Below are 126,221 nucleotides of genomic sequence, written 5' to 3' on the forward strand. Positions count from 1 at the left end.
ACATACCCAGTCTCTGCCTTTCAATTGTGCTTTGTAGCCAGAAAGTTAACTTGAAGGGAAAAATTAATTCATTTAAAGTAATCCACCTAGTCTTACCTCTGGAGTTCTGAAGGCGTACAGGAGTGGCACAAGAATGGCAGATTTTCTCCACAATGGTCCTGTAAGTACAATTAAGTATCTTCTCTGTTTTGTACAGTAGTAATTAGGAAAAGTTTCAAAGCAGTTATAACCAGTTAAAATTTGTTAAATGAAAGACAAAACCTCAAGTGAATATATTAGAGAACTATGACATTTCAGGACAAATCTGAACCTAGTAGTACCCAGGGCCAGTTCTGTGATACCCACCTAAGTATATAGGATAATATGACTCAGTACAACCTAAGGGTCCTTGTGAAGTGAAAGGAACTCATTCCTCTCAGGAAGAAGTTGTAGCTATAACTAACCTTATACCTTGCATCATTCAATATTTCAAAGCCTCAAATAAAAAATGAAAAGTAGAAAACTTTGTGGAAGCAAGGAGGAAAAGTAATAATTATTATGCTATTTGCATGATTTATGACTCGACTAGAATTTTAACTGGTTATAACTGCTTTGGTATAATTTTATACAGTTTGATAATCTCATTTAACCATAACATATCATTTCAGTAGTTTGTGTATGAGTATTTTTGCTTTTGCTTAGTGTTCTGATTTTCTGCCCTGCTTTGTGACTATAGTACATACTCAAATAACTGGACATGGCTTATGTCTGTGTATCTGGTATTGAATTGCTTAAACATCTATGATCCTTTTACTTTTCTTCTTGAATAACTTTTTTCTGCCATGTCTTCTTCCTTTATCTCCTACAATTATCCCCTTTTTTCAGAGAGGCTTGAAATTATAGCATATTTTCTAGGTCCTTTCCATTCTGCACTGGAGATGTATATGCATTGCTAAAAGTGAGTTTTTCAATTAACCCACTGCTATTACTGTTCTGTGAATGTTTAATATGTCAAATGATATAGGGCTTTGTTTATAAATTAGTTGTGTGTAGCTAGAGTTTTCTCTCCTGGTCCCACCAAACCTCACCAAGCCCCAGCAGCCCGACAGCCACTTATAATAAACACACAGATGCTTATATTATTTAAATTGTTGGGCCTAATGTCTCAGGCTTCTAGCTATCTAGTTTTTACATCTAAAATTAACCAATTTCTATAAATCTATACCTTGCCACGTGGCTCGTGGCTTACCAGTGTCTTCACATGCTGCTTGTCATGGCGGTGGCTGGCAGTGTCTCCCTCCTCCTTCCTGTTCTCTCAGTTCTCTTCTTTGTTAGTCTGCCTATACTTCCTGTCTGGCCATTGGCCAATCAGTGTTTTATTTATTGACCAATCAGAGCACATACAGACCATCCCACAGCAGTTGTGTTACTTCTGGAATGAATTGTCAATTTCATATGGAAAGAAAGAAAAGCCCAGGATAGCTCAAACAATCATAAATAATATGATTATTCCTAGGGACATCAGCAACCCTGATCTTACATTGTAATACATAGCTGTTGTAATAAAAAGCATGATATTGGCACAAAAAACACATTTTGATCAATAGAATGTAATTGAAGACCCATACATAAGCCCATAGACCTATGGGTAACTGATTTGTTGATAAAGGAGCCAGAAATACACTCTTGGAAAAATAGAAAGCATCTTAATAAAATGGTGCGAGCCAAACTAGATAGCTGAACGAAGAACACAAATTTATCTATACCTATCACCCTTCACAAAATGTAATTCTCAGTAGATCAAAGAGCTCAGCTTAAGACAAGATACCTAAATATGATGAAATAGAAAATAGGGGAACAGTCTTGAATTCATTGGCACAGCAAAAGTGTTTTTGAACACAACACTGGCAGAAACCCAAAACAACAATAAATTAGTTGAATCTCATGAAACTGAAAAGCTTTGTATGGAAAGAGTGCTATCTTTCAGACAGAGTGAAAGCAAGAACATGGGTGAAGGTTTTTTTGGGGGGGTGGGCAACTAAGCTTCCAAGAGCACTAACATCTAAAATATATAAAGAAGACAAACAAGCAAACAAACAAACAAAAGATGACTGGACATCACAAGACAAATAACCTAATTTAAAAATGTGGTAATGTGTGGAGACACCATTCTGGACTAGAGGCCATTCTTCCTGCCAGAACTCTAGGTAGGCCACCCATGCATGGACTGCCCCCAACCTCTCAGTGCCTGCCCAATCTACTCTCAATTGTTCCTCCCCTCCATGTCACCATATCCTGGCCTGCAACTCCAACAGAGGCACCTTCCTGACTAGAAGCCATGCCTTCTTGACTAGAACTCCAGGTACCCCATCTTTCCATGGATCACTCACACTCTCTGAGTGTCCAAATACCCTAACCCCTATCCCTCTTCCCTCCTCCTCACCATATCCCAGTTCCCAGTTCAGGCTCAGGTCCCCTGTTTGACCATAGGCCATGCCAGGCACCAAAGCTCCAGGTAGGGTGCCTGTCTGGGTATACTCCTCACTCTCTTGATTACACCCATCATTCCCCAACCCACACCCTTCCTTATTGCCTTGTTTCAACTCTCAGTGCAGGCAGAGATACCCTGCTGGCCAGTCACACTGGCAAGAAGACTGGGAAGAAAACAGAACCAAGGAAATAAAATACCCACCCAACCAAGACAAAGTCAGAAATTGGCACCTAGGCCTATAATCACCCCAAAGCCAGATGCCTATTTACCAGCGTAAGAATACAAGCAACAACATCCAAAGTAATATATCACTGACAGAGCCCATCTATCCTACTACAGCAAGCTCTGAATACACTTAACACAGCTGAAGCACAAGAAAATGACCTTAAAACCAACTTTATGAAGATGAGAGGAGTACTTAAACAGGAAATAAATGAGTCCTCTAAAGCAAGACAAGAAAAAACAAACAGTTCAAGGAAATGAATCAAATGGTTCAAGATCTGAAAATGGAAACAGAAGCAAGAAAGAAAACACAAACTGTGGGAATCCTGGAAATGGAAAAGCTAGGTAAGCAAACAGAAACTTCACATAGATGCATCACCATTTCATTTCACAAGAGATGAAAAAGAGAATAACAAGAGTTAAAGATATGATGGAAGAAATGGATAAACCAGTCAAAAAAATGTTAGATTGAAAAAATTCATGAAACAAACAATTCAGGAAATATGTAGAACACTAAGAAGACTAAACCTGAGTTCTGCTTAGGTGGGGGCTAGCCAACCGGGGCCCTCAAGGGCTTCCTCAAGTGTGAGCTAACCAGTTGGGGCACTCAAAGCCCTGGATGAAGGAAGAAATCCATGACCCCCATGCAGTTCTGTTTATGTGGGGGCTAGCCAGCCCCAGCAGGTAGGGAGATATCCATTGGTCTTCTCTTTACCTAGTGGCACTAGGCAGGTATGTATCATTATGATCAGCAAATATGTGGTGGAGAAATGGGAGAGAAAGGGGGCTGAATGGTTCATGTGCTGTGGAAAGAGACAGAAAGGAAGAAATGAAGGCACTGAGGAGTATGGTGATGGGGGCTCTGCTTGCCACCAGGGAACATGGTGCTGTCTGGGCAAAGCTACTGACAAGGGCCATGTCTGTGCCCCTGGTCCTATAGCAGCCAAGGTTTGAGTTGATGTCCATGGGTCCTGCTGTAAACAAGGGCCATGTGGTTGTCCAGGGTTTGATCAGCCACCTGGGATCATATTGGTTCCCAAGGGCCATGCTGAAGCTGGGGCCATACAAATCTGATGACATATTATACTACCCAGTGTTATGGTGATGTCTGGTACAGGGGTTCATCTGGTGGTCACGTTTGGGTCCATGACCCTACTACAGCCAGGATCTGTGTTGCTCTCCATGGCTCTAGTTGCCATCAGGGGCCATGATGATTTCAGTGGGCAGTGCCACCACCTGTGATCATGTTGTTCTTTAGGGGTGGAGGCCATCATGATTTCAGTAGCCTTTGCTGCCATCTGGGGCCATAGTCACTACACATGGGCTACTGCTGAGGATTATGTCTGTGTCTGTGGCCCTAATACAGCCAAGGTTTGTGTTGAAGTCTGTTGTTGTGGAATAGTCTTTTTGAACACTGTGAAAATATTGTTGCCAAGGCACCTTCTGATTGGTCTAATAAAGAGTTGAATGGCTAATAGCTAGGCTATTGGTTAGGTTAGTTTGGGACTTCCAAGCAGAGAGAAAAGAAGAGGAGGTGAATACAGGCATGGGAGGGATGCTAGAGGATTCAGAGAGGAAACAGGAGGAACAATATGGAAAAGAGGTAAAAAGCCACAAGGAAAAACATAGATTAATGTAAACTGGTTAATTTAAATTATAAGAGCTAGTTGGACAAACCTAAGCTATAGACCAAGCTTTCCTAATTAATTATAAGTCTCTGTGTAATATTTTGAGCTGATGGCCCAAAGAAAAATCTGTTCACATATGGCATCCAGCTTGGGGCCTCAAATATCCAAACATAGGGCCTGAGAAATCTAAGAAAAGTTCTGGGCAAAAAGCCAGATGTGGCTTTCTATCCTGTAATCTCTCAGGTGGGCAGATGCTTGGCATACAGAGGCTGCACTACCAGCTGCTGCCTACAGGCTGGCGCCAGCTACCAGGGTCATGCACCAGCACCATGAACTAATCTGAACCATGTGTTGGCTCTGCTGGCAGGTAAAGATTTGTCTCAAATGGTCACAGAATGCTGCAGGTGCCCAGTAAAGACAGACCCAGACAGAAAAAAAAAATTCTGAACAAGCTACAGTGTGTTTAAAAATGTGTAGGCTTTGGACTGAGTCTACCAGGTCAACCCCGGTCCTCGGGGGAGACCTTGATCTGGAGGAGGTGGGAATGGGGGGTGGGCTGGGGGGAGGGGTGGGCGAGAGGGGGAGAACAGGGGAATCTGTGGCTATTATGTTGAACTGAATGGTGCTGTAAAATAATAATAATAATAAAAAAAATTTCAAAAAAAATGTGTAGGCTTAATTAAAAAAGAAAATGAGTACAGACAATAATAGAAAAAATAGTTTATCAATAATAAGATAATGCCTTTAAAGAGAGAATAACAGTATAAAAAGGATATTTCGTAAAGATGAAAAATACACTGAGCATCTGGATCCTCTATGGTGTCTTGTTGACTTTGAGTTTTTTGATACCATAGCTGCGGAGAGAAATGGAATTGTAAGAGGGACTGCTGAATTATACCAGCCTAGATACTTTAGGGATGCCTTAACTTTAAAATGAAGTCAGAAAACATACTGCTTTGGGAAAGAGGTTATGCTTTTTTCCATTGAAAATATAAGGCTATGGATCCTTAAAGGTTGATAGAGATCAGGTTTGATCAGGAAAGACCCTCTGAACCCTGCTACAGATATAAAGAATTAATCTAGAAAAACAACAAGAAAGGTAACATGTATTTTACCTGCTCAAACATAAAACAGAAAATCATTTTAACTCACTTGTACATACTGCACCTTTGATAGTTTGTGTGTTTTCAGAGCGAGGGGACCAGACACCAATGAAAATAGATGGCCCAGATGATTCAGTTTCTCAGAGTGACTCTTGCAATTTCCTAAGAGTTCTGCATCTATTCAAGGCTGTTGGCTGAAACAGTGAAGCCTCACAGACTATTTTAGCCAGGTCTGCATAAAAGCCTTGTGCACAGAGACTAGACAAGAAATGTTATGGCTAGCTCCCCCAGGACTTGATTATCCTAATTTTCTCAGAGTCCACAAAAGATCCCATCACCCCCAGACAACAAGAAACAGTCTAGAGAACATGATGCTCACATTCCCAAGAGGTAGGGTGTGTGGGTTTTGATCATCCCGTGGGATATGGATGTTTGTCATCATTTAGGGAGGTTGGTTACAAGTTGTTGCTGGTAGTGGTCAGGAAAAAAGCTGAACAAAGGAGGCTATATTCAAGGATCTCTTTCTGAAAAGCAAAAAGGAGGCTATGGAAAGGATAGAATAAAAGGGTAGATTATTGAATTTCCTTGAAACTAAAAAGCAACTATTAATCTCAAATATTTTACATTGGTATGGATTTTTGTATATTGACACAAATTTAAGGTTTTCTTTGTTAGAACATACTCTATATATTTCTACTCCTATTTATGATATTTTGTGTATTGATATAAATTTAAGATTATTTTTACCATATTGTATATATGTTTTTACTATTATTTAAGGCGTTGTACTTATCCAGTTGATTTACCAATACAATGTAAATTTCTTGTGGTGATATTTTATTTGTACTGAAATGTTATTTTAATTTTATGTTAATAAATAAAGTTGCCCTGGGGTCAGAGCTATTAGAGCCATAGTGAGAGCGTGGTGGTTAGAAGAGCTAGGTAGATTTCTGTGTGTTCAGGGATACAGCCAGTATTGGAGACATACGCCTTTAAGACCTGGAGGGCGGTACTTACAGGCAGTGATGAGGCAGTCATGTGGTTGGGTTTACAACCAATGAGAAGGCAGAACAGAAAGATTATTTAAACAGGGACACAGGAAGTACCTCCCTCTCTCGGGGAAGCTAGGAGCACGGCAGGAGGTAAGATTTTATCTCTGAGCTCTGACCTCTCGGCTTTTCTCTTTTACCTTGGCTCTGTGTTTCTTATTTTAATAATACGATTGGTTACATCTACATCTGGCGCCCAACGTGACAAGAATCCATTAAAAACTGCTTGGGGCCGGCTCCCTAGCCGGAGTAGCCGGCTCCCTAGCCCCAGCCCAGGTCTGCTTGGGCTCAGGCTGGACTGTGAGCTGCTTGCTTAAAGCCAGTGCTACAAACAGCTCAGGCCTGCCCTGCTAAACAGGGCCCCTGGCTGTAAAGCCAAGCCTTGACTCGGCTCAGAGGGAACAAGTGGCTGGCTTTAAGCTTTAGCCGGCTACCCCTTCGCTTTCACTTTCACTTTCACTTTCACTTTCACTTTCACTTTCGCTTTTGCTTTCTCTCTTGCTTTCTCTCTGTCTCTCTGTTTCTCTCTCTCTCTCTCTCTCTCTCTCTCTCTCTCTCTCTCTCTCTCTCTGGATTTACACCTAGGACTCTAGGTGGCTGTTTTGAAATTCGCTCAGATTTCTACTGTTCTACGCAGATTTGGTAAGTCATAAAGGAAACTATTTAAAAGACAAATTTTTTCCACATTTAAAAAAAATGGGTTTCCTGTGTACATTGGAAGAAAATTGGGTTTTGTTTGAAATTTTAGGCAGTCTGACAATGGAACAACTATATGAAAAGATTAGTATTATGGGAATTATGCAGTTAATCACCATGCTTATTCTCATTTTACTATTTAAAAAGATAGTCGATTTAAGTGCCAGGATAACAGCTTTAGAAAAACCTGTTAATTTTAACAGTGAAGTTGGTTCAAGTTTGGATCATAAGGTTACAGAAAGAAAGCCTGTTTTCACACAATCATCCTTAATTTATCCTGTAACCGTACAGCAGATGCCTGATCAAATGGCTACACAAAATATCTGGGCTCCAATTGAACTGATGGATTTTAAAAGGTTTAAGGAGGCAATAGTATCTTATGGCATGCATTCCCCATATGTAAAGCAAATGTTAAACTCTTGGTCAACATATAATAGGATTATACCACAGGACTGGCGGGACCTTGCACAAGCTGTTCTGGAACCCAGCCAGAGAATTCAATTTCTGACTTGGTTTAAGGAGGAAGCTAGAAACGTAGAAACACAATGGAGGGATAAAGGAATACAAATTTGTCAGGATCAGCTTATTGGAGAAGGCCAATATGCTTCAATACAAACACAATGTTTATATGATGTTCAAACCGTAATTTTATGTCGAATGGCAGCCTTGAATGCATGGGACAGAGTTGATGAACCAGGAAAAAAACATGAGTCATTCACAAAGGTTATGCAAGGCCCTAAAGAATCTTTCACAGATTTTTTAGAAAGACTGGCTTCAGCAGTAAACAGAATGGTCTCAGGATCAGAAGCTAGTAAGGCAATAATTGAAGCTTTGGCATTTGAGAATGCGAATGCAGCATGCAAAAGAATAATCAGGCCGTTAAGGGCAAGATCTGCACCTTTGGAAGATTGGATTAGAGAAACAATTAATGTTGAGGTTGATGAGCATGATACGTGGGTAGGAGAAGTAATTTCAAAAGGTTTGAGGAGTGTTAGATGTTTTGGGTGTGGAAAGCAAGGACATTTTAAAAGGGACTGTAAACAGGTCAATCCTAGAAGCAATGTTTCTTCAAGGAACAATGGCAACAGAATGCCCCTTCCTTCTGGAGTATGCAGAAGGTGTGGTAAGGGAAAACACTGGACCAACGAATGTAGATCAACAAAGGACAGACAGGGTAATCCTTTGCCTCAGTTTTCGGGAAACTCCCGGAGGGGCCTCATGCAGGCCCCCATAGCAAAACCAGTTCAAACCTTTCCTGCAGCTGTAGAGGAAATCCCTGCTCTGAGCGATTAAATAACCAAATGACTATTGGAATAAATCAGGCTGGTCAGGATGATGAAAAAGAGAGAATAGAAAATTCAGGAGAAAACATAAAGAAAATTTTTTGGCAAACTTCTATTAATGAACAGAGACCAAAATTAACGATAAAAATAAATGGTGTTTTGTTGTCTGGTCTGGTAGACACAGGTGCGGACATTACCATAATTGCACCAGAATTTTGGCATCCAGCTTGGCCTCTTCAGGAGGTAAACGTTCAACTGTTAGGAATTGGGACATTATCTGGAGTGAAACAGAGTGCAAGATGGCTGGAATGTATAGGTCCAGAAGGACAGAGAGGAAAATTAAAACCATATGTCGCTAACATAGCTATGAACCTGTGGGGTCGAGACTTGTTGCAACAATGGAATACTCAGATTAAAATCCCTCCAATCTCAGAAACAAATCATAAACTAGCACATGTTTCTGAGAGAAATATTAGAAGGCATTATTTTGAGTGGTCACCAGCCATCCATATTATACAGGAACAGGGCACAACAACTGATAATCTTCCAAAAATACCAACAGCTCTACCTTTAAAATGGTTAACAGACAAGCCTGTATGGGTTCAGCAATGGCCTTTAACAACAGAGAAACTCCAGGCTTTAGAAGAGCTGGTAGAAGAACAGTTAAATGCTCAGCATATTGAACAGTCAACCAGCCCTTGGAATTCTCCTGTATTTGTTATTAAAAAGAAATCTGGTAAATGGAGAATGGTAACAGACCTTAGAGCAATTAACAAAGTAATTCAGCCGATGGGCTCTCTACAATCTGGAATTCCTTTGCCTACTCTGTTACCAAAAGGATGGCCTCTCATAGTTATTGATTTAAAAGACTGTTTCTTTTCAATACCCTTACAAGAAAAGGACAAAGAAAGATTTGCTTTCACAGTGCCTACTTATAATAATTCTCAACCGGTTAAAAGATTTCAATGGAGGGTCCTCCCACAGGGAATGTTAAATAGCCCAACTCTGTGCCAATATTTTGTACAACAGCCATTGGAAGTGATACGTAAAAAATTTCCTAAATCTATAATTTATCATTATATGGATGATATTTTACTAGCTGACTCAAATGCAGATACTTTAGAAAGAATGTTTGAAGAAGTAAAGAAAATTTTGCCTTGCTGGGGATTACAAATTGCTCCTGAAAAAATACAAAGAGGAGATTCTATTAATTATTTAGGATATAAAATAGAGCTACAAAAAATTAGACCCCAAAAGGTGCAAATTCGGAGAGATAGACTACAGACTCTTAATGACTTTCAAAGATTATTTGGAGATATTTCTCATCTACGAACTATTGTTGGGGTAAAAAATGATGAACTGACTAATTTGTTCAAAACCTTAGAAGGTGACAAGGACTTAAATAGTCCAAGAGAATTATCACCTGAAGCTGAGAAAGAATTGGCCTTGGTAGAAAAGAAAGTACATGAAGGGCACGTGGATCGTATTGATCCAAAGCTGGATTGCATTTTGGTTATTTTACCCTCTAGGCATTCCCCTACTGGAATATTAATGCAGAGGGAAGATATTATATTGGAATGGATATTTTTACCAAATAAACCAAATAAAAAATTAAAAACTTATGGGGAAAAAATCTCTGACTTGATTTGGAAAGGAAAATTGAGACTTCGTCAATTAGCAGGAATAGACCCAGCAGAAATTGTCGTACCTTTAACTAAGGAGGACATTGAAAAATTATGGACAGAAAGTGAACCTTGGCAAAGAGCTTGCAGTAATTTTTTGGGAGAAATTAACAGCAAATATCCCAAAAGCAACAGAATTGATTTTATAAAGAGAGCTGATTGGATCTTGCCTCAAATTGTACGGCAAAAACCCATATCTGGAGTTCGTACATTTTATACAGATGCCAACAAACAAGGAAAGGCAGGTTACAAATCAGAAAATTTAAGTAAAGTGGTACAAAGTCCTTATAATTCAGTGCAAAAATCAGAATTGTATGCTATTCTGTTGGTATTAATGGATTTTTCAGAACCTCGCAACATAGTAACTGACTCTCAGTATGCTGAAAGAGTGGTATTACATATTGAGACTGCAGAATTTATCCCTGATGCTTCAGAATTAACTTCACTATTTATTCAATTACAAGATACAATCAGGAAAAGGAGTCATCCTTTATATATAACTCACATCCGATCTCATACTGGTCTGCCAGGCCCTCTAGCACAAGGCAATGATGAGATTGATAAATTATTGATAGGAAATGTGCTGGAGGCCTCAGAATTTCATAAAAAACATCATGTCAATAGTAAAGGTTTAAAAAAGGATTTTCCCATAACCTGGCAACAAGCCAAAGAAATAGTAAAGAAATGTCCTACTTGTTCCTTCTATAATCAAACACCATTACCAGCAGGATGTAACCCAAAGGGTACTCAGAGGAATGAAATCTGGCAGATGGACGTGTTTCACTTTGCAGAATTTGGAAAACTGAAATATGTACACCACACTATCGATACTTATTCAGGATTTCAATGGGCAACTGCTTTGAGTTCTGAAAAAGCTGATTCTGTAATCACTCATTTGCTAGAAGTTATGGCCATTATGGGTATACCTGCACAAATCAAAACTGACAATGCTCCATCATATGTCTCTGTTAAAATGAAACAGTTTTTTGCTTATTACAATATAAAGCATATTACAGGTATACCACATAATCCTACAGGTCAAGCAGTTATAGAAAGGTCAAACAGAACTCTAAAGGATATGCTAAATAAACAGAAAGGAGTAACAAAAACCACCAGAAATAGACTGCATAATGCTCTATTAACTTTGAATTTTCTGAATGCCAATGAGAAAGGAACAACAGCTGCAGAGAGACATTGGGTAATAGAAAAAACTACAGAATTAAATCAGCCTATATACTTTAAGGATGTGCTGACCTCAGAATGGAAGCCAGGGTATGTATTACGTTGGGGACGAGGTTTTGCTTTTGTTTCTATAGGAGAAGATAAGCTGTGGGTACCATCAAAATTGATAAAGGTTCGATTTGAACAAGAGAAACCTCTTAATTAGAGGAGGTGATAGTTCATCAACCAGCATGAACATCCAATTTAAACTAACTTGTACCTGTAACACATGTCTTTTCATTTAATCAGATAATAACTTGCCAAAAGGGAACATCCCCAAAATTAGTCTTGGGGGAAGGTTTTTGTTTTTGTCTTTTAGGAGAATGAAGGTTAAGGAATCTGAAGGACACAAGACAAATGAGACAACTGAAGAAAAGGGACAAATCATCTATCCCAGGAAACAGAGTATATTGGAGTATGTGGCATATGGGTATATATTATCTAAAAAATTTTATGTCTTCTTAAATGTTTGTTTCTGCTTTTCTCTAAAGATTTAACACTATTGGTTTTCTAATAGTCCCAGTTCAATTAAAATTTAAAGCTGACTTTGGAGTTGGAGAATGGCTCTCTCCTTCTTTAAACTCAAGCATGTTGTTAAAAGGAAAATGCAAACTCCCTGTATCATGCCAGAATAAAAGAGCCATTTTCTGCTATGGGACAGGACAAAAGCCAAATTAATTAAGGGACTATTCTATTACTAATCTCAACTCTTTGATTCTATTCTGATTCTTTAAACTTTTCTTAAAGTATAAATTTTATATCAAAATTTACAAGATTAATATATATATATACATTTTAAACTTTGTTAAGATATGAATGGTCATATAGAGTACTAACTAATTCTAGAAAAAAGGCTTCAGTTAGCTGCATATATATGTCTTTGTGTTCGAGTCTCTTATCAGTTTTCTGCAGGAAATCACGGCCAGGCCTAACATCAACTGAAGTCTCCGGAAAGAAGATGGGGCCCCACAACAACAACAACAACAACAATTCCACGTGGACAATAATAATATCACTAAGCTGACAAACATCATCTACAGATCAGCTTTGAACTACAAGGTGCTCAGAACAATTTTGAGATGACTAGCTGAGATGATCCAGTCTCAAAGACTACTTGAATAAGGACTTGAGATAAACCCTGAACTTTGGCATTATACACAGACTGGATAATAATGAAGGATATAGTTACCTTTCCTAGAATTTGACAATTAACCTAAAATTTTTCTTTCAGGATAAAGATAACTTCGCCCATACCCAGCAGGAAGCAATTTTAAGAATATGACACCCACATTGCCAAAGAAGTGGTGTGGGGCAGGTGGTTTTTTGGTTCTTTTAATGGGTTTTGGGTCTGGGATAATTTTCAATTGTTTAGGGGGGTTGGTTACAAGTTGTTGTCAAGGGTTAGGAAAAAGGCTAAGCAAAGGAGATTAGATTTAAGGTTCTTGTTTAAAAAAAAAAAAAAAAAAAAAAAAAGAAAGAAAAGAAAAAGACAATTACTAGTTTTAAATACTTTACATTATTACCAACTATTAGGATATAAAGAAATGAAAGTTAGTAGTTAGACATTACAATAGAAATTGTAGTCATATTAGATATGTTTTAAAAATTGAGCAGATATATTTTAGACAGGTCATCTTCAAACCCTTCAGAGATCTAACGAATATGGCATTTAAAATATTTTAATAACTTAGAAATTTTTCTTTTTTGAGACATGTCAGCTCCTGGCAGTACCAATCTACTTCAGAGAAAATATGGGCATTGAAGAAACTGCATATGGAGTTAATTTTCATTGTGGCAAAAGTTAGCCACTGGACAACAAAGTATCCTCAAATCAACAGAAAAAATGGACAGACAGAACACGAAACAAAGGACTACCAATTCCTGCCAAAACAAGTGTGGTTATGGCTTTATCAAAAGGCATCTTCTGAGGCCAGGACAATATGGCACCATCCCTGAAGTCGCCTTCACAATCTGGAAAAGGTACAGTACCCTTTTCTTAGAAGGCAGCTGAACAGGCAGTGGGCCGATGGCTTCTGTTGTGCAATGGAACAGCAACTGAAAGCTCACGCCTCTCAATAGTAGACTGGCATTTAATAGAGGGATGTGGAGAAGGGCATGCTTAGATGAAGCCATATATACACAGCCAAGAAGAATGGACAGCTGAATTCAAAAACCATCAACAATTTCCAGAATTTAAAATCCTGAATCATGACATGACACTAGTGGAATTCAGGTGTTTCTGGTATATGGACTGCTCTCACCCAATGTGAGGTTGAACTGTTGACCTTTTGTACAACCTACTTCACAAATGAGTCTGTCAGATACCATAAGCCTATAGGCTGAAGATGATGCCCCAACACTGTGGAGAAACCTCAGGTGACTGTCCAGGCAGCTGGCTGTTTCTGTCAATTCAAAAAATTTTTGGAAGTTGCTTTTGTGCACTTCCTGTTTTTATTTTTGTTAGCTAATATTATTTCCTTCTTGGGTCTCTGAGGGAGTTGAAGATTAGTTAGTTATAGTTGAAGATTAATTAGGATAGAAAGTGAATTAGATACATTTTGGACTTACTAAAATAGGATAGATAAGGGAATTATTTTCTCTGATTTGTCAAATACAAATGGACTAGACATCGTTTAGGTATTTGTTACTTGTATATATTGTATATAGTTATTGTACTTTTGTATATAGTTTTTCTTTTGTTAGTTATAACCTTTTGCCTTTTTTCTTTTTATTAAAATAGAAAAGGGGAAATGTGGTGATATTTTATTTGTACTGAAATGTTATTTTAATTTTATGTTAATAAATAAAGTTGCCCTGGGGTCAGAGCTATTAGAGCCATAGTGAGAGCGTGGTGGTTAGAAGAGCTAGGTAGATTTCTGTGTGTTCAGGGATACAGCCAGTATTGGAGACATACGCCTTTAAGACCTGGAGGGCGGTACTTACAGGCAGTGATGAGGCAGTCATGTGGTTGGGTTTACAACCAATGAGAAGGCAGAACAGAAAGATTATTTAAACAGGGACACAGGAAGTACCTCCCTCTCTCGGGGAAGCTAGGAGCACGGCAGGAGGTAAGATTTTATCTCTGAGCTCTGACCTCTCGGCTTTTCTCTTTTACCTTGGCTCTGTGTTTCTTATTTTAATAATACGATTGGTTACATCTACAATTTCTGGTTACTGAAAGTTATTATTACAAATTTTTAGGATAATTAAGAAATGTAGGTGAGTGGTTAGTCATATACAACAATCAGTGTATATGTACTCATGTAAGGAATGCTTCAAGGTCATACAGATATTTATTTTAGATAGGTGGTCTTCAAACACTTCAGAGAATTACAGAATATGGCATTTAAGATGTTTAAATGCCTAAGGCTTTTCATGACAGTGAGACATGTCTACTCTTGGCAGAATGAATCTACTTCAAAAAAGGATGATGGGCAGGGAAGAATCTCTATATGGAATTTGCTCTCATTGCGGCAGAGTTAGCCATTTGCCCTGTCCTCAACTGCTAAAAGTATAAAAGTCAATTGTGCAAACTGGAAAAGTGGGACACAAAGGGATAAAACTGCCAGACTTTGCTAAGACAAGGTGGGACAGTTCTTCAAATTTCCTGCTTCACAGAAAAGTCTTTCGGATATTCTAGGCTTTTAGGCTGAAGATGGATGCCCCAATATTGCAGAGGTAGCTGGCATGACTGTCCAGGCAACTGGCTATTTCAGTCATTTCTTACAGTTTTAGAAGTTGCCTGCTCTGCACTTCCTGTTAACTCAGTTAATATTATATCTGAATCAGGTCTGTGATGGGGTTGGAGATGAGATAGTTACAGTTTTATAGTTTACCTCGTTATCAAATACAGAAAAGAAACTCACAAAGGAGGTATAAAATGTATAAGGTTGAGAGACATAAACACTTAAATTTTTGTAAAAAACGATTTAAGGCCTAAAAAATTAGTTTTGGCTTGGGCGTATAAGTTAGGATAAAAGTGAATTAGGTACAAAACTTTGGACTCACTAAATAGGATAGATATTAGAAGTATTTTCTCTAAAATTGCCACATACAAGTGAAGTGGGCATTGTGAAGTAAGTCTTTCATGTGGCCCATGTTGGCACCAAAGGCCACATGGAGCCTGGGGGCTGGGCCACTTCTTGGTGACTAGGGTCTATGCTGCTGCCAGAATCATTCTGCTCTGAGTGGCAGGGGCTTCTCCCTGGAGCCAGGATATCTAATGGGCTAAGTGGCTGCCTGGGGCCATGTCTGGGTCAGTGGTCAAACTGCCGCTGGGGTCTGTGTCAAAGTCTATTGCCCAAATTGCTACCAGTGTCCACATGGAGGCCTGGGTCACAGCCTGTGGCCTTGTTGGAGTCTGGGGGCCATGCTGCCGTAGAAGCCATACAGATCTGCCACCTGGAGCCATGGTATCATCTGGGTCCAGTCTCCTGCTGAAGGCCATTTCTGGGTCTGTGGTCCTATAGTTGCCAGGGTCTGGATTGATGTATGTGGTTTCTGTTGCTACTGAGAACCATGAGGATGCCCAGGGGCATGTCACCTGCCTGAGTCCAGGTTGCTGTCTGAGGGGCATGATGTAACCAAGAACATGCAGATCTGCATGGCCTGTGCTGCTACCCAGAGCCATGGTGATGTCTGGTCCATAGCTGCAGCTGAGGTCCATGTCTGGGTCTAGGGCACTACTGCAGCCAGGGTATGTGTTTATGTCCTAGGCCCCAGTTACCAACAAAGGTTGTGCAGAAACCCAAGGTCTGGAGGCATGTTGGTGCCTGAGAGCCACACTGCCAATGGGGCCAGTGATGATCTGAGTGACATGTACTACCACCTGAGGCAATGGTGACATCCAGACCAGGCTGATGCTTAAGACCATGTCTGGGTATGTGATCCTACCATGGCTGGGGTCTGTGCTGAAGTCTGAGCCCCATTTTGCTACCAATGGTAACATAGAAGCCCAGGGTTAGTGCTACAACCTGAGGCTTTGATGGTATCCTGGACAAGAACCATCCTGACCTGAGTGGCCAGTGGTTCAACCCAGAGGCAGAATGTCATCTGCATCTAAGCTACTGCTGAGGGCCATGTCTGGGTCCATATTCTAATTATAGCTGGGGTCTGTTTTGATGTCTGTGCCCCATATCATTTTGGGCCCATAGGAAACATGCAAGATGAAATCAGAGGGCCATGCTGAACTAGCTCTGCCCTACACTGGCAAAGGGAAAGCTGGCTTTACCTCTCACTGGACACTGCAGCAAGAGAGCTGGTTCTGGAGTGCTGGCCCCTGCACTTGGGAGGGCTGGCTCCACCCTTCACCACAGGAAAGGTGACCTCAGGGCATGGGCATAGGGGAGCTGGCTCTGCCCCCTCACTTGAGGTGGCTAGAACCAGTGGCCAAACTGACCAGCTGGCTACCACCCAGGCCCATAGCTGGGTCTTGGGACGGCCCACCCAAATATCTACTCCATCTAGGATCTGCTGGAACTCATGAAGGGACTGGTCCTGTGGGACAATACCTGCAGGATCTCCATGATTTGGAGGTGGCCATGGGTTATCACAGAGGCATTTCCATGAGGCTCTAGTGTAGATAGTGTACCAGAAACCAGAGGCCTTGAACCAGACCAGTGACTCATTGCAATGAACATTTGTTAGTAAAGTTGATTGGGCAAAAGGGTGTGCTGTATGACATACTGGGGTTCCCAATGCCACCAGGATGAATGAAGAGGTGTTGGATAGGCAGGACAGTAGGAGAAGTAGAAGTGAAGAGGGTTTTCTTTTTGGTTTAGTTTGTACTTGTTGTTTTTGTTTGTTTGTTTTCATGCTTGTTTTGTTTGGATTTTTAAAAAATTTTCTTTTGTGGGGGGCATTGCAGGGGTGAGGGGAGGATATGGGGGACCAAGAGTTGAGCAGAATTCTGGTATATAACATGAAACCCTCAAAGTAGCAATGAAGAAGTTAAATTGAAAAAAAGACCTAAACTAAGAATAATAAGAAAAGAACAGGAAGAATCCAAGCTCAAAGATCCAGAAAATATATTTAACAAAACCTTAAAAGAAAAATTTCCTAACCTAAAGAAGGACACACTTATAAAGTTGCACGAAGGTTGTAGAACAACAGATACATTGGACAGGTGTGGTGATAATCTAATTGTACTGAATTATTATTTTGATTGTATGTTAATAAATAAAGTTGTCTGGGAGTCAGAGCTATTAGAGCCATAGCAAGAGTGTGGCAGTGGTGGCACACGCCTTTAATCCCATAGATATCTGTGTGTTCAGGGTCAGAGCTATTAGAGCCATAGCAAGAGTGTGGCGGTGGTGGCACACGCCTTTAATCCCATAAGATCTCTGTGTGTTCAGGGATACAGCCAGCATTGGAGACATATGCCTTTAAGACCTAGGGGGCTGTACATTCAGACAGTGACGAGGCAGTCATGTGTTTGGGTTTACAACCAATGAGAAGGCAGAACAACATACTTTAAAAATACGAACCGACAGGAAGTAGGTCTCTTTTCGCGAAGCTGGGACAGCAGGAGGAAGGGTGAGATTTTAGCTCTGAGCTCTGACTTCTCGGCTTTCTCTTTTACATTGTTTCTGTGTATCTTATTTAATAAGACGGTTGGTTACATCTACAGACAGGGAAAGAAAGTCCACCACCAAATAATAATCAATGCACTACACACACAGAACAAAGAATCAATCAAAAGCTGCAAGGAAAAAAAAGTAAGTAACATACAAAGGCAAATCTATTAGAATTATACCCCACTTCTCAAGAGAGACTTTAAAAGCTAGAAGGGCTTTGAAAGATGTCCTGCAGATTCTATGATACTACAGATGCCAACCCAGACTACTACTATACCCAGCAAAACTTTCAGTCACCATAGCTGGTCATCTGCAAGTACATTATTGTTGTTAGCTTGCTTCTTTTTGTTTTTGTGGGACTTCTAACCGTGGACCGGGGATATCTGACTCTTTCGCCTGCCCTTAGGACTCCTTTCCTTCTATTGGATTGCCTTGCTCAGCCCTGATATAAGGGTTTGTTCCTAGTCTTATTATAACTTGTTATGTTGTCTTTGGTAGATATCCATGGGAGTTCTTTTCTTTCTGAATGGAAATTGAAGAGGAATGAATTGTGGGAGAGAGGACATGAGGAAGAGGAAATGGGAGGAGTTGATGGACGGGAAACTGTGCTCAGGATACAATGGATGAAAGAATAATAAATATAGAGAAGAAAGAAAAAAAGAAATTATGCCAAAAATGTAGTACAGGTCTAAAAAGGATTCTTGATAATGATAATACAAAAGTCTGAGAAATACATAAAGAAATATTAAAAATCCTTAGTCATCACAGAAATGCAAATCAAAAGTACTTTGAAATTTGATCTATTAGTCAGAATTGCCAACACCAACCAAACAAATGACAACTTATGGTACGAGAATGCAGAGTAATAGTAATGCTCATCTATTGCTGATGGGAGTTCAAACTTTTACAGCACTATTTGATTGGCTTGATCTGTTTGGGAGGCAACTAGGCAGTGGGACCGAGTCCTGTGCTCATTGCATGAGCTGGTTGTTTGAAACCTGGGGCTTATGCAGGGATGCTTGGCGCAGTCTGGGAGGAGGGGACTGGACCTGCCTGGACTGAGTCTACCAGGTTGATCACAGTCCTCGGGGGAGGCTTTGCTCTGGAGGAGGTGGGAATGGGGGGTGGGCTGGGGGTAAAGGGAGAGGGTGGGAGCGGAGAGAACAGGGGAACCCGTGGCTGATATATAGAACTGAATGGTATTGTAAAATAAAATAAAAGGAAAAAAATGTTAAAAAATAAAATAAAATTATATATATAATATATATTTATATATATATACTTTCATATATATATATATATATATATATATATATATATATATATATATATGAAAGTAAAAAAAATCAGTGTGGAAGCTCCCCAGGAAACTTGGTATAGATCTACATCAACACCAAGCTGTACTACATGTCTTGATCAGGGTTTTTATGGCTGTGGTGAAAAACCATGACAAAAAAGCAAGTTGGGAGAAAAGGGGTTGTTTGCCTTATACTTTTATGTTCCTATAGAAGAGAATCAGAGCAGGAACTAAAACAGGCAGAAACTGACAGGCAGGCCTGGATTGGTGGTGCTTACTGGCTTGCTTCTTATGACACACTTAGCCTGTTTTCTAATATTCCCTGTGACTACCAGTCCAGGGATGGTTCCATTCACAATGCCTTGGGCTTTCCCCATCAATCACTAATTAAGTAAATGCCCTACAGGTATGCCTTTAGACCAGTCCTATAGCAACATCATCTTTCTTGTGGTTCCTTACTCTCAGATTGAGTTAGATTGTGTCGAGTTGACATAAAAGTATCCAGCACACCACTCTTGGACATATACCCTGATAACTTAACATCCTACTATGGAGACACTTTCTCAACCATGTTCATTGTATGGAAATATAAAACAGCATAACCATCCTAAAATACATACATGTATGAAGGCAATCTAAATGAAATTGCCAAATAAAGAAGAGACCAACACTGCCAGACATCTTTTATCACCCAATGATGCTTCATTGGTGCCAGGAATGGGTTAAATCCTATGAAACAGCTAACCAGAGGGACACCATGGGAACCCCTAAACAAGCCAGGCTATTGCCTAGCCTTCTCTTTATAAACTGATAGTAAAGCCTTATGGCTGAAGATGACATCTACCCAGCTCATTGAAGATGAAATCAAGCTATTGCTTACCTAAAGAATTCATATCGACTGACTACTGTTCATGGTACTTGAAGATACTCTATATGCTACCAAAAGAGAAAGGTAAACAATAAGCCAACTACAAACCCTTAGATCTATAATGGTGACCTGCCTGAGATATGCTAGTGTAACAGCGGCACAAAGATCATGGGAGTAACCAGATAATATATGATTTGGTTTAAGGCTCATTTCAAAAGATTTGATGTTGCCACATAGCAATAAAAATACTAAAACTACAGAACAAAAAATATTAAAAGCTGCAAAGGAAAAAGAACAAGTAACATATAAATGCAGACAAATTAAAATTACACACGACTTTAGGGTCAATGGAGACCCCAAAATCTAGGAGGGGTGTACATATATGGTGCAGACTCTAAGAGACCACTGATTGATAGAGTCTGCAAAGATATGCAGTAGGTGAGAACTAATATTCATAAAGCTGACACACTAGAAAACAACTATCTTTTGGAGGAAACTCATGAGCAAAGGATATGAGAATTATTACCTATGAACAGCTGATGGCTTCTGTCTGTAATTCTCTTGTGTGATACCATGGTACCCCTCTAAAACAGGCATGGTACTTGTCCTATAACCTTGGCAGTGTGTTCTTCAGTGTCTTGGCACAATTATGCCTGTGTATTGATAGAAGGATGAATTCTCCCTACACTGCATATTTCTGTTGAATAAAATAAGTCCTCATAGTTCAGCTTTTGTTCCACAATACAGTGGGAAACTTAGAAGCCTGTTCTCTATCATTAGCTCACTGATAGGAAAAATTGGTCAAATGAAGTGTCTCTGTGGAGAGATTGCAAGTTGGACTTCCACAGATTATACTCAAGGATGGATTTACAGAATGTTTGATTTTTCTGAATCAAAGTCTTTTGGGGCACATAAGTGACCTAAATTGCTTTGGGCTTCCCCTGCCTGGACCAGTTGATAATGCACAGACTGACATGTGGCTATATTCCCTGAGCAATTAACATTTTAAATATGCTTTTTACCTCAGTTTATGGTACAAGATTTTAGGCTCAGTTTACAAATTGTTTATGTTTAAGTCCTGGACTTTATGTAGATAGCAGACAATTAATGAGTTAATTTAAACTAGTCTAAAGGGAATCAGCTTAAGTCTAGTTACTGTGGGAGAAGTTCCACAGACTGCCAGAATTTCAGGGAGATGGCCTGGCCTCTAAGCCTTGAACATAAAACTACAAGGTTCCCTCCTTGTGTTCTGAGGCTACATATAGGACAGAAAATGTGTTTTTGGATCTGAGATGGTTTTCTATGCCAGCCAGCCTTTGGGGAAAGTGCTGATGTGAATCAGTACAGTTGGCTTTCCCCTTTCTTTACACAGGTTTCCATGGTTACTCAGAGAAAGTTTGCCCTTGCATATTGGCTAATTAGAAACTGCTTCAAGTGTTGGCTGTGCCCTGGGCCAGGAGAAATCGGCACTTTTTGCATTTTGCTGATCATAAAATGTTATCCTATTGTATTAGTTACACTTAAGAAATGTAGAATAGTACACAATTTCTTTACTTCTTTAGAATTCTCAATATTTTATTACAGGTTTTTTTCCCTGTAACCCCTTTTTCCTTTGTAACCCCCGTAAACTCTCCCTTTAAGAGATGATGTTACAAGCCAAACTTTTACTACTGCAGCTGTAGCTGGTCACTAATCAAAGCTGACAAGTGTATGCTATTTGTGTCTCAAACTATTTACAAAGAAATGCTTTGTGACCCTGAGAAATAGCCTTGTAACCTTTTTGATTGCCAAAGTTTGCTGTAGTATATGTATATAAGCTATGGAAAGTTGAAGTTGGGGAAAAGTAGAATAAAAGAGCATGGCCCAAATAGTTAGTATGTGAATTTATTCAGTTAAAAAATTTTCCTAGGTCCCGCTCCTGCAAAGCATTCTCCATGTAACCCTGGGTACAGAACTGAGAGCTGGTATCACAGGTTGTAAAAACTGATCCCAGCCCAGATTATAATACTCAGAAAAATATTCAACCACCATCGCTGGAGAAAAGAAAATGTTCCATGATCTAATCAAATTTAAACAATATCTGCCTTCAAATCCAGAAATACAGAAGGTCATAGAAGAAAAAGTCCATACCAAGATGCTTAACTCCACACAAAATCACAGGAAGTAAATAATCCCACACCAGAAAAACCAAAAGAAGGGAAATATACACCCACCACGACCACCACCACCACGACCACCACTACCACCACCACGACCACCACCATCACCAATAAAATAACAAGAATTAACACTCATTGGTCATTAATATCTCTCAATGACAATGGTCTTAATTCCCCATAAAAAACTACACACACACACACACACACTCTCTCTCTCTCTCTCTCTCTCACACACACACAGAGAGAGAGAGAGAGAGAGAGAGAGAGAGAGAGAGAGAGAGAGAGAGAGAGAGAGAGAGAGAGAGAGAGAGAGAGAGAGAAAGAGAGAGACAGGGAGATTAACAGAATGGATGTGAAAACAGGATTTATCCTTTAGCTGCATACAAAAATCACACCCCAACATCAAGGATACATATTTACTCAGGGTAAAATGTTGGAAAAAGATATTCTCAATGAATGAACCCGAGAAGCAATCAGACATGTAGCCATTTTTATCTCTACCAAAATAGACTTCAAAGGAAAAATTAATCAAAAGTGATGGAGAAGACTCTACATATTCATCAAAGGAAAAAGCTGCCAGGATGACACTTTCATTGTTAATGTCTATGTTCTAAACACAAGGCTTCCCCATTTGTAAAAGAAACACCACTACATCGTAAAGTAAGTCACATGTTGATCCTTACAAAACAATAGTGAGAGACTTTAATATCCCACTCTCATCAATGGACAAGTCATCAAGACAAAATCTACACAGAAAAATGCTGAAACTAACTGTTGTTATAAACCAAATAGACCTAACAGATACTTAACAGTTCATTTTACTCAAACACAAAAGAACGTACCTTCTTCTCCACACTTCAGGGAACTTTCTCCAAAACTGATCACATACTCAAACATAATAAAAGTCTTAAGAGATACAAGAAAACTGAAATAAGTCCCTGTATCCCTTCAGACCACCATAGATTGGAGCTGATATCAACAACAACAGAAACAACAGAAAGCTTAAAATCTCATGGAACCTGAACAATTGTATACCAAAGGGAAAAATGGTAGAGACAAAAATAAAGAATGAAATTAAAGACTTTTGAAAATTTAATAAAAATGAATATACAACATACCTAACTTATGGTATACAATGAAAGTGGAAGTAGGAGGCTTAATAAGCACTTAAGAACTCATAGCTTAAGTGCCTAAATAAGAAAATTAGAGAGGTCTCATATTAGCAACTTAACAACACACCTGAACTTTAGGAAAGCAGAAGAAATCACACCCAAGAGGACCAGATGGCAAGATAAACTGAGGGCTGAAACTAATAAAATAGAAACAAAAAGAACAATACAAAGACTCAATTTAACAGAGTTGATTCTTTGAGAAAATCAACAAGAGAGACAAACTCTTATCAAAACTAACTAAAAGGCAGAGAGAATATTCAAATTAACAAAATCAGAAACATAAAGTGGGACATAAGAAGAGACAGTGAAGAAGACCAGAAAATCATAATGATATACTATAAAAACTTGTACTCCACAATATTATAAATTTAAAAGATATGGATAATTTCCTAACCACAGTTTAATCACTATCAGCTAAAAAATTAAATGGACCTATAACCCTGCAGGAAATACAAGCTGTCATTAAATTCTTCTAAAGCAAAACAAAATAAATAAAAAATCCTACTAAATTAGAAAACAAAACAATACAAAAAATCAACATACAGGGTTATATGGTTTAAAGCAGAATTCTACTAGGTATTTAAAGAAAAGTTAATGACTAAACTCCTAAACTTATTCCACAAAATAGAAACAGAGAGATCATTGCCCAAATCCTTTTATAAGGCCACAGTTACCCTTATAACCCACACCACCTAAGGACTCAACAAAGAAAGAGAATTACAGACCAATTCCCATTATAAACATGACACAAAGATATTCAATAAAAGCTTGCAAACTGAATCCGAGAACATATCAAGAAGTCCAACCACCATGATCAAGTAGGTTTCATCCCAGAGATGCAGAGATGGTTCAAAATATGAAAATCAGTAAATATAATCCACCATATAACTAAACTGAAAAGAAAGTAATAACACATGACATTCCAAAATAGCCTTTATCAAAATACAGCACCCCTTCATGATAAAAATCCTGGAGTTATTAGGGATACATGGGACATACTAACATAATAATTATAAACATAATAAAGGGAATTTAGAGTAAGACTGTAGTCAACATCAAATAAAATAGAGATAATCTTAAAGCATTTCCACTGAAACATGACAAGTTTGTCCATTCTCTCCATATCCATTCAACAAAATTCTTTAAGTTTTAGCTATAGCAATGAGACAACTGACATAGATCAATGGGATGCAAATTGGAAAGTAAGAAGTTAAAATATCCTTATTATCAGATAATATGATAATATACATAAAAGGCACTCAAAATTCCACCAGGGAACTCCTACAACTGATAAACATTTTCAGCAAAGCAGGTTGATACAAGATTAAATTAAAAAAAAACTCAATAGCAAACCTACATGCAAATAACTAATGGAGTAAGAAAGAAAACAAGGAAACAACATCTTTCACAGAGGCCTCAATAATATAAAATATCTTAGAGTATCTCTAATGAAGCAAGTAAAAGGCCTGTATGATACAACTTCAAGTATTTCAAGAAAGATTTTTTTTTTTGGTTTTTCAAGACAGGGTTTCTCTGTGTAGCTTTGCGCCTTTCCTGGAACTCACTTTGGAGACCGGGCTGGCCTCGAACTCACAGAGATCCGCCTGGCTCTGCCTCCCGAGTGCTGGGATTAAAGGCGTGCGCCACCACCGCCCAGCTCAAGAAAGATTTTTGAGGAAGATATCAGAAGATGGGAAGATCTCCCATGCTCATGGATTGATAGGATTAACAGAGCAAAAATTGTATACAACAATTGATTTGACTCATTGTATCTTGTTTTGTTTTGTTTGGCTCATCTTTTTTGGAGGTCTTATCTTTTCTGAAGAGGAAACACAGGAGGATCTAGGAAGATGTTTGGAGGAGAGGTTCCCTCAGGAGCTGAGAGAGGGAAAACTGTGGTTGGGATGTATTATATGAGAGAATAATCTATTTTCAATAAAATAAAAGAGATAAAGATGTGGAATAAATTTAACACATCAAATATATGCAGCAGAAAGAGATATGACCATTTATATTCAGGAAATGACCTTCCATCAGGGGAAACTTGACATAAATTGTAACTTTAGTACTCCTCTCTCAAATGTTTGCAGGTACCACAGGAACACCTTTTATTCTAGTATGTGAAAAGGGAAATAGGAAATGATTGCAATGATTGCTTGCAGGGGCATTTCCTCTTATAACAAATGCACACATTATGGACTAGGATAAGTAGATGCTTCATAAGTTTCTGACTTAGAATTTTGAAAAATGTCCTGACATTGTTAATACAACAAAAATGTATCTATACCTATGAAATAGAATGTAAAGGAAAGGAAAGCATAAATTTTTTAGTGAACAGAAATAGCATTCTCATCTCTGATCTCAACTGCAGGAGTCACAGAACACAACAATTATGAAATTATGACAGAGTTTTTAAACAAAATCTGTGTATCTTTTCAACAGATGTAACTTAAAGTCAGGGCAGATACACCACATTCCAACTGCAGGAACTGGGTATCCATGCTGATGGATGAAGCACTAGCAGGCCGATAAACACCATCTTACTGTAGTCTCTGTGAAATAAACTCAAAGCTGTGTTTGGTACTATGTTTCTGAGAGACATCACATGATTTGATGAGTTGGGCATTGTCATATTAAGGGAATCTTCCTAGGAGCATGGTAGAAAGTGTGGGCCATTTATTCAACTTCTGCCTGGAAATGTTGACTCAAGAGTGATTAAAAAAAACCAAGATACAAACTATCTCATTAATCATTAGCTATAGGCAGATAACCAGCAGTAAAAGATGAAATTTGGATAATACCCTAGAGTTGGGAGGGCAAAACAGATTGAGAACACACAGAATCATGTTCTATTTCTCAGTACCCCTAGAATACATCATCTCCCATGATCAACTAAAATTAATGAATGAAAGATGTACTTACTTCTTGTCTAGATTCCCAGTGAAATGATCATTCTTCACATATCCATGCTTTGTGTAAATAGAAAATAAACAATCAAGCTCTTCATCTCCTTCCTGATTTCTCTTGTCTTTTATTCTCCAGAAGCACTTGGGGTCAGTCAAACTGCAGAAAATGAGGGAAAGCTTCAGGGTCAAAAAGACAAAGATCAAAGAGAGCATCTTTGTCATGTCTCCAAGATAGGAGTCTGAGTGAAGTGCAGCATGAAGAGTCAGACAGAAACCCATGTATCACTTATGCATGAACACATCTAGGTGTCTCTTTTTATTACTGTAGTTACTGGTAAAGAATGCATGTACTTCTCTCAGTCATGTTTTTCAGCCCACTGTTCAGCTCTGGAGGATTCTTGAGCACTCTGTGTCCTGAGGCCCTGCATCTGAGTTCCTATATCCAGGTGACAAATAAGGGGTAATAATTTTGTTTATGATTATCTTTCCCTCCATATTCCTTATGGTTCCAACTGTTTCAATGGACATTAAGGCCCCAAACATGATTCCTGCTGTGCAAATATGCTTAAAAGCCTAGTTCATCAAACTGATTCTCTAATTACCATTTGAATTGTTGACTTGGATTATATCAGATATTTCAAATGAGTTTTGAAATGGAAGCATAAGAAATAGTTATTCCTAGATAAAACATATTACAGACATATAGGCACTATGAACTATAATGTTCATGACTGGAAATAGTATGAATACATATTTGCTGTTGTGTATCAATAGAACATGCACTGTATAATTAGCACGTTTGAGTACCTGCTAGTGCACACAATCCCATGGAGCAGTGTGTGTTAGAAGTTCATTCATCATTTTGAATCCAGAACTTTTCATCACTACCTGAATATCAAGGTAGAAAGAAAACTGCATATTAGAGTTCTATCACATGACCAAGACCTCAGTTCCCATAGATGTGTATTTTGTGATCAGCTATTTCTACATCTACAGCTTTGATTTCTTCCATTTTAATGTTTCCATTTGAATAGTATACCAGCTGATAGTTAACTATAATTTATGGATAACCTCTGCTAATTCCAATTTCCCAGTATGAAATTGTATGCTATTGTAGCATTACAGAATATATATAGCCACGAAGGTAGTACATTGATAGGTCTTAAATGAACTTATTTCTTACATTAATATGGGTCATTTGAGAAAGTTCCACTAATGCAAATCAATTGCGATTGCTTCTAGATGATGTACCCCAAACACTGAGTCTTGTGCTGCATAGGTTTTAATACATTAATGATAAATTCAGTCACCAATAATGTTAATATGTACCACTAAAGAAAGGAAATTAAATGCACTTTCCTTTGTTATATGTTACCCCCCCAATCAACCTGTATTACTCTACTTCTTTGCCTGAGTCTTCTGTCATTTCTGTCCGTCTGTTGTGTGAACCTGAATCTGTGCTTGATTGAATGCTGTTTTGTAAATCAGTCTGTCTGTCTGTCTCTCAGTGCCTGTGTTTCTATACCTCCAACAATAGGCTTTGCTTTGTCTTTTCAGAACAGTTCAGAAAGTGTAACATCAGGGAAGAAATGGAAGATTCTTTACAGAATTTGTAGTGTTTTTACAAGAAATTAAATCATTGACTTTAACTGATCCAAATGATCCCAGCAACAAACAAACCAATATGGTTCAATGCCTGTCTGTGTCTTTAACACTTGTGGATATTAATTTTATAAAGTTACTGTTGACCTATTTTCTGATTCCTGAATTTTTAACCATAAAATGAATACTTTTAGGTCAGGGGCCTGGAAGAGTACATAGCTTAAAATTAAAGTTATTTATAAGCTTAGAATGTAAAAGCTGGTTACATGGGAATTCCAAGGCATGTAAGGTGTGATGTCCCATTGTCTTTAAAAGGCAGGTTAAAGAAGCAAGCTGAATACACAGGATATCAGTCTTTTTTCTCTCCCTTTTTTCTTATTTATTTAATTATTTATTCTATGTGTCTTTAACATCATGTATCTTGATCCCATTCATTTCCCATTCCTTTGCTTCTGTCCTGCCCCCTTGCACAACCCCCAAATAAAACAAAGTTTAAGAGAAAAAAAGGAAAAACAATAAAATCTTAAAATTTCTCGTCATGAAAGCTGCAGTATGACACAGTGGGTCATACTGTGAACCCCTTTGTCCAAATATCTCTACTAGCAAGTGTCCATTGCAAAGAGTCATTGGTCTGGTCCAAGGCTCTTGGTTTCTACTACTCTATCAATGCTGAGCCCTCATTAGGGTTCCTTCTAGATAGCCTGTTGTGATGGGTGATGTCTTTATGTATGTTGTGAATATGTGTTGCTCTGATTTTTGATACATAAAGCCGATTTTCCTATGGCAAGTCAGCTAAGGGGTAGGCAGGAAATCCAAAGACAGAGACAGGAAGAATGTGGGGAGAGACACCAGCCACCACACAAGGAACAATATACGGGCAGACTAGTAAGCCACGGCCATGTGGCAACTTATGCATTAATAAAAATGGGTTAATTTAAGATAAGAGCTACCTAGCAAGGAGCTTTAGCCATAGGTCATCTAGTTCATAACTGATATAAGCTTCTGAGTGATTATTTTATTAGCATGCTATGAGACTGTGGGTAAGAGATTTGTCCCGACTGTGGATGGCTGGTGGGACCTGAGAATCTTCTGGCTACATTTCGCGCTCACTGTTGGGCATTGATCCACATAGACCTGAGGAAGCTTAAAAAAAACAGATTCTAAAACAAAGCTAAAAACAGTTTCCTAAATGTGTAGCTCAGGCAAGCTGTGAGCTACACTATGGTGGGTTCACAGCATGCGGGCTTGAGCTAAGCACCAAGGTCGAATTTCACCACGGTACACAGAAGTGTCTCCAAGCTGCACAGTATGCTGCACGGTGGATTTAGATTTTGCAAGTACAAAAAAAAAAAAGATGTTTCTGGGCTAAAAACTGCTTAATGGAGGCATAGACCTACTGCTTTTGAGAGCTGATGGTACACATGGCCCAGAGCTGGAGGTGAATTACCACCATGTGGAAAAGCTGAAATGGGCAGAGTCAGCAGCTAAAGCTGCTGCTTTTCATCCTGGCCACGCAGTTTCGAAATTTAAAGTCTTTCCTGTCCAGCAAAGGGTTATAAATTCAGAATAAGACAGATTCAGATGACATAAACCCTAAACTATTTACAATGTGTGTAAACGTGTACATAGGCTTGAAAGAAAGAGGAAAATGAATACAGACAGTTATATAAAGAAACAGTTTTAAAAAATAAAGTCTTTAAAGAGAAAATAAAAATAATATAAAAAATAATCCACATAAAGATGGAAATCACACACAGAATCTGGATTATACAGTCTTTGGAATTTTTAACTGCAGAAAGACATTTGATTGTTAAGGCTGCTTGGTTACACCAATATGTATGTTTTAAAGGTATCTTGACTTCAAAATATGGATCTAAGGATATGTTGCTTTGGCAAGAAGGCTGTGTTTTTTTTTTCCACAGGAACAAGAAGCTATGGATTTGTTCCAGGTAAAGATGGATCAGATTTGATCAAGCCAGACCTCGTGAACCTTAACAGATGGTACCTATCAACAAAGGTTATAGCCAGTCTGCCTAGGACTTGACTATTATCTCGTATTTTCTCAGATCCCCATAAGATTACCAGTGCCTCCTCTCAGCAGGAAGTACTATGAGAAGCTTTGCCAAAATTCCCAAAATATAGTTTATTAATGTTTATTTATTTTTTCTGTTTTTGTAACATTTCCTTTATTTTTTTCCACAGTGACTGAGAGCATTAAGAAACTAAAGTTATCTTCAGAATGTACCTGAAGAAACACGAGATTACAGGCTGAAAAACCAATGTATTTCCATCAAGTTCTTAAATAATTACTCTTTTTTCCAGCTTGCCCTTAGTGCATGAGCTGCCTGTTTGGAACCTGGGGCTTATACAGGGACACTTGGCTCAGTTTGGGAGGAGGGGACTGGACCTGCCTGGACTGAATCTGCCAGGTTGAACTCAATCCCCAGTGGAGCCTTTGCCCTGGAGGAGATGGGAATGGGGGATGGGCTTGGGGGAAGGCGGGGGGGGGGGGGCGGCGGAATGGGGGAGGACAAGGGAATCCGTGGCTGATATGTAAAATTAAATTGAATTATAAAATTTAAAAAAAAGAAAAAATTAATGTTTATTTTTATTTAAATGGGTTAGTTATAAATAAAATCTCTTTCTAAAAGAAGAAAGGGGGGCTATGATATAGAAATATAGGATAAATGGTTTTTTTTTTTTTTTTTTTTTTTGGTTTTTCGAGACAGGGTTTCTCTATGTAGCTTTGCGCCTTTCCTGGAACTCACTTGGTAGCCCAGGCTGGCCTCGAACTCACAGAGATCCGCCTGCCTCTGCCTCCCAAGTGCTGGGATTAAAGGCGTGCGCCACCACCGCCCGGCAGGATAAATGTTTTACATTGCTATAGATTTTAATTTATTACAAATTTAAAGTTAATTTTATTATATAGTATATATTTCTACATTAATTAAAAAATTTTACAAATCAAAACAACTCTGAGATACCGTCTTACACCTGTCAGAATGGCTATGATCAAAAACTGAAGACACCTTATTTTGGAGAGGATGTGGAGCAAGAGAACATTCCTCTTTAAACTTGTACAACCACTTTGGAAATCAGTATGGCATTTTCTGAGAAAATTGGGAATCAATCTACCCAAATACACAGCTCTGCCACTCTTGGGTATATACCCACAGAATCCTCAATCTTACCACAAGGACACATGCTCAACTATGTTAATAGTAGCATTAATCATAATAGCTAGAGCATGGAAAAAACCTAGATGCCCCTAAACTGAAGAATGGATAAAGAAGATGTGGCACATATACACAATGGAGTACAGCACAGCAGTAAAGAACAATGATATCATGAAATTCGCAGGCAAATGGATGGAACTAGAAAATATCATCCTGAGTGAGGTAACCCAGACAAAGAGGGACAAACATGGTATGCACTCACTCATAAATGGATACCAGATGTAAAGCCAAGTGTAATCAGACTACAATCCACAGCTTCAGAGAAGCTCGTTAACAAGGAGGATTCTAAGAGGGACACAGAGAGCCCAGTGAAGGAGAAATAGATGAGATGTGCAAGATCAAACTGGGGGAAAGGAGGGGTAATGGAGGGCAAGGAATGGGGGATGAGAACATAAGGAAATGGGATTTCGAGCTGGACCAGGGCCAGATTGGGAGAGAAAAAAAAGTGATACCATGATAAATGAAGAAGAAACAGGGTGCTAGGGAAGTTCTCAGGAATCCACAAGGATGACCCCACCTTAGACTATTAGTAATATTGGAGATGGTGGCTGAACTGGTCTATTCCAGTACCCGGATTAATGAATACCTTAACTGTCATCATAGAGCCTTCATTCAGTTACTGATGGAAGCAGATATATAGATCCATGGCTGGGCACCAGGCTGAGCTCCAGCAGTCCAATGGATGAGAGAGAGGATGGATTCTATAAGCAAGAGACATTGAGATCATGATGGGAAAACATACAGAGATGACCAGCCACACTAGTGGAAACCCATGCATTGTGGACTACTAGCTGTGGAGCCCCCATGAGACTGGATGAGGCCCTCTAGATAGGCATGACAATTGTTTAGCTTGAACTGTTTGGAGGGCCCCAAAGCAGGGGGATAAGGATCCATCCCTGGTGCATGAGCAGGCTTTTTGGAGTCCAGTGCCTAAGATGTGCAGGCTTGGTGCAGGAGGGAGGGGCTTAGACCTACTTCAACTGTTTGCACCAGGCTCTGCTAACTCCTTTTGGGAGACCTTGTATTGGAGGCGGGAATGGGGTGCAGATTGGGGGGAAAGATAGGGACAGAAAGAGGGAGGAGGGAGGATATACAGTTCGTGTAAAATGAATAGAAAAAATTTTAATAATAATAATAATAGCTTAAATCATATTAAAACCACACACTCTAATAGTGGGAGACTTCAACAGCCCACATACACCAATAGACAGGTCTCCCAGACAGAAACTTAACAGAGAAATAAGGGAACTAATAGATGTTATGACTCAAATGGACTTAACAGACATATATAGAACATTCACTCAAACACAAAGAATATACCTTCTTGGCACCTCAGGGAACCTTATCTGAAACTGAACACATACTTAGCCATCATGCAGATCTCAAAAGATGCAAGAAATTGGAATAATGCCCATTATCTTATCAAATCACCATGGCTTAAAGTTTTCATTCAACAACACCACAAATAGCAGAAAGCCTAAAAACTCATGGAAACTGAACAACACTCAACTTAATCACCACTGGGTCAAGGAGGAAATAAAGAAAGACATTAAAGACTTTCTAGAATTCAATGAAAAGCAGTGCACAACATACCCAAACTTATGGGACACTATGAAAGCAGTGGTGAGAGGAAAGTTCATAGCACTGTGTCTACATGAAGAAATTGGGGAAATCTCATACTAGCAACTTAACAGCACACCTGAAGGCTCTAGAACAAAAAGAATCATCCTCACCCTGGAGGTGTAGATGACAGGAAATAATCAAAGTGAGGGCTGAAATCAACAAAATAGAAACAAAGAGCTCAATACAATGAATCAATGAAACAAAGAATTGCTTCTTTGAGAAAGTCAACAAGGTAGACAAACCCATATTCAAACTAACCAAAAAGCAGAGAGAGAATATCCAAATTAACAAAATCAGAAATGAAAAGGGGGTCTTAATAACAGACACTGGAGAAATCCAGAGATTCATTAAGTCATATAATCGATGATAAAGTTCTGTATGCTGTGAATATGTGTTGCTCTGATTGGTTGAGTAATAAATCTGTTTGGCCAATGGTGAGGCAGAGTAAGGTTAGACAGGACATTCTAACTAAAGAGAGATAAAGGCATAGAGCAGAGGAGACACTGCTAGCCACTGCCAGGAGAAGCAAGATGTAAAGAGCTGCAAGTCACAAGCCACGTGGCAGAGTATAGATGTATAGAAATGGGTTAATTTAAGAGATAAGAGATAGCTAGCAAGAAGCCTGCCATGACCATAGTTTAAAAATAATGTAAGTTCTATGGATTTACTTGGGTCTGAGCAGCTGCAGGTCCACAGGGCCATGGGAGCTGGTTGGGACCAGAAAATCTTCAGCTATATTCATACTTCAAAAACTTATACTACAAAAAATTGGAAAATCTAAAAGAAATGGGCAATTTTCTGGATAGGTAACACATATTAAATGAAATCAAGATCAGAGAAATAATTTAAATAGAACTCTAATCCCTAAGAAAATAGAAATAGTCATCAATAGTCTCCCAAACAAAAAAGCTCAGGGTCAGAATGTTTCAGCACAGAATTCTACCAGAATTTCAAAGAAGAGCTAATACCAATACTCCTCAAATTGTTTCACACAATAGAAACATAGGGAATATTGACAAACACTTTTTGAGGCTACAGTTACCCTTATACCTATACCACACATATACACAACAAAGAAAGAGAATTACAGACCAATCTTCCTCATGAACACTGATGCAAAAATACCCAATAAAATGCTGGAAAACTGAATCCAAAACCACATAAAATTCATTTACCAAATAGGCTTTGTTTCAGAAATGCATGTGTGGTTTAATGTACAAAAATCTGTCAATGTAATACACCAAATAAAGAAACGAAAAGAAAAACCATATAATCATCTCATTAGATGCTAATAAAGCCGTTGACAAAATCCAACACCACTTCATGATAAAAGTCTTAGAGAAATCAGGGATACAAGAAACATACCAAACATAATAAAAAACAATATACAGCAAGCTGACAGCCAACGTCAAGTTAAATGGATAGAAATTCAAAGCGATTCCACAAAAATGAAGGACAAGACAAGGCTGTCCACTCTCAACATCTATTAAATATAGTACTCAAAGTTCTAGCTGGAGCAATAAGACAGCAAAAGGAGATCAAGGGCTACAAATTGGAAAGGAAGAAGTCAAACTTTTGGTATTTGCAGATGATATAATAGTCTACATAAATGACCCCCAAAATTCTCCAGGAGAAATCCTACAGCTTATAAACACCTTAGATAATAATGTGGCAGGATACAAGATTAACTAAAAAAAATAAGTAGCTCTCATATATACAAATGATAAATGGTCTGAGAAAGAAATCAGAGGAATGATTTTTTTTGTTCTTTGTTTTTCGAGACAGGGTTTCTCTGTGTAGCTTTGCGCCTTTCCTGGAACTCACTCTGTAGACCAGGCTGGCCTTGAACTCACAGAGATCCACCTGGCTCTGTCTCCTCAGTGCTGGGATTAAAGGTGTGCACCACTACTGTTCTGCCAACATCCTTTATAATAGCCACAAATAACATAAAATATTGTGAAGTAATTCTAAGCAAGCAAATAAAAGACTTGTATGACCAGAACTTTAAATCTTTGAAGAAAAATTGAAGATATCAGAAAATGGAAAGATCTCCCATGTTCTTGAATAGGTAGGATTACCATAGTAAAAAATGGAAATCTTATAAAAATCAATTTACAGATTGAATGCAATCCCCATCAAAATCCCAATGCAATTCTTCACAGACCTGGAAAGAACAATACTCAACGTCATATGGAAAAACAAAAAAACCCAGGATAGCTAGAACAGTCCTATATAATAAAGCCAACTCTGCAGGAATCACAATCCCTGACTTCAAGCTCTACTATAGAGTTATAGTAATAAAAATATCTTGTTATTGATTTTAAAGCAGACATATGCATCAATGGAATAAAATCAAAGACCCCAAGTTTTGACAAAGAAGTCAAAATTTTACAATTGAAAAAAGAAAGCCACTTCAACAAATTGCAATGGCATGACTGGATGTCAACCTGTAGAAGAATGTAAATAGATCTGTATCTATCATTATGAACAAAACTCAAATCCAATTGGGTCAAATACCTCAACATAAATCCAATTACACTGAACCTGATGGAAGTGTAAGTGGGAAGTCATCTTGAACACATCGGCACAGAACACTACTTCCTGAATATTAGACCAGTAGTACAGTCACTGAGATCAACAATTAATAAATAGGACCTTCTGAAATGGAAAATCTTCTGTAAGGCAAAGGACATGTTCAATAAGACAAAATAGTGTCCTATAGAATGGAAAAAATGTCTTCATCAATCCCACATCTGACAGAGGGCTAATCTTTAAAATATATAAAGAATTCAAGAAACTAGACACCAAAACACCAAATTATCCAATTAAAAAATAGGCTACACTTTGCTTCTTCCTATTCTCATGTGGTCTTTGTTTATCATGGTCTCTTATTTCTTTTCTCCTTGAGAGGTCCACAGAAATCCACAAAGATACCTCCATAATAGACTACTGGCAATGGTTGAGAGAAAGCCCGAACTGACCTACTCTGGTGATAGGATGGCCAAACACCCTAATTGTCGTGCTATAAATTTCATCCAATGACTGAAGGAACCGGATGCAGAGATCTATGGCCACACCACAGGTGGAGCTCCAGGTGTCCAATTGGCAAGAAAGAGTAGGGTTTGTATGAGCGAGGATTGTTGAGAGCAAGATTGGAAAAAGGATAGGGACAAAGAGCCAAAAGAATGGAAACACATAAACTATGAACCAATATCTGAGAAGCTCCCAACTGGATCAGACCCTCTGGATAAGTGAGACAGTTGATTAGCTTGAACTGTTTGGGAGGCATCCACGCAGTGGGACTGGGATCTGTCCTCAGTGCATGAGCTGGCTGTGTGGAACCTGGAGCTTATGCAGGGACACTTTGCTCAGCCTAGGAGGGGGGAACTGGACCTGCCTGGACTGAATCTACCAGGTTGAACTCAATCCCCAGGGGAGTCTTTGCCCTGGAGAAGATGGGAATGGGTAGTGAGCAGGGGAAAGGTGGGGGTGGGACAGGAGGGGGAGGACAAGGGAATCTGTGGCTGATATGTAAAATTAAATTAAATTATAAAATAAAAATTATAGAAAAATGGGCTACATATCTAAACAGAATTCTCTACAGAAGAATTTCAAATGGCCAAAAGACATTTAAGGAATTGCTTAATACCCTTAGCCTTCTGGGAAATTCAAATCAAAACAACTCTGAGAGATGCCATCTTACACCTGTTAGAATGGCTCAAATCAAAATCACTGATGACAGCTTATGTTGGAGAGTATGTGAAGCATGGGGAACACTCCTCCACTTTTGGTGGCAGTGCAAACTTATACAGCTACTTTGGAAATCAGTATGGCAGTGTCTCAGAAAACTGAGAATCAATGACCCAATGATACCACTCTTGGGCATATACCCAAGGGTTGCTCAATCATACCACAAGGACACTTGCTCAACTATGTTTACATCAGCATCATTCCTAATAGCCATAACCTGGATCAACCTAAATGCCCCTCAACCAAAGAATGAATAAAGTAATTGCAATACATTTACATAATGAAATATTACTGTGGTTAAAAAAAATATCAGGAAATTTGAAGGCAAATGAATAAAACTAGAAAAAAAATCATTCTGAGTTAGGTAACTGATACCCCCAAAGATAATTATACTCACTCATATGTGGATAATAGATGTAAAGCAAAGGATAACCACGTTACAACCCACAGCCTTAGGGAATCTAGGTTACAAGGAGGACCCTAAGAGGGATGCCTGGATCACACTGGGTAGGCTTCCTGGGTAAACTGGGAGTGGGGTGGTAAAAAGTGTGGGGTATGGGAACATGAGGGATCAGGATGGTCAAGTTGGGGAGGGCAACAAAAGAGATATCTTAATAGAGGCAGCCATTATGGGGTTAGGGAGAAACCTGGTGCCTGGGAAACTCCCACAGTTCCACAAGAATGACCCTATCTCTGAATCCTAGCAAGTGTGGAGAGGGTGCCTGAACTAGCCTTATCCTATAATCAGATAGGTGACTATACCAATTGTCGTCATAGAACCTTCATCCTGTAACTGGTGGAAGCAGTTTCAGAAATCCACAGCCAAGCACTGGGCTGAGTTTAGGAGTCCAGTTGGAGAGGGAGGAGGGAATTTTTAAGCTAGTGGGAGTCAAGATCATGATGGGAAAACCCATAGAGACATATTACCTGAGTTGTGGGAGCTCACAGATATCCTAGACAGATAACTAGGAATCCTTCATGGGACCCACCTAGGCCCTCTGTATGTGGGTGACATTTGTGTAGCCTTATATGTTTTTGGGGCCCCTAGCAGTGGGACTAGGTTCTGTCCCTGGCACATGAGCTGGCTTCTTGGAACCCATTACGTATGGTGGGATGCCTTGCTCAGCCTTGATGCAGAGGGAAGCAGCTCTGTCCTGCCACAACTTGTTATGCCATGCTTTGTTGACTATTAGGGGAAGCCTTATCATTTTGCAGGAGTAGATGGGAGTATAGAAAACATGTGTTGAGGGAACTGGAGAAAAGCAGAGAGTAGAAACTGGTTGGTATGTAAAATAAACCAAAAACTTAATAAGAAAAAATGAAAAAAAAAACAGAAAAATGAACAGTAGCACCTAGTTTTATGACTTAATCAGTACTATTTTTGCCTCTTCTTTGTCTCTAATCCAGGCTTCTATTAATATTCAAGTAGACTATTCCCTATGATACCTATGGAACACCTCAAGACAAACCTCTTTCTTGTGCATGAAAATGTTAAAAATAAGCTAACAGAATGAATGAGGACTAGAGGGTTCTAAAAGATTATGTGGTAGCAGTCTACACTGTAGTTATTAACCTTGCATGATGTTTAGAAAAATGAATAGAAACACTTAATTTTGTAACTTAATCAGTACTACTTTTGCTTCTTCTCTATGTCTAATCTATGCTCCTATTAATATTGAAGTAGAAGGATCTCCCTATTCTGATCACTAAATAGCCCATCTAGGCTCTCTGACCTTAAGATTTCATATGATGCCCCAACATTTTAGCACAGAACTTAATGAAAGGCCCATGGTGCTTCAAATATGACAACAGAATGTGGCTGATTACAAGGTTTGATCCATAGAATTGAGGTCCAGGTCATTTGTTAAAACTTTATTATGCATCTTATTTTCTTCATTTTACATGGAGAAACTTTATATTTTGACACAATATTTAATGAAGAGAAAGCAGCTTTTAACCCTTTAGATTTGCTTACAGTTGTAAATAAGCTAGATAAACTTAATGAATATATTCAGCTTTAGCATTTGTGACTCTGAACTTGTGAAAAGAATTTATCTTTGGTCTTAACAAAATAATGTAGCATTTTGGGGCAAAAATGCAAAGAAATAGCCCTGCACTTGAGGCTAAGATAGAGAAGACCTCCACAGCCACCAGAGCCTTGCCTTTGGTGCTTTGGTAGACAGCTAGAAAGGTGACCCAAACACTGCAGAACACCAGCATGCTGAATGTCAGGAACTTAGTTTCATTGAATGTGTCAGGCAGATTCCTGGCCAGGAAAGCTATAGTGAAACTTGCCAGGGCAAGAGAGCCCATGTATCCCAGGACACAGTAGAAGGAAATCACTGAACCTTTGTTGCAAACAATGATGATGTGTCCATGTTCCATGTGTACATTAGCATCAACAAATGGAGGAGAAGTTCCTATCCAGATTCCACAGAGAAGCATTTGAATCATAGTACACACGGGGATGATGAAGTTAGGTGCCCCTGAAACCAGCAGTGACCTCATTCTTTTATCTGGAACAGTGACTTTGAATGCCAGTACTACAGTAATAGTCTTTGCCAAGACAGTAGAGGTGGCTACAGTGAAGACAATTGCAAATGTGGTCTGCTGCATTATGCAGGTGATTGTATGTGGATGGCCGATGTAGAGCAAGGGACAGAGGAAGCAAAAGATGAGGGAGATGAGTAGGACATAGCTGAGAGTTCTGTTATTGGCCTTGACAATGGGAGTGTCTTGGTGCTTCAAGAAGACACAGAATACAAGAGTTGTGAGAGCAGAGAAGCACAGAGCCAAGCAGACTAGAGATATTCCCAAAGGATCTTCATAAGCCAGAAAGGTTACAACTTTCTTGAGGCAGTGGGTTTGATATGTGTTGGCATACTGATCAGGTGGACACTTCACACATTCATCCATGTCTGGTATAGGAAAGGCATTGTTATTAGTTTTAATTTTTTTGTACAAGATATGCAAAATAATAATGCATTGGAAAGTCATAGATAAATTAGCCTTACATCTTGTGGTCAATGGAAATCTAAATATGGTTGATTCATAGGGTTTAATCACAATTTTCAAAACTTATCATTTTTATGAAAACACTTTTTAATATTTAATCTTACATACTCATGAATTTCCTAGTATTTTTCAAAAACAATAAAGTACTGTCACATAATATTTATATATATGCTACAACATACCTTGGATGGGATCATTACTGGAAGCACACTTTTTTATCATTATTTTGTGCAATATGTAAAACAAGAACTTAGGATGAGCTGCTTCCATGCATATTATGGTCCATCAACCACAAATTTGATTCCACATTAATGGCCTCATAGGGCTCCTTGAACATACAAACTCAACATACTTTATGTTTTTTAAAGAACGTACAACATATACTTTAAGCAATATAATCTTTGTCATCCTAATATTTGTTCTTATACACATAAATAAGTATATTCCTTACTCCTCATCATGGAAAATTATCTTGGCACAGACAGAGACCATTAGGGAAAAACACAACCAATGAAAATGTAAAGTTTTCAAAGAAGGAGTTTGGTAATGTTCCTTCTGATTCTATTATGTGGAACAATTTAGAGAGTATTGGTATTAATGCTTCTTTGAAGATCCGGTAGAATTCTGCGCTGAAACCATCTGGTCCTGGGCTTTTTTTGGTTGGGAGACTTTTAATGACTGTTTCTATTTCCTTAGGGATTATTGGACAGTTTAAATAGTTTATCTGGTCTTGATTTAACTTAGGTTTGTGGTACCTACCCAGAAAATTGTCCATTTCTTTTAGGTTTTCCTATAATTACCCTCATTCTTAAACCAAACAAGGATACAACAAAGAAAAAGAACTACAGACCGATATCCCTCATGAACATTGATGCAAAAATACTCAATAAAATACTGGCAAACAGACTCCAAGAACACATCAGAATAATTATCCACCATGATCAAGTAGGCTTCATCCCAGGGATGCAAGGGTGGTTCAACATACGAAAATCCATCAATGTAATACACCATATAAACAAACTCAAAGAAAAAACCACATGATCATTTCACTAGATTCAGAAAAGGCATTTGATAAAATCTTATACCCCTTCATGATAAAAGTCTTGGAGCAATCAGGAATACAGGGAGCATGCCTAAACATAATAAAGGTATTTTACAGCAAGCCAACAGCCAACATCAAATTAAATGGAGAGAAACTCAAATCAAGAATGAGGTAAGTTGGTCCACACTCCCCATACTTATTCAATATAGTACTTGAAGTTCTAGCCAGAGCAATAAGACAACACAAGGATAATAAGGGGATACAAATTGGAAAGGAAGAAGTCAAGCTTTCCCTATTTTCAGATGACATGATAGTATACTTGAGTGACCCCAAATATTCCACCCAGGAACTGATAAAGCTTATAAACACCTTCAGCAACATTGCAGGATACAAGATCAACTCAAAAAAATCAGTAGCCCTCCGATATACAATGGACAAAGAAGCTGAGAAGGAAATCAGAGATACATCACCCTTTACAATAGCCACAAATGACATAAAATACCTTGGGGTAACACCAGCCAAGCAAGTGAAGGACCCAAATGACAAGAATTTTAAGTCCCTTAAAAAAAGAAATTGAAGAAGATGTCAGAAAATGGAAAGATCTCTCATTCTCATGGATAGGCAGGACCAACATAGTGAAAATGGCATTTTTACCAAAAGCAATCTAAAGATTCAATGCAATCCACATCAAAACACCAACACAATTCTTCACAGACCTGCAAAGAATAATACTCAACTTCATGTGGAAAAACAAAAAACCCAGGATAGACAAAAGAATCCTGTACAATAAAACAACCTCTGGAGGCATCATGATCCCTGACTTCAAGCTCTACTTTAGAGTTACAGTAATAAAAACAGCTTGGTATTGTCATAAAAGCCAACAAATGGACCAATGGAATTGAATTGAAGACCCTGACATTAACTCACACACCTATGAACATATAATTTTTGACAAAGAAGCCAACACTGTGCAATGGAAAAAAGAACGCATCTTCAACAAATGGTGCTCGCATAACTGGATATCAAACTGAAGAAGGCTGCAAATAGATCCATATCTGTCACTGTGCACAAAACTTAAGTCCAAGTTGATTAAGGACTTCAACATAAATCCAGCTACTCTGAGTCTGCTAGAAGAGAAAGTAGGAAGTAGTCTTGAACGCATTGGCACAGGAGATCACTTCCTAAATATAACACCAGTAGCATAGACACTGAGACAAACAATCAATCAATGGGACCTCTTGAAACTGAGAAGCTTTTGTAGAGCAAAGGATACAGTCAACAAGGCAAAGCGACAGCCTACAGAATGGGAAAAGATCTTCACCAACCCCACATCTGACAGAGGACTGATATCTAGAATATATAAGGAACCCAAGAAATTAGACATCAAAATGACCAACAGTCCAATTAAGAAATGGGCTATAGAACTAAACAGAGAATTCTCAACAGAGGAAACTCAAATGGCTGAAAGACATTTAAGGAATTGTTCAACATCCCTAATCATCAAGGAAATGCAAATCAAAACAACTCTGAGATACCACCTTATGCCTGTCAGAGTGGCTAAGATCAAAAACACTGAAGACACTTTATGCTGGAGAGGATGTGGAACTCGGGGAACTCTCCTCCACTGCTGGTGGGAATGCAAGCTTGTACAACCACTTTGGAAATCAATATGGCGCTTTCTTAAAAACTTGGGAATCAATCTCCCCCAAGATCCAGCTATACCACTCTTGGGCATATACCCAAGAAATGCTCAATAATACCACAAGAGCACTTGCTCAGCTATGTTCATATCAGCATTTTTTGTAATAGCCAAAACCTGGAAATAACCTAGATGCCCTTCAACTGAAGAATGGATAAATAAATTGTGGCACATATACACAATGGAATACTACTCAGCAGAGAAAAACAATGACATCATGAGGTTTGCGGGCAAATGGATGCATCTAGAAAAAATCATGCTGAGTGAGGTAACCCAGACTCAGAAAGACAAGCATGATATGTACTCACTCATATGAGGATACTAGATGTGGATCAAGGATTACTGGACTGCTACTCACATCACCAGTGAGGCTACCTGGAAAACAGGACCCCAAGAAGGACACGAGGATCGCCCAATGATGGAGAAATGGCTGAGATCTACATGAACAACCTGGACATGAGTGTGAGCAATGAAGGGCGAGGGTGGAGGGAAAGAGAGCGGGAGATCCCATGTGGATCAAGAACAGAGAGGAAGAACAAGGAATAGGAGACCATGGTAAATGAAGACCACATGACAAAAGGTAAAACAAAATGCTAAAGAGGCCCACAGAAATCCACAAAGATACCCCCACAAAAGACTGCTGGCAATGGCCGAGAGACAGCCGGGACTGACCTACTCTGGTGATGGGATCGCCAAACACCCTAATAGTTGTGCCATAAACCCCATCCAAGGGCTGAGGAATCTGGATGCAGAGATCCACGGCTAGGCCCTTGGTGGAGCGCCGTGAGTCTAATTAGTGAAAAAGAGGAGAGTTTATATGAGCAAGAATTGTTGAATCCAAGCTTGGATAAAGCACAGGGACAAATAGCGATGCTAATGGAAACACATGAGCTATGAACCAAAAGCTGAGGGGCCCCCAACTGGATCAGGCCCTCTGAATAGGTGAGACAGTTGATTGGCTTGATCTGTTAGGGAGGCATCTAGGCAGTGGCACCAGGTCCTGGGCTCATTGCATGAGTTAGCTGTTTGAAACCTGGGACTTATGCAGGGACTCATGGCTCTATCTGGGAGGAGGGGACTGAACCTTCCTGGACTGAGTCTATCAGGTCGATCTCCATCCTCGGGGGAGGCCTTTCCCTGGAGGAGGTGGAAATGGAGGGTGTGTGTGGGGAAGGTGAGGGGGGCAGGAAGGGGGAGAACAAGGGAATCTGTCGCTGTTATGTAGAACTGAATAGTATTGTAAAATAAAATAAAATAAAATAAAATAAAATAAAATAAAATAAAATGTAAAGTTTTGGAGTCTATTCCAATAGATTCATCTGCAACACTATTTTGTCACTAAGGCTAATGGAAAATTGCATGACAGCTGGTTGGAAAGCTTACAAGAGCCATTTCACAGAGTTTGATGTGAGACTGTGTTTCCTGGGCACATCACAAGCAACATCCACAATGTCTCACCAATATGCCTGCTTAAACATGAGCTGAACATGAACAAAAACTATAGACATGACAAAGATAGTTGGAGAAAGACCATCAGACAACAGCTGTATGCAGAGAACTACAGACAGTTAAGGAATATTGAAAGTGGAATAGATTATCTTCTTCAGAAAAATGCACACCAACAGAATATCTTTGATAACACAAAATAGTCATCCCTGAAAACATAAGAGCTATATCACACATACTGAAGGGGTTGTACAAAGGAATATATGCATATACATAAAATATTTTTATGTGATGTCAATTAATAAGAAAATGGGCCATGAATTTTAAAGTGGGGTGGGAGGCATGTGTGGGAGGAAGGGTAGGGAATGGAATATTATGTAATTGCATTATAATCTCAAAAATAAAAGAAGCAAACAAAAGCATTGATAATATCAATGAAGGCAGAGACAGCATGAACAAATTACCATCTAAATTATCTGCATGTCAAAAGCATCATCTTAGGTTATGTTTCAATGTATTAATTTTGGAAGGGTATATTTTTTTTGCCAGTTTTACTAATTTCTGTAAGATTTGACTCCCCAAGTCTCATGACTGATTAGTATTTATTGAGAAACATCATGGTGAAGATAATGTTCTATATATAAAGGACATAATTTTGAAAGACAGCAATGGATGGGGCTGAGGACCCATAAGTTTGTAATTTACACTGCAGTGCATTCAGTTTTCTTTCAGTTGCCCTGAGCCAACAGGTCATACTGAGCAGTGATGTTTTCACCCAGTACTGAGTCTCTTCATTGAAAGGTGGACATTCTTTTTCAGTTTTTATATTCTCTCTGATTGTTCTGAACAATGTTATCTAAACTAGTAAAACGAAGTATTCAAAAACTTCAACTTTTTATATCCATTTCAAAATTATTATGTTATAAAATATTGTATTTTAAAGCTTTAAGAAATACACATAGGATCAAGGGGAATTTAATCTAACTCTGTTTAGTATCCTTGTATTGGACCAACACAAAAGTCAATTAACAAAGTGGTTTATCTTCTTGAATTTTTCACTGGGTTCTGATATCAAATATGTTTAATATTCAGTATAATTTTTAAAATTGTCCCTCATCTTCACAATCCTTGTGTTAAAATCATATGGAACCATATACATTTTGGTCTCATTCTTCAATAAAACTTTAATTATTTAGCTGTAGCTCATCACTCCAACCACAATTAATTCCATCCCTCAGTTACCTTATATATAAGAATAACATCATTTCAAGTATTTCTATGAAATTCAATATAGATACCACTGTATAGTGAATTAAAAACTCTCTACTCATATTTGTTATGATCATGAGAATTAAATATTTATTTCAGAGTTTAATGTGATGGCCTCCTAACTCAGCTGTTACCTAGAATACTATTGTAAATGAAAACTACCGATGACTGTATTAATCTACCATAGCACACAATACAAAAACACATGTTTCTAAAACATGATACAACATTATTTAGTGTCCACTTCTTATTAGAGCCATTGGGGAACACTTGGAAAAAATGGATGCTGTGGTAGTTTGAATGTGATTATTCTCTGTAATCATATAGAGTGTGGTACTTCTGGGAAGTGTGGCTTTGTTGTTGGAGCAGCATGGTCTTTTTGGAGGAAGTTTGTCACTAGGGGCTGGGCTTTGAGGTCTCCTTTGATCAGGCTCAGTGGGACATCCAGTTCACTTCCTGTTGCCTTTAGATCAAGGTGTATAATTCTTAGCTCCTTCTCCAGTACCATTTCCTTATTCAGCACCATTTCTACCTGCATGCTACCATGTCCCACCATGATGATAATGGACTAAACCTCTTTATTGTAAGTCATTCCAATTAAATGTTTTCCTTCATAGGATTTTCCTTGGTCATAGTGTCTCTTCAAAGCAACAGAAACCCTAAGTAAGACAGAAGTTGGTCTCAGGGACTGAGGTAATGATGTGATAGGCCTGATTGTACTTTTGTTTGAAAGAATATAGATCTTGGGTCTGTAGATTAGAAAAGCAGTAGAATATTTTAAGTGCTGCTTAATAGACAGCATTGGAGACAGTGGTGATGAGTGTCATTTGATGAACTGTGGCAGCCTGGCTCAAAGGGTTTCAGATAAGAAGAATATTAATACAGGGCCTGGACATCATTCTTGTAATATTTTGGTGAAGAATGCAGCTGCTTTCTTCCCTTGTCTGAAGATTCTGCCTGAGGCTAAAGTGAGGAGTTTTGGATTAATTCTATTGGCAGAGCAAATCTCAAAACATTCCAATATTGAGAAAACAGCACAAAAAGTCCCACAAAACTGCCATGTGTGGTTATTAGTGTTACCTCTATTCAAGATTTATAATGAAAAGGAACAAGTGAGCAAGATAAAATACAAATGTATAATTTGATGAGAAAAGGAACAGTAGAAAATGAAATGGAGCTAAGTCCTGTGTTAAGGAGTTAAACTGATTAAGAAATGGAATGAAGGGATTGGTCACCTCATGACAAGATCCTACCCAGATAAGTTTCCAATTTTTGAAAAGGAATTAAAGAAAAGCATAGAGCCTGGTGTGGTGGTGTACACCTTTAATCCCAGCAATCAATAGGAAAATGTTGGCCCGTATCTGAAATTGAAGTCAGCCTGGTCTACAGATTCAGTTTCAGGATAGCTAAGCTCAGGCAGTGAAGGATACCAGTGAAAACAGAAAGTTGGTGACGATGTAATTGAACAAGGGGATCATGCTCCAGCCCCCGCAAGTTGCAGAACTGGGAAGCTTTGGCCATGTGATTCTGGCTTTAAGGATTGAAGAAAAGGATTATGGACACTTCCTCAATGATTAAGGACTGTTGCTGAGGCCAGGCATGTGTCAAGGGTATCCCTGAATGGAGTCCCAGAGAGCCCATTGTGTGAACCTGTGAAGGTGAAGCCTGGATTGCTTTGGAAACCTCAAGGTGTCAGAGATGCCAGACCTTTTGGGGAGAGCTACTAAGAGGTCCTGGAACCAGCACAAGACAGAGAAGTGTGTTACTGTCAGCAAAGCTGAAAGGAGTTTGGGTTATGAAGACTGTTTTGATATCAGGCATGGAGATACAGTTTGTACCTTCCACAGCTGTTTTAAGTTTTGTGTTGGTCAAGTATTTCACTATGCTACCTTCCCTATGTTTTAGAATCGTAATGTATACCCTGTGCTATTGTATGTTGGAAGTATGTGATTTATTTTTGATTTTGATTTTATAGGGGATTATAGTTAAGAGATAGCATGAATCTCAGAAGAGACTTTGTAGTTTGTACTTTTAAACATAGTTGAGACTGTGATAGATTGTGGGGATTTTTGAAGTTGAACTAAATGCATTTTGCATTATGATGTTGTTGGAAGCTTATGAAGGCATGAAAGTGGAGTGTGGTAGTTTGAATGTAATTGGGCCCCATCATCTTATAGGGAGTAGCATTATTAGGAGTTGTGGCATTGTTGGACTAGGTGTGTTCTTGTTGGAGGGAGTGTGCCACTGTTGGGGTGAGCTCTGACATCTCTATTATCAGGCCCAGTATGATACATGTTAATTTTCTTTTGCCTTTGGATCAAGATGTAAAATTTCCAGCTCTTTCTCCAGCACCATGTTTACCTGCATGTCACTATTTCCCACCATGTTGATATTGGACTAAAATTCTGAACTGTAAGCCACCCCTATTAAATTTTTCCTTTATCAGAGTTGCCATGGTCATGATATCTCTTTACAGCATTAGAAACTAACTACAGCAGGTGCATAGTATTCATACCTTTAGTATATTGCAAAGTAGATTAACTTATTACAGTATGCTGAATTCTGAAATATAGGTTAGATGTAGAGGGAAAATTTGCACCCTAAAGAACAGTCTAAGAGAAAATGCTAATTTATTTGTTCTGGATGATGGGATTATAGTGTCGTTCATGAACAAAGCAGTATATTATTTTAAATAGCAGTGTTCTTAAATTTTTTAAGTTTATAATGACATTTATCTTTTTCTTTCCCCAAAAGAGACCTTTGAGAACTATATAAATATGCCATAAAATAAACAATATGTTGATTGTTTTGGTAAATTATATTCTTACTTGTTATGTTTGAAATTTCATTTTCTGGACAGGGGTTACAATCAAAACAGCAGACAGCATTTCCCCACTGAGGGGATTTTCTGAATCCTGGACTGCAAGGCCTGCTGCATATGGAGGGTGAAGTCTGTGGAAAATCAGATACATTTTTGAAATAAAAAGCTCAACATATATGACAAAAACAGCAGTGATTCACAGTATGGATCCACCAAAAAGTCTCCCTTTACACACATGCATCATATTATAAAGCATAATTTCAGTACCTTCTCATGCTTCTCTTTTCCTCCAGACCCAGTTCCACAGTTTTCTCCCTGGTGCTGCACCAGAACACCAGTTACAGCCTTCCCTCCTCTTACCACATGTCCCATGGATGTCGTAGACCATTGCTTCTTAACCTCCCTGTCCTCACTCATCCCCACATCACAGTACCCAACTCTTGCAGGCATGCCCTGCTTAAACAGATGCCCTACCTGCCAGAAAGCTAGGTAGGCTATGGCAGGCCTTCTTCTGTCTCTCTGTTCCCCTTGATACAATCCTGCATTCTCCTCATTAGTGCTGCAGCAGAATGCCATCTGCAGCCTTTTCTCACCCCTGCTTATATCTCATGTCGGTCCAACAAGTTATCCCTTCCTAAACTCCCTCTCCCAATTCATTACTGAATTCCAGCCTTCAACTGTAGTCGGAATCTCCTGCTAATTCAAGTGCCACCCTTCCTAAGTCAACAAGTAGGTTGAAAACAGACTCACAACCTCTTCCTAGTACTCTTGAGGTACAATTATTTTAGTCTCATTCCCAGCTCTGTAGCTGTAAACCTGTTGTGTTCTCCCTTTGCTGTCTTATACTTAATGTGATCCTTAATGGATCACAGAGACCTTCTCCTCTAACGTTCCTTTCCCCAACCAATCCCAACTATCTAGCCTCAAACACGACCAGGCATTCCCTGTAAACAAAGTGACCGAACAGGCCAGGTAACACACAGATAACACACAGACATCACACTCTGAACATCCAGAGAGGAAACAGAAACCAAGGAAAAAACACCAGCCGACAAAGACAAATCCAAACACCAGCACCAAGAATTTTAAGTAGCCAAAACCCAGATGCCAGGATGCCAGCATAAAAATCAATCAAAAACAGCCAGGACAGTATTTCTTCATTAGAGCTCAGCTATCTTACCTCAGCAGGCCCTGAATATCTAAACATACCTGAATGTACAAGAAAAATACCTTCAAATAGCCATTTTGGATTTGATGGGGGTCCCTAAGTAGGAAATTAATGAATTAAAGAAACATGGAAAAGCACAAGCCGACAGTGTAAGGTAATAGATGAAACTGTTTAAGACCTGAAAATGGAAATAGAATCAATAAAAATAACCCCAACCTAGGGAATTCTCAAAATGAAAAATTTAGGAACTAGACATGAACTACAAGGGAAATCTTCACTAACAGAATACAAAAGGTGGGTGGGAGAACATAAGGCATTGAAGACATGATAAAAGAAAATGGTACATATATGAAAGAAATTGTCAAATCTGAAAAAAATCCTGACATGATATCAGGAACATTATGGAGATCAAGCCTAAGAATAGTAGAGAAAGAGGAAGGAGAAGAAACCCAGCTCAAGGGCCCAGACAATATTTTCTATACAATCATAGAAGAAAAATGTCCTAATGTAAAGAAACAGATGACTATAAAGGTACGAGAAGCATAGAGAACACCAAATAGATTGAACCAGAAAAGAAAGTGCTTTTGCCACATAACAGTAAAAACACAAAGCATACAGAAAAATAAAGAATAATAAAATTGGTAAAGAAAATACCAATTAACATGTAAAGACAGGCCTTTTAGAGTTATCCCAACTTATCAATGGAGTCTCTGAAAGACAGAAAATGCCAGACAGAGACCACGTATGCTGCCCAGACTGCTATACTATCCAAAAAACTTTCACCAATCATCAACGGAGAAAATAATGTATTCCATAAATCAGTCAAAATTAAACAATATCTATCTACAAATAAAATTGTACAGAAGATGCTTGAAGTAGAAAAACCTCACATGAGATGACCTTCTGAACAGAGCACCAATATTGGAGGCACTTAGTCTGCCAATTAATAAATGGGACCTCATGAAACTGATAAGCTTATGTAAGGCAAGGGCATCATCAATTAGACAGAGAGGTAGTCTACAGAATAAAAAAAGATCTTTACCAACTCCTCATTTCATAGAAGACTAATATCTAAAACATAGAAGTAATTGAGGAGACTCAAATAATCAATTAATAAGAAAACAAATAATACAATTAAAAAATGGGAACAGACTTACACATGGAATTTTCAGGGAAGAATCTTAAATAGCTGATTAACACAATAGCTGATGTTCCACATCATTAGCCATCAGGGAAACACCAAACAAAACTACTCTGAGTTTCCATCCTACACCTGTCAGATTGGCTAAGTTTAATAACACAAATGATATCTCTTGTCTGGTGAGGATGTGGAATAAGGGGATATCAGTTCCATTGCTGGGGGAGTGCTAATTGTATCCAGAATGGAAATCAAAATGTCAGTTTCTCAGAAATATGACAACAAATATCTCTAGATCGAGCTATACTGGTTTTCTGTATATATCTGAAGGACACTCCATACAACCACAAAGATACTGGATCAACTTCATTCATTGAAGATTTGTTCATGATAATCAGACACTGGAAACAACCTCATCAGAATACTGAATAAAGAAATATAGTATACTTATGCAATTGAATATTACTTAGGTTTTAAAAGAAATGATGTCATGAAATTTGCAGGCAAATGGATGGAACTACAAAGAAAAACCCCATTCTGAGTTAGGTAACCAAGACACAGAAAGATAAATATGGCATGTGTTCACTTATGAGGGAATATTAACTTTTAAATAAAAGATAACCTAGCTCTAATCTATAGATCCAGAGAAGTCTGGTAATGAGGTGGCATGAGAGGGCACAGGGATCTCCCTGTAAGTGGGAAGTAGAAAAGATTTTATTTATAGACTGGGACTGGGTGGTGACAAGAGTGGGGGAATCAGTAAGAAATAGGTTGAAGTGAGAGAGTTAGTGAATAGATACCTCGAATTAGGGGGTCTTTTGAGGAGTGTTGTGGAGACCCAGAGCAATGGAAATCTCATGGAATCTATAAAGGTGATCCTAATGAGGACTTCTAGTAATATAGGATAAAGAGTTCCAAATAACCATCTCATGTAGTGAAGTTAGACTTTCAACCATAGAACTAGGTTACATTCAATTGAATTGTTGGCTAAGGGGATCCCATGGAAATCTCCAATGAGGGCTGCTGCTAAGACAAATCATTGTTCTCTGCAAACTGACAGTGGGGGCTTCCTTGTGGAGGAGAACATGCATTGCAATGCCTACATTGAGCCCTCATCCCTACATTCTACTCTGTTTGTTGCAGAAGACAATTTTCAGGCTACCAAAGATAAATGTGGGTACCAACCCAGCCACAAAATCTTTGACCTAAAATACGTCATGCCAACAAAGTATACTAGGGTCATGGTGGGACAGAACTCATGGGAGTATACAACCAATGTCTCAGTTGAACTATAGTCAACTCCATGAGAAGATATCCATATCCAAAACAGCTTGGGTAACCATGCACCAGAGACTCGATAGCTCAGAGATCAATACCAGTTGGTATAAAAACCAAAACCAATAACATGAATTTTAATGGTGTTCTGCTATATTCATAGATCAGTGCCTTAACCAGTCATCATCAGAGAAGCTTTCTCCAGCAGGAGATGGGAACAGATTCAGAAACCCACAGCCACATAATATGTGGAGAATCTAAGTTTGAGGTCTCCATCAAATACCTCCCATTTGAGTTCAAGGAATCCTGTAGAAGAGGATGTAGAATTGTAAGAGCCAGAAGAGACAGAGGACACCAGGAGAACAAGGTCTTCTGAATCAACTAAGAATGGCAGATATGAGCTCACAGAGACTGAAACAGCAAGTACAGAGCCTACATGGGTCTGCAACAGGTCTAGATTAAAGTAATAGGTTTGAATTTTGTGAGACCCCTGACTGTGAAAATAAGTGGGTCTCTGACTCTTGTGCCAACTCATGGGATTCATTTCTTTCTGTTGGCTTGTCATGACCAACTTCAATATGAAAGTTTTCCCTCCATTTTATTATATTCTTTTGCTATGATTGGTTGTTATCTCTAAGACACCTATTACTTTCTACTGAGAAACAGAAAGGGAGTACATCTGCAGGGGAGAAAGAGGAGGGAGAAACTGGAAAGAGCAGAGGAAAGGTAAACTATAATCAGCATATATTATATGAGAGAAGAACCCTTTTTCAATAGAAGAAAGATAGAACAAAATTTCATTGTTTTTTAAGTTAAATATTATAGATGAAGTTTTCCTGTGTCTCGGACTGCTGGCAGTCAGGACAAATCTCTCTCACTAGCGTCCCCTAAGTAAACACACAGAGGCTTATATTAAATATAAACTGTATGGCCGTGGCAGGCTCCTTGCTATCTAGTTCTTTTATCTGAAATTAACCCATTTCTATAAATCTATACTTTGCCATGTGGATCATAGTTTACCAGTATCTTTACATCTTACTTCTCATGGTGGCAGCCGCTGTCAGCATCTCCTGACTCAGCATTCCCCTTACCAGATGTCTCCTCTCTGCTTATCCCATCTAGACTATGCTTCCTGCCTGGCTACTGGCCAGTCAGTGTTTTATTTATCAATCAATCAGAGTAACAAATTTACAGCATACAGAAAGATATCCCCAGCAAAATTTTATGAATGTATGGGACTTATATATTGTTGAGAGAGAGAGAGAGAGAGAGAGAGAGAGAGAGAGAGAGAGAGAGAGAGAGAGAGAGAGAGAGAATGAATCTAGGAGGGTGGAAAGCAAGTGAGCAATAAGTGTCAAAGTGCTTTATCCCATGTGGAAGCATAAGCAGACCATTTAATTTTAGGCATTTATGCTACACGGAAAGCATTAGAATTAAGACCAAATTACCTGTCTAAGACATGTAGCCCATTCTGTTATTTCATCAGACATATACAATTGTTGGTAATTTGGAACTCCAGAAAACTTTCCTATTTTCACCTTAAGTCCAAAATTTGGTGGAAAATCCATGATGTAGAAAATGTCATACTCTGCATCCAGTTTTAGTTTCTGGTTCATGATTACAAGGTCTCCAGCAGGATTTACAAATTGTATGTTCTTCAGGAAGGAGAACATCTAAAACACAATGGTCATTTTAGTTTCAACTGGGCCTACACATTAGGCCAGATAACATTACATACAATGTTGGTAATGATCCTAATTTTCAATAGCCTTTCATAAAATGTAACTATTATAAGTAATGGAAAAGAAGAAATTCAATATAGGTATAAAGATCATATTGCTTTAAAAATACAATTTTCTTGCTGGAGTTCATGTCTTAACATGTTCACACCGGAAATGTATGCTTGAAGAGTAGTGACACATTCCCTACTTCTTCCTACTAACAGTGTTATTTGATCATAACCTAGGGAATTGAGATCCTAATGGGTTAAAAAGTAGCAAAACTACTTCATATTATTTTGCGTCTCTTCATTACATTGACCAGCAACTTTTTGATCACAAAAGGACAAATCATTTTCTTATTACCATTTAATAATTTCATGAGAAAATATATTTATTCAAATGTTAAAACATGAGATATGTGTGTGGTTGAAACATCTGAGCAAAATTTCTTGACTAGGATTGTAAAATGCTGACTTGGGTGCCAGTGTTGACTGTATCATCATTGATGACACTAACATAATCTACCTCACATGCAGTGCTTGGGTACAGGCACATATGCATTTAGGAAAAAGATTCCTTATTTACATGCATTTAGATCTTATGCTTTCCTTTAAGAACATCATCTCTATGAGATAAATGCTACTCAGTGTAAGACACACTACCTTCCAGGGGTCAAATTCCAGTTCCTTCCCAGCATTATTGGACCATGTGTCTACTTGTTGCAGAAGCACCTCATGGAGTGAATGCGCCACAGAAAACACAGCATTATATATGTTATAGTTTGTATCACTCATGGCCATTCCAGATGGTGTCCTAAATAGCCATTTCAGTAGGGTTTCTGTTGAACAATACTTCAGTTTGTTACAATTATATGATGGTAAAGAACACTTAAAATAAGTCCACCACAGGCTTGCAAGAGAAATTTCAGTACTGTAGTTTGAAGGATGCACTCTCTGCAGAAATTGTTTAAAACCAGATACCTCAGAATGCTGATGTGAGAAAATGAGAGTCCCATGAGGGGATTTAAGCAAGAAATCTCCTCCTACTGTGATCATATCAAATTGTGACACACTGACCCAGATTCTCCAAATGTCTAGAGATTGCCATAGGATAAAGTTCCACTTTAGATGAGATTCTTTGTTTCCATTAACAACCACAGCTTTTGCTGATGATGTCATGATTTGGTTATAATACTTATTTAACATTTTAAAGTATATTATTGTATCTGTTGAGATTATAGTCACAAATGCTAAACAGACAATGTTTCTTTGCACCTCTTTTCTCCATTCAGAAAGAAATTGAATTCCATCATCATCATCTGAAATGATCATTCCCACCCAGTTCCATTTCAGGTGAACCATTAGGGATACCATAGCTAGTGCTAGAGATGTGTCCTTGGGAGACATCTGATACAGGTGAGGAAATTGTTCATGGGCATTGAGGAGAGATTGAAAATGACCATAGTAAAGCTGAAAGACATAGAACATAAGCAACAATATGAAGATGATGGAATGCATAACAGTCGAATATCTAAGTGTCCTAAACAAATGTGGGGAGAATTAGAAAGTATGAATTCTTCATCTAATTATTAAAATCATATCTAATTTCTTGTGATTATCTAAACAAGTACAGATTAAGTTGTCAGGTAAAATATTTCACAGTTCTCTCATGCCCATTTGTGATAAAGTTATGTTTCCCTACAGAAAATGTTTGAGTATTTATGCATTATGGATCAGCATAGACACACTCCCAGTCTCGGCCTTTTCAATTGCTCTTGGAACCCAGGAAGTTAACATAAAGGGAAAAAGTAATTCATTTAAAGTAATCCACCCAGTCTTACCTCTGGAGTTCTGAAGGCGTACAGGAGTGGCACAAAAATGGCAGATTTTCTCCACAATGGTCCAGTAAGTACAACTAAGTATCTTCTCTGTTTTGTGCAGTAGTAGTTAGGAAAATGTTCAGTTCCTCTTGAGGACAAAACAGTTTTTATATGACTAGCAAACAGATCACAGTTAATGTCAACTAGCAGTGAAATATTTGGTAAAATATGAGAGTTCCTGTTGATTTCTTCCATGGCAAAATAAAGAGAGAATATCAAGTGGATGTTCTTTGGTGTCAACCTGAAAACAGGATAATATTAATGAGAGTTTAGGTTCCAAAAACCATAATGTTAATCACACTCATAGTGGGTTCAGCATTGGATTCTTTTTCTTGACCTAGGTTTACGATGACTCACACAGTTCCTATTATTGTGTCGCATTAGAATGTGAGTCATGGGGAATAATATGAGATTCTCAAAGGAATTTTTTAAGCTGTGGGATGGTCTGTATGTCAAATTGTTCTGATTGGTCAATAAATAAAACACTGATTGGCCAGTGGCCAGGCAGGAAGTAGGTGGGACAAGGAGAGAGGAGAATTCTGGGAAGCAGAAGCCTGAGGCAGAGAGACACTGCCAGCTGCCGCCATGACCAGCAACATGTGAAGACACCGGTAAGCCACCAGCCACATGGCAAGGTATACATTTATGGAAATGGATTAATTTAAGCTATAAGAACAGTTAGCAAGAAGCCTGCCACGGCCATACAGTTTGTAAGCAATATAAGTCTCTGTGTTTACTTGGTTGGGTCTGAGCGGCTGTGGGACTGGTGGGTGACAAAGATATTTCCTGACTGTGGGCAAGGCAGGAAAACTCTAGCTACATTTTTATTTTTATTTTTATTTTTATTTTTTGAAGGTGTGGGGGTATATTTTCTATCAATGGAATTCTGTAATTTTGAAGTTTCCTACAATTCTACCCTGTTTTCTGTGAACACTGTGAAAGTCTTTATGCATTCCATGGAACAGAAAAGAAGCCCTGGCCAACACTGGATCTCTTCATACATTTATACTGTAATTCTAATATTTACAATCTGTAGAAAATAATTTGGTATTATCTGCTATCTAGATAGCTATACTTTTTTTTCATAGAGGCAGTACTGGCCAATATCATGACATTTTTATGGGTATGAAGAGTATGTGTCCTTGTTTGTGTGTCAACAGCTCTGAAAATTCTAGTCGAGTCATAAATCATGCAAATAGCATAATAATTATTACTTTTCCTCCTTGCTTCCACAGAGTTTTCTACTTTTCATTTTCCATTTGAGGCTTTGAAATATTGAATGACATAATGTTGGTGATAACTACAATTTTTTCCTGGGAGAAATGAGTTCCTTTTACTTCACATGGACTCTTAGGTTGTGCTGATGCATATCATCCTATACACTTAGGTGGGTATCGCAGAACTGCCACTGGGTCCTAGTAGGTTCAGATTTGATTTGATATGTCATAATTCTCTAATATATTCACTTGAGGGTTGTCTTTCATTTAACATATTTTAACTGGTTATAACTGCTTTGATATAATTTTTACAGTTTGATAATCTTATTTAACCATAACATATCATTTCAGTATTTTGTGTATGAATGTTTTTGCTTTCACTTCATTTTCTATATATTCTGCCCTGCTTTGTGACTATAGTACATATTCAGATAACTAGACATGACTTGTGTCTGTGAATCTGGTATTGAATTGCTGAACCATGTGTTCCCTCTAATTTTCATGCCTGAATAATTATTTTTCTGCCATGTCTTCTTCCTTCATCTCCTACAACTTCCCTTTTTTTTCCAGAAATGCCTGAAATTTTTACATATATTGTAAGTCCTTGCCATTCTGTACTGGAGATATATATGCACTGATAAAAGTGAGTTTTTCAATTTACCCAGGGCTATTACTGTTATGTGAATGTTTAATATGTCAAATGATATAGGGCATTGTTTTTAAATTAGTTGTTTCACTTCTTGAATGAATTTTCGGTTTTATATGGAAAGAAAGAAAAGCCCAGGATAGCTTAATCAAATTATGTGATAACTCCGAGGATGGCACCAGCCCTGATCTTACATTGTACTACATAGCTGTTGTAATAAAAACAGCATGGTATTGGCACAAAACAGATTTTTAATCAATAGAATGTAATTGAAGACCCATACGTAAGTCCATAGACCTATGGGTAACTGATTTTTGATAAAGAAGCCAGAAGTATACACTGGGATATATAGACAGCATCTTTGTAAAATGGTGCTGGCCAAACTAGATAGCTGAATGACAAAGAACATACATTTATCTAAATCTATGGCAATTCACAAAACTTAACTCCAAGTAGATCAAAGACCTCAACTTAAGACAAGATACACTAAATATGATGAAATAGAAAATAGGGGGATAGTCTTGAACTCATTGGTACAGCAAAAGTGTTTTTGAACACAACACTGGCAACCCAGAAACCCCAAACAACAATAAACTACTTGAATCTCATGAAACCAAAAAGCTTTTTTATGGAAAGAATGGCATCATTCAGACAGAGTGAAAGCAAGAACATGGGTAAAGGTGGTTTTTTTTTTTGGGGAGGGGGCAACTAATCATCCAAGAGCACTAACATCTAAACTATATAAAGAAAAAAAGCCAAACAAACAAAAGACCACTGCACATCAGAAGACAAATAATCTAATTAAAAATGTGGTACAGAATGGACACACCCTGCAGCCTCACAGAGTACTCCAGTTAGGGCTTGACCATATTCTTAATTTTCTCAGGATTCCCATTAGATTGTCAGCACCTTCAACCAGCAGGAAGTAGTATGAGAAGTTATGCTGAAATTCCTCCAATATTATTTATAAATGTTTATTTTCATTTAAAGGGGGTTGATTATAAAGCAGTCTCTTTCTAAAGAAAAAATGGGGATATTATAGATATGATAGGATGAAAGGATAGGTTATTGAACCTGTATTTAAAGAGTAACAATGAGTATAAAATGTTTTACATTGCTATAGATTTTAGTTTATTTATAGAAATTTAAAGTTAATATTGTTATACTGTATATATATATATATGTATATATTTTTACTCTTGTTTAAGGTATTTTGCTTATGTAACTTATTTGATATTGTAATGTATAGTTGAGAAATACAGATTTATAATTAGTCATCTATGATAATCAAACTCATAGTCATATCAGTTGTTTTATAGGTATACTTAGATATATTTCAATTAGGTAGGTAATCTCCAAATACTTCAATGACCTACAGAATATGACATTGAAAATGTTTTAAAAACTTAGACTTTCCTGGACAATGAGACATATCTGCTCTTGGCAGCACCTATTTGCTTCAGAGAGGAGGATGGGCATCAAAGACACTCCATATGGAGTTTATCTTCTTGGCAAAAATAGCTATGTGAGCAAGAAATTGTTCTTGTCTGGCTGCTTGACCATATGTTGTATCGACTGAACTTGCAGGGCCCATAGGAAAGTGACCACTGAAATTTTCAAGACAAGATGGTCCTTCAGGTTCCTGCTTTGCAGAGGAGACTGCCAGACATTCTACAGGTCACTTAGAGAAGCAACTGAGAGACTCTAGGCCTATAAGCTGAAGATGGATGCCCCAATGTTGCAGTGGAACTTTGGATAAAGTTCCAGGGAGGAAGCTGTCATTTCCAGAATTTTGGAAGTTGCTTACAATGCATTTCCTATTTACTTAGGTAATATTGTATCCTTCTGTCATCTTTGTTGTAGCTAAATACTTGACAGTAATAATTGTCCTTTGTTATGATAAACAATAAGCTACACATAAATCTTTAGACTCACAAATACATAGAATTTTTCTTTAATTTCCCAAATACAAATACGCTAGATATTATAACTGTAATTCTTGCTTGATAACTGTTTTAAAATATGTAAATTTACTACATTAAAGTTAAAACCTTCCTTTTTGATTATACAGAAAATGGGAAAACCTGTGGATTGTTGTTCTGTGTGCTATGAATATGTGTTATTCTCATTGATTGTTAAATAGAATCTGATTGTCCAGTAGCCAGACAGGAAGTATAGGTGGGGCAAGCAGATGAGAAGAATTCTGGGAAGAGGAAGTATTAAGTCAGGCATCACCAGCCAGATATAGAAGAAGCAAGATGACAAGGCAGAACTGAGAAAAGGTACCAAGCAATGTGGCTAAACATAGATAATAATTATGGGTTAATTTAAGTGTAATAGTTAGTAATTAGTCTGAGTTATTGGCCAATCAGTTGTAATTAATGTAAGCTTATGTGTGATTATCCTATAAGTGTGCCTCACGGGACTGCAGAGGACTGGTGGGACCAGAGAAACCTTCTTTCTTACAGGGAGGGCCATGCTGCTGCTGAGTCCATTGTGATTTTGGTAGCCTTAGCTGTCATCTTCAGCCATGGTGACTAGACATGGGCTGCTGCTGAGGACTGTGTTTGGGTCTGTGTGCCTAACAGAGCCAAGGTCTGTGTTGAAGTCTGTTGTTATGAAATAGTCTTTTTGTGCACTGTGACAATGTCTTTGCCAAGGCACTTTCTGATTGGTTTAATAAAGAGCTGAATTGTCAGTAGCTAGGCTTTTGGCTAGGTTAGTTGGGACTTCCAAGTAGAGAGAAAAGAAGAGGAGGTGAATCTAAGCATGGGAGAGATGCCAGGGATTTGTTGAGGAAACAAGAGGTTTAATATGGAAAAGAGGTAAAAAGCCACAAGTAAAAATGTAGATTAATATAAATGGGTTAATTTAAGTTATAAGAGCTAGTTGGACAAACCTAAGCCTTAGACAGAGTTTCCTAATTAATAATGTCTCTGTGTTATTTTTGGTGAGTTGGTGGTCCAAAGAAAAATCTGTCCACATATGGCATCCAACTTGGGGGCTCAGATATCCAAACATAGAGCCTGAGAAAGCTAAGAATAGTTCTGGGCAAAAATCCAGATGTGGCGTTCTATCCTGTAATCTCTCAGGTGGGCAGAAACTTGCCATGCAGTGGCTGCACTACCAGCTGCTCCCTGCAGGCTGGCGCCAGCTACCAGTGCCATGCGCTAGCAGCACACTGAGCTAAGCTGAACCATCTTGTGGTTCTGCTGGCAGGTAAAGATTTGTCTCAAATGGTCAGAGAATGCTGCAGGTGCCGGGTAAAGACAGATCCAGATAGAAAAAAAAACTCTGCACAGGTTACAGTGTGTTTAAAAATGTGTAGGCTTAATAAAAAAGAAAATAAGTGCAGACACTAATAGAAAAAATAGCTTATAAATAATAAGATAATACCTTTAAAGAGAGAATAACATAATACAAAAAGGATAAACTACATAAAGATGAAAAATACACTGAGCATCTGGATCCTCTATGGTGTCTTGTTGACTTTGAGTTTTTTGATAACCATAGCTGCTGAGAGAAATGGAATTTTAAGAGGGACTGCTGAATTAAACCTGCTTATATACTTTAGGAATGCCTTAACTTTAAAATGAAGTCAGAAAACATACTGCTTTGAGTTAGAGGTTATGCTTTTTTCCACAGAAAATGTAAGGCCATGGATCCCCCCAGGTTGATAGAGATCAGGTTTGAACAGGAAAGACCCTCTGAAAATCCTTGTTACAGATATAAAGGAATAAATCTCAAAAAACCACAAGAAAGGTGACATGTATTTTATCTGCTCAAACATAAAACAGAAAATCATTTGTACACACTTGTACACACTGCACATTCCATAGTTGTGTTAATGCAGATATATAGGTCATCTTTGAGAATTTGTGTGTTTTCAGAGAAAGGGGACCAGACACCAATGAAAATAGTTGGCCCAGGTGATTCAGCCTCTCAGAGTGACTCTGTTACAGTTTCCTCAGAGTTCTGCATCCATTCAAGGCTGCTGGCTGAAATGGTTCAGTTCACAGACTATTCTAACCAGGTCTGCAGATAAGCCTTGCTCTTTCTCATTACACAGAGACTGGACAACAAATGTTATGGCTAGCTCTCCCAGGACTTGATTATCCTAATTTTTTCAGAGTCCACAAACGATTCCATCACCCTCAGACAACAAGAAATAATCTAGAGAACATCATGCTCACATTCCCAAGAGGTAGGGTGGGTGTTTTTTGATCATTCAGTGGAATATGGATATTTGTTATCATTTAGGGCGGGTTGGTTACAAGTTGTTGGTAATGGTCAGGAAAAAAGCTGAACAAAGGACGTTATATTCAAGGATCTCCTTCTGAAAAGAAAAAGGGGGAATATGGAAAGGATAGAATACAAGGTTGGATTATTGAATCTCCTTTAAACCAAAAATCATCTATTAATCTCAAATATTTTACATTGGTATGGATTTTTGTATATTGATACAAATTTAAGGTTATTTTTGTTAGAATATACTCTATATATGTTTCTACTATGACGTTATTGTATATTGATATAAATTTAAGGTTATTTTTATTATACTGTATATATATTTCTACTATTATTTAAGGCACTATACCAATACAGTTGTTTTACCAATATAATGTAAATTTCTAGTCATTGAAATTTATTTTTACAAACTTCTTAAGGTAATTAAGAAATGTAGGTTAGTAGTTAGTCATATATAACAATTAAACTTGTAGTCATGTAATGTATGCTCTCAAGGTCATACAGATATGTATTTTAGATAGACAGGTTGTCTTCAAACACTTCAAAGACTTACAGAATATGACATTTAAGATGTTTAATAACCTAAGGATTTTCCTGACAGTGAGACATATTGTTGGAGACCAACCTTGGGCAACTGGGCAAACTTTGTCTTGAACTTTGTATAAGTTTTCTCTTGCTCCAGCAGGCCTTGAAAAAGACAAGATGCTCTAGCCAAAACCATGAGACGTGCTTTATTTAGATAAACATCCTGGATGGGTGCTTATCGGCCACCTGCAAGGCTGGGGACCAAAGCAACCTCAAGAATTTTCCATTCTCCTCCCCTCTCTTCCCCTGTTCCCCCTCCCTGCCTGAAGCCCCTGCTCCCCATCCCTGCCTGAAGCCCTGCTTTTAAGCCTCAAGCCCCAGTCAATAAATGAGACCTTGATGCAACTCCGACTGACTCTGTCTTTCTTCACGTGCTTGGTCTACTTTCCCTCTTGCCCCCATTGATTCCCAGGTGGTCCCTCCTCGAGACCCGTGAATAACCTGTCCTGCTGGACGGGTCAAGTGGCGCCCAACATGGGGCTCGAGGCACGGCAGCTCACCAGACGGCAGCAAGAAAACGAGGTCTGGCCAGACTCACTTTTGGTAGAGGTGCCCCAACAGCATCACTCCTGCGCCGCGGGCAACCTTGAGGTAAGTGCTGTCCCATAATCATGGGCAAAGTACTCTCTAAAAAGGCTCTCTTCATAAAGGAAATGAAGATTTCAGGGAGAGGGGAATAAGAGTCACACACACAAAAAAGATTTAATTAAGTTTTTCTGTTTCGTGGAAGAAAAATGTCCCTAGCTGTTCATTAATGGCCCGGGCATCCACCCCTTGATGTGGAATAAAGTTGGAAAGGATATCAATAACATACTTAAGGACGGAGAGAACACCACCGATGCATTCTTTAGTTTCTATGGAGTAATCAGAGATGTTTTAAAGGATTCAAAAAAGGATCTAAAACCTCCCTAATCCCCCTGAAGGGCTTGTGGTTTTTGCCTTTTAATAACCAGCCACACAAAGAAAGAGGAACTCCTCCCTGCCTCACTGTGTTGGGTGTAGGAGTGAGTCCCCTGTCTAGCTAGACTTGTATCTGCAAAATAAACCTTGCTGTTGCATTCTGGACATCCAATGTCTTCGGTGGTCTCTTTGGGGGGTCACAATCTGGGCATAACATTTGGTTCCCTGACCAGTCCAGAGGTTTATTGACATCTACCGGTAAGAGCGCTCTGTCTTGTCTCTGTCTCTGTTTTGTCTCGTTACGTTTTGTGCCTGTCGACTGATTTGTACTTTGCAGGCTCTCACTGGGACAGACATGTCTGGACAGTGATCCTGGGAGGGAAAGAGAGACGTCTCATTCTCTGATTTGGGCAAGGGACCCCCTAGTCCCGAGCCATTTGGGGCCACCTCAGAGGTTACCATTTGGTTTTAGGAGTCTCCTCCAGGGAGTGCTCAGGAGAGGAGCATCTTTGGGTACCTTCCCCCATGGTGGGAGGAAGTGCCACTTTATATTTTGTCTCAGGAAATTGTTAGAGCCATTTTGTAGGGTTTTTTTTTGTATGTTTTATTGTGGTCATTGTTCTTGGAGCTTTGTTGGTTGTCTCGTTGGGGCAAAGTTTTTTTGTGTGCCCTTGGTCTTATGTGTAATGTGTTAACTGTTCTCATTGTTGACTTGACTGTGATGGATGCTATGGGACAGTCCCCTTCTTCTCCACTAGACCTTTGACTAGCCCACTGGAAGGATGTGCAAGCCACAATCGAGGGGCTTGCTAGCTGTGAATGAGGCCATCATCATCTCAGTGCTGATGTACCGGTACTTGGATTGTCTGTGTAAATGTTATCTGTTTCTGCTACTCATCTCCCTTATTTTCCTGGGGAGAAGGAGAGAGAGGCACAGTGAGGGCCACCTCCTTCCCTCCCTAGCTCTCTTGCTCTCAGGACTGCAACCAGCTGGCTGCTCTCATGAGGGTGGGGGTGCATGCTCTCGGTACAGGCGGGCTAAGATGAGAGCTCTGGACAGGGCGATGGGGACTGCCTACAATTGACAAAAACTGTGTGAACACTGAACAGAGAATCTGACTTTAGTCAGAGGAGTTAACGAAAACTTTTTTTTCAGGAACACTGGCAGCCAAGGACACACTCTATATCCACTGCTCCCCCCTTCCTTTACTGTGATAACTTCAAGGTCTCTTCTGCCAGCCAGCAACTTCTCTTGTTAACCCTTCTCTGTCCTGATATTGCTTAAAAAAGAAATGTTAAATTACCAGTTCAAGATACTAGGAAAATTATGCTTTTGTTTCCACAGGAAAAATAAAAATTTACATGGGTTTTGGTCATTTGAGTTCAATGTGCTACAAATACTTGCTATCATTTAAGAAAATTGGTTTCAAATTATTGTTTGTTAAGGTAAAAGTTTAAATAAATGATTTTTGGTGTGAGAAAGCAGTTTAAGATGTAAAAATTTGAAGGCTTAAGCATGTCATGAGGGTTTTAGTATGTGATATTTTAGATCTAAATAAATAGTTTGAGGAAAAAAAATAATAAAACTTTAAAGTCTAACTTTAAAGTTTAAGTAAGTTATAAGGTTTAGGGTATAGGTTTTAGATATATAAATATAAAAAATGTTTTAAAAAGAAGAAAAATATGTAAAATGCAAGTTATTAAAATATGTAAAAGCAAGTTATAAAGGTCTGGGGAGACGCGAGCAAGGGCCCATGCAACCTATTATGGCCAAGCCAAAATTGGATAAGAGATCCAATTTGGGCACGGGTTCTACAGACCTTTTTTCCTAAAGACCACTGCTCTCCCTGCATGCCACACTGACAAAATAACATGGAAGTCAGATGACCCGGTGTGGATAGACCAGTGGTCCTTGCCTCAAGAAAAGGTCCAGGCTGCCCTTCAGTTAGTGCAGGAACAGTTAGACCAAGGGCACCTCGAACCCTCTACCTCCCCATGGAATTCTCCTATCTTTGTCATTAAAAAAAGGACTGATAAATGGAGACTATTACAGGACCTTAGAGAAGTTAACAAAACCATGATGCCTATGGGAGCGCTGCAACCAGGGCTACCCTTGCCTGTAGCCATCCCCAGAGGATATGCCAAAATAGTTATTGATATTAGAGATTGCTTTTTTTTCTATTCCCCTTCATACTGCTGATTGTAAAAGATTTGCCTTTTCTATTCCCATTACTAATCAGATTGGACCAAATCCACGCTTTCAGTGGAAGGTTCTGCCCCAAGGAATGGCCAATTCACCCACTCTTTGTCAGAAATATGTGGCCTAGTCCATTGACCCAATTAGAATACAGTTTCCTGAGGCCTATATTATCCACTACACGGATGATTTGCTGATCGTTGCTAAGACAGTGGAAAGGACACACCTAGTAGCGCCAAACTTGGTATGGGCCTTACAAGATAGAGGGCTTCATATCGCCCCGGAAAAAATTCAAACACAATTTCCTTTTCTGTTCCTGGGGTTTGAACTTCACCCTGAGCTTCTCTATACTCAAAAGATTCAGGTCAGAAGAGATACCCTGCTCTGCCTCAATGATTTTCAAAAGCTTTTGGGGGACATACAATGGCTACGGCCTTACCTAAAAATGACAAAAGGGGACATATGTCCTCTCGAGGATATCCTTAAAGGAGATCCCGACCTCCTCTCTCCCCGACACCTCACCGCGGAGGCAGAAAGGGTACTTGATAAAGTAGAATTAGCCATCACCCGGCAACACATCGGGTTTTTCTCTCCTGCCTTACCCCTGCATTTAGTGGTCTTCTCCACCGAGTTTGCCCCTATGGGCCTGTTGTGGCAAGAGTCTGTACCCTTGCTTTGGGTACATCCCCCGGTTGCTAAAAGAAAAGTCCTTCCTTTATATCCCCTGTTAGTGTGCCAATTGATGATGTTGGGGATAAGAACCTCCACTAGATATTTTGGGAGGGAGCCTGATGTTACCATTATCCCATATGATAAAGAAAACCTGGAATGGCTGTCCACCCATCACCCAGAATGGGCTACACTTGCTTGCTCCTATGCAGGAAAATTCGATACCCAGATGCCTAGTGATAAGCTGTTACAGTATTTTTCCTTTACCCCTTTTCTTTTTCTTAAAAATACGAAGCTAAAGCCAATCTCCAATGCCTGCACGGTGTTTATAGATGGGTCAAAAAACGGCCAGGCTGCCTATGTGTATAATCAGCAAAAAAGAGTCATAAAAACACCCTTTAACTCGGCCCAGCTGGTGGAACTTTATGCCACCCTGGCAGTGTTTGAAGCATTTGAGGCATGTCCCCTTAACTTGTATTCGGACAGCCCATATGTGGTGGGAGCTTTGCAAGTTCTAGAAATGGTGCCGGTGATCCAGCCCCACACTTCAACCTTTAAAATGTTCTCAAAAATACAAAAGCTGATCTGCCAGAGATTGCTTCCCTTTTTTATTGGCCACATTCGTGCCCACACTAGCCTGCCCAGACCCCTAGCACTGGGGAATGAACTCGCAGACGCTGCTACATGAACCCCCCTGATTTTGCTTCTAGAACGTGACCAAGTCACGGCTGCCCGTGAAGCCCACCGATTACACCACCTCAATGCCCAAACCTTGAGGCTAAGATTTTCACTTACTAGAGAACAGGCTAGGGAAATTGTCAAAAGCTGTAAGAACTGCCTGGTATATTTACCAGAGCTCCATCATGGGGTAAATCCTAGAGGGCTTGTCTCAGGACAAATTTGGCAGATGGATGTCACCCATGTCCCTTCCTTTGGCAAGTTGAAATATGTACATGTCACCATAGATACTTTCAGCGGGTTTATCAGCACCTCCGCTCACAGTGGGGAGGCCACTAAGGATGTCATCAATCATATGCTACATGTCTTCACTGTGCTGGGACAGCCAAAATACATAAAGACTGACAATGGCCCGGGTACACCAGCAATAGGTTTAAACAATTCTGCTTTCAATTGGGGATAAAGCATGTCACTGGAATACCCTATAATCCACAGGGACAAGGCATTGTGGAACGGGCTCACCAAACCCTAAAAAATACCATTAATAAACTCAGCTCACAGGAAACCTTGTTCCCTATCAAGGGGAATCAAAAGATGTTGCTTGCACATGCCCTCTTTGTGCTAAATTTCTTAACTTTGGATGGCTTGGGAAAATCTGCAGCCGAACGACGCTGGCACCCAGAGACCAGCCCGGGATATGCCTAGGCCCTTTGGAAAGATCCCATCACTGGGAAATGGGGCGGCCTGGACCCAGTATTAATCTGGGGAAATGGGTCCGCATGTATTTATGACTCCAAGAAAAATGGAGCCCACTGGTTAGCAGCAAGATTAATTAAACCCTACTCTGCAAGAAATGCCCCATAACAGTTAATAATAATCTTGGGTCCAGGAAATAGCCCTGAGACATGAATCTTTTCTTTTACAGGTACCCCATGACCCAAGCAGAGGAGAAGGGATCATGAGTGCCCTCCCCATCCGGAGGATTCATCTTTGCCCCGTGCCCATTTTTGTGATCTTGCTCACTATTCCTATGACCTGAGCCATTCCCCATTCTGTTAAGAAACTCACTTTGCAGGTCATCTCACAAACTGGGGAAACGGTCTGGCAGACTGCCAATCATGCCCCCTTTTCATGGTGGCCATCCCTTACCCCTGATTTTTGCCAGCTTGCAGCTGGACTTGACACCTGGGATATACCTGAGGCTGAACATACTCTTGTTGGCCCAGCCCCTAAACCCGCTTTTGGAACCCCCCCTACTCGAGGACCCGGGTGTGCCACCATTGCCACTCGCTGTTTATTGTCCTTGTATGACTTTTATGGTTGCCCTAAAGACGGCAGAAGTCGTGCCCTCGTGGCAAGATGTGGGGAATATGAAGAATTTTTTTGCAAAGCCTGGTCATGCGAGACTACTGGGGCAGCTTACTGGAAGCCTTCCTCCTCATGGGACCTCATAACGGTTTCCCGGGGCTATGTAAAAAGGGGCCAATGCCATGCTACCCAAAAGGAACTACAACCACAGTACGGCAAGTCCTTGCCATTAAATATTTCATTCACTCCAAAAGGCAAGGACTTCATAGGCTGGCCCGCGGGAGAGACATGGGGCCTTCGCTGGTATTTAGATGGCTGGGATGCGGGGATTACATTCAAAATACACTTAAAAATAGAAAATACCCACACCACACCCATTGGACCCAGTCGGGTCCTCCCCGAATTCTCGGGCAGAATCCCAGTCCCAGCCAAAGGAGCAATCACACCGGGACCCACACCTAGTAGCACTTCCACTCCCCCCGTGCGTAGCATGTCCCCTGTTATCACGCAAAATACAGGCAACAGGTTGTTCAGTTTAGTACAGGGAGCGTATACGGCTCTAAATGCCACAAGCCCAGATAAGACCTTGAATTGCTGGCTTTGCCTTACATCCAGCCCTCCTTACTACGAGGGAATTGCCTTTCAGTCTGCTGCCAGCAACCTCACTTCCCCAAGCAGTAGGTGTCAGACTAAGCCTCATAAACTAACACTCTCTGAGGTTTCTGGACAAGGCTCCTGTTTAGGCAAAGTCGCACCGACCCATAGGCATCTCTGTAACGATACCTCTATACCCTATAAAGGAGGATATTATCTTGAGGCACCTAATGGGTCCTACTGGGCCTGCAATACCGGGTTAACCCCCTGCGTGTCTGCTTAGATATTTAATGGTTCCCATGAATTCTGAGTATTGGTTCAGTTGTGGCCTCGTGTCACCTATCATGAAGAAAGCTTGATTATGGAATTCTTCGAGCAAAGGAGTAGATACACTCGAGAACCTGTGTCATTGACTATAGCCCCCTTGTTGGGTGTTGGAGGCATTGCAGCAGGAATTGGTACAGGAACCACTGCCCTTGTACAAAATAATCACTTGATGCAGTTACAGATGGCCATGACCACCGATCTGGAGGCAATAGAAAGATCTATTTCTGCCCTTGAGAAATCACTTACCTCACTGTCAGAAGTAGTGCTGCAAAATAGAAGGGGCCTGGATCTGTTGTTCCTGAAGGAAGGGGGCCTATGTGCTGCCTTGAAGGAAGAATGCTGCTTTTATGCAGACCATACTGGTACTGTCAGAGAATCAATGGAAAAATTAAGGGAAAGGCTGGCTCAAAGAAAAAGGGAGTTTGAAGATCAGCACAGGTGGTTTGAAAGTTGGCTGCAAGGGTCCCCCTGGCTCTCCACCTTGCTACCTACCATTCTAGCCCCCTTGATTGTTTTTCTCCTTCTCATTACCTTTGGTCCCTGTGCCTTTCAGCGGTTGACTCAGTTTATCAAAAGTCAGATTGATTCGGCTTTACCACAACATGTCTCAATTCATTATCACAGGATAGATTACGAGGAGGCCAGCCAGGAGCCCCATCAAGGACTCAGATTCAGTGTCCTAAGGCCCTAACGTCCCCACGGTCTTGCTAGAGGGTACTCAATGACGGGAATAGTACAGGGCCCACGTGGGAGTCCCCCTGTATAGCCTAAGACAGGGTCCCTCTCGGTCCACCCCCAAACACCGACTATATGGATTTCGTTCATTTTATTTTAAGAAAGAGGGGTATTTGTTGGAGACCAACCTTGGGCAACTGGGCAAACTTTGTCTTGAACTTTGTATAAGTTTTCTCTTGCTCCAGCAGGCCTTGAAAAAGACAAGATGCTCTAGCCAAAACCATGAGATGTGCTTTAGATAAACTTCCTGGACGGGTGCTTATCGGCCACCTGCAAGGCTGGGGACCAAAGCGACCTCAAGAATTTTCCATTCTTCTCCCCTCTCTTCCCCTGTTCCCCCTCCCTGCCTGAAGCCCCTGCTCTCCCTCCCTGCCTGAAGCCCCTGCTCCCCCTCCCTGCCTGAAGCCCTGCTTTTAAGCCTCAAGCCCCAGTCAATAAACGAGACCTTGATGCAACTCAGACTGACTCTGTCTTTCTTCACGTGCTTGGTCTCCTTTCCCTCTTGCCCCCATTGATTCCCAGGTGGTCCCTCCTCGAGACCCGCGAATAACCTGGCCTGCTGGACGGGTCAACATATCTTCTGCCAGCAAAACAAATCTACTTCAAAAAAGGATGATGGGCATTGAAGAATCTCCATATCGAATTTGCTTTCATTGTGGCAAAGCTAGCCATTTGGAAAAGAAATTGACCTTGCCTTGGTTGCTAAAAGTATAAAAGTATCCTGCACAAACTGGACAAGTGGGACACAAAAGGATAAAACTGCCATACTTTGCCAAGTCAAGGTGGGAAGTTCTTCAAAATTCCTGCTACACAGAAAAGTCTGTCAGATATTCTAGGTCTTTTGGCTGAAGATGGATGCCCCAATGTTGCAGAGGTAGCTTGGGTGACTGTCCAGGCAACCAACTATTTCTGTCATTCCTAAGAGTTGGAAGTTGCCTGCTCTGCGCTTCCTGTTTACTCAGTTAATATTATATCTGAATCAGGTCTGTGATGGTTTTGAAGATGAGATAGTTACAATTGTATGGTTTGCCTTGCTATCGAGTACAGAAAAGAAACTCACAAAGGAGGTCTAAAATTTATGAGGTTGTGAGACATAAAGACTCTGCGTAATTCACCTGAATAAACAAGCCCTCATACTTTAGATTTTGTTCCACAACATGGTGAGAAACTTAGAAGCCTGTTTTCTATCATTAGCTCACTGACAGGGAAAATTGGTCAGATGAAGTATTTCTGTGGAGAGATCACCCAGTTGGACTTTCACAGATTACACTCAAGGATGTAATTACAGAATGTTTGATTTTGCTGAATCAAAGTCTTTTGAGGCACATAAGTGACTTAAATTGCCCTGACCTTCCCCCACCTGGACCAGTTGATAATGCACAGACTGGCATCTGGCAGAATTCCCTGAGCAATTAACATTTTAAATATACTTTAACCTCAATTTATGGTTTAAGATTTTAGGCTCAGTTTACTAATTGTTTATGTTTAAGTCCTAGATTTTATGTAGATAGCTGACAATTAATGAGTTCATTTAAACTAGTCTAGAGGGAATCAGTTTTAAGACTAGTTACTGTGGGAGAAGCTCCAAAGACTGCCACAATTTCAGGGAGAAAAATGCCTGGCCTCGCAGCCTTGAACAAAAAAGCTATAGGGTTCCCTTCTTGTGTTCTGAGACTACATGTAGGACAGAAAAAGTATTTTTGGATCTGGGATGATTTTCTATGCCAGTCGGCTTTTGGAGAAGTGATGATGTGAATTAGTACAGTTAGCTTCCCCCTTTCTTTACACAGGTTGCCACAGTTACTCAGAGGCATTTCTCTTTTGCACATTGGCCAATTAGAAACTGCTTCCAGTGTTGGATGTGCCCTGGGCCAGGAGAAATTGGCACTTTTTGCATTTTGCTGATCATAAAATATTATCCTATAGTATTAGCTACACTTAAGAAATGTAGAATAGGCCGGGCGGTGGTGGCGCATGCCTTTAATCCCAGCACTCGGGAGGCAGAGCCAGGCGGATCTCTGTGAGTTCGAGGCCAACCTGGGCTACCAAGTGAGTTTCAGGAAAAGGCGCAAAGCTACACAGAGAAACCCTGTCTCGAAAAACCAAAAAAAAAAAAAAAAAAAAAAAAAAAAAAAAAAAAAAAAAAGAAGAATAGTACATGATTTCTTTACTTCTTTCTTAGAATTTTCAATAGTTCAGGTTTTTCCATTTTTAACCCCTGTAAACTTTCCCTTTAAGAGATGATGTTACAAGCCAAACTTTCACTACTGCAGCTACAGCTGGTCATTAACCATAGCTGACAAGTTTACACTGCTTGTGTCTCTTATCCTATTTCAAAGAAATGCTTTGTGACCCTGAGAAATAGTCTTGTAACCTTTTTTATTGCCAAAGTTTGCTGTAGTATATGTATCTAAGCTATGGAAAGTTGAACCTGGCAGAAAGTAGAATAAAGAAGCATGATGAAAATAGTTCGTGTGTGAATTTATATATATATATATATATATATATATATATATATATATATATATATAGAGAGAGAGAGAGAGAGAGAGAGATTAACAGAATGGATTTGAAACACAAGATTTATCCTTTAGCTGCATAAAAGAAACACACCTCAACATCAAGGATACATATTACTTCAGGGTAAAATGTTGACAAAAGATATTCTCAATGAATTAACCTCAGAAGCAATCTATACCTACCAAAATTAACTTCAAAGAAAAATTAATCAAAAGTGACAGAGAAGACACTGCATATTCATCAAAGGAAAAAGCCACCAAAATGACATTTTCATTATTAACGTCTATGCCCTAAACACAAGGATACACACATTTGTAAAAGAAACACTACTACAGCATAAATCACACATTGATCCTTACAAAAACAAGAGTGAGAGATTTCAGTACCCCACTCTCATCAATAGACAGGTCATCCAGACATAATTTAAACAGAAAAATGCTGAAACTAACTGTCGTTATAAACCAAATACATCTAACAGATACTTAGCAGTTCATTTTACTCAAACACAAAAGAATGTAACTGCTCAGCACTTTGGGGAACTTTCTTCAAAACTGATCACATACTCAAACATAATAAAAGTCTTAATATATACAAGAAAATTGAAATAACTCCCTCTATCCTATTAGACCACCATGGATTAGAGCTGATATCAACAACAACAGAAACAACAGAAAGCTTAAAATCTCATGGAACCTGAACAATTGTATACCAAAGGGAAAAACAGTAGAGACAAAAATAAAGAACAAAATCAAAGACTTTTGAAAATTTAATAAAAATGAATATACAACATACCCAACTTATGGTATATAATGAAAGTGGAAGTAGGAGGCTTAATAAGCACTTAAGAACTCATAGCTTAGGTGCCTAAAAAAATTAGAGAGATCTCATACTGGCAACTTAACAACACACCTGAACTCTAGGAAAGCATAAGAAATCACACCGGAGAGGAGTGGATGGCAAGATAAACTGAGTGCTGAAGTTAATAAAATAGAAACAAAGAGAACACTACAAGATTCAGTGTAACAGAGTTGATTCTTGAGAAAACCAACAAGAGAGACAAACTCTTATCAAAACTAACTAAAAGGCAGAGAGAATATTTGAATTAACAAAATCAGAAACATAAAGTGGGACATAAGAAGAGACAGTGGGAGCTGGAGAGATGGCTCAGTGGTTAAGAGCACTGACTGCTCTCCCAGAGTTCCTGAGTTCAATTCCCAGCAACCACATGGTGGCTCACAACCATCTGTGATGAGATCTGGTGCCCTCTTCTGGCCTGCAGGGATACATGCATACATGTATCTCTGTATACATAATAAATAAACAAATCTTTTTTTAAAAAAAGAAGATACAGTGAAGAAGTCCAATTAATCATAATGACATACTATAAAAACTTGTACTCCACAATATTATAAAATCTAAAAGAAGTGGATAATTTCCTAAATACAGTTAAATCAAGAACAGATAAAATATTTAAATGACCTGTCACCCAGCAGGAAATACAAGCTGCCATTAAATTCTTCTAAAACAAAACAAAACACACAGAATAACCAACCAAAAACCAAACCAAAAAATACAAAAAAAAAAAACCAAAAAAAAAAAAACCAAAAAACAAAACAAAACAAAATACAGGGCTGTATGGTTTAAAGGAGAATTCTAATAGGCATTCAAAGAAAAGTTAATGACTAAACTCCTAGACTTATCCCACAAAATAGAAACAGAGGGATCATTGCCCAAATACTTTCATAAAGTCACAGTTCCCCTGATACCCAAACCACCTAAGGACTCAACAAAGAAAGTCCAATTCTTCTCATAAACACGACACAAAGATATTCAATAAAAGCTTGCAAACTGAATCTGAGAACATATCAAAAAGCCCATCCACCATGATTAAGGAGGTTTTATCTCAGAGATGCAGAGCTGGTTCAAAGTAGAAAAATCAGTAAATATAATCCACCATATAACTAAATGGAAAGGAAATAATAACACATGACAATCTTATTAGATGCCAAAATAGCCTTTTTCAATTTACAGCACCTCTTCAGGATAAAAATTCTAGAGCGATTAGGGATAGAGGGGACATACTGACATAATAAGTATAAACATAATAAATGAAATTTAGAGTAAGACTGTAGTCAACATAAAATTAAAAAGAGAGACTCTTAAAGCAATTCTTCTAACACATGACAAGTTTGTCCATTCTCTCCATATCCATTCAACATAATTCTTCAAGTTTTAGCTACAGCAATGAGACAACTGACATAGATCAATGGGATACAAATTGGAAAGTAAGAAGTTAAAATATCCTTATTTCCAGATAATATGATAATATACATAAAAGACTCTCAAAATTCCACCAGGGAACTCCTACAAGTGATAAACATTTTTGGCAAAGCAGTCTGATACAAGATTAATTAAAAAAAAGTCAATAGCCTTCCTATATGCAAATAACAAATGGACTTAGAAAGAAATATAGGAAACAATATTACAGAAGATTTAAATAATATAAAATACCCTAGAGCAATTCTAATGAAGCAAGTGAAAGACCTGTATGATAAAAACTTTAAGCATTTCAAGAAAGATATTGCAGAAGATATCAGAAGATGGAAAGATCTCCCATGCTCATGGATTGATAGGTTTAACATAGCAAAAGTGCCCATCATCCCAAAAGCAATATACAGAGAGTCAATACAGTATCCATCAAAATTTCAACACAATTCTTTTCAGACTTTGAAAGAAAATTCTGAACTTCATATGGAGAAACAAAAATAACAGGAAAGCTAAAACAATCCTGAACAATAAAAGAACTGGTAGAAGTATGGTCATCCCAGATTTCTAGTTGTACTACAGAGCTATAGTAATTAAAACCTCATGGTATTGGCATAAAAACAGACATGCTGATTGATGGAATCTAACTGAAGATCAGACATATGTTCAGACACACATGGATACCTGATTTTTGATAGAAAAGCCAGAAACACATACTAGAAAAAGGACAGCATCTTTAGCAAATGGTGCTGGTCTAATTGGAAGTCAGTATGTAGCAGCATGTGAATACATACATATTTATCACCCTGCACAAAACTCAAGTCCAGGGAGAGACTGCAGCCACCGCCAGGACAAGCAGCATGTAAAGACTCTGGTAAGCCACCAGCCATGTGGCAAGATATAGATTTATAAAAATGGGTTAATTTAAGATAAAAGAACAGTTAGCAAGAAGCCTGTCACGGCCATACAGTTTATAAGTGATATAAGTGCCTGAGTGATTATTTTATACGTGGATTGTGGGACTGCGGGGCTTGGGGAATCTGGAGAGAAGCCCTCCAGCAACAAATGGCGCCCAACGGCTCGAGTTTCCACCTTAAACCTGAGAATATTTAATAACCAATTCTAAACAGAGCCAAAACCAGGTTCCTGCTTCTTGTCTCATACGGGCAGCTAGACGCCGCAAAACTCAGGTTTGAACACTGGCGGGTTCCTGGTGTGTGCGTTTGACCGGCAGTATGGCGGAAATGAGGCATCTGCCAGCGGCACATTAAGCTGTGTGGTAGATTTAGTCCTTACTAGTATTTAAAAAAAAAAAGGTTTCTTGGCTACATGCTGCTTTGATAAAAGCTTAGACCCACTATTTCTGAGACTTGATGACTCCCAGAGCTGGCGGAAAACATACCACCGCCATGTTGGGAAGCTGAAGTGGGCGGAGCCAGCAGCCAAGGCACCTTTTCAGTCTTAGAATGGTGCAGTTTAAAGCAATAGGCTCAAGGTAATATAAAAAATATGCCACGTAAAGATGGCTACCACACAGAGAATCTGGATATATTCTCTTTGATATTCATAACTGAAGAAAAACATTTGATTGCAAAAGCTATTGAGTTATGCCAAAATGTATATTTTAAAGGTACCTTGACTTCAAAATTTGGATTTAAGGATATGTTGCTTTGGAAAAGAGGTTCTGCTTTTGTTTCCACAGAAAGCCAGAGGCTGTGGATTTGTTCCAGTTTAAGATACATCAGGTTTCACCTGCCAAGACCCCCTGAAAGGTCTCTGATGACACCATGGCCCAGATGATCCAACATCCAGAGCGGTTTCAAGGCAACTGGTTCACACAATACAGCCTCACGGACTACCCCATAGGCCTAAAATTTTCTTTGCATCCCCATGAGATACAGCGCCCCCCTCCAGCAGGAAGTAGTAAGAGATGCTACGCCCAAATTCCCAAACATACCAAGCTGGCTTTAGAGGTGGAATTGGCTCACTCCCCCTCTAAACCCAGACATATTGCTTTAAAAAAATGGTTAAGAGATTCTTGTGTCCCAAATCAGAAGAGCCCTCTGGTGTGGGACAGAGAAAAACCAATATTTTTATTTAAAACAGGTTGATTATAAATGTTATCTCTTTCTAAAAAAGAAAAGGGGATATGATACAGATATATAGGAGGATATGGAGATGATAAGATAAAAGGGTAGATTAATGAACCTACTTTTAAAGAACAACTTGTTTAAAATGTTTTACATTGGTATAGATTTTAGTTTATGTTTAAAATGTTTTACATTGGTATAAATTTTAGTTTATTGATACAAACTTGAAGTTAATTTTGTTATTATATATATATATAGTATAAATAAATATATATATATATATATATTTCTATTCTTGTTTGAGGTATTATGTTTATGTAACTCATTTAAAATTGTAATGGATAATTAAAAAATAGATTAATAATTAGTCATCTATGATAATCATATTTGTAGCCATGTTAGTTAAGTCTTCTAGGTATACATAGATATATTTCAGATAGATAGGTAATCTTCAAACACTTCATAGTCCTAGAGAATATGGCATTTAAATAACTTAAAATTCTGTTGACGTGGGACACAATTGTTCCTGGCTGCACCAATTGATCCCGAGAGAATGTTGGGCTTCTAAGACATTTCCATTTGGAAGTTTGTCTTTTTGGCACAAAATGGCCTACTGGGCAAAGAACTGCCCTTGCCTTGATGGCTGACAGTACAAATATAATGCTGTCCTTTCTGGACAAGCAGGACACAAGGAAAGCGACCACTGTACTCTGCCAAGACAGGGTAAGATGGTCTCTCAGAATTCCTGCTTCTAAAAATGGTCTGTCAGATACTCTAGGCCTGTAGCCAATTTAAATGCACCAACAATGCTGAGAAACATTAGGTGATTGTCCAAGCTGCCAGCTATCTTGGTCTACTTTTGCAAGATTCCCGAAAGTTGCTTGCATCCATCTACCATTTCTCAGGTACCATTATGTTCCTTCTCAGGTCCTTGATGTGGTTGAAAACTAGATAGTTGTAATTTCCTCAGTTATGATAAATGATAAGTTAGATATAAAACCTTAAACTCACAAATATAAGATAGATAGGACATCTTTTTTAATATTGTAACTATAATTCTTGCTCGGTAATTGTTTTGTTATATGTAATTTTACCATGTTAAAGTTAAAACCTTCCTTTTTAAAAAAAGAAGAAAAAGGGGAAGTGCTGTGGATATTGCTCTATATAAATAAAACACTGATGGCCAGTGACCAGGCAGGAAGTAGGTTGCCAGGCAGGAAGTAGGTGGGACAAGGAGAGAGGAGAATTCTGGGAAGCGGAAGGCTGAGGAGGGAGACACTGCAGCCACCGCCAGGACAAGCAGCATGTAAAGACTCTGGTAAGCCACCAGCCACGTGGCAAGATATACATTTATGGGGCTGGAGAGATGGCTCAGAGGTTAAGAGCACCGACTGCTTTTCCAGAGGTCCTGAGTTCAATTCCCAGCACCCACATGGTGGCTCACAATCACCTGTAATGAGATCTGGTGCCCTCTTCTGGCCTGCAGGAACACATGCAGACAGACTACTGTGTACACAATAAGTAAATAAATCTTAAAAAAAAAGATATAGATTTATAAAAATGGGTTAATTTAAGATAAAAGAACAGTTAGCAAGAAGCCTGCCACGGCCATACAGTTTATAAGTAATATAAGTGTAATATAAGTAATATAAGTAATATAAGTGGGGTACCTGGAGAGAAGCCCTCCAGCAACACAGAACCATGTAAACACGGGAGCAAGTCCACCTGGCAGTCAATCACACCAGGAAGCAGGCAGCAGGGACAAGGGGCTCATGATTTTTTAAGAGGTCAAGTACAATGGCAAGAAACACCGCCTCTTTTGGGTGGAGCAAATACCAATACCCAGAGTCAAAAGAAAAACTGGATAATTAGTTAAGGAAAGCTGACTAGAGATAAGCCAAACTAAGGCCAGGCATTTATAATTAAGAATAAGCCTCTGTGCATGATTTATTTGGGAACTGGGTATCAGGTCCCCCAAAGAGAAAAGAGCCAAAAACAAAAACAACAACAACAACAAAAAACAAATTATTATTTTACAGAAACAGAGAAATATTTTTTCTAAATCACATGATGCAGTATAAGAATACTCCAGCAAGAATAAGCATGCTTTTGGAATACTTTTAACAACTTTGGTAATGTGTATGATTTAATAGCAATAAAGTCACATTTAGAAAAAAAAAACTCAAGTCCAAGTGGATGAAAGACTTCAACACAAACCCAGATAGACATGGGAGATAACTTTATGAACAGAACTCCAATAGCACAGGCCCTAAGTTCAACAATTAACAAATAGAACCTCATGAAACTGAAAATCTTAAAAAGGCAAAGTACATTATTAATTGGACAAAGAGGCAGCCTACATATTGGGAAAAGATTTTTTTTTACCAATTCCACATCTGATAGAGGTCTAATATCCAAAACACATAAAGAACTCAAGGAAATTGATAATAAAAACACAAATATTACAATTAAAAATGTGGACCAGATCTAAACAGAGAATTTTTTTGCTGTTCAGGTTTATTTATTTATTTATTTATTTATTTATTTATTTATTTATATTTTACAATTTAATTTAATTATTCATATCAGCCACGGATTCCCTTGTTCTCCCCCCTCCTTTACCCCCCCCCCCCGCCTCCCACCACCACCCCATCCCCATCTCCTCCAGGGCAAAGACTCCCCTGGGGATTGAGTTCAACCTGGTAGATTCAGTCCAGGCAGGTCCAGTCCCCTCCTCCCAGGCTGAGCCAAGTGTTCCTGCATAAGACCCAGGTTCCAAACAGTCAGTTCATGTACTGACAGGTCCCAGTCCTGCTGTCTGGATGCCTCTCAAACAGATCAACCTAATCAACTGTCTCACTTATCCAGAGGGCCTGATCCAGATGGGAGCTCCTCAGCTATTGGTTCATAGTTCATGTGTTTTCCTTTGTTTGGCTATTTGTCCCTGTGCTTTTTGCAGTCTTGGTCTCAACAATTCTTGCTCATACTAACCCTCCTCTAGAAGAATTTCAAAAGGCTGAGAAACACTTTATGAAATATTCAACATCCATAACCATTAAGAAAGGCAAGTCAAAGCTTCTGTGAGATTCTATCTCACATCTGTCAGTATGGCAAAGCACAAATACACAGGCACCAGTTCATGTTTGCAAGGATGTGGAGCAAAGGGAACACTTCTATGTTGGTGGTGGTAGTGGAAACTTGTAGAACTATTGTGAAAATAAATATGGTTTTTTTTTCTTCAGAAAATTGAGAATCAATCTACCTTAAGACCCATTTTCAACACTCTTGGGCATATTTGGAAAGAATACTCCAGCCTACCAAAAGGACACTTGCTCAATTACATTCACTGTGGCTTTATTCACAATATTTAGAAACTGTAAATAATCTAGATATTCCTTAACATAAGAATGGATAAGGAAAATATGTTAGGATTAAGAAACGTTTACACAATGGGGTGTTACTCAGTGGTTAAAAAGTGACCTCATGAAATTTGCAGGCATTCAATTGAACTAGAAAAAATTATCCTGAGTGAGGTAACCCAGATCCAAAAAGACAAATATGGCATGTATTCACTTATAAGTGGATATTAGTTGTTAATTAAGTGTTAATCAAACTACAATGATCCAGAGACGTCAGGTAAAGAGGACATATCTAGAGGGAACCCATGATCTTCTTTGGGAAGTGGAAATAGGATAAATCTTGTAGGTCCAGTGGTTAACAGGTATGGGAAGAATAGGGTCAGGGTGAAGGGATGGAGGGAGAGAGTTCTGGCAGTGATTGGTGGAATTGACAGGCATATTCATTTGTTTTGGAAATAGTGCAGTGGAAACTTCTTTGAATCTTTAAGGGTCATCCTAGTGAGAACTCCCTATAAGGGAGAATATAAAGTTATAAATGACCATGTTTTCTAGCCAGGCAAGACTTCCAGTTGTGGAATTGGGTTGCATTTGCTTGAATTGTTCATTGAGGCTAACCTGTAGAGATCCCTAAACAACCCAGGATAATGCCTAGATAGAAGATTGCTCTCTGAAAACTGAGATTGGGTCCCCATTGCCCAGGACAATGTACCCACAGCTCATTGAACATGGAACAATGGTGGTACAGAATTTGTAGGAGGGCCAACCAAAGTTCGGTTTAATTTGAGGCCCAGCCATGACAGCAAGTCCAGGTTCTACACTGCTTGGGTGGCCAGAAACTAGAGATTGGATAACCCAGAGAACTATAGGACCTAACACTCCTGGGAAAAAAATCTCTTAATGATACTATGCTATACTCATACATTTGTGCCTTGTCCAGTTGACATCAGAGAGAATTCCTCCATCAGCAGATGGGAGTGGGTATATTTATATACAGCCAGATATTATGCTGGGAGGAAGGGAGGAAGGGAGGGAGAGAGGGAGGGAGGGAGGGAGGGAGGGAGGGAGGGAGAGAGAGAGAGAGAGAGAGAGAGAGAGAGAGAGAGAGAGAGAGAGAGAGAGAGAGAGAGAGAATCTTGTATTTTTGGTTGTGAGCCTAGCCTTTAACAGCTGAGTCATCTCTCCAGCATGAGAGAGAGAATCTTAATCGGAGGTTTCCAACACATTTCTCCATTCTGAGCTCAAGAAATTCTACAGAAGAGGAAACAGAAAATTTGTAGGATCCAGAGGAGATACAGGACCCCAGGAAAACAACGACTTCTGAATCAACTAACCAGGTTTCACCTTGGCTTCAGAGAAACTGAAGCAACAAGCATAGTGCCTGCATGGATCCCCACTAGGTCCTCTGAGTATATGTTATGGATGTTAGCTTGGTGAATTTATGAACATCCTAACAGTGGGAGCAGGTGTATCTCTGATTCTTTGGTCTGCTCTTTTCCTTCAAATGGGCAGTTCTGTGGAGCCTCGGTATGAGGGCTTTTGCTTGTCTTAATGTATCTTGTTTGGCTCGTCTCTCCTGGAAGTTTCATCTTTTCTGAAGAGGAAACAAAGTGGAGTGGATCTAGGAAGAGGGCTGGAGGAGAGGTTCTTGGAGGAGTTGAGCAAGGGAAAACTGTGGTTAGAGTGTATTATATGAGAGAATAATTTATTTATAATAAAATAAAAGAGATGAAAATGTGGAATGAATATAACATATAAAATATATGCAGCAGAAAGAGACATGACCAGTTGTAGTCAGGAAATGACCTTCTATCAGAGGAAACATGACATAATTTGCAACTTTAGTACTCCTCTCTCAAATGTTAGCAGGTACCACAGGAACACCTTTTATTCTAGCACATGAAAAAAGTAACAGGAAACAATTGCACGCAGAAGTATCTCCTCTTCTAACAAGTGCACAAAGTAGTACTAGAATAAGCAGATGCTTTATATGCTTTATAAGTTTCCAACTTAGAACTTTGACTCCTTTAATTGTTAGTACAGTAAAAATGTATCTATTCATATGAAACAGAATGTAAAGGAAAGGAAAGCCTAAAATTCTTTTTTTTTTGTTTTGTTTTTTTGAGACAGGGTTTTTCTGTGTAGCTTTGTGCCTTTTCCTGGAGCTCACTTGTTAGCCCAGGCTGGCCTCGAACTCACAGAGATCTGCTTGCCTCTGCCTCCCGAGTGCTGGGATTAAAGGCATGTGTCACCACCGGCCGGCCTAAAAGCCTAAAATTCTTATAGTGAACAGAAATAGCATTCTCATCCGTGAGTTCAACTGAAAGAGTCATAGAACACAACAATTATGAAATTATGACAGAGTTTTTAAACAAAATCTGTGTATCTTTTCAACAGATGTAACTTAAATTCAGGACTGATACACCACATTCCAACTACAGAAACTGGATATTCATGCTGATGGATGAAGCACTAGCAGGTCGATAAACACCATCTTACTGTAGTCTCTGTGAAATAATCTCAAAGCTGTGTTTGGTTCATGTTTATGAGAGACATCACATGATTTGATGAGTTGGGCATTGTCATATTAAGGGAATCTTCCTAGGAGTATGGTAGACAGTGTGGGCCATTTATTCAGCTTCTGCCTGGAAATGTTGACTCAAGAGTGATAAAAAACAAGATACAAACTATCCCATTAATCATTAGATATAGGGAGATAACCAGCAGTAGAACATGAAATAAATTTGGATTATATCCTAGAGTTGGGAGGGCAAAGCAGATTGAGAACACACAGAATCATGTTCTATTTCTCAGTACCCCTAGAATACATCATCTCCCATGATCAACTAAAATTAATGAATGAAAGATGTACTTACTTCTTGTCTAGATTCCCAGTGAAATGATCATTCTTCACATATCCATGCTTTGTGTAAATAGAAAATAAACAATCAAGCTCTTCATCTCCTTCCTGGTTTCTCTTGTCTTTTATTCTCCAGAAGCACTTGGGGTCAATCAAACTGCAGAAAATGAGGGAAAGCTTCAGGGTCAAAAAGACAAAGATCAAAGAGAGCATCTTTGTCATGTCTCCAAGATAGGAGTCTGAGTGAAGTGCAGCATGAAGAGTCAGACAGAAACCCATGTATCACTTATGCATGAACACATCTAGGTGTCTCTTTTTATTATTGTAGTTACTGGTAAAGAAAGCATGTACTTCTCTCAGTCATGTTTTTCAGCCCACTGTCCAGCTCTGGAGGATTCTTAAGCACTCTGTGTCCTGAGGCCCTGCATCTGAGTTCCTAAATCCAGGTGACAAATAAGGGGTAATAATTTTGTTTATGATTATCTTTCTCTCCATATCCCTTATGGTTCCATCTGTTTCAATGGACATTAAGGCCCCAAACATGATTCCTCTTGGGCAAATATGCTTAAAAGCCTGGTTCATCAAACTGATTCTCTAATTACCATTTGAATTGTTGACTTGGATTATATCAGATATTTCAAATGGAAGTGTAAGAAATAGTTATTCCTAGATTGAGCTTACTACAGACATATAGGCACTATGAACAATAATGTTCGGGATTGGAAATAGTGTAAGTACATATTTGCTGTCGATAGAACATGCACTGTATAATTCACAACACATTTGAGTACCTGCTAGTGCACACAATCCCATGGAGCAGCCTGTGTTAGAAGTTCAATCATTACTCTGAATCCAGAACTATTCATTACCTGAATATCAAGGTAGAAAGAAAACTGCATATTAGAATTCTACCACATGACCAAGACCTCAGTCCCCATAGATGTGTATTTTGTGATCAGCTATTTCTACATCCACAGCTTTGATTTCTTCCATTTTAATGCTTCCATTTGAATATTATGCCAGCTGAGAGTTAACTATAATTTATTGATAACCTCTGCTAATTCCACTATCCCCATTAGCAATTTTGTGTCATTGTAGCATTACAGAATTTATGTAGCCAAGAAGATAGTGCATTGATAGGTCCTAAATGAACTTATTTCTTACATTAATAAGCGACATTCCATTAATGCAAAGCAATTGTGTTTGCTTATAGATGATATACCCCAGAACACTGAGTCTTTTTCTACAAAGGTTTTAATACATGAATCATAAACTCAGAGTCACCAATAATGTGAATATGTAGCACTAAAGAAAGGAAATTAAAAATACTTTCTTTGCTATATGTTACCCCCAAATCAACCAAGATTAGACATCTCTACTTTTTTGCCTTAGTCTTTTGTCATTTCTATCTCTCTGTTGTGTGAGTCTAAATCTGTACTTGATTGAATGCTGTTTTTTTAATCAGACTGTCTTTCTGTCTGTCTCTCAGTGCCTGTGTCCCTATACCTCCAATAATAGGCTTTGCTTTGTCTTTTTTGAATAGCTCAGAAAGTTTAACTCAGGGAAGAAATGCAAGATTCTTTTCAGAAATTGTAGAGTTTTTACAAGAAATTAAATCATTAACTTCAACTGATACCAAATGATCTCAGAAACAAACAAACCAATATGATTCACTGCCTGTCTGTGTCTTCAACACTTGTAGATATTGATTTTTTTTAATTTTTTTTTTATTTTACAACATCATTCAGTTCAACATAATACCAACAGATTCCCCTGTTCACCCACTCTCGCCCCCCTCCCCCTCCCCCAGCCCATCCCCCATTCCCACCTCCTCCAGATCAAGGTCTCCCCCAAGGACCGGGGTCGACCTGGTAGACTCAGTCCAGCCAGGTCCAGTCCCCCTCTCCCAGACCGAGCCAAGCGTCCCTGCATAGGTCCCAGGATTCAAACAGCCAACTCATGCAACGAGCCCAGGACCCGGCACCAACACACAGCTGCCTCCCAAACAGATCAAGCCAAATAACTGTCTCACCCATTCAGGGGGCCTGATCCAGTTGGGGGCCCCTCAGCCTTTGGTTAATAGATCCTGTGCTTCCATTCATTTGGTTATTTGTCCCTGTGCTTTATCCAACCTTGGCTTCAACAATTCTCGCTCATATAAACCCTCTTCTTTCTCACTAATTAGACTCCCAGTGCTCCACCAGGGGCCCAGCCATGGATGTCTGCATTCAGATTCCTCAGTCCTTGGATGGGGTTTATGGCACAACTATCAGAGTGTCTGGCCATCCCATCACCAGAGTAGGTCAGTTCCTGCCTTCTCGTGACCATTGCCAGCAGTCTTTTGCAGGGGTATCTTTGTGGATCTCCGTGGGCCTCCCTAGCTCTCTGCTTCCTCCCCTTCTCACCTTCTCATGTGGTCTTCATTTACCATGGTCTCCTATTCCGTGTTCTCCCTCTCTTTTCTTGATCCAGCTAGGATCTCCCACTCTCTTTCCCTCGACCGTCGCCCTTCATTGTTCCCACTCATGACCAGGCTGTTGATGTAGATCTTGTCCATTTCTCCGTGTCTTTTTTTGGGGTCCCGTTTTCAGGTAGCCTCACTGGTGATGTGAGTAGCAGTCCAGTCATCCTTGTTCCAAATCTAGCATCTTCCTATGAGTTAGGACATACCATATTTGTCTTTCTGAGTCTGGGTCACCTCACTCAGGATGATTTTTTTCTAGATCTATCCATTGGCCTGCAAACCGTATGATGTCATTGTTTTTCTCTGCTGAGTAGTATTCCATTGTGGATATGTGCCACAATTTATTTATCCATTCATCAGTTGAAGGGCATCTAGGTTGTTTCCAGGTTTTGGCTATTACAAACAATGCTGATATGAACATAGCTGAGCAAGTGCTCTTGTGGTATGATTGAGCATTCCATGGGTATATGCCCAAGAGTGGTATAGCTGGATCTTGGGGGAGATTGATTCCCAATTTTCTAAGAAAGCGCCATATTGATTTCCAAAGTGGTTGTACAAGCTTGCATTCCCACCAGCAGTGGAGGAGAGTTCCCCTAGTTCCACATCCTCTCCAGCATAAAGTGTCTTCAGTGTTTTTGATCTTAGCCACTCTGACAGGCATAAAATGGTATCTCAGAGTTGTTTTGATTTGCATTTCCCTGATGATTAGGGATGTTGAGCAATTCCTTAAATGTCTTTCAGCCATTTGGATTTCCTCTGTTGAGAATTCTCTGTTTAGTTCTCTAGCCCATTTCTCAATTGGACTGTTGGTCGTTTTGATGTCTAATTTCTTGAGTTCCTTATATATTCTGGTATCAGTCCTCTGTCACCTGTGGGGTTGGTGAAGATCTTTTCCCATTCTGTAGGCTTTCGCTTTGCCTTGTTGACCGTATTCTTTGCTCTACAAAAGCTTCTCAGTTTCAAGAGGTCCCATTGATTGATTGTTTGTCTCAGTGTCTGTGCTACTGGTGTTATATTTAGGAAGTGATCTCCTATGCCAATGCATTCATGACTACTTCCTACTTTCTCTTCTAGCAGGTTTAGAGTAGCTGGATTTATGTTGAGGTCTTTGATCCACTTGGACTTAAGTTTTGTGCACGGTGACAGATATGGATCTATTTGCAGCCTTCTACACATTGGTATCCAGTTATGCCAGCACCATTTGTTGAAGATGCTTTCTTTTTTCCATTGTACACTTTTGGCTTCTTTGTCAAAAATTATATGTCCCTAGGTATGTGGGTTAATGTCAGGGTCTTCAATTCAATTCCATTGTTCCACATGTCGGTTTTTATGCCAATACCAAGCTGTTTTTATTACTGTAGCTCTATAGTGGAGCTTGAAGTCAGGGATTGTGATGCCTCCAGAAGTTGTTTTATTGTACAGGTTTCTTTTTGCTATCTTGGGTTTTTTGTTTTTCCATATGAAGTTGAGTATTATTCTTTCCAGGTCTGTGAAGAATTGTGTTGGTATTTTGATGGGGATTGCATTGAATCTGTAAATTGCTTTTGGTAAGATTGCCATTTTTACTATGTTAACCCTGCCTATCCATGAGCATGGGAGATCTTTCCATTTTCTGACATCCTCTTCAATTTCTTTTTTCAGGGACTTAAAGTTCTTGTCATATAGTTCCTTCACTCGCTTGGTTAGTGTTACCCCAAGGTATTTTATGTCATTTTTGGCTATTGTAAAGGGTGATGTATCTATAATTTCCTTCTCAGCTTCTTTGTCCATTGTATATAGGAGGGCTACTGATTTTTTTGAGTTGATCTTGTATCCTGCTATGTTGCTGAAGGTGTTTATAAGCTTTATCAATTCCTGGGTGGAATCTTTGGGGTCACTCAAGTATACTATTATGTCATCTGCAAATAGGGAAAGCTTGACTTCTTCCTTTCCAATTTGTATCCCCTTAATCTCCTTATGTTGTCTTATTGCTCTGGCTAGAACTTCAAGTACTATATTGAATAAGTATGGGGAGAGTTGACAGCCTTGCCTCATTCCTGATTTTAGTGGAATTGCTTTGAGTTTCTCTCCATTTAATTTGATGTTGGCTGTTGGTTTGCTATATATTGCCTTTATTATGTTTAGGTATGTTCTCTGTATTCCTAATCGCTCCAAGACTTTTATCATGAAGGGGTGTTGGATTTTGTCAAATGCCTTTTCTGCATCTAGTAAGATGATCATGTGGTTTTTTTCTTTGAGTTTGTTTATATGGTGTATTACATTGATGGACTTTCGTATGTTGAACCACCCTTGCATCCCTGGGATGAAGCCTACTTGATCATAGTGGATAATTGTTCTGATGTGTTCTTGGAGTCTGTTTGCCAGTATTTTATTGAGTATTTTTGCATCAATGTTCATGAGGGAGATCGGTCTGTAGTTCTCTTTCTTTGTTGTATCCTTGTTTGGTTTAGGAATTAGGGTAATTGTAGCCTCATAGAAGGAGTTTGGTAATGTTCCTTCTGTTTCTATTATGTGGAACAATTTAGAGAGTATTGGTACTAACTCTTCTTTGAAGATCTGGTAGAATTCTGCACTGAAACCATCTGATCCTGGGCTTTTTTTGGTTCGGAGACTTTTAATGACTGTTTCTATTTCCTTAGGGGTTATTGGACTATTTAAATAGTTTATCTGGTCTTGATTTAACTTAGGTATGTGGTACTTATCCAGAAAAATGTCCATTTCTTTTAGGATTTCCATTTTTGTGGAGTAGAGGTTTTTGAAATATGACCTTATAATTCTCTGGATTTCCTCAATGTCTGTTGTTATGTCTCCCTTTTCATTTCTGATTTTGTTGATTTGGATTCTCTCTCTCTGTCTTTGGTTAGTTTGGATAAGGGCTTGTCTATCTTGTTGATTTTCTCAAAGAACCAACTCTTTGTTTCATTAATTTTTTGTATTATTCTCTTAGTTTCTAATTTATTAATTTCACCTCTCACTTTGATAATTTCCTGGCATCTATTCTTCCTGGGAGACTTTGCTTCTTCTTTTTCTAGATCTTTCAGGTGTACTGTTAAGTCACTAATGTGAGATTTCTTCAACTTCTTTATGTGGGCATTTAGTGCTATGAATTTCCCTCTTAGCACTGCTTTCATAGTGTCCCATAAGTTTGGGTATGTGGTGTCTTCATTTTCGTTGATCTCTAGGAAGTCTTTAATTTCTTTCTTTATTTCTTCCTTAACCCATTGGTGATTCAGTTGAGCATTATTCAGTTTCCATGAGATTGTAGGTTTTCTGTAGTTTTTGTTGTTGTTGAAATCTAACTTTAAACCATGGTGGTCTGATAGAACACAGGAGGTTATTCTAATTGTTTTGTATCTGTTGAGATTTGCTTTGTGGCCAAGTATGTGGTCCATTTTAGAGAAAGTTCCATGGGGTGCTGAGAAGAATGTATATTCTTTCTTGTTAGGATGGAATGTTCTGTAGATATCTATTAGGTCCAATTGGGTCATGACATCAGTTAAGTCCTTTATTTCTCTGTTAAGTTTCGATTTAGGAGATCTGTCCAGTGGTGAAAGTGGGGTGTTGAGATCTCCCACTATTAATGTGTGGGGTTTTATATGTGGTTTAAGCTTTAGTAATGTTTCTTTTACATATGTGGGTGCTCTTGTGTTTGGGGCATAAATGTTCAGAATTGAAACTTCATCTTGGTGGATCTTTCCTGTGATGAGGATTTAACCTCCTTCTTGATCTCTTTTGATTGATTTTAGTTTGAAGTCTATTTTGTTGGATATCAGGATGGCTACCCCTGCTTGTTTCTTAAGACCATTTGATTGAAAAGTCTTTTCCCAGCCTTTTATTCTTAGGTAGTGTCTGTCTTTGAATTTGAGATGTGTTTCTTGTAATGAGCAGAAAGTTGGGTTCTGCTTTCGTATCCATTCTATAAGTCTATGTCTTTTTATAGGTGAATTAAGTCCGTTGATATTAAGGGATATTAATGACCAGTGATTGTTCATCCCTGTTATTTTTGGTGGTAGTGGGTGTGTACTTCCCTTCTTTGGGGTTTACTGTTGTGGCTTTATCTATTGCCTGTGTTTTCTAGTGTGTATCTGACTTCTTTCGGTTGGAATTTTCCTTCTAGTGCTTTCTGCAGGGCTGGGTTTGTGGATAGGTATTGTTTAAATCTGGCTTTGTCCTCGAATGTCTTGTTCCTTCTGTCTATGATGATTGAAAATTTTGCTGGGTATATTAGTCTGGGCTGACATCCATGGTCTCTTAGTGTCTGCATTACATCTGTCCAGGTCCTTCTGGCTTTCAAAATCTCCATTGAGAAATTGGGTGTTATTCTGATGGGTTTACCTTTATAGGTCACTTGGCCTTCTTCCTTGGCTGCTCTTAATATTCTTTCTTTATTCTGTACATTTAGTTGTTTAATTATTATGTGTCGAGGGGACTTTTTTGCGGATCTACTCTGTTTGGTGTTCTATAGGCTTCTTGTATCTTCTTAGACATTTCCTTCTTTAAGTTGGGAAAGTTTTCTTCTATAATTTTGTTGAATATATTTTCTGTGCCTTTGAGTTGGTATTCTTCACCTTCTTCTATCCCTATAATTCGTAGGTTTGGTCTTTTCATGGTGTCCCAAATTTCTTGGACATTTTGGTTCATGACTTTTTTGGTTTTAGTGTTTCCTTCGACTGATGAAACTATTTCTTCTACTGTATCTTCAATGCCAGAAATCCTCTCTTCCACCTCTTGCATTCTGTTGGTTATACTTGCATCTGAAGTTCCTGATGTTTTACTCAGGTTTTCTATTTCCAGCATTCCCTCTGTTTGTGTCTTCTTTATTTTTTCAATTTCCCCTTTCAGTTCTTGGACTGTTTCCTTTGTTTGTTTCATTGCTTTTTCATGATTTTCTTTCAGTGCTTTATTGTTTTCTTCCAGGACTTTATTGTTTTCTTCTAATTTGTTTGCCCTTTCCTCTAGTTGTTTACAGCGTTCTTCCAATTTTCTTGTCTTTTCCTCTACACAAGCCTCTACCTTCTTCATGAAGTTACTCATAAGGCTACTTTCTTCTGCTTCTTCCAATTTTTGGTGTTCAGGTCTAGATGTTGGAGGCGGGCTAGGTTCTGGTGATGCTGTATTGGTCTTCATTTTGTTGTATGTACTTCTGCCTTGATGTCTGCCCATCTCCTTGTGGTTCCTTCTTGGTCTTATCTGTGTACTTGTTTCTGAAAGAGCTGACAGATTCAGGAAGACTCTCTCTCTCTTTTTTTTTTGGTGTTTCGAGACAGGGTTTCTCTGTGTAGCTTTACGCCTTTCCTGGAGCTCACTTGGTAGCCCAGGCTGGCTTTGAACTCACAGAGATCCGCCTGGCTCTGCCTCCCGAGTGCTGGGATTAAAGGCGTGCACCACCAATGCCTGGCCTCTCTCTCTTGTCCAGAAGGGAGTTCTCTTGTCCTACTTTCTGGTCCAGAAGGGAAGTCGGGGGCAGGATGGGAGCTGGGGGCCGGTCTCTAAGTCTCAGGAAGTAGCTGGGGTCTTGGGCAGATGGGTGTGGGGACAGGGCACGGAGATTGCAGGGGCTGCCAGGGGGCTTGGAAAAGGGGATCCCTCCCGGTGCGGCTAGAAGGGGAGCTGCCCGGTGGCCAGAACCTGGTGCCAAGTTGGCCAGTTCTTCCCGGAGTGGTTGGTTCCCAGGAATGGGGTCCGGGTTGGACCCAGGTACTCTCCTCTGGTCCAGAAGCGAAGTTGGGGGCAGGATGGGAGCTGGGGGCCGGTCTCTAAGTCTCAGGAAGTGGCTGGGGTCTCGGGCAGATGGATGTGGGGGCAGGGTGCGGAGATTGCAGGGGCTGCCAGGGGGGTTTGGAAAAGGGGATCCCTCCCGGTGGGGCTAGTAGGGGAGCTGCCCGGTGGCTAGAACCTGGTACCAAGTTGGGCAGGTCTTCCCGGAGTGGCTAGTGCCCAGGGTTGGGGTCCGGGTTGGACCCAGGTACTCACCTCTGATCCGTAGATATTGATTTTATAAGGTTATTTTTGACCTGTTTTCTGATTCCTGAATTTCTAACCATAAAATAAATTACTTTTGGCTCAGTGGCCTGGAAGAGTACATAGCTTAAAATGAAAGTTATTCATAAGTTTATAATGCAAAATCTGATTACATGATAATTCCAAGGTATGTAAGGTGTGATGTCCCATTGTCTTTAAAATGCAGGTTAAAAAAGCGAGCTGAATACACAGGATATCAGTCTTTTTTCTCTCCCCTTTTCTTATTTATTTATTAACTTATTTATTCTATGCATCTTTAACATCATGTATCTTTATTCCATTCATTTTCTATCCCTTTACATCTGTCCTTCCCCCTTGTACAACCTGCAAATAAAGTTTAAGAGAAAAAAAGGAAAAACAATAAAATCTTAAAAATATCTCATCATGAAAGCTGCAGTATGACACAGTGGGTCATTCTGTGAATCCTTTTGTCCAAATATCTTTACTAGCAAGTGTTCATTGCAAAGAGTCATTGGTCTGGTCTAAGGCTTCTGGTTTCTACTACTCTATGAATGCTGAGCCCTCATTAGGGTTCCTTCTAGATAGTCTGTTATGATGGGTGATGTCTTTCTTTCTGTATGTTGTGCATATGTGTTGCTCTGATTTTTGATACATAAAGCCGATTGTCCTATGGCAAGTCAGCTTAGGGGTAGGCAGGAAATCCAAAGACAGAGACAGGAAGAATGTGGGGAGAGACACTAGCCACCACACAAGGAACAATATACCGGCAGACTGGTAAGCCACAGCCATGTGGCAACTTATACATTAATAAAAATGCGTTAATTTAAGATATAAGAGCTAGCTAGCAAGAAGCTTTAGCCATAGGTCATCTAGTTAATAACTGATATAAGCTTCTGAGTGATTATTTTATTAGGGTGCTATGAGACTGTGGGTAAGAGATTTGTCCCGACTGTGGATGGCTGGTGGGACCGAGGATCTTCTGGCTACATTTGGCATTCACTGTTGGACATTGATTCATATAAACCTGAGGAAGCTTTAAAGAACAGATTCTAAAACAGAGCTAAAAATGTTTCCTAAAAGTGTAGCTCAGGCAAGCTGTGAGCTACACTATGGTGGGTTCACAGCATGCGGGCTTGAGCTAAGCACTAAGGTATCAACAGAACATCAATATCTATAGAACATTCCATCCTAACAAAAATGAATATACCTTCTTCTCAGCACCCCATGGAACTTTCTCTAAAATCAACCATATACTTGGCCACAAAGCAAATCTCAACAGATTCAAAACAATTGGAATAACCTCCTGTGTTCTATCAGACTACCATGGTTTAAAGTTAGATTTCAACAACAACAAAAACTACAGAAAGCCTACAATCTCATGGAAACTGAATAATGCTCAACTGAATCACCAATGGGTTAAGGAAGAAATAAAGAAAGAAATTAAAGACTTCCTAGAGATCAACAAAAATGAAGACACCACATACCCAAACTTATGGGACACTATGAAAGCAGTGCTAAGAGGGAAATTCATAGCACTAAATGCCCACATAAAGAAGTTGGAGAAATCTCACACTAGTGACTTAACAGTACACCTGAAAGCTCTAGAAAAAGAAGAAGCAAAGTCTCCCAGGAAGAATAGATGCCAGGAAATTATCAAAGTGAGAGGTGAAATTAATAATATAGAAACTAAGAGAATAATACAAAAAATTAATGAAACAAAGAGTTGGTTCTTTGAGAAAATCAACAAGATAGACAAGCCCTTATCCAAACTAACCAAAAGACAGATAGAATCCAAATGAACAAAATCAGAAATGAAAAGGGGGACATAACAACAGACATTGAAGAAATCCAGAGAATTATAAGGTCATATTTAAAAACCTCTACTCCACAAAAATGGAAATCCTAAAAGAAATGGACATTTTTTCTGGATAAGTACCACATACCTAAGTTAAATCAAGACCAGATAAACTATTTAAATAGTCCAATAACCACTAAGGAAATAGAAACAGTCATTAAAATTTTCCCAACCAAAAAAAGCCCAGGACCAGATGGTTTCAGCGCAGAATTCTACCAGATCTTCAAAGAAGAGTTAATACCAATACTCTCTAAATTGTTCCACATGATAGAAACAGAAGGAACATTACCAAACTCCTTCTATGAGGCTACAATTACCCTGATTCCTAAACCAAACAAGGATACAACAAAGAATGAGAACTCCAGACCGATCTCCCTCATGAACATTGATGCAAAAATACTCAATAAAATACTGGTAAACAGACTCCAAGAACACATCGGAACAATTATCTACCATGATCAAGTAGGCTTCATCTCATGGATGCACGGGTGTTTCAACATACGAAAGTCCATCAATATAATACACCATATAAACAAACTCAAAGAAAAAAAAACTACATGATCAGTTTCAAGAGGTCTTAATTATTGATTGTTTCTCTCAGTGTCTGTGCTACTGGTGTTATATTTAGGAAGTGATCTCCTATGCCAATGAATTCAAGACTACTTCCTACTTTCTCTTCTAGCAGGTTCAGAGTAGCTGGATTTATGTTGAAGTCCTTGATCCACTTGGACTTAAGTTTTGTGCATGGTGACAGATATGGATCTATTTGCAGCCTTCTACATTTTGATATCCATTTATGCCAGCACTATTTGTTGAAGATACTTTCTTTTTTCTATTGTACACTTTTGGCTTCTTTGTCAAAAATTATATGTTCATAGGTGTGTGGGTTAATGTCAGGGTCTTCAGTTTGATTCCATTGGTCCACATGTCGGTTTTGAAAGTGAAAAGTTTTGAAAGTTGCTTACAATGCTCTTCCTGTTTACTTAGGTAATATTATATCCTTCTGTGGTCTTTGATGTAGTTGAAGAGTAGATGGTTATAATTATAATTTTCCTTGGTTGTCATAAAAGATAAATTACATATGAAACTTTAAACACACAGATATAAGATAAATAAAATATTTTCTTTAATTTTGCCAAATACATATAGACTAGATAATTTAACTGTAATTCTTGCTTGATAACTGTTTTGTTATATGTAATTTTACTATGTTAAACCTAAAAACCTTCCTTTTAAATAGAAAGAAATGGGGAAATGATAGGTGATGTCTTTTTGTATGCTATGAATATGTGTTGCTCTGATTGGTTAATAAATAAAGCCATTTGGCCTATTGCAATGTAGTTGGGAGGCAGGTGGGGAATCCAAAGTGAGAGACAGGAAGAAGGTGGGTTGAGATACAGCCACCACCAAAGAAAAAACATACCAACAGACAAGTAAGTCAAGGCCACATGGCAACTTATAGATGAATAGAAATGGGTTAATTTAAGATATAAGAACTAGCTATCAAAAAGATTGAGCCATAGGCCATCCATTTCATAATTGAAATAAGTTTCTGAGTGCTTATTTTATAAGCAGGCTGTAGGACTGTGGGTGAGAGTTTTGTCCCAACTGCAGAGGCCTGGTGGGACCCAAGAAACTTTTGGCTACACTGCTGTTGCCCTGTATTGTGGAGATCCTGCATCTTTGTGTCTGCAGGTCAGTTCTCTTCATATGTTCCAGCAGATCATAGATAGGGTGGATAATAGGGCAGGCTAAGAGATATCCTTGGGTCTGGGTCTGGGCCACTGTAAGGTTGTTCTGTTAGATATGAAATGGGGACAGGGCTCCAATGTTTACAATTTTTGGGCTTTCTCATCCACATTTGCACTAAGAGGGTTGATTCTCCTACTCTTCCAACCACAGAGCCAACTCTCCCACTTACCCCAGATATTAATGGGTGAAGGGGTAGGGCAACTCTTGCCCACCAATGCCACCACAAGACACATGGGTAATGGGGACAGATCTCTTATGCTCACAATTTTGGGGACAGTTCCCCATATTTGTATTAAAAGTGTTGGCTCTATTGTGCTTCCCTGGCAAGGTGTAGGGCCTGCTTTCCTGAGTGTTGTATCTGGTGTGGTCCAGGGGTAGTTCTCCCACTCTTATGATCACAGGACCAACTCTCCCTTCTGTTTTAGGCATTGATGGGTAGGTAGGAGGCTATCATTTCTCTGCCCATGCCACCACAAGACAGATGAGACCTCTTCTATGATCATAATTTCAGGGCTGGCTACCCACACCTATGATAACATTGTTGGATATATTGTGCCTCCCTGGCAAAGTGCAGGTCTTCTCTCCTGAGTATTGGTGCTGGTAGGAGTCAAGGAGAGCTCTCCTACTCTTATGACCACAGGGTCAGCTCTCTTACCTACCATACCCATTCAGACGGTGAAATGTCTCATTACCCCACCCCTGTCATGACAAGGTAGATGAGAAATGGGGAGAGATATCCCATGGTCACAACTTTGGCCCTGGCTTACCCCCAAACTTTCACTAACAAGGTTACCTCTCCAACTCTTTTTTTGTTTTTTTTTGAGACAGGGTTTCTCTGTGTAGCTTTGGCACCTGTCCTAGAACTCACTTTGTAGGACAGGCTGGCCATGAACTTACAGAGATTCACCTGCCACTGCCTCCTGAGTGCTGGGATTAAAGGCATGCCCCACCATTGCCCAGCTGGCTCTCCCACTCTTATGACTACAAGGCCAGCTTACTTCCCTGAACCAGACATTAATGGGCAGGGGGGTGCAGAGAGGCGAGGGCAACTCACCTCTACCCATGCCACTACAAGATAGATGGGGTTGTAGCATGAATTCTAATATGTCTAAATGATAATCACTCAGAGTCAAATATTGGAGTAAATGCTGAATGATCAGAGAAGTAAAGGAGCAGCCAAAGTGACCTCTTACCTCCATCACTCCTCATACAGAAAAGGGGCTGAGCTCCTGTCTCTGCCAGTATTATCTTCTTTTCTTTGACCAGCCATATCACTTCCTATTTCCTGTTTATACTGTCCTCCAGACCTCTCTGGTTAACTAATGCCTAGATCTGCCCTCTAATCTTTAGGCAAGCATTATTTGTTGGAGCCCAAACAAAATATCACCACATTTCATGTTTTTGTTTAAAATAAAATGGTTATAACTAATATAAGAAAAACTATATACAGTAAGTACAATAACTTTATATAATATATACAGGCAATAATTAAATCATCAATGTCTAGTCTACTAACAATTGACACACTCAGAAAAAAATACTACATTATCTGTCCTAACTTGGTGAGTCCAAAAGGTTTTACCTAAATTACTTTCAATTCTAATTTATATTATCATAACCATCTTTTAATGTCTCTCAACTTTATACACTTTACATCTTTTAGTGAGTTTCTTTTCTGAATCTGGCAACAAGAAAAACTATAAGTACCAAGTCACCAATTCCTTCAGAGACCCAAGAAGGAAATAATATTACCTGAATGAGCTGGAAGTGCAAGCAAGCAAATTCCAAAAAATGTGAGAAATGACAGAAATGGTTGCCTGGATGGTCAAGTCACCCAAGGTTCCTCTCTAATGTTGGGGCATCCATCTTCAACCTATAGGCCTAGCAAATCTGATACACTTTTCTCTGAAGCAGGATAGTCTTAAGGGCTGTCCTACCTTGTCTTGGCAAAGTTTGGCAGTCACTTTCTTTTGTATCCTGCTTGTTCCATTTGGACAATATACTATCGGCAGTTGACACAAGGGCACTTTCTTGCCCAATGGCCCACTTTTGACCCCAAGAAAGTCAACTCTATTTGGAGTTTCTCCAATGCCCATTATCTTCTCTGAAGTAGATTAGTGCTTCCAGGAGCAGATATATCTATCTCATGGTCATATAGAGCACAGAATCTATATTATTAAAATGTCTTGAATGTTATACTCTGTAGATCTCTGAAGTGTTTGAACACCACTTGTTTACCTAAAATATATCTGTTTGACCTTGAAAACATATCTAACATGACTACAAGTTTAATTGCAATGGATGCCTAACTATTTACCTGCACTTTCTTACTATCCTAAATAGTTTGCAATAATAACTTTCAAGTACTAGCAATTTGTGTTATATTGTTAATTGAGTTGTATAGGTACAATACCCTGAACAAGATTAGGAATGCATGTACAGTATGTTCACACAAAAATAATCTCAACTTTATATCAATATACAAAGATCTATATTAATGCTGAATATTTAAACTTAGTAGTTGCTTTTTAGAAGTAGATTCAATAATCTACCCATTTGTCCTATGATTTCTATATCCCCTGTTCTTTCTATTTTTTCAAAATAAGAACCCTGAATCTAATCTCCTTTGTTATACTTTTTAACCATTACAAATAACAATTTTTAAGCTACCACTCTAAACAATGACAAATATCCATATCCCATTGAAAGACCAAAAACCACCCCACCTCTTGGGAAAGTGAGCACAGTGTTTTTAAAATTATTTCCTGCTGTCTGGGGGCAATGGCATCTTTAAGGGATCCTGAAAACAAAAATTGGGTTAGTTGTCGAGTCCTGGGAGAGGTAGCTGTATCATTTGATGTCTAGTCTCTGCATAACTGGCAAATGCAGGGTTTATCTCAAGTCCTTGGTATAGTGGTCTGTGAGACTGGACCATCTCAGCTAGCCTCCTTGAAATTTTCTTGAGCAGTTTGTAGTCCAAACCCAATGAGTGGGTAGTGTTTGTCAGGTTAGTGGTATTATCATAGTCCTGGTTGAATCGTTGTTGTGAGGCCCCATTCTCCTTTTGGAGGCTACAAATGTTGCTGTTAGGCTTGGTCATGTTTCAATGCAGAAAACTTAAACATTTTAAAAGTCATACACAGTAAATATTAAAGAGGGTAAATATTTGTTATATATGTGCAGATCACAAAAAAATAATATCTAGTTACCTGATAGAGACTCAAACACAAATTCATGTGTAAGAAGCTAGATGAAGCCTTTCTAGAATTAGTTAGCATTCTATATAGCCATTAATATAACACCTTTAATCCCAGGCAGAGGCAGGCAGATCTCAGTGATGTTGAGGCCAGCCTGATCTACAAAGTGAGTTCCAGGATAACTAGGACTGTTACACAGAGAAACACTGCCTCAAAAATAAAAATAAACCATGACAAAAAGTGTTATATATATATAAATTTATATATATATATATATATATATATATAAATTTTGAGATAATATTCTTACATTCATAAAAGTTTCAAAGAGTCAAAATAACCCAAAGTATTATGAGATTAGTACCAATAGAATAGTCCCTAATTTTGCTTTTTCTTCTGTCCTATATCAGGTGGTTCTTCTGACATGAGTTAGAGATTTTGGATTTTATTTTAACAAGCATGCTTGGGTTTAGAAAAGCAGAGAGCCATGCTCCAACTCTGTAGGTGGCTCTAATTTTTTGTTGAATCAGGCCTACAAAACTACCATCTTCATTATTTGTCTGAAGAAAAAAAAACAGAAACAAATTTCTGGGAAGATTTATGAAATTTTAAATTGTTAGCAATGTGAAATGTTAGTAGGCCAATTTATACTTTTTCATGGGACATTTTTCCAATGGTCTTTAGATAAGGAAGGTTTTTAACTTTCACATAGTAAAATTACATATAACAAAACAATCATCGAGCAAGAATTACAGTTACAATATTAAAGAAGATATCCCATCTATCTTATATTTGTGAGTTTAAGGTTTTATATCTAACTTATATTTTATCATAACTAAGGAAAATTGTAACTATCTAGCTTCAACTACATCAAGACCTCAGAAGGATATAATATTACCTGAGAAATGGGAGAAGGATGTAAGCAACTTTTGGGAGTCTTAGAGGGTAGATAGAGATAGCTGACAGCCTGTACAATCACCTCATGTTCCTTTGTAAAGTTGGGGCATCTGTATTCAGCCCACAGGGCTAGAGTCTCTCTGTCATTTTTTTTTAGTGTCCTATAGAATGTCTAGCAGTTTTCTCTGTGAATCAGGAACCTGAAGGACCATTTTGTCAAGCAAAGTTCAGTGGTCACCTTTCTATGGGTCCTGTATGTCCAGTCGATCAAGCAGTCCAGGCAAAAACAGTTTCTTGCCCAAATGGCTATTTTTGCCAAGGTGAGGATAAACTCCATATGGAGTGTCTTCAATGCCCATCCTTCTCTCTGAATTTAATTGGTGCTGCCAGAAGCAGATATATCTTCCTGTCCAGAAGGTCTAAATTTTAAAAAATATTTTTAATCCCATGTTCTGTAGGTCTTTGAAGTGTTTGAAGATTACTTGTCTATCTGAAATATATCTATATATACCTAGAAAAATTAACTAACATGATCCACGTTTGACTATCACAGAAGGCTAATTATTAATCTGTATTTTTAATTATCACTGCAATCTAAATGAGTTACATAAACATAATACCTAAAACTAGAATAGAAATATATATAAAGTATAACAAAATTAAGTTTAAACTTGTATCAATAAACTAAAATCTATACCAATGTAAAACATTTTAAACAAGTTGTTGCTCTTTAAAAGTAGGTTCATTAATCTACACTTTTATCCTATCATCTCTATATCCTATATATCTATAGCATATCCCCTTTTCTTTTTTAGAAAGAGACTGCATTATAATCAACCTGTTTTAAATAAAAATATTGGTTTTTCTCTGTCCCACACCAGAGGGCTCTTCTGATTTGGGACACAAGAATCTCTTAACCTTTTCTTTTAGCAATATGCCTGGGTTTGGAGGGGAGTGAGCCAATTCCATCTCCAAAGCCAGCTTGGTATATTTGGGAATTTGGGCATAGCATCTCTTACTATTTCCTGCTGGAGGGGGCGCTTTATCTTATGGGGACACAAAGAAAATTTTAGGCTTATGAGGAAGTCTGTGAGGCTGTATTGTCTGAGACAGTTGCCTTGAAACTGTTCTGGATGTTAGATTATCTGGGCCATGGTGTCATCAGAGACCTTTCAGGGGTTCTTGGCTGCTCAAACCTGATGATCTGGAACAAATTCATAACCTCTGGCTTTTTGTGGAAACAAAAGCAGAGCTTCTTTTCCAAAGCAACATATCCTTATATCTAAATTTTAAAGTCAAGGTAACTTTAAATTTTACATTTTGGCATAACTCCACAGATTTTACAATCAAATGCTTTTCTTCAGTTACGAATATCAAAGAGAACATAATCCAGGTTCTCTGTGTGATAGCCATCTTTACATGGCTTGTTTTTTTATATTAATTTTACTGTCTTTTTAAAGAATTTATTTTTAAAAACTATCTATTTGTTTATATAACTCTATATATTCCTTTCTCTCTCTCTTTCAAGCCTACATACAATTTTACATACATTATAAACTATTTCATCTGAAGCAGTCTTATTGTGAACCTATTGCTTTAAACTGCAGCATTCTAAGACTGAAACAGTGCTGTGGCTGTTGGCTCTGTCCACTTCAGCTTCCCAATATGGTGGTGGTACATTTTCCACCAGCTCTGGGAGCCATCAACTCTCAGAAATAGTGGGTCTATGCTTCCATCAATGCACCCTGTAGCCCAGAAACCTCTTTCTTTTTATATTAGTAAAGACTAAATCTACCACACTGTATAATGAGCTGCTGGCAGAGGACTCATTCCTGCCATACTGCTGGTCAAATGCTCACACTAGGAATCCGCCAACTTAAGGGAGATAACTAGGAAGCTGTTTTTAGCTCCGTTTTAGAATCTTTTTTTTTTTTTTTTTTAAAGTTTAGGTGGAAAATCTTGCCAACCCATTGGGCACCATTTGTAGTTGGAGAATTTCTCTCCAGCTCCTGCCAAGTCTCACCAGTCCTGGAGCCCACTTATAAAATAAACACACAGACTCTTACATTGTGTAAACTGCTTGGCCATTAGCTCAGGCCTATCATTGTCTAGCTCTTACTCTTATATTTAGCCCATTTCTATTACTCTGTACTTTGCCACATGGCTCATTGCTTACTGGTACCTTACATCATCCTTGTCCTGGTGGCAGCTCCAGGCAATCTCTTGATAGTCTATGGCCATACCACCCTGAATGCGCCCAATCTCCTCTGATTTGATCTTTCTATAACTGCTTGCCCTGTAGAATTGATTATGTGGTATACCTTAAATATGACTGATATTGTAATAAGCAAAAAAAACCTTTTATTTTACTATAGATATATGCTGGAGCATTGTAAATCTTAGTACAAACAAATATGTGATTATAGAATCAGCCTTTTCAGAACTCAAAGCATTTGTCCACTTAAATTCTGAATATTTATTTATTTATTTATTTATTTATGGTATAATATTATTTATGGTATAATATACATATTTCAACTTTCTAACCTCTGCAAAATTAAACTATTAAATTATTGTCTTATTTCATTTCTTTGAGTACCCTTTTGGTTACTTCCTGCAGTGGAATTTGGTTGTATAAAGAACAAGCAGGACATTTCCTCATAATTTCCTTAGCTTGTTGCCAAGTGATGGAAAAATGTTTTTTCAAACCTTTGCTACTGACATAGTATATTTTGAAACTGTGAGGCCTCCATCATATTTCCTATCAATAGTTGTTTAATTTCATCATTACATTGTGCTAGAGGGCCTGGCAGACCCGTATGGCATCTGATGTGTTATATATTTATTAAGGGATAATTTCTATTTCTGATTATTTCATGAAATGTATAAATAATGAAGTTAATTCTGACTCATCAGAAAAAAATTCAGCAGTCTCAACATTTAAAACAACCTTTTCTGCATCCTCAGAGTCAGTAATTATCTTAGGAGGTTCTGTAAAGTCCATTAATACCATGAGAATAGAATATAATTCTGACTTTTGAACAGAATCATAAGGGCTTTGAGCCACTTAAATTTCCCAATTTATAACCCGCCTTTGCTGATTTGTTAAGTATTAGTATAAAATTTAGGGCTTCTGAAATTGGTGTCCCCCTACAATATGAGGAAGAATCTGGCCTCAAGAACCAAGGCTCTGGTACATAACCAGTCCCTTGGATCCCCCACCCATCTCTACCCACATTGCCAGGCATCAAGGAAAGCTCCTGAAGGCAGGTTCCCCCACCAAAACCCATAATTGGACTATGCAATCTACAAGACCCATGCCCTATCCAAATACCCATCTGCCTGTGCCCTGAGTAACTTCCTAGACTAGAATCTGCCAGCTCTCTTTAAACCAAGATAGGCTTCCTGAGACACAGAATTCATCAGCCTTGTCTGGATCAAGAGCCTTGATAAGATCAAGAGCAGCTGCCTAAGCCATAGAACTAGCCAGCCTGGATTGGACCAAGAGCAGCTCCCTGAGATACAGGATCTGCCATCTCAAATTAGACCAAGAGCTAAGTTTGAACACAGAGTGGCCCCCTGAGACATAGACACAGCAAGCACAGACTGGACCAATAGCAGCTTGCTCAGACACAGACACCTAAAGCACTTATTGGAGGAAGAGATTCGTAGATGCCACTGCAAAAATACATACAACAACATAAATAGCAATATGGCATCTCCAGAACCTAGCCCATCTATAACCACAAGATCTGAACATCACAATGTAGAAGAAGCAAAATAAAGTGACCTTAAAAATAACTTCATAAAGATGCTGGAGGCCTTTAAAGAGGAAATGAAAATTCCCATAAAGAAATTGAGGAAAAGTTAAACAAAAATGGGAAGTAATCAATAAATCCCTTAAAGAAAGCCAAGGAAACCATGAAAAAGCAATTAAACAGGTGAGAGAAACAGTTAAAGACCTGAAAAGTGAAATAGAAACAGTGAAGAAGACACAAACAGAGGGAATACTAAAAATAGAAAATCTGAGTAAAAGAACAGGAAACACAGATGTAAGCATAACCAACAGAATACAAGAGATGGAAGAGAGATTCTCTGGTGTAGAGAACACAATAGAGGAAATAGTTCATCATTTGAAGAAAACTCGAATGCCAAAAATGTCAGAGCACAAAATGTCCAGGAATTCTGGGACACTATTAAAAGGCCAAACCTATGAATAGTAGGGATAGAAGAAGGAGAAAAATGCCAACTTAAAGGCACAACATATATTCAAAAAATTATATAAGAAAACTTTTCCAACTTAAAGTAGGAATCACCTATGAAGATACAAAAAGCTTATAGAACACCAAATAGACTAGACACCCCCAAAAGCACCCTTACCACATAATAATTAAGCCACTAAACATACAGAATAAAGAAAGAATATTGAGAACAGCAAAGGAAAGTGACTTATAAAGGCAGACATTTAAGTGTAATACTCAAATTCTCAATGGAGACTTTGAAAGCCAGAAGGTTCTGGACAGCTATAATGCAGACACTAAAAGACCACGGATGCCAGCCTAGACTAATATACCCAGCAGTACTTTCAGTTACCACACATGGAGTAAGCAACATTTCAAGACAAAACCAGATTTAAACAATACCTATCCACAAATCCAGCCCTAGAGAAAACACTAGAAGGAAAATTCCAACCTAAGTAAGTCAGATACACCCACAAAAACACAGGTAATAGATAATCCCACCACAGTAAAACCCAAAGAAGAGAAAAACACACAAACTACCACCAAAAGAAAATAGGAATTAACAATCACTGATTATTAACATACCTTAATATCAGTGGACTCAAAATTCACCTATAAAAAGACACGGGCTAACAGAATGGATAAAAAATCAGGATCCATACTTCTGCTGCATACAAGAAACACACCTCATCCTCAAAGACAGACACTACCTCAGAGTAAAAGGCTGGGAAAAGGCTTTCCAATTAAATAGACGTAAGAAGCAAGCTGGTGTAGCTATCCTAATCTCTAACAAAATAAAATTCAAGCTAAAATCTATCAAAAGAGATCCTGAAAACATTACATACTCATCACAGGAAAGATCCACCAAGATGAAGTTTCAATTCTGAACATTTGTGCCCCAAATACAAGGACACACACATATGTAAAAGAAATATTCCTAAAGGGTAAATCACACATCCAAGCCTACACATTAATAGTGGGAGACTTCAACATTCCATACTCACCACTGGACAGATCTGCCAGACTGAAACTTAACAAAGAAATAAGGGATCTAACAGATGCTATGATTCAAATAGACTTAATGTATACTTACAGAACATTTCATCCTAACAAAAAAGAATATAACTTCTTCTCAGCACCCCATGGAACCTTCTCTTAAATCAACCACATACTCAGTCATAAAGCAAACATCACCAGATATAAAAAAAGGAATAACCTCCTGTATTCTATCAGACCACCATGGCTTAAAGTTAGATTTTAACAACAACAACAACAACAACAACAACAACAACAACAACAACAACAACAAACATAACAGAAAGCCTACAATCTCATGGAAACTGAATAATGCTCAACTGAAACATCAATGGGTCAAAGAAGAAATAAGAAATTAAAGACTTCCTAGAATTCAACAAAAATGAGTGTACTACATACCCAAACTAATGGGCCACTATGAAAGCAGTGCTAAGAGGAAAATTCATAACACTAAATGCCCACAAAAAGAAGTTGGAGAAATCTCACACTAGTGACTTAATAGCACACCTAAGAGCTCTAGAACAAGAACCAAAGATACTCAGGGGGAAGAGATGCCAGGAAATATTCAAATTGAGAGCTGAAATCAATACAATAGAAAAAAGAGAAAAATACAAAGAATTAATGAAACAAAGAGTTGGTTCTTTGAGAAAATAAATAAGAAAGAAAATCCCTTATCCAGACTATCCAAAAAGCAGAGAGAGTTCCTTGAAATTAACAGAATCAGAAATGAAAAGACATAACAACAATGAAGAAATCCAGAGAATCATCAGGTCATACTTCAAAAACCTATACTCCATAAAATTGGAAAATCTGAAAGAAATGGACAATTTTCTGGATAGGTACCACATACCAAAGTTAAATCAAGACCAGATAAACAATTTAAATATACCAGTAAGTACTAAGGAAATTGAAACAGACATTAAAAGTCTCCCAAACAAAAAAAGCCCAGGACCAGATGGTTTCAACACAGAATTCTACCAGACTTTCAAACAGAGTTTATATGAATATTCTTCAAATTGTTCAACACAATAGAAACAGAATGAGTGTTACCAAACTCCTTTTATGAGGCAACAGTTACTCTAATTCCCAAGCCACATAAAGATGCAACAAAGAAAGAGAATTACATACCAATCTCCCTCATGAACACTGATGCAAAAATACTCAATAAAATATTGGCAAACCTAATCCAAGAACATATCAAAAAATTACCCACCTTGATCAAGTAGGCTTCATGCCAGAGATGCAAGAATGGTTCAAGATATGAAATGTTATAGTGTAATATACCATATAAACAAACTGAAAGAAAAAAAAAACATATGAACATTTCCTTAGATGCTCAAACTACCTTTAACAAAACCCCAAATCCCTTCATGATAAATGTCTAGGAGAGATCAGGAATACAAGGAACATACCTAAATATAATGAAGGCAATTTAAAGCAAGCCATCAGCCAACATTAAATTAAATGGAGAGAAACTCAAAGTGATTCCACTAAAATCTGGAACAAGACAAAGCTTTCTGCTCTTTCCATATTTATTCAATATAATCCTTGTAGTTTTTGCTAGAGCAACAATACGACAACAAGAAGAGATCAAGGGGATATAAATTGGAAAGGAAGAATTCAAACTTTCACTATTTGCAGATGGTATGATAGTATACATAAGTGACCCCAAAAATTCTACCAGGGAACTCCTACAACTGGTAACACCTTCAGTAATGTGGCAGGATACTAGATAAACTAAAAAAAATCCATAGCCCTCCTATATGAAAATGATAAACAGGCTAAGAAAGAAATCAGAGAAACTTCACCCTTTACAATAGCCACAAATGATATAAAATACCTTGGGGTAACTCTAACTAAGCAAGTGAAAGAACTCTATGATATGAACTTTAACCCTCTGAAGAAAGAAATTGAAGAAGATATCAGAAAATGGAAAGCTCTTTCATGCCCATGCATAGGTAGAATCAACATAGTAAAAATGGCAGTCTTACCAAAAGCAATCTACAGATTCAATGGAATCCCCATCAACATCCCAACACAATTCTTCACAGACTTGGAAAGAACAATACTTAACTTTGTATGGAAAAACAAAAAACCTAGGATATCTAAAAGAATCCTGTATAATAAAGCAAGTTCTGGAGTCATCATGATCCCTGACCTCAAGCTCTACTATAGAGCTTTAGTAATAAAAACAGCTTGGTACTCACATAAAAACTGACATGTGGACCAATAGAATTGAATTGAAGACCCTGACATTAATCCACACACCTCTGAACATATGATTTTTGATGAAGAAGCCAAAACTGTACTATGGGAAAAAGAAATCATCTTCAACTAATGGTGCTGGCATAACTGGATGTCAAAATGCATAAGATTGCAAATAGATCCATATCTGCCACCATGCACAAAACTCAAGTCCAAGTGGATCAAAGACCTCAACATAAATCCAGTTACAATGAACTTGAAAGAAATGAAAGTAGGAAGTAACCTGGAATGCATTGGAATAGGCGGCCACTTCCTAAGTATAACACCAGTAGCATAGACACTGAGAGCGACAATGAATAAATGGGACCTCTTGAAATTGAGAAGCTTTTGTGGAGCAAAGGAAATGGTCAATAAGACCAAATGACAGTTTCCTTGATTTCTTTTTTTTAATTTTTTTAAATTTTATTTTATTTTACAATTACATTCAGTTATACATATCAGCCACGGGTTCCCCTATTCTCCCCCCTCCCACGCCCTCCCTTTACCCACACCCCACCCCCCCATTCCCACCTCCTCCAGGGCAAATTCTCCCCCAAAGACTGCGATCAACCTTGTAGACTCAGTCCAGGCAGGTCCAGTCCCTTCCTCCCAGACTGAGCCAAGTGTCCCTGCATAAGCTCCAGGCTTCAAACAGCCATCTCATGGAATGAGCACAGGACTTGGTCCAACTGCCTAGTTGCCTCCCAAACTGATCAAGCCAATCAACTGTCTCACCTTTTCAGAGGGCCTGATCCAGCTGGGGGCCCCTCAGCCTTTGGTTCATAGTTCATGTGTTTCCATTCATTTGGCTATTTTTTTCAATAATTGAGTAAACCCGAAATTTATTATAAGCCATAGTCATCCTAGGGACGGACCTCCATGCTATATATATATATATAGCCTCCATGGTTCTATGGGGTGTGGTCTGATTGTTCTTTATTTTATATCTACAATCCACTTATGAGTGAGTACATACCATGACTGTCTTTCTGGGTTTGGGTTACCTCACTCAGGATGATTTTTTTCTAGTTCCATCCATTTGCCTGCAAATTTCCTGCTTTCATTGTTTTTCTCGGCTGAGTAGTACTCCATTGTGTATATGTACCACATTTTTTTCATCCATTCTTCCATTGATGGGCATCTAGGTTGTTTCCAGGTTCTGGATATTACAAATAGTGCTGCTATGAACATAGCTGAGCATGTATCTTTATGGTATGAATCAGCATTCCTTGGGTATATGCCCAAGAGTGGGATGGCTGGGTCTTGAGGTAGTTTGACTCCTAATTTTCTGAGAAACTGCCATACTGATTTCCACAGTGGTTGTACAAGTTTACATTACCACCAACAGTGGAGGAGTGTTCCCTTTGCTCCACATCCTCTCCAACATTGGCTGTCATTGGTGTTTTTGATCGTAGCCATTCTGACAGGTGTAAAGTGGTATCTCAGAGTTGTTTTGATTTGCATTTCTCTGATGATTAAGGATGTTGAGCATTTCTTTAAATGTATTTCAGCCATTTGTGATTCTTGTTTTGTGAATTCTCTGTTTAGCTCTTTAGCCCATTTTTAATTGGACTGTTAAGTATTTTGATGTCTAGTTTCTTGAGTTCTTTATATACTGTGGAGATCAATCCTCTGTCAGATGTGGGGTTGGTGAAGACCTTTTCCCATTGTGTTGGCTGTCTTTTTGTCCTATTGACTGTGTCTTTTGCCCTGCAAAAGCTTCTCAATTTTGAGAGGTCCCATTTATTAATTGTTGTGCTCAGGGTCTGTGCTGTTGGTGTTTTATTTAGGAAATGGTCTCCGGTGTCAATGCGTTCAAGAGTGCTTCCTACTTTCTTTTCTATTAAGTTTAGTGTAACTGGATTTATTTTCAGGTCTTTGATCCACTTGGACTTGAGTTTTGTGCATGGTGACAGATATGGATCTATTTGTAATCTTTTACATATTGACATCCAGTTATGCCAGCACCATTTGTTGAAGATACTTTCTTTTTTCCATTGTATAGTTTTGGCTCGTTTGTCAAAAACCAGGTGTTCATATGTGCGTGGATTAATGTCAGGGTCTTCAATTCAATTCCATTGGTCCATATGTCGGTTTTTATACCAGTACCAAGTTGTTTTTATTACTATAGCTCTATAGTAGAGTTTGAGATCAGGGATGGTGATGCCTCCAAAGTTTGCTTTATCATATAGGATTCTTTTAGCTATCCTGGGTCTTTTGTTTTTCCATATGAAGTTAAGTATTTTTCTTTCCAAGTTTGTGAAGAATTGAGTTGGGATTTTGATGGGGATTGCATTGAATCTGTAGATTGCTTTTGGTAAAATTGCCATTTTTACTATGTTAATCCTACCTATCCATGAGCATGGGAGATCCTTCCATTTTCTGATATCTTCTTCAATTTCTTTCTTTAGAGATTTAAAGTTCTTATCAAAAAGGTCCTTCATTTGTTTAGTTAGTGTTATCCCAAGGTATTTTATATTATTTGTGGCTATTGTAAAGGGTGATGTTTCTCTGACTTCTTTCTTAGCCCTTTTATCATTTGTGTATAGGAGGGCTACTGATTTTTTTGAGTTGATCTTGTATCCTGCAACTTTACTGAAGGTGTTATCAGCTGTAGGAGTTTCCTGGTAGAATTTTTGCAGTCACTTATGTATACTATCATATCATCTGCAAATAGTGAAAGTTTGACTTCTTCCTTTCCAATTTGTATCCCTTTGATCTCCTTTTGTTGTCTTATTGCTCTAGCTAGAACTTCTATTACTATATTGAATAAATATGGGGAGAGTGGACAGCCTTGTCTTGTTCCTGAATTTAGTGGTATCACTTTGAGTTTCTCTCCATTTAATTTGATGTTGGCTGATGGCTTGCTATAAATTGCTTTTATTATGTTTAGAAATGTTCCTTGTATTCCTGATCTTTCTAAGACCTTTATCATGAAGGTGTGTTGGATTTTGTCAAAGGCTTTTTCAGCATCTAAGGAGATGATCATGTGTTTTTTTTCTTTCAGTTTGTTTATATAGTGTATTACATTGACTGATTTTCGTATGTTGAACCATCCTTGCATCCCTGGGATGAATCCTACTTGGTCGTGATGGATAATTGTTTTGATGTATTCTTGGATTCTGTTTGCCACTATTTTGTTGAGTATTTTTGCATCAATGTTCATGAGGGAGATTGGTCTGTAGTTCTCTTTCTTTGTTGCATCTTTGTGTGGTTTGGGTATCAGGGTAATTGTAGCCTCATAAAAAGAATTTGGTAGTGTTCCTTCTGTTTCTATTGTGTGGAACACTTTGAATAGTATTGGTATTAGTTCTTCTTTGAAAGTCTGGTAGAATTCTGCACTGAAACCATCTGATCCTGGGCTTTTTTGGGTTGGGAGACTTTTGATGACTGTTCCTATTTCTTTAGGGGTTATTGGTCTATTTAAATGGTTTATCTGGTCTTGATTTAACTTTGGTATGCGGTATTTATCCAGAAAAGTGCCCATTTCTTCCTGGTTTTCTATTGTTGTGTTGTACAGGTTTTTGAAGTATGATCTGATGATTCTCTGGATTTCCTCATTGTCTGTTGTTATGTCTCCCTTTTCATTTCTGATTTTGTGAATTTGGGTGCTCTCTCTTTGCCTTTTGGTTAATTTGGCTAGGGGTTTGTCTATTTTGTTGATTTTTTCAAAGAACCAACTCTTTGTTTCATTGATTTTTTGTATTATTCTCTTGTTTTCTATTTTGTTGATTTCAGCCCTCAATTTGATTATTTCCTGGCATCTATTTCTCCTGGGTGAGTTTTTTTCTTTTTGTTCTAGAGCTTTCATTTGTGCTGTTAATTCATTGGTATGGGATTGCTCCATCTTCTTTATGTGTGCATTTCGAGCTATGAATTTTCCTCTTAGCACTGCTTTCATAGTGTCCCATAAGTTTGGGTATGTTGCAATTTCATTTTCATTGAATTCTAGGAAATCCTTAATTTCTTTCTTTATTTCTTCACCCATTGATGTTTCAGGTGGGCATTATTCAGTTTCCATGAGTTTGTGGGTTTTCTATAATTTTTGTTGTTGTTGAGGGCTAACTTTAAGGCATGGTGGTCTGATAAAATACAGGAGGTTATTCCAATTTTTTTTTCGTTTTCACAGATTTTATTATGTACAAATAAAGGGCTGGAGATAGTGATTTTTTTTAAGTAAATTTATTTTACAACATCATTTAGTTCAACATAATAGCCACAGATTCCCCTGTTCTCCCACTCTCGCCCCCCTCCCCCTCCCCCCACCCCACCCCCCATTCCCACCTCCTCCAGATCAAGGTCTCCCACTAGGACCAGGGCAGCTCCCCTTCTAGCCCCACCGGGAGGGATCCCCTTTTCCAACCCCCCCCCCCCCCGCAGCCCCTGCAATCGCCATGCCCTGCCCCCATGCCCAACTGCCCGAGACCCCAGCCACTTTTTGAGACTTAGAGACCGGCCCCAGCTCCCAGCCTGCCCCTGACTTCCCTTCTGGTCCAGAGGTGAGTACCTGGGTCCAACCCAGACCCCATCCCTGGGCACCAGCCACTCCGGGAAGACCTGCCCAACTTGGCACCAGGTTCTGGCCACCAGGCAGCTCCCCTTCTATTTCCACTGGGAGGGATCCCCTTTTCCAAGCCCCTGGGCAGCCCCTGCAATCTCCATGCCCTGCCCCCACACCCATCTGCCCGAGACCCCAGCCACTTCCTGAGACTTAGAGACCGGCCCCCATCTCCCAGCCTGCCCCCGACTTCCCTTCTGGACCAGAGGTGAGTACCTGGGTCCAACCCGGACCCCATCCCTGGGCACCAGCCACTCCAGGAAGACCTGCCCAACTTGGCACCTGGGTCTGGCCACCGGACAGCTCCCCTTCTAGCGCCACCGGGAGGGATCCCCTTTTCCAAGCCCCCCGGCAGCCCCTGCAATCTCCGCGCCCTGCCCCTACGCCCATCTGCCCAAGACCCCAGCCACTTCCTGAGACTTAGAGACTGGCCCCCAGCTCCCAGCCTGGCCCCGACTTCCCTTCTGGACCAGAGAGAGTTGGACAAGAGAACTCCTTTTGGACAAGAGAGAGAGTCTTCCTGAATCTGTCAGCTCTTTCTGAAACAAGTACACTGATAAGACCAAGAAGGAACCACAAGGAGATGGGCAGACATCAAGGCAGAAGTACATACAACAAAATGAAGACCAATACAGCATCACCAGAACCTAGCCCGCCTCCAACATCTAGACCTGAACACCAAAAATTGGAAGAAGCAGAAGAAAGTAGCCTTATGAGTAACTTCATGAAGAAGGTAGAGGCTTGTGTAGAGGAAAAGACAAGAAAATTGGAAGAACGCTGTAAACAACTAGAGGAAAGGGCAAACAAATTAGAAGAAAACAATAAAGTCCTGGAAGAAAACAATAAAGCACTGAAAGAAAATCATGAAAAAGCAATGAAACAAACAAAGGAAACAGTCCAAGAACTGAAAAGGGAAATTGAAAAAATAAAGAAGACACAAACAGAGGGAATGCTGGAAATAGAAAACCTGAGTAAAACATCAGGAACTTCGGATGCAAGTATAACCAACAGAATGCAAGAGGTGAAAGAGAGGATCTCTGGCATTGAAGATACAGTAGAAGAAATAGTTTCATCAGTCGAAGGAAACACTAAAGCCAACAAAGTCATGAACCAAAATGTCCAAGAAATCTGGGACACCATGAAAAGACCAAACCTACGAATTATAAGGATAGAAGAAGGTGAAGAATACCAACTCAAAGGCACAGAAAATATATTCAACAAAATTATAGAAGAAAACTTTCCCAACTTAAAGAAGGAAATGTCTAAGAAGATACAAGAAGCCTATAGAACACCAAACAGAGTAGACCCCCCAAAAAAAGTCCCCTCGACACATAATAATTAAACAACTAAATGTACAGAATAAAGAAAGAATATTAAGAGCAGCCAAGGAAAAAGGCCAAGTGACCTATAAAGGTAAGCCCATCAGAATAACACCCGATTTCTCAATGGAAACTTTGAAAGCCAGAAGGACCTGGTCAGATGTAATGCAGACACTAAGAGACCATGGTTGTCAGCCCAGACTAATATACCCAGCAAAACTTGCAATCATCATAGATGGAAGGAACAAGATATTCGAAGACAAAGCCAGATTTAAACAATACCTATCCACAAACCCAGCCCTACAGAAAGCAATAGAAGGAAAATTCCAACCGAAGGAAGTCAGATACACACTCGAAAACACAGGCAATAGATAAAGCCACAACAGTAAACCCCAAAGAAGGGAAGTACACACACACTACCACCAAAAATAGCAGGGATGAACAATCACTGGTCATTAATATCCCTTAATATCAACGGACTTAATTCACCTATAAAAATACATAGACTTACAGAATGGATACGAAAGCAGAACCCAACTTTCTGCTGCATACAAGAAATAGTGGGAGATCTCAACACCCCACTTTCACCACTGGACAGATCTCCCAAATTGAAACTTAACAGAGAAATAAAGGACTTAACTGATGTCATGACCCAATTGGACCTAATAGATATCTACAGAACATTCCATCCTACCAAGAAAGAATATACATTCTTCTCAGCACCCCATGGAACTTTCTCTAAAATCGACCACATACTTGGCCACAAAGCAAATCTCAACAGACACAAAACAATTAGAATAACCTGTGTTATTTAAACCATGTGTCAGACCACCATGGTTTAAAGTTAGATTTCAACAACAACAAAAACTACAGAAAACCTACAATCTCATGGAAACTGAATAATATTCCAATTTTTTTTGTATCTGTTGAGATTTGTTTTGTGCCCAAGCATGTGGTAAGTTTTTGAGAAGGTTCCATGGGGTGCTGAGAAGAAGGTATATTCTTTTGTGTTAGGATGGAATTTTCTGTAGATATCTATTAAGTCCATTTGAGTCATAACATCTGTTAGGTCCTTTATTTCTTTGTTAAGCTTCAGTCTGGTAGATCTGTCTTTTGGTGAGACTGGTGTATTAAAATCTCCCACTACTAATGTGTGGGGCTTGATGTGCGTTTTAAACTTTAGTAGTGTTTCTTTTATGAATGTGGGTGCTTTTGTATTTGGAGCATAAATGTTTAGAATCGAGACTTCATCTTGGTGGATTTTTCCTGTGATAAATATGTATTGTCCATCTTGATCTCTTTTGATTGATTTTAGTTTGAATTCTATTTTATTAGATATTAAGATATCTACACCAGCTTCTTTCTTAGGTCCATTTGCTTGGAAAGCCTTTTCCCAGCCCTTTACTCAGAGGTAGTGTCTGTCTTTGAAGTTAAGGTGTGTTTCTTGTATGCAGCAGATGGATGGGTCCTGTTTTCTTATCCATTCTGTTAGCCTGTGTCTTTTTACAGGTGAGTTGAAACCATTGATATTGATGGATATTAATGACCAGTGATTGTTAATTCCTGTTATTTTTTGTGGTTGTGTTGTGTTGTCCTTCTGTGGTGTATGTTGATGTGGGATTATCAATTGCTTGATTTTTCATGGATGTGTTTAGCTTCTTTGGGTTGGATTTTTCCCTTCTAGTGCTTTCTGTAGGGCTGGGTTTGTGGCAGGTATTGATTAAATCTGTTTTTTTCCTGAAATATTTTGTTTACTCTGCCTATGGTGAATGAGAGTTTTGCTGGGTATAATCACTTCCTAAATATAACACCAGTAGCACAGACACTGAGACAAACAATCAATCAATGGGACCTCTTGAAACTGAGAAGCTTTTGTAGAGCAAAGGATACGGTCAACAAGGCAAAGCGACAGCCTACAGAATGGGAAAAGATCTTCACCAACCCCACATGTGACAGAGGACTGATATCCAGAATATATAAGGAACTCAAGAAATTAGACATCAAAACGACCAGCAGTCCAACTGAGAAATGGGCTTTAGAATTAAACAGAGAATTCTCAACAGAGGAAATCCAAATGGCTGAAAGACATTTAAGGAATTGCTCAACATCCCTAATCATCAGGGAAATGCAAATCAAAACAACTCTGAGATACCACCGTATGCCTGTCAGAGTGGCTAAGATCAAAAACACTGAAGACACTTTATGCTGGAGAGGATGTGGAACTAGGGGAACTCTCCTCCACTGCTGGTGGGAATGCAAGCTTGTACAACCACTTTGGAAATCAATATGGTGCTTTCTTAGAAAATTGGGAATCAATCTCCCCCAAGATCCAGCTATACCACTCTTGGGCATATACCCAAGGAATGCTCAATCATACCACAAGAGCACTTGCTCAGCTATGTTCATATCAGCATTGTTTGTAATAGCCAAAACCTGGAAACAACCTAGATGCCCTTCAACTGAAGAATGGATAAATAAATTGTGGCACATATCCACAATGGAATACTACTCAGCAGAGAAAAACAATGACATCATATGGTTTGCAGGCAAAAGGATGGATCTAGAAAAAATCATCCTGAGTGAGGTAACCCAGACTCAGAAAGACAAATATGGTATGTACTCACTCATAGGAAGATGCTAGATGTGGAACAAGGATGACTGGACTGCTACTCACATCACCAGTGAGGCTACCTGGAAAATGGGACCCCCAAAAAAGACACGGAGAAATGGACAAGATCTACATCAACAGCCTGGTCATGAGTGGGAACAATGAAGGGTGACGGTTGAGGGAAAGAGAGTGGGAGATCCTAGCTGGATCAAGAAAAGAGAGGGAGAACAAGGAATAGGAGACCATGGTAAATGAAGACCACATGAGAAGGTGAGAAGGGGAGGAAGCAGAGAGCTAGGGAGGCCCATGGAGATCCACAAAGATACCCCCACAAAAGACTGCTGGCAATGGTCGCGAGAATGCAGGAACTGACCTACTCTGGTGATGGGATGGCCAGACACCCTGATAGTTGTGCCATAAACCCCATCCAAGGACTGAGGAATCTGAATGCAGACATCCACGGCTGGGCCCCTGGTGGAGCACTGGGAGTCTAATTAGTGAGAAAGAAGAGGGTTTATATGAGCAAGAATTGTTGAAGCCAAGGTTGGATAAAGCACAGGGACAAATAACCAAATGAATGGAAGCACAGGATCTATGAACCAAAGGCTGAGGGGCCCCCAACTGGATCAGGCCCCCTGAATGTGTGAAACAGTCATTTGGCTTTATCAGTTTGGGAGGCAGCTGTGCATTGGTGCCAGGTCCTGGGCTCGTTGCATGAGTTGGTTGTTTGAATCCTGGGACTTATGCAGGGACACTTGGCTCGGTCTGGGAGAGGGTGAATGGACCTGCCTGGACTGAGTCTACCAGGTCGACCCCGGTCCTCGGGGGAGACCTTGATCTGGAGGAGGTGGGAATGGGGGGTGGGCTGGGGGGAGGGGGTGCGAGAGGGGGAGAACAGGGGAATCTGTGGCTATTATGTTGAACTGAATGGTGTCGTAAAATAATAATAAAATAAAATTAAAAAAAAAAGATTTGTCCATGATCTTCTAGCTTTCATAGTCTCTATTGAGAAGTCTGGTGTTATTCTGATGGGTTTGCCATTATATGTTACTTGGTCTTTTTCCTTTGCAGCTCTTAATATTTTTTCTTTTTTCTGTGTGTTTAGTGTTTTGATTATTATGTGGTGAGGGGACTTTTTTTTGGATCCAGCCTATTTTGTGTTCTGTAAGCTTCTTGTATCTTCATAGGTATTTCTTTCTTTTGGTTAGGATAGTTTTCTTCTATGATTTTGTTGAATATATTTTCTGTGCCTTTGAGTTGGTATTTTCCTTCTTCTATCCCTATTATTCTTAGATTTGGTCTTTTCATGGTGTCCCAAATTTCCTGGACGTTTTGTGTTACGACTTTTTTGTCTTTAGTGTTTTCTTTGACTGACGAATCTATTTTCTCTATTGTGTCTTCATTGTCAGAGATTCTCTGTTCCATCTCTTGCAATCAGTTGGTTATGCTTGTTTCTGTAGTTCCTGTTTGTCTAGTCAGGATTTATATTTCCAGCATTTCCTTAGCATGTGTTTTCTTTATTGTCTCAAATTCATTTTTCAGATCTTGGAATATTCCTTTCATCTGTTTAATTGCTTTTTCTTGGCTTTCTTTGATTTCTTCCAATTTTTTGTTCATTTTTTTCCAGTTCTTTAAGGGAGTTTTTTTTATTTCCTCTTTAATGGAGATTTTCATTTCCTCTTAAAGGGAAGTTTTTATTTCCTCTTTAAGGGAGTTTTTCATTTCCTCTTTAAGGGAACTTTTTATTTCTTCCTTAAGGGAATATTTTATTTCTTCTTTAAGGGCCTCTATCATCTTCTTAGAGTCATTTTTAGGGTTGATTTCTTCTGTTTCTTCTGTCTTGGTATGTTCAGGTCTTGCAGGTGTATAATCACTATGTTCTGATGTTGCCATATAGGTCTTTATGTTGTTGTCTGTATTTTTGCGCTGGTGTCTACTCATCTCTTCCTCTGCTCGGTGCAGGTGGGATGTCTGTGTTTGAGAGTGCCTCTCTAGTTTTAATTTTTAGTCTTGGTTTAGTAGGAGTTCTTGGTTAAATTGATGCTATTGGGCTGTTTCTTCAGGGGTAGCTGATCTCAGTTGGTGAGATATATACTTATGATTCTGGTGATATGGTTTGGTGGCTGGGCAGCGCCTTCTTCTGTGTTCCCAGGTCATGTTTTGTTCATTCGTCAACTCCTCAGCTGATCCTGTTTCTTCAGACTTCAAACTGTAGGCATTTGAATCCTCTCCTGGATGGATTTCAGCTGAGCGGGGTAGTCTTACCAACATCTCCAAGTTGTTGGGTTTCATAGGATCAGCCGCTGGGCCCTGGGTTGTCCTCAGATGGAGTGTTCAGATTTGTTCTGTTTCTGTCCCATGGAGATAGCTTCTTACCCGGGTGTTGGAGTTAGAGGCATCCCTATTCCAAGTTTTTGATTAAGAGTTTGTTTTCACTAGCTCTTCAGCGGGTAATAGCTCTGTTTCTGGTCTTTATTGCTACTGTGTTTCTGCCCCCACCTGCTGTGCCTGCCTGCCACCACTCCAGGCCTGACTACCTCTGCCAGGCCAGTCTACCTCTGCCAGCTGCTGCCGGGCCTGTTTACCTCTGAGGGCCGCTGCTGGGCCTGTATGTCCCTGTCAGCAGCCCCCGGGCCTGTCTGCATCTGTGGGCCACCGGGCCTGTATGTCTCTGCTGGCTGCCTCCTGGCCTGTATGTCCCTGTTGGCCGCCACTGCCGGGCCCGTCTTCCTCTGTGGGTCACCACTGCAGGCCTACCTGCATCTGCTTGTCTCCGCTGCCGGGCCTGTATGTCCTTGTCAGCTGCCACAGCTGGGCCCATCTCAGTTTCCTTGATTTCTTTAAGGGAATTTTTCATTTCCTCTTTAAGTGTCTCTATCATCTTCATAAAGTTATTTTTAAGATTGTTTTAGTCTGGTTCATCTACATTGGAATGTTCAGGTTTTGCTGTTTTAGGATCACTAATTTCTGGTGGTGCCATAATGCTCTTTATTATGTTGAATGTATTCATATACTCTTGTCTACCTACCTCTTCCTCCAAACAGATCAGGTGGAGTCTGTGACTCTGGGGGGGGGTGTCCCTCTTCCTCCAATTCATTCACATGAAATCTGTGGCTCCAGGGGTTGCTGATGCTGTGAGGGATGGTTGGTGTGTGTGGGGGAGGGTGTAAAGGGTGGAGGAGGGGCATGGGATGTGCCTTGGGCACTAGGGCCTAGAGAGCAGGGCTGTCCAGCCAGGAGCTAAGACAATCACTTATTCCTCCAGTTGATTCACATGGGGCCTGTGGCTCCAGGGGTCTTTTTTGCTATGGAGGATCTTTGGCATGAGAAGGATGCTGCTGCTCGGTCACATTATTTTTTAACTTTGTAACCACAAGTAGCTGCCAGATGACATAAGTGTTGTGAGAGCAGCATATGTCTGGCTTGATATTAGGCTAAGTCTGCAAAAATGCTGAATTCTATGTCTAGATTAAGATTATATAAGTGTTGGGAAAGTGCATTTGGGGAAGCAGAAAGGAGAACAATGGGGGCTTTCACAATGATCATGATGTACTCCTTAAATTGTGATGTATTTCTGAAAGTCAAAAACAGAAGCCAAAAATGAAGCTGTTTATATAACTCTGGTAAGAAAATCTCCATAAATAAAGATGGCTTGAGCTAAGTAGGGTAACTTAAATGAAATCCCCTTGGTTGCCAGCATTGTTCCTTGTGCCTCAGGACCTGAACCCAAGCCAAAGCTGGACCCAGGCACCAATAGTTAGTTCATCAGAATAAGATTGGGTCGCAAAACCAAACTAAGGACACAGGGAAGAAGAAGGGTGCAGATAGAGGATTCACCAGTGAGATACAAAGGAAGCAAGAAATGAGCATGCCATACTAATAGAAGGTACAGCCACCTAGCAGAGGATATATAAGAAATATAGGTTAATTTAAATGTAAGAGTCAGCTAGTAACAAGCCTGAGATATCATCCAAGCACTTGTAACTAATATTAGGTCTCAGGGTCAGTTATCTGGGAAATGTTGAGTGGGAAAGAAAAATCCACCTACATATGACATCCAAACAATGGGTACCAACTTGGGAGAGAAAAAAGAAGATATAGACAGTCTCTGTTCATATATATTTTAAATATATATGTAAATACATATTTTTAAATAATAAAGTCCTTTAAAAAGAGAGGAAAATAGTATTAAAGAAAAATTCATGCAAAGAGAGAAAATACATGGGGAGTCAGGATCTTATAAGTTATTGTTTGGTCTTTAGAATTTTCTGATTTCTAATGAAGGAACAAGTGCTGCTAAAACACACTGATTTATGAAAACTGCTAGATTAAACCAACCTACAAATTTAAAAATATCTTGACTTCAAAATGGAAGTCAAAGGTATGTTGCTTTGGGAGAGAGGTTAAGCTGTGGAGTCATTCCTGGTTGAAGATAATCATGTATGATTGGAGGAGATCCCTAAATTTATGACTACAGACATAAAAAATAAACTTAGAAGAACTGCAAGACATGTAGCATATATTTCACTGGCTAAAACATAACACAAAAAAATCATTTTAAACTGTCTTTTACACACCGCTTATTCCATATTTGTAATGTATGTTACCTTTGAAAGTTTATGTATTTTCAGAACAAGGGGACCAAATATCAATGAAAGTGGATGGACCAGGTGATCCGGCATCTCAAAATGTCTTTGCAACAGTTTCCTCAAAATTCTGTGTCCCAAACAGCTTCAAGGCTGCTGACTGAGGTATTCGACCTCATGGACTATAACAGTCAGTATCATTATTATCCCAATTTTCTCAAGGTTGCCCCAAAGATATCAATGCCCCAGAAAACAGGAAGTAGCTTAGAGAATGATGCCCACATTCTCAAAATATTGCGTATGAATGTTGGTTATCATCTCAGGGGCGTTGGTTACAAGTTGTTATTGGTAATATCAGAAGAACATTGAACAAAGTAGATTAGATTCAGGTATCTTGTCTGACAAGAAAAGGGAGAATATAGAAAACATAGGATAAAAGGATAGATTTTAAATAAATAAATTTTAAATAAATCTAGTTTAGTCTAAGAAACAACTATTAATCTCAAAATATTTTACATTAGTATTGATTTTGGTTTATTGATAAAAAATTAAAAGTTATTTTTTACTACACAGTACTAATTTACTATACATATGTTTATACTTTTGTTTGGGGTGTTATGTTTATGTAACTCATTTAAAATATAATATATAGTTAAGAAATACAGATAAATAGGCTTCTATAATTGTGAAACTTATAGTCATCTTTGGTGGTATTGTGTTCCCCAAAATACTGTGCATGCTAAAATACTTATCTGAGGTCAGAGAACAGAACAGCCACAATATTAAACATAGAGGATAGTCAGTGGTAGCACAGGCCTTTAATCCTGGCATTCCAGAGACAGAGATCCACCTGGATCTCTGTGTGTTCAAGGATACAGCCAAGCATGGTGACTCACGCCTTTAATTCCAGAAAGTGAGCCTTTAATTCCAGGGAGTGTTGGCTGGAGGCAGAAAGGTATATAAGGCATGAAGACCAGAAACTAGAAGCTTTTGGCTGGTTATGCTTTCAGGCTTTGGAGCAGCAGTTCAGCTGAGATTCATTCTGGATGAGGATTCAGAGGTTTCCAGTCTAAGGAAACAGCTGAGGAATTGGCAAGGTGAGGTAGTGGTGGCTTTATCTGTTTCTCTGATCTTCCAGCATTCACCTCAATAACTGGACTCAGGTTTGATTTGATTAATAAGACCTGTTAAAATTTGTATTATAGTCATCTTAGTTATATTTTCAAGAACATACAGAGATATATTTTTAGATGGATAGGCAATCTTCAAACACTTCAGAGACCTACATAGTATGACATTTAGTATGTTTAATAACCTAAGGTTTTTCATGACAGTGAGACATATCTGCTCCTGTCACCACTCATTTACTTAAAAAAAAAGGGATAATGGTCATTGAAGAACCTCTGTATGGAGTTTTCTTTCTTTATGGCAAAAGCTAACCATATTGGCAAGGAAATTGTTCTTGTATAAATTGCTGACATCATATTGTCCAAACTGTACCATCTGGATGCATAAAAAGTGACTGCCAAACTTTGCCAAGACAAGGTAGGCCAGTCCTTCAAAATTAATTGCCTATCAGAAATGTCTGCCATATATACTATGGCCATAGACTAAATTTGGATGCCCCAACATTACAGAAAAGCCTAGGGTGGTTATTCAGGAAGCCAGATGTCCCTGTCTTTAGGTAACATTTCACCCTTCTGGGGTCTTTGATGGAGGCATCAGGATCCCTGACTTCAAGCTATTCTATAGAGGCGTAGTAACAAAAATGGCTTGGGACTGGCATAAAAACTGACATGCAGACCAATAGAAATGAATTGAAGGCTCTGACATAATCCACACACCTATGAACACCTGCTTTTTGACAAAGAATACAAAACTGTATGATGGAAAAAAGAAGGCATCTTCAGCAAATGGTACTGGCATGCAGAAGATTGCAAATAGATCCATAATCTGTCACCATGAACAAAACTCAAGTCCAATTGGATCAAAGACCTCAACATAAATCCAGTTACTTTGAACCCTATAGAAGAGAAAGTAGGAAGTAGTATAGAATGCACTGGTACGGGAGACCACTTCGTAAATATAACACCAATAGCACAGTCACTATGAGCAACAATTAATAAATAGGAACTCCTCACAGCCAAACACCAGGAGTCCAGTCAGAGAGAGAAGAGGGATTCTATGACCAAGTACATCAGTATCTTGATGGCGAAACCTACAGAGATGACCAAACCAAACTAGTGGAAACTTATGAAAGTTGAATCAATGGCTGTGGAGCTTGCATGGGACTAGATAGGCCCTCTGCATGGTGAGGCAATTGGGTAGCTTGATTTGCTTGGGGCACTCCTTCACTGTAGAATCAGAATCCATCTCTGGTGCATGAGGGGGCTTTTCAGAGACCACTACCTGTGATGGAACACCTTGTGCAGCCTTGAGGTGGGGCAAGGGGAAGACTTGCCTAGAGTGGATGTGACTCCCTCTGAAATTCCTTGCCTTCTTGTGGTCAGAAATAAGGGTTGGTTGGGGAGGAGGCTGGAGGGATGGGAGGAGTGAAGAGGAGATTCCCTGATTAGTGTGTAAAATGAAAAAAAAATCTTTTTTTCAGAGATGAGGACCAAACCCAGGTCCTTGCGCTTGCTAGACAAGCACTCTACCACTGAGCTAAATCCCAGAAAAATTTTCTTAATAGCAAAATAAAAAGGGGGAAAATAAATAAATGGGACCTACTGAAACTGAGAAGCATTTGTAGGGCAAAGGACTTGGTAAATAATACAAAACAACAGCTTACAGAAAAGATCTTCACTAACCCCATATCAGATGGAGGGCTGATCTCCAAAATATATGAAAAAATTCAAGAAAAGACATGAATATACTGAACAATCCAATTACAAAATGGGTTACTGTGTTAAACAGATAGTTCTCAACAGTAGAATCTCAAATGGATGAAAGACATTTAAAAATTGTTCAGGATCTCTCATCAGGAATATGCAAATCAAAATGACTCTGAGATACTATCTTACACCTGTCAGAATGGCTATGACCAAAAACTAAAGACAGCTAATATTGGAGAGGATGTGGAGCAAGGGGAACACTCCTCCTCTGTTAGTGGGAATGCAAACTTGTACAACCACTTTGGAAATCAGTATGGCAGTTTCTGAGAAAATTGGGAATCAATCTACCTGAATACCCAGCCCTACCGCTCTTGGGCATATATCCACAGAATGCTCAATCTTACCACAAGGTCACATGCTCAATTATCTTAATAGTAACATTAATGATAATAGCTAGAACATGGAAAAAATCCTGGATGCCCCTAAACTGAAGAATGGATTAAATGTGGCACATATACACAATGGAGTCCTACATAGCAGTAAAAAACGATGATATCGTGAAATTTGCAGGCAAATGGATGGAACTAGAAAATATCATTCTGAATGAGGTAACTCAGACTTAGAAGGAGAAGCATGGTATGTACTCACTCATAACTGGATACCTGATGTAAGCTAAGTATAACCAGACTACAATCCACAGGTTCAGAGAAGTTGCTAACAAGGAAGATTCTAAGAGGGACATAGATAGCCCAGTGAAGGAGAAATAGATGAGATGTATAAGAGCAAACTTGGGGTAAGGAGGAGTAATGGAGGGCAAGGAATGGGGGATGAGAATATAAGGAAATGGGAGTTTCGAGCTGGTCCAGGGCCAGATTGGGAGAGAGAAATAAAGCAATACCATGATAATTGAAGATGTAATGGAATAAGAAGAAACAGGGTTCTAGGGAAGTTCTCAGGAAACTACAAGGATGACCCCTACCTTAGACTACTAGTAATATTGGAGATGGTAGCTGAAATGGTCTACTCCAGTAACCCAGTTAATGAATACCCTAACTGTCATCATAGAGCCTTCATTCAGTTACTGATGGAAGCAGATATATAGATCCATGTCTGGACATCAGGTTGAGCTCCAGCAGTCCAATTGATGAGAGAGAGGATGGATTCTATAAGCAAGGGAATTGAGATCATGATGGGTAAACATACAGAAAGGACCAGCCACCCTTGGAAACCGATGAATTGTGGACCACTAGCTGTGGAGTCCCCATGAGATTGGACGAGGCCCTCTAGATAGGCATGACAGTTGTTTAGCTTGAACTGTTTGGGGGTCCCTAGCCAAGGGTATCTGGATCCATTCCTGGTACATGAACAGGCTTTTTGGAACCCAATGTTTAAGATGTGACACCTTGTGCAGCCTTGTTGCAGGGAGGAGGTGCTTACACCTACCCCAAATGTTTGCACCAGGCTCTGCTGCTCCCCATGGGAGACTTTGACTTGGAGGAGGTGGGAATGGGGTGTAGGATGGGGAGAAGGCTGGGGAAGGGGAAGAGGGAGGAGGGAGGATCTGTGGTTGGTATGTAAAATGAATAGAAAATTTCTCAATAATAATAATAATAATAATAATAATAATAATAATAATAGCTTAAATCACATAAAACCATACACTCTAATAGTGGGAGAATTCAACAACCCACTTACACCAATAGGCAGGTCTCCCAGACAGAAACTTAACAGAGAAATAAGGGAACTAATAGATGTTATGACTCAAATGGACTTAACAGACATATATAGAACACTCACCCAAATACAAATATACCTTCTTGGCGCCTCAAGTAACCTTCTTTGAAACTGAACACATACTCAGTCACCATGCAAATCTCAAAAGATGCAAAACATTGGAATAATGCCCAGTATCTTATCAAATCACAACGGCTTAAAGTTTTCATTCAACAACACCACAAATAGCAGAAAGCCTACAAACTCATGGAAACTGAACAACATTCAACTGAATCACCACTCAGTCTAGGAGGAAATAAAGAACGACATTAAAGACTTTCTAGAATTCAATGAAAATCAATGCACAACATACCCAAACTTATGGGACACTATGAAAGCAGTGGTGAGAGGAAAGTTCATAGCACTAAGTGTCTACATGAAGAAATTGGGGAAATCTCACACTAGCAACTTAACAGCACACCCGAAGGCCCTAGAACAAAAAGAATCATCCTTATCTTGGAGGTGTAGATGACAGGAAATAATCAAAGTGAGGGCTGAAATCAACAAAATAGAAACAAAGAGCTCAATACAATGAATCAATGAAACAAAGAGTTGCTTCTTTGAGAAAGTCAACAAGGTAGACAAACCCTTATCCAAACTAACCAAAAAGCAGAGAGAGAATATATCCAAATTAACAAAATTAGAAATGAAATAGGGGTCATAACAAGAGACACTGGAGAAATCCAGAGAATTATTAAGTCATATGATGGCTAATAATGTTCTCTATGCTGTGAATATGTGTTGCTCTGATTGGTTGAGTAATCAATGGGTTTGGGCAATGGTGAGGGGGAATAAAATTAGGCAGGACATTATAACTAAAGGGAGATAAAGGCATGGAGCAGAGGAGACACTGCTAGACACCGCCAGGAGAAGCAAGATGTAAAGATACTGCAAGTCACAAGCCATGTGGTAGACTATAGATTTATAGAAATGGGTTAGTTTAAGAGATAAGAGCTAGCTAGCAAGAAGCCTGCTATGTCTATAGTTTAAAAATAATGTAAGCTTCTGTAGATTTACTTGGGTCTGAGCAGCTGCAGATTCACAGGGCCATGGGATCTGGGTGGGACCAGAAAAACTTCAGCTACATTCATACTTCAAAAACTTATACTACAAAAATTGGAAAATCTAAAAGAAATGGACATTTTTCTTAATAGATAACACATACTAAAATTAAATCAAGATCAGATAAATAATTTAAATACAACTATCACCCCCAAGAAAATAGAAACAGTCATCAATAGTCTCCCAAACAAAAAAGCTCAGGGCCAGATTGTTTCAGCACAGAATTCTACCAGAATTTCAAAGGAGAGCTAAGACCAATACCCCTCAAATTGTTTCACACAATAGAAACAGAAGGAATATTGCCAAACTCTTTTTAAGGCTACAGTTACCTTGATACCTATATCACACAAAGACACAAAAAAGAGAATTACAGACCAATCTCCCTCATGAACACTGATGCAAAAATACTCAATAAAATACTGGAAAGCTGAATCCAAAACCACATAAAATTCATTCACCAAATAGGCTTTGTTTCAGAAATGCATGTGTGGTTTAATGTGCAAAAATCTGTCAATGAAATACACCAAATAAAGAAACAAAAAGTAAAACCATATAATCATCTCATTAGATGCTTATAAAGCCTTTGACAAAATTCAAGATCCTTTCATGATAAAAGTATTGGAGAAATCAGGGATACAAGGAATGTACCAAACATAATAAAAAAAACAATATACAGCAAGCTGACAGCCAACATCAAATTAAATGGATAGAAATTCAAAGTGATTCCACAAAAAATGAGGAACAAGACAAGGCTGTCCACTCTCCATATCTATTCAATATAGTACTCAAAGTTCTAGCTAGAACTATAAGACAGCAAAAGGTGATCAAAGGATATAAATTGGAAAGGAAGAAGTCAAATTTGGGTATTTGCAGATGATATAATAGTCTACACAAGTGACCCCAAAAATTTTCCTACAGCTTATAAACACCTTAGATAATATGTCAGGATACAAGATTATGTAAAATTCAGTGGCCCTCCTATATACGAATGATAAATAGGCTGAGAAAGAAATCAGAGAAACGACATTTTTTCCCCTGAAACAGGGATTCTCTGTGTAGCTTTGTGCCTTTCCTGGAACTCACTCAGTAGACCATGCTGGCCTTGAACTCACAGAGATCTGCCTGGCTCTGCCTCCTGAGTGCTGGGATTAAAGGCATGTGCCACCACCGTCCCGCTAACATCCTTTATAATAGCCACAAATAACAAAATATTTTGAGGTAACTTTAAGCAAGCAAGAAAAAGACTTGTATAACCAGAACTTTAAATCTTTGAAAAAAAATTGACGATATCAGAAAATGGAAAGATCTCCCATGTTCTTAAATAGGTAGGATTACCATAGTAAACAAATGGGAATCTTATGAAAATCAATCTACAGATTGAATGCAATCCCAATCAAAATCCCAACAGAATTTTCACAGTCTTGGAAAGAACAATACTCAACTTCATGTGGAAAAACAAAAAACCCAGGACTGCTAAAACAGTCCTATACAATAAAGCCACCTCTGCAGGAATCACAATCCCTGAGTTCAAGCTCTACTATAGAGCTATAGTAATAAAAATAGCTTGGTATTGATTTTAAAGCAGACATATGCATCAATGGAAT

The 126,221-nt window shown here is 39.0% G+C and overlaps 1 protein-coding gene and 1 long non-coding RNA gene across 4 annotated transcripts; one reads left to right on the forward strand and one right to left on the reverse strand.

The window, feature by feature from the left end:
- Positions 1 to 38,540: 38,540 nt before the first annotated feature.
- On the reverse strand, positions 38,541 to 82,432 carry LOC102917993 (vomeronasal type-2 receptor 116-like). Its single transcript, XM_006990772.3, has 6 exons — positions 82,227 to 82,432; positions 54,977 to 55,256; positions 53,799 to 54,605; positions 52,864 to 53,088; positions 47,842 to 47,965; positions 38,541 to 39,460 (listed from the first exon to the last, which is right to left on the reverse strand). The coding sequence occupies exons 1-6, from the start codon at positions 82,430 to 82,432 to the stop codon at positions 38,541 to 38,543; spliced, it is 2,562 nt and encodes an 853-aa protein (XP_006990834.3).
- On the forward strand, positions 55,433 to 62,045 carry LOC121830125 (uncharacterized). 3 transcript variants are annotated; one of them, XR_013042980.1, is made up of 5 exons: positions 55,448 to 55,626; positions 56,251 to 56,402; positions 56,803 to 56,875; positions 58,466 to 58,707; positions 61,812 to 62,045. It is a non-coding gene; the product is annotated as an uncharacterized LOC121830125 (long non-coding RNA). The 3 variants fall into 3 exon arrangements; XR_013042979.1 differs by lacking the exon at positions 61,812 to 62,045 and having other exon boundaries at positions 55,433 to 55,650; positions 58,466 to 58,816; XR_006073078.2 differs by lacking the exon at positions 61,812 to 62,045 and having other exon boundaries at positions 58,466 to 58,816.
- Positions 82,433 to 126,221: the final 43,789 nt, after the last annotated feature.

This window comes from Peromyscus maniculatus, chromosome 1, assembly GCF_049852395.1.
Source record: "Peromyscus maniculatus bairdii isolate BWxNUB_F1_BW_parent chromosome 1, HU_Pman_BW_mat_3.1, whole genome shotgun sequence".
Classification (NCBI taxonomy): Eukaryota; Metazoa; Chordata; class Mammalia; order Rodentia; family Cricetidae; genus Peromyscus; species Peromyscus maniculatus.

Coding starts and splice junctions, on each gene's coding strand:
- LOC102917993 (XM_006990772.3), bottom strand. CDS start 82,432: ATGACAAAGATGCTCTCTTTGATCTTTGTCTTTTTGACCCTGAAGCTT. Junction 53,089..53,798: donor TGGAATTTGACCCCTGGAAG/GTAGTGTGTCTT, acceptor ATTGTGTTTTAG/ATGTTCTCCTTCCTGAAGAA. Junction 47,966..52,863: donor GGGCTACATGTCTTAGACAG/GTAATTTGGTCT, acceptor GATTTTCCACAG/ACTTCACCCTCCATATGCAG.